Source organism: Passer montanus, unplaced genomic scaffold (assembly GCF_014805655.1).
Source record: "Passer montanus isolate IOZ18808 unplaced genomic scaffold, ASM1480565v1 scaffold34, whole genome shotgun sequence".
Lineage (NCBI taxonomy): Eukaryota > Metazoa > Chordata > Aves > Passeriformes > Passeridae > Passer > Passer montanus.
The window spans coordinates 4,185,099-4,318,277 of NW_024368152.1; the positions used below are offsets into that span (position 1 = coordinate 4,185,099).

The following is a 133,179-nucleotide window of genomic DNA, read 5'->3' on the forward strand; positions in this document are numbered from 1 at the left end:
CACACACAACATTTTATACTGTCACTCTGTTTTCTTTTATACTCTGGAGATTTTAGCATAAATTATTGTTTTAAAATTGATAGCTATTAGCATTCATACTGCTCATTCCACTCTAATGAACTTCGTTTGAGATTGAATTATATGAAATTATTCCCCAACTGGCAAGCTATCCATTAGCAGTGACTTCTGATGATTTCTTTATAAAGTCAGGATACAGAGAACATATTCTTCACTATCTTCACTATAACTAAAAATCATATGCTGGAGTCAAGAAACCTTAGGATTGAAGAGAAGCCATGGAATTATGGCAGTTTCACAGTGTCAAGAAATATACTCCTTCTAGTTCAGGCCTGAAGGAGTTGTTTAGCATTGATGGACTAGCACATTCAAACAAGGAGAGAAAATACTCTAAGTCTGCAAAGATTTGTTCCACCACTGAGCCTCAGCTAGAAATAAACTGAAAGAAGATAGTTCCTAAATATTATGTTTAAAAAACAAGCATTTATGTTTGTTTTTTTTTTTTTAATTACATATTAAGTGTCACTTTGGCAACTAAAAAGCAATAATGATAATTTCAAAACTATGTAACTTCAGTGGAAGGGAGTAAGGATGTACGTCACAGCTCCTATGAAGCTGCTCCACTTTGGCACTTCTATCACATCTCTGCTCTTTGGATTCCTTTACAGATTCACTTCTATTCAGACAGAGGCTGCTACTCATAAATCTGTTCATTTTATAAGGGTATGACACAATAGTTAAAAATACTCTACAGGCTGAAGGGAAGGACATTCACAAGAGTCAGTTCTACAAATGCAGTGAGGCTGACTGAGGTGAAAAGCCATTATGCCTTGAACTGTGTGTGAAACAGTTCCTGGGGACTGAGACCGAGACTCCTTCCTGTGCTCTCTCACTGGAACAGCACAAGATGGGGACAACCATCAGAAAGCAGAGAAGGTTCTGGGAGTCCTGGTGATATGAAGTTGACCATGAGCTAGCAAAGGGACACAACAGCAAAGGCAAATAGTCTCCTGTACTAGGAGTGTTGCCAGCAGGATCAGGAAGGTGATCCTTCCCGTGTTTTCAGCAAAAATGGGACCCAACTGGACTGTTGGGTACAGCTCTGAGCCACTCAGATCCAGAGAGACATTGGCATATTGGAGCAAATTCAGCCAAAGGCCATGAAGAGGAGAAGCAAAAAAGCCTTCTTATTCCTATATAGTTGGGGGTTTTTTTGGTCTTTTTTATGCTTCTTGGAATGTAGATTATATCCCTGCTATAGTTGTCACTTCAATAAATCACTTCTATAAGACCCTAATAGCATTACTTAGTGGCAGCAGTTTTGAAGAAAGTAAGGGTTCACATCACTTTCATGGTTTTTGTCAAAAGATGTTCCTATTTTAATGTGTTCACAACTGCCACTACCTTTATGATGAAGAAAAGTAATGCAGTTCTAAGTGCACATTCAAAAACAGAAAGGCCATGGAGGTGGAGCCAGATCTCTTTTCAGAGATTTGTGTTATGTGCCCATACACATAATTTGCTAATTCCATTCTGTGCATCTAATTTCAATACTTAAAGAGTTTTTACTTTTCAGAAATTACCTTGCTATCAAGAAATAAATTAAGCATAAGGTATGAAATTAACCAGTACTACCAACTGAAATAAAAAAAAAATCCTTGAACCATAAAACACTTCATAAATAGAGAACACATTTCAGGAAATATTTTGACTTTTGGTTAGGGAACAGTTTATCTCGAGTGCAATCACATGGCACATGCAGGACAACCAAGGGATCAGGCCCATCCAGGATGGATTTAGGAAAGGCAGAACCTGCATGATCCATCTGATCTCCTTTTAAGATAGGGTGACCCACCTAGTGGATGAGGGAAAGGCTGTGAATGTTGTCTGCCTGGACTTCAGTAAATCCTTTGTGACTGTCCCTTACAGTATTCTCTGGGAGAAGCTGGCAGCCCGTGGCTTGGACAGGTGTACTGTCAGGAGAGGTTCAGGTTGGACATCAGGAAGAGTTTCTTGACTGAAATGGCAGGTAAGCATTGGGAAGGGCTGCCCAGAGAAGCTGTGGAGTCACTGTCCCTGGAAGAGCTCAATAAATTACTGGATGTGGTACTCCTATAGTTTACATTGCAGGGTAGCGCTTAAAGCGACGTTGAATTTGATTATCTTGGAGGTCTTTTCCAACCTTAATGATTCTATTCTATTCAAATAATGTTACAATTGCTCAGAAGAATCACACATCAGGCTCCTTTCACAATTGTCCATCATACCAATTTTACTGTCTCCACCCCAGACAGCACAGGCTATGTATAGGTATCACAAACATATACAAAACCAGACGACAGCGAGTATTCTGGCAAAGCTTCCAGCTCAGCTGTCATCCCAGCTGATTCTCAGTGAGCTCAAATATAATGCATTGAAGATGTCATTCCCACAGGAAGCTGAGGATCAGTTCACACAGGACTTTGTGTTTGTTTGCATATGTGTACTCACTGTAGTTAATGTCATTTTACTGACTGCACTTAAAAATTGCCCTCCTCCCGAACCGTGTGAAATGAGATTATCCCTCAAACCATGAGACTGCTTCTGAAAAAAATACACGTGAATCAAGCCCCAGCAAGTCTCCCACGTTCATGAGAACTACTGGTTTCAGAAAAGCAGTATCTAAATAATAAATCTTCACATCCTATTTTGTCGTCATTATTCCTAATAGAAATAATGGATTGGCTACCTTTTTAGGTTTACGGTCCAGAATGATTGCAAAGTGATTATAAGCAAATTGTTAATGTCTCAGACAGAAATCAACTTTTTCCTTCAGGATGCAATGTTGTATCATGTTTCTAGGATAAATGCTGAAAAAAAATTAAACTGTTCTCACTTAAACAAAATCACTGTATGGATAAATGCACAAATTAAAACAGCAAAAATAAAAAGACTCAATAATACTATTAACTATAGTGTAATTCTAAACTAGCAAAATCCAAATGAGGATTTATGGTATATCTGTTACCAATTTCTGACTGGCTATGTAAAGGCTAGATCTAGTTTGAAGAAAGATGATGCTGCAACACATTTTAGCCAGAGGAATTTGTTGAAGTAAATGGAGTAGTTTCAATTATTGTGAGAAGGATTGCACGAGAATTATAATAAATCTTTTAATAAAGAGCTCTCTAACAGGGAGTAGTTCCACAGCACAAGATGCAAGGATTACCTGTATTTGATACCCAGAGCAAAAGTAGAAAAAAAATACTTGACAAAGTGGCAAAATTCTACTCTAGAAACAAGCATCTGTCCAAAAATAATAGGGAATATTCATTGTGTAATAAATATGTGAGGTCCCAACAGTGACTAGAAATGCAAGGCTGTAAGAACATGTCAACAATAACCATGCATTCCTCTAAGCTGAATAACTCCTACAACTAAGAAAGAGAAAAACAGAAAACCAAATGTTGTTGCTAGGATACTAAACAAGAAAAAGTCCCCATCTTGGGTATATTCTTAACCATAAGATATCTGGTATCTTTTTGTTTCATGTGTCAGTCATAATTTAGTGTTTCATGTACCTTAGAATAAAAGTAGAGCATCTTATGTGGCACAGCTTCCAACCTTAGTAAAGGCAGCCAACACTCACTTACCAGTTACCATTAAATTTTTACGCTAGTGGGACTGACCACCAGTTTACACTGTCTGGATGCCTGAGTACCCAGTACTGATATTACAGGACAAATCTTTCCAAATCCTTTAGCAACACTGCTAATACAAATATTATCTTGTGCCAGCACATTGTCACAAACTGTGATGCTGTCCACAGCAGTCTCAGAGAAGAAATAAAAGATGAGGAAAGTGAGGTGTAAATATGAGATCATGAAAGACAAGTTGGAAAAGGGAAGTAAGGATCTTCTGCTTAAATAGGAAGTGTGGAAACATCTTTTCCCTTAAACTTTCCCTCTCTCAGTCTTCAGTCTTTGAAAAGGTGTCTGGGGCAATCTTCTATAAATTCCCTTAGTTTCTTGACCCAGTTTCTACCCAACAGCTTTCTTCTGAAAATGAAAAGATACTTTTGAAAAGGTGTCTGGGGCAATCTTCTATAAATTCCCTTAGTTTCTTGACTCAGTTTCTACCCAACAGCTAACTTCTTCTGATACTTTAAGACATATGGATTTTGTGGCACCTCTTTTTGGCATCTAAATTCTAGGTCTTACCCAAATTTCCTTTCAACTGACGAGTCCAGTGATGACATATATTTCAGTATACTTAATTCTTCTGAGGAACACAACAGCTAACTTCTTCTGATACTTTAAGACATATGGATTTTGTGGCACTGCTTTTGTGGCATCTAAATTCTGGGGCTTACCCAAATTTCCTTTCAACTGATGAGTCCAGTGATGACATATGTTTCCGTATACTTAATTCTTCTGAGGAATAATTTCAAAGCTGTGGGGAAAAGCTTTGAAACATCATATCCAAATCTCATAATGCTTTCTGTTTCATTTCTGTTACTTGGAATTTTTTTTCACATTTTAGTAAATACAAACAAAATTTTAACATGTATTGGAGAAACAGACAAATATTCATGCACAGTCTGGAGTAACAAATGTTTCCAGAAAAATCCAAAAGGTAGTGGAAATGGGAAAAAATCCTACCTGGCAAAAAGCCAGCTATTTTTCTGCAATAGAAAAGCATGCTAATTCCAGAACATAACAGTACAAAAGCTCTAATAAACATCCTGAATGCTTCATCCCCAGAAAAAAAATTTCCCTTCCATATAATGACTACTGTTGCTGTGTGATCATCTCCTTCTGCATATCCCTGTGAAGAATTGGTACTCTAGGGATTTTTTTGGCTTTGATGACTAATCTGTCTCAGCAGCCAGTGGGAGTTTGCCCTTGACTTCTGTAGAAGCTGGGTCAAGATCCAGAACAAACAATGACAGATTGCTATCTGAATCTGTACAAACTTGCTGAAAAAACCCTCACCAAGTATAAGAGAAGCGGCTATGAAATAAATTTAAATTAATTTAATTTTACCTGTGACATCAAACAAAACATTTTTGATTGATATTATAATCAAACTTTTCTCATATCAAAGCAGAATTCAAATTAAGCTACTATGTCCAACTTGGCAAACTTATCTGTTGTTTTAGAGAACAGGCCAAGGATTGACTAGACACTAGATCAGAGCTGGCAAAAATCCTCATGGTTGTACTAGATTGATTTATGCTGACTGAGGATTTAATCATATATCATCCTCTAATAAAGTCAGGTATACAAGAGGCAATGTGTTAATACTTTTGATGGTTTTCTCTGCACTGAATCTATATTATTGACAGAAGACTTCAGAATTAATTATGGCAACACTTAAAAACATACATTCACAAAATTTTTGGAACTCAGCCATTCTGGCAGTGAATACTCAGACTAGATTTGAAAAGTAGTCTCCATGGAAATCTTTTATTGGAAAAAAAAATGTCCATGAAATTATTACTCTGTAGACCAGAAGAAATGCAAGCCCATTTCATTAGGTGTAAACTCTAGCAATTAGCAATTACACATAGAAAGACTTTTCAGACTAGCATAACCATAAATTCAAGGGATTGCTACTAATTATATCGGTGTTCTCATACCGATTCTTTCTGATTTGAATTTTATTCATCTAAAGCTTATTCCAAAATGTTTTAGATTTTCATCCATTATAAAAATATTGTATAATGCCAGAGGAAATACATGCTTCACACAGTTTTTTCTCTGATATTTCAAAGACATTTGGCACCTTCCCATTTAAGAAGGAACATCTTGTTATTGCAAATAACAAGACTGTAATTTTTTTAATGTAAATAGTGTGTCCCCTTCTTCTCTAGAATTTTTAAGTCCCAATTGCAGTGATTCAACTAAACATTTTTGAAATCAAGCAGTTAAGAAGAAAAATAGCACATGGTCAAGAGTCTGAAAATATGCAGATATCTTTGTTTCACAGTTTTTATGCTTTTGTAACAACTGTTCTTAAATTTTCTTTCTTCAGTATGAGGGGAAAGAAAACTACTGTTTTTACAGATTACAATGTTTTTTTCTGATTAACTATTTACTGTATTCACATGTTGATTTACAGCTAATGTAACAGAAATGAAACTGAAAAATCTCAAGGGTAGGAATAGTCAAAATTGTCCTGTTAGAATTGTCAGGCTGATTTCTGCTTTTCTTCTGAACCAAGCCTCTGATTCTCTACTAAGATAAAGAGTCTGCCTTGGGAAGCAATTCTTACAGGTAATATAGCCCTTTGTCCTTCATAGTTCCTTAATGTTATCTTTCCTAGACCTGCATATAGAGAATACATTTTAAATTGTAAAGTCACAAAAAGTAGCAGAAATCCAATATTTAAAATACATGCTTTGGATCTCCAGATGGTATTAACTTCACCTCACTGAAAATATTGATATAACAACCTGGTTACAATGTTCTTTAGTTCTCCAGTCCTCATGCCCAAGAACACAGAGTGGATTTTTCAGCTTATTCTCCAGTCAATGGATCTGATACATCACAGGGATGGGAAAGTGTAACATTCACACAAGTGTAACATTCTTGAATGCAGCTGTTTGCAAAAGTAAAACCACATGACATCCAATGAGGGTTATGCTAAGGTTCACATTAGACAAAGTCAAATTAAGAACTAGGGAAACTTTAAAACTATTATGGAGCTTTATCTGGGGATTCTCCAAGTGTTATTCCTATTTAGGTTGCTCCTGTGCGCAGAGCTGACACAGCTGCTGCCCTTCACAGAATAGTGTTTTACCAACACAAGGTGCAGACACCTCTACTGGACTTGGGATGGACTGTTCCTGGACAATTGTTTCCATGGTCAAAAATGTTTATGAATATAGGAGCATTCATGGCTGGAACCAAAACATGATGATAGCAACACCATGATAGTAAGCTTGCCTGTATTAAGTTCCTGAGCAAATGATGGAAAAAGAAGTGGCTTATTAAATGAAGAGGAAAAAAGTTAGGACATTAAAATTCCTGATAAGAAAGAATTTTAAAAGTCATTTCACATTGATTTCTGTGGGATTATCATTGGGTGGTATTTTTTTTTTTTTTGCATATTTATGATATTACAAAGCTCATTGCCACACATTAGAATTCTCCGAGCTTTGACATTGGTTTGTATGTTCTTAAAAATTTTCAAAACTGTTTCTTGAAAATGTTATACTTACCAAAATATGTCTGATTTACAGCCTATTATGGAATGGAAATACTCCCAATAACATCAGCGTGCATCAGTTTGTAAAGTTTTTGTAAATCATTCGAAATTATACCAGGAATCAACAGGAAATCATACTGTTCCATTATGTGATTTAGAATTTGGAGAAAGTTAATGAATAGGGGAAACTGCTGATATGCATTAATAGCCTGTATGGCTATTATTCAATTATTTAATGTATTTATTATGTAATTATTCAATGAATGTAAATAAGTACAATAGATTTTTGATAACTAAAATACTATGAAATAGACATAGGAACAGATAAACTCTCCAATATATATCCTCTCAGGCAGATATACTGTGAAATGCCTCTCAGCATTCAGGCTCCCTTTGGTTTAAGGTATTCACATGGACAATTAAAGCTTCCATACTCTCAGACTGAGGCCAAGCAAAGCTGTGCTGGAATCCTTTAGCTGCCAGATGATCAGAGCCCCAGAACTTTCAGAAAATTTTTTTGCCTCCTCTTACAATAAAATTACTGCCAAGGATAACTGTCAGATACTTGTAAGGCGAAGTAAATCTCACTGTGAGAAAGGTATTTCCCATTGTTTAGTAAAAAAAAAAAAAAAGCTGTTTGGAATATGTGAAAGAAGGAAAGACAAACTGTGCTTTGAAGCCTGAGCCTTTTTCAAGACTGAACATCTTGAGTCTTTGCACCAAAAAACATTTGCAAAGAATTAATATGTGAATGGGAGCTAGCAATTCAGCAGCCATTAGGGAGAGAATTATAAACCACAGTCTGAGGCTTTCCAGGGCAGAGCCAGCTCTATATACTGAAACAAATCTATTAACTTAATTTTTCCTGGTTTGGCTATGAATATGGATCACAATTAGTTTATAGTTTCATTTGGGTGGTTTCCCTGATTTTTCTAAATATCTAAACAAAAGTCCTCCGAGTGTTTTCTAGCACACACTACTCCTGTTCCTCTATATGGAGCAATTCCAAATTGGATTGCTTATGATATTCTCTTCCTGCAAGTTATATTTCATCAGAAACACCTGTGATTTTTAAGTTCTTTCAGCATCTTGGTATTTAGAGAGTAGGATCTGATATTTACACAGTGCAAACAGCAATGCTGCTGGTCCCCTAGGAAAAGAATAACAAAATGGAACCATAACTGTGGATAGTAGCATTTTTAATCACGACAAAAAATGAAATTTAAATAGAAAGATTATAGAGGGTTGTTCCACTGAGCTTACAGAAACAATAGTACCTACTTCTTTTTTTCTACACAACCCTTGTTTCCTTACCCAAGGAATGACATGCAATTTTTTCTCTTTCAGCTTGAGTGATAAAGCTTGATGAAAATTTATTCTACTTGCCCTCTTTTGGCAGAGAAATTCTCCAGATAAGGTTTTAATTTCTTTCTTAGAAGTAGTTTCAAATGTCATATAGCCTCTGATCGCTACCCTGGATTAAAGAATGTCCATTTTCTCTGAACTTAGACAATAATTACTATGGTGATGGACAATGCATAAGGTAAAACTCATCTTCTTATTGCTTACTGCAACGTGCTGCCAAAAAAATTGTAAATATCAGATTGTGCGTGACCTTTCATTTAGATTACTCTGTGTTGTCAGCTATAACGTATAGGTTAAAAAATAACTCCCTTCATCTCTGTTTTCACACATCTTTTAGAATATAAATAACAGAACAGAAAAATATATGCGTATGTTTTCTCATCAATAGCAATTAAAAAGAGAGCTTATAAATAAAAGATGGGGAAATAGGAAAATTAAAAGGGCAAATGCAAAGTTATAGGAGCATAGCTGAACTCTATGCCATATAATAAGGAAGCCAAAATAATTCAACAGATTTATGAAACTTCTCTAAATAGATAACCTCAAAACAAAAAGTTATCTTCCTAAATTCATTCTTATGGCTAGTAGAACATGAACTGTGATCTAGATCCTGTTTTCTTCCCTACCTGGAGTTGGAATAAATATCTTTGATATGAAATTAAATAATTAATTCTATTAAATCAATTAATTAATTATTGCAATCTTAAATTCAATATTATATAATTGATATGGAAATAATTGTCTGGGAAATTATTTTTTAGACCAAAAATAATCTTAAAATTTCAAGAATCAAAGCTGTAGAAAATAGATTACAAGATGGAAATATTGCTTGCAGTGTTTTTGAAAATCTTTGATTTGTTCTATGGAACAGAATGAGCAGCAGTGTAAACATCAGCCCAACAATTAAGGAACATAAATCTCTTATACAGTGAAAGCAATATGAACAAAATACAAGAATGTGATTCTGACAATACTTAAACATCCTTGAAATTTCAGCATGCATTACACAGTTCTCTTATTCTATATCCATGTATATGCAAGAAATTGAAATCCCATTGTGAGAGATAAAGTCAAATTTGTTGTGTAAGCAAAAATTAATGACAGTATAAGTACAAAAACTCAGTTTGATCAGTCTTGCTACATTAAGCACAATAAAGTCCAAAGCAATAATATACATAATTAGTGCTTTGAAAGGAGACATTTCCCAGAACTGAAAAGAATTATGAGCCAAGTCAGCTAACAGAAAGAATTTAGGCAGATAAATCATATGTCAGTTAGAAATCAATTATGAGAATTTTGCTTCATGTCCAAAAGGTAATAAGCCTATAAACAAACAAACAAACAAACCCAGTAAACAAGAAGACAGTTATAAAACTAGAGTGATATCTTGAAAATTCAGAAAACTAATACTAAAAATATATAAATTAGAAGTTGAAAAATTGGAAGGAAAAGAATATAAAACATTAAAACACAATGAGAATAATGAAAATGAGAAAGAATAACACATAAGGATTAAAGTTCCATAAGTCTATTGTTCTATTGAAATGGTACATCCATAGAATGATAGAGAAGATGATAGAAAAGATGGTCAATATTGATTGAATGTGGAAGGAGTCACAGTAATGCTTCAGAATGAAAAGGCATAATGCCATCAGAATGATAGTTTTAAAAAGGTAGTGCCATTGTTTTTCTCGGAATTTGAAAATCAAGTAAGATTAATAGGTATTGATTCTTTCAGTGATTTATCCAATAAAAAATTGTATTTTAATTGCATCTTTCATATCTCTTCATCCATCATCTTCACATTTCCTTTGCATTTTTTTCTGCAGTGAGTACTTTCATTTTCTGTAGAGATCATCTTTTGCTAGTGGCGTCTCAAGTGTCATTTTAAGTGTCTAAAACAAAAGTATTTTGGCTTCTTCTGTGTTAACAAATCAAGCACTGCCAGGGAACATTCCTGGGCACTGGAATTTGAATATGTTAAACTCTTAGAACATTCCCTGGCATCATTTTTCCTGGGCCAGCAAGTACTCTATCAAACAATTTCCAGGTATGGCCTGAATGTTAAAGCAGTCTAGGAACTGATCTCAAAGGATGTACGACCTGCTTTGGTGTCCAGGATGGTAATGGATTCTGTTCCCTGCCCCTTGGTCTCAGTGCCACAGAGCAGCCCCAGGTGCATAGCTGCCTTGTAAATATGTAGCCTTTTGTGACAGACCAAATAAAGACAGATTCAAAATTAATGTCTCAGATTCTGAGCCAATGAATGTCCTTTCACATTTTTGGACATAAGTTTTAAGTATTCCCAGAGCAAAGTCACTTTATATGACTATTTTCAAGCTTCATTTTGGACTTAATTACCCTTGTAGTATAAACCCCAGTTTTCTGTCCAATTTTGTTATTGTGATCCTGATAATATAAGATTCCTGTAGACAGCTTTATTAGGTATAACATGCCCCTTGTAAAAATAAATAGGTTTAGTTCAGAGTAGGTCTTGAATCTTTCTCATTCTTTTTAAGGTCTGCTGCTTTTTTTTTTCACCTGGCTTTGTAAGTTCCCAGCACTGCAAAACAAATCTAGCAGTTTTCTAAAGGACAGCATGAAAAAACTTGAAACCTGTAATTTTCTGTATTGTCTTTAAGCTTAAAATGGTCTAGGCAGCACTTCTGCCATATAAAGTCTCACATATCATAGGTATGAAATAAGCATTTAATGAACTCAAGGCAGATAATTTGAATAACATTTAAAGCATAGTCTTTGTGAACATGAACTATGAGCCATATAAAGTCTCACATATCATAGGTATGAAATAAGCATTTAATGAACTCAAGGCAGATCATTTGAATAACATTTAAAGCATAGTCTAGTGAACATGAACTATGCCTGTCTAAAAGCAGTGCCTGATTTGCCTGTTTAGAGGATGGAAACACTACCATAAACCAGGAAAGGGACAGCCATTCTGCCCAGCAGAAGCACGTTCTGCAGCTCCAGTATCATAAGTAAAATCCACCTCCCACTTTAGTCTCTGGGCAATTTAGAAATCTACATTTGTCTTTAAAGGTACACAGAACAAGGATGCAGCATATTCCTGGCTTTTCCTTGGTAAAACCATGTGTACAGTGGTACACATGGATAAAACCAGGAGTGTAGTGGTATTTTTCTTTGGCCTAACAGAATAATGATTAGAGAATTGCAGCAGCAAAGAAGAAAATTTAATTCTTCTTTCAATTTTGTTCAAAAGAGGCACACAAATACGGAGTAGCTGCACGGAAGCTCCTTGCCTTCATTCTCTTTCAAAGGCAAAATGCTGAGCATAGAAGTAAGCCAGAAGTAAGAACAGCCCCTCTGGAGATGAATTGAATGAAAAATGTCTATTAATGGGTCTTGGAAACTCTCAAGCTATGTTAGAATGTGCCTAGTAAGTATTGACGCCTGTAATTTCAGGACATCTTTTGAAGTCAAAACTGTTAAGATTCCTGTCTGAAACACAGAAGAATTTTAGGCATTCAAATTTTTACTTGGGAAGGAAGGGACATTAGGTCTACAGCTATACTACAAAGTTAAAAATGCCCAGGAACCACTTCTGGTACTGAGGCAACAGGCGTGAAACTGTTTGTGTTATTAATAATAAATGGTTTTATCCCACTAAAGCAGGATGGCTTAATCCAAATTGTAAACTGGATCTTTTATAACACTATTTAATTTATTGCTATAGAGGTTTTAGGTGAAATGGATCTCCCCCAAATTAGCACAGTTCCATATCTGAAACAGTCTTCAGCAAAATACTGTATTTTATCAGCTGTTTTTCTTTTCTGTTTTCCTCCACATTTTTCTATTTGTGATTAGTGGTATCTGCACTCATTAACTGGTTCTGTGATCAGTGTTGTTAGAATAACTAAGATTTGCATTATCCACAGTGCATATTTTTTCCAGTTTTCCAAGAAGCAGTCATCTTAACACACCTACAGACTTCTATTACCGTGGATTGTCATTTTCAGCTATTATTGATGTAAGAGAGAGTTGGATATGGGGATTAAAACAAGGTATTTCCTTTGGAGACCAATGTTATTGCTTCTGTTTAACAACATTATATTTTTTCCAATATGTCTGCTAAACTGAAAAATCCGCATCTTCGTACCTTTCCATAAGCTCATAATTTTACCAGAACGTCTATCTGTTCTGAACATTGTATTTTGTTGTATTTAATTTCTGCAGGAATTTTGTTAAGGGATATTCCTGTACATTTTAGGGGTTGTGAAGAGTGAACACATTTTACTTCAGTAATGTCATGTTTAAGATTCAAACATGGCATTACTGAAGCCAAATAGCTTAGATGTTTTCCAATGTGTTGGACCTTTGTATGAATAGTAAAATTATCCAGAGGATAGAAAACACTCCCAGAACTTTTCTTTGATATGTAAGTACTCAGGTTTTAGGTATGAACCAGATTCCCACTGCTCAAGGAGACAGAACTTCCAATAAGTAGGATCTGCCACAGCAGCCTCTAACACCAAGCTGAAACATCTGCTTCCAACCACTGCTGAATAGAATGCACACATAGTTCTCTGACAATAACTAACATCTTTTATTGCTTTCACCAGTAGTAGCATTCTTTGCAAACATTTCCTACAATTACTTACAGTCCTAATATAGGGAATTTGCCAGCATCATGCCCATTGTTTATTATCACCTTTTGTCAGGTATGAGTGTACAAATAAATGCAGATAGAAAAAAGGTGGGAAACAAATTGATTTATGCATCCAAGACAGAAGCTTAACTGCAAGAAATCCATTCAGCCAACAGGGGAAAAATAAATCCAGATAAATTGTACAAACCTTGTAAGTAAAGCAATAGTGCCTGACTTTTGGGTTTGTTTGTCTGACTGCCAAAGGAAAAAGCAGAGTCAAATAGAAAGATATCCCGTCCTGTCAAAACTTATGGAGAACACAACAAAGCTCAAACAGTAAAACTTTCCAGGAAAGCTGGAATCCCGCTGTATGTTTTCCTCAGAGAGGCAAAGCAGATTGGATTCATGCACATGATTAATTACAATGACCTGCCAGGAGTCCACACCACCATGACCCAAAAATGAATGCAGAAAGGATAGCAATGTTATAAAACAGGCAGTGAAAAAAAAGTCTGAAGGAAGGCAGAATTGAATAGGGAGCCAGTAAATTAGCTGTCAGGCTGGAGAAAACAAGACAGGAAAAGGAGTAGCTCAACGGGAGACGAAACGTTCAGGGGCTCAAGCTGTCATAATAGAACAGCTGGAACAGAAGAGCTTTTTCCTATGGTGACTATTTCTTCCCATTTCTATTTTGTGCTGGGATCTTGGGAGAAAAAACAGAGTCCATGTATGACTTCCCTTTACTCTGTTCAGGAATTCACTGGAACGTGGGGACTCAGATTACATTAATATCTTTTAAGACAAATAAATTAAAAGTTACATCAGCAAAGATCCTTTCTGGTGAAGTGCTCTCTAACATGACCTAGCAAGCTGACCATATTTTGTTCAAGTGTGAACAAGCACGGCATTCATTTAGTTTTGTCTATCCATTAAAACAGCAGTATAAAAAAGAGCTCTCCCAACAGGAAACAGGCAAAACTGTCTAAAGCTTTGAACACTGGAAGAGCACATTCTGTTTCCAGTTCTGCCAGTGAACTGCTGTTCTTTCTCCATCTGTCAAGTTTCTCAGGTCATGGCTGACAGTAATGAAGTGTCATGTAAGGAATAAATAAACCATAAACTTGATAAAGAGGCTTGATAAAGAAATGCTATTTATTTTAATTAAGGGTGCTGAGCTAACTAAATGGCAGTTGCTGCCATGGACTTTTGGTTTTTCTCAATTAAAGAAACCAAATAGCTTCAATTACTTCCTACACTTCTCTTTTTTTTTTTTCTTCTGTCTTTTCATTGCCTAATTAAATGTGATATGAAAGCAATACTAAAGAAATTACAGTAACATTGCATGCTGTTTAGAATGAAAAAAGTTTGGTTGGTAGGTATCTCTGGAGGCTCTAGTCCAACTCCTGTCTCAGAGCCATCTACCAAGCCAGGTCAGGCTGTTCAGGGCCTTGTCAAGCTGAGTTTCTACTGTTTCAAGGATGAAGATCCCATAGCCTTTCCTCTCCAGTGCTTAACCAATGTCACAATGAAATATTTATCCCCATATCCAGCTGGAATTGCTACAACTTGTGGCTGTTGCCTCCTTTCACTGACTATCAAAAAATCACAGAATACTTAGACTTGAAAGTGACCTCTGGAGATTCAACGTGTATTAATTGTGTAAGGGTTGGTTCCATCTATCAGAGACATCCAGTATCATTTAAAAGGCCCTTTTGAAAGGATCTTCTTTTTGACACCCTGCTGCTATCCAGTATGGCCCCCAAGTTCCATGAGTTCTGTTATTGTGCTGCCAGATTTGGGCATCTCAAATGACACTCAGGAATCACTGTACTGATGGCTGATGAAGTAAATAATCCTCAAATATTCATAAGTTACATTGAACCATATTTTCATTGCCTGCAGTAGAAGTTTAAATGCTTAAAATGCCTGTAGATGCTTGACCCCAAGTATCTAAGCAGAGCTGTCTTTCGTGCTGTCAGTGTCTGAGCTACTCAAAAGTGGAGGGACAGAACTGGCACTGCAAACATTACCTGTGATAATCTGGCATCAGTGACAGTGGCTTTAGTCACCTTCTGCTAAGAAAATTGATTCTAAAAATAGGCTTTCAACAGAATCACTGAGCACTATTAGAGATATTGTCTGGGGAAGAATACAATGCAATTCATCAGGGATGAATATCAAGTTCTGTTCATAAGAGTGATCAGCTGTGTAACGACAGGCTGAATAATTATGATCTCTGCTGCTATTGAAAAGGGTCTCTAAAGTATGGGGAGCCATGCGTTGAAAGTTATTCAGTGTTAGGCTGCTACAAAAAAACAGAGCGTACCACATTGGGATAGATAAACAATAGTTTTGTTTGCAAAACACATGAAGTAACTTGTCAGTAGCATGACCTCAGGGGGAGCACCATGTCCATTTTTGGGCAGTGCAGATCAAGAAGAATGTGGGTCAGTCCAGACAAGCAACAGAAATTACTGAAGGTCTTAAAAACATGGCCCATAAATGTTGAAGGAATTAGGACTGGGTAATCCAGATAGGGCTGAGGGAAGAAAACATGGCATGACTTAATCTTTTCTGACTTTAAAAGTGACAAAAAGAACAAGGAGGACATAAAGACTCGAGGCCATTTCTGGTGCTGATTGGTACTAAAGATGTTTGGCCACTATGATTTATTTCTCCCATGCGAGTGTATCAGGAGCAGGGTCCATGCAGCCAGTTCATCCATCACTACTGCTTAGGTCACCCTCATGAGCTAGGCTTTTGGCAACAGAAGGCTCTCAGAAAATATGAAGCTACTGCCAAACATTGAGGACTGTCCAATCTTGTAGTCTTTTTTTCCCCATACTATGCATCAGCTTGTATTTGTACAAAGAGTGTTTACACCACATAAAGAGCTGAGTCAGAAACAGAGGCAAGCTACACAAATAATTTCATTACAAAATTTGACCATATTTCTCTTTCTTTAAAGACAGAATCCAAGTGTAACTATCAGCTCAGAGTTAAATAGTGCTGAGGAGTTGTGCACAAAAAATGTACTTCTGTTTAAAAGAAGAAAATAAGAAAAAATAAATCCATTGATAAAATTTGATGCCTGGGCATAGCAAGGGCCAGCTGCTGCCTAAGGGAAATGACAGGGGAGGTGATCCAGGGCAAGTCAAGGGCTCACCAGGTGGGTGCAGTCCTACAGGGCTGAGCAAATTGGGCAGGACCATGGGCTGATAGCAGGGTCTGTCAACACCCCCAGATCCAGGTGCACAAGGATACAGTCGGGGCAAAAGAAGATGGAAATAGCTGCAAACTGATACAAAACAGTTTGGACAGGGACAGAGAGGCTGTGGGCAAGCTTAAATGGTGTCCTGGCTTACAGGGTGGGGTGTGGAAGACCAGCAGGATTAGCAAGGTATATCAGTTCTCTCATGGCTCTAGAAAGTTTCAAAGGAACAAAAAATTACTTTTTCTTGATTTAACATGCATCATACTGATTTTAAGGGTAGCTGTTTTTAGAATCAATTGATGCTACACAGCATTTTAAAGTCCAAAGGAAGGTGGATAAAATTCAATAAATACAATTTGTTCACTACTATTGAATTCAAATGTAGACATTTCTATAGTAAATAAAATATAGACATTTCATAGTAAATATGGGCTGAAAGAGAGATTTTTTGGTCTTTGCTTATGCTTGGAGTTTACCAAAATTACATCTTGGGTTGATGGCAGAACCAACCATGCCAAAATCTTCTCAAATAGTTATGTGGTTTTGGAAAAAATTTCATGAAATCTCCTGAGAATTGTTGTTTTTTGAAAATCTTGGCTGCATCTGAAATGGGAAACAGGCTTTTCCAGCTTTGGGATTTTACTGGAAACCATAAGCAAATAAATTATGTTGAAGCTGGGAATTCAAATTTTCCCCGCCCTTCTTGGCCAGAGATTAGATGAGCTGGATGTGACATACTAGCTTCAATCCATCTGTTCTTTCAGGCACTATCAGATACATAGCTCATTTCACTGACAGCAAATGTTCTGAATAATTTGTGTTACTTGCATTCTGCAATATCCTTGGTGATCTGTTCCCCTTCCCCACTTCCCCCACAGACACAGACTTAGTTATTCATCATGTGCTCCTCACCTCATTGTACTATGAGACAGCTGTGCTCTCATGGATTGCTGTAGACCATTTGGCTGCAAAAGTTGGCTGGCAATCCTGTACAGCTGTAACCTTGGCCCACTAACTTTCTAATGAAAGCCATGCCACAGTGGGTACCAAGGGGAAAACAAATACCCTTTTGTCCATGGAAAGTCTGGCAGGGAAGCAGATCCACTTTTGTTTCAATAACAAATTTCCTTTGACTGCAGCCCTCTCTTTGATTTTTTTCAGTTAGTCAAATTGACAGAATAGCCAAGGGCAGGAGAAGGACCTACAGTACTTTGGGCTACAGCTGCCAATCTGTACAACAAAGAATCTATGGACAATTAGCAAAGAAATTGCTAAATCAATTCTTAGAGTTCTGCCTTAATGGGAGGTGGTTTCATTCCTCAGACTGGTTTCTTTTTCATATGCACACACATTCAGTAGAAAAGCCTGGAGCAGTGAGGAATGTCTGGCATTTCTGCTGTCAGTGTGCATGTACATGGAGTCTTATTTTTAGAATCCCATCATATCCAAGTATGCACGAATTCTCACGTAACCTCATAGCATGAACAGCTCAGGGAGTCAGGGATATGAGGCTTTATCAGATCAAACACACAACTTGGTTCCTGCTGAGTGTTTTTCAACACACTTGCTGCATATTCCAATCCAGAGGCAAATGGTACTATAAGATTAAAATGGAGAAGAGAAGCAGGAAAGGATGTAGTAGCTGTGGTATGGCATAATTCTGCAGGACAGAGCTGAAATGCATTAACCTGGAGATGGCATGGGGACAGCTGGATGTTCAGTGCATTTTAGACAACCATATGTTTTTTGTAATTGGCTCTAAGAAAACGTTTCTTTCTTAGGGGAAATTTTCTGTAAATAGGAGATTTCTGACGGGTCTACTGTAGTTTTCTGACCCATGCCCAGAAATGAAGCCTTATTTCTTCTCTCTTGGCCAACCATCTGATAAGCAGCCTTTAAGGGCCTTGACAATAGAAGTAAAAAAGGGTCAGGTTTCAAAGAAAGCCCAGGGAAGGTCAGCTTTTGAGAATGTGTGAGACATAGAAATTCATGTAAGAGAAAGGGGCAAATTTGAAGTGGTATTTTCCAGAGATTTTTCAATTTCCCTTTATTTCCAAAAAGAGTAAGGATACTATTTCTTACAATGCCAAAGCCCAGCAAATGTAAGGGAGACACTTAAGAAAATATCCCAGTGTTAGGGACAGAGGATTTACTGGTTCAGCCATAGAACTATTTTACAATGAGCTTCCACTTAAAGAGGGCATTGTTTTAAAGATAGGGCAAGGATCTCTAAGCTGTTGAGTGGTTTTAGATACCTGAAATTTTGCAGGCCAAGAAGAAGACAGTTTCAAGTGCCTTGCATCTCTGCTCTAGCACCAAAACATCCAAAATCACTTGGCGTGTGATTAGATGCACTGAAAAAATAAACAGGACAATATTCCACCAGGGTACTTAAAAAAAAATTACTTTTTTCAGTAAAATAAGGCAGAAATAAATGTGAACCATGGGTCAAGGATTTTTTAATTTCTTTTTTTCATTGAAGTTTTTAATCAGACTTTCACTATTTAACTTAATCACTAAAGCTTGGGCCTAAAGCCCTTTGCTGAGGGAAATCCAAGTTTAGAACATAAATATAACATTCTTGTCTAATGCAGCTTTGATCTAATGAATAATAACATGGAATGATTCTTGTTCTATTACTCCCAGAACACAAATGAAATGGCCTTTTGTGTTAACTTTCTCTAGTATTGATTACATCTGTATGTCATTTATGTCCAAGAGAGTAAGACAAAAGTAATTATACTTCTGTTGGCTTAAGGGCAATCTCTGCTTTTGGACACAGAGGTTTTAAAAGGCGCCCCCCTCCATTTTTCTTTTACGTTTCTTTTAAAAATCAGAATGAAGAAATGGGAAAAAATGAGCTAATTATATGGCTAGTGCTACTTGTTCCTTCTTGTGAGCTTGTCCAGAGCTCATAATGCACATTTCCTTCAGAGAGGAGATAAAGTTTTACATAAATATAGATAGCATGGTGTTGAGCTACTGGAACTGTGCAGGCTTAAGGCAGCCTCTAAAAATACTGTGTATGAATATGCTAAATGTCTTTCTAGTCCCCATGGTAACCAAAGGAACAATCAGTTGCTCTGAGGACAAGTGGAAAAGAAATGAGAAAAACAGACCCTTTCTGACTGGAGCAAGGAAAAGGCATGATCTCTGCAGCCTCCTAGAAATAATGCACACTGCCATTATAACTTGCAGTATGCAAACAAAGATCCAAGTATCACAAAGGGGATGGAAAATACAGAGCTGGCACAAGGCTCTGTGGTTTTACGATCAGCCTTGAGGTGCAGAGGTAATTTTCAGCCTGTAATTATTATTTCCCTGCTACTGCCAAGGCTTACATAGACTAATCTCTCCTCTTTCAGGGTTTCTAATTGGGTATCCTCTGAACAAAGTCCCACAGCTCATTTTGCTCAGCACCCAACATCAGTCATCTTTAGACATGCATCCAAGCCACTGCCAGGTATAAGTAGGATTGCCTTACTCCAGGGCAGAAGTACCCATTAACACCACCATATCTGCAGCATTCTCACCAGAGCTCACTAAGCTGATTATGCTGTCACAGCATAATCTTATGTGAATTTTCATAGAGAAAAATATTAAATTTTCATAATGATGAGTGTATGAGAGATCAGCTTGGTATACTGAAGACACATAATCTTGTTTTTGCTGTAGAGATCTCAGACAGCAGGAAGGAAATGTTCCTGAGGAGCACAGGGGAAAGGAAGAGGATCTGGAACATGAATTTGTGGCAGAGAATTGGAGGAAGTAGCTGGGGAAGATGAACACCTGGCACAGTAATTGAAGTTCATAACATGATTTTACATGTGAACATCAAATCTGCACTAAATATTCTGCACCAATATTCAATATTCAAATATTCAGGTATGTTTAATACACTTTCTAAAAACATTTATCTATGCACCAAAACATATAAAAATGTGACTAGAATACCACTATATTAATAACTGTAACAGTGAACAGTTCATAGCCATAACTGATTTTAGTAATTGTCTAAATTACTAATTGAGCATCCCACAATGCTCAAACTAGCGAATTAGTGTTTTCTATCAAATGATTGCTTAAAAGCATTTTCTTGCATCTCATGCTAAAGCTTGAAGAGTTCTTTTGGGCTTCACACCAGAAAAATGACTGCTACTGAAAGGAACTCTTTATGTTGTGTCTCTGATCTCAGAAACATTGGCTCTAAATGCTAATTTAGAAATCCTTCACCTCATCATTCTCAGCAGGCATTGTTTTTTGAAATCTCTCCCATTATTTGAAAAGGCAGAAGAAAAATTTCAACACATTAAGTGTACTCTGTAGAGAAAAATGTATTTTTCATTACTGCATATCACTTCCAGAATTTCAGCAACAGATGTAACTGAACTACCAAAGCTTCTGAGACCAGATTCAAGATGTCTTCCTTCTGCTCTGGGTAAGGTACACTGTTTTCTTGGCAGTTTTTGAGTGGCACCTCCTAGGCAGAAATACGTATACATGTGCTAGGTTTTGGAATTCCATAAGGTTATTCAGAAATCTACTGTATGTGGAATGATCTGGACAGGGTTCCAGGACACATGGGGCCCACTGGACGTGATGCACAGACTGACATCTCAGAGGTGAAGTGTACACTTGCACTAGGTCTGGTCCATCCAAAACATGATCCATCAGTGAACCATAAGCAGCATGCAGTTAATACAGCAGTCTCAATATACACCATGCGTTACTGCCTGGCACTGTAGTAATCACTGTGTAGTAATCAAATCATCCTCACATGTCCCTGTAATCCTCAAATTCATACATGTCCATCTGGTAAAGAAATTTACTTTACCAGATGTAATAGCATGTACCAATTTGCTTTCCAAATTTAGAAATTATATTTCTCATCTCTTATATCTCATAAGGCAGAAATTTTTACCATTATTGTTCTTGATGCAAGAGAAGGGAAACCTAAACCCCTCATGCTTTTTTTTCTGCATTTATTTACTTTCCAACATCCCTTCTCTCTCACTGGAGGGCACAAGTCTAAGAAAGGTGATGGCCACAGAAGAAAGATGTTAGCAGCAGCAGGAAGAAGATGGATGCAAGATGCAGGTTGGACAAAACTTCAAAGCAAAAACATATGCACTCACCCTCTTATCTCCTTTCTCCTTTATCTCTTGCTTCAAACACCACCAACTGTATAAGGTCTGTCAGTGTACATTAAAAAATCAGTGAAAATGCCTAGGTCTACAGAGTCCCGGGGAAAAGAATAGTGTCACTTCAACCACATGAATGCATCATTAATCAAGTAGTATAAAAGTACTGGATTTACAAAGTTGTCCTTTTTCTCCAGCCATGCTGGATTTTATCACTTCCAACAAACTACGGGTGGAGCATGACAAAAGAAAAGAACAAGGTCTTTGGATTGTCAGAGCTCACTGTCAGTAATTGTGAGGACTGCAAGTATTGATAATATCATGGGCTGGGCATCCAATTCAGATATCTGAGTGCAGAGCTGGTTTTTACTCCTGCACGTGCTGAGGAAGAGCCTTAAGGGAGTTGTACAAAGGCAGGCTCAAATCATTGCCCTTCCCTGCCACACACTTCATGGCCCAAAACTGGAGGGGAACTAATGAATGCTATAAATAAAGAAAAATAAATACAAAAAGACTAAAAGAGGTTACAGTAAAGCAGAAATTGGAAACAGGCATAAGTCAAAAAACAAGCAACAGTCTAAGTACAGACAGGCTGGCATCACTTCAAGCTATGGGACATAAAATAATTTAAGGCATTCACCTTTAAAAAGAAGTCGTAAAAATGCCCTGGTTGTATCAACAACTTAAGCCCTTCTACAGAATAAAATCTCTGTTTGCTTTTCTTTCCCCTATTCTCTTTTTTCATGCATCTTGCATTTCCCTCAAGTCCTATTCCTCACAGATAAATTTTCTTCCTGCTCAGAAATGCATTATTTAGAGTACTTAAGCCCAGGGGTTTTTTTAAATTATACTGATAAGCAATGGTATTTTTCTGGGTCTTTGACAAGGGGTGACATTTTTAAAATAATACTAAGTTAATGCAACACAAAATTTTGCACAATTGTTTCTACTGTATTATGTCTCAAAATAACAGCAAGGCAGTTAAAAGTATAAAAACCTCTGAAGACATAAAAATGCTTTTACTTTGCCATCTATAAAGATGAACAATTAAGAAAAACTAATCTATGGAAATGAGGTTACCATAAAACAGCCCAGAATAGTTAAAGTGAACATTTTTTGTTAAATGAGGATAAAATATTGTTGAAAATTATTTAAAAAAATAAAAACAAACACAACTTTTTAAAATCACAGAAAACATAAATGGTATTGGCTTTGTCCCAAGTAGAAACAAGCTAAAATATCCATGTGGTCATAAAGATTTCCCAGAATCTCCATGAAACTGTGAACTGAGTCACAAGGAGGATTTTCCTGATGCAACTATGTATAAATAGCTTAAATAAAGTAAGCAAAGGAGTTAATTCTGGCACAAGAGGTCTGCCTTGAGTTGTTGAGAAGTTGCTCTCTCTTCATGTATCACTCTCAATTTAAATCAATGAATACTACAGCTCAAACCACCAGAGAGGAGTAAAACTTGGGACTGGTAACTTCTTACCTCATTCCCAGTCACAGACTTTGGGCTTCTGGGAATGTCCTCTGTCCCTTCTTGGCTCTGCACCATTCAACCCATCTGCCTGCCCCACTGCCTTCCTACCCCTTCTGCCCACTGAGGAAAATGGAGGTGTAGCTAGCTAGTTGAGAAAGATAATTTGTTCCAAGCTGTTACGTTTCTCAAGTGAATGTCAGATTAATTTATAATTGTGAGAGCTCTTGAAACATTTCCAGCCTTACACAACATGTTTGTTTTAGGGCTCCAGTAATGTCTGTAATGTGTGGGTCTGCTGAGATTTGGAACAGATGAATTATTTTCATCAGCCACCTGGAAGAAAGTAAAATATTGAAAAAAGTTGGTTTATAAGGACTCCCTGGTGTCCACAAGCTGGTCTGGTTAATAAAAGAGAAAATATTTCTGATTTTTTTCAGCTGCAAAACAAATAGTAAATGTATCATTGCTGCTTTCTGTCAAGGACATTAAAATGTCAGGAGGCTTGCAAAGCGTAAAATGGTAAAATGAACACACAGTAGCTTGCCCAGTGTCCTGATTATGGGGTACATTAAGGATTTGTGAATGTAATTTTCAGACCTGTCCTGTAAACCTGAAACTGAAGAGAGAAGGCCTCAAACCTGTGTGCAATTTAGTGTAAACCAGGCGGTTTTAGCAGGAGTTAAAAGAAATTCATAAGGTTGTTATAAGTTTATAAATTATTTTACTGGGAAAAAGACACACTTGAAGTTTGCAATTTTGAGAGCAAAAGATCTTTGAAAAAAGAAAAAGTGACCAAGGTCAAATGGCAGCCCAAAGAATGGATTTCTCCAGACTGAGCAATGTTCAGCTTGTTGCAAATGCCCTTGAAATTGCCAGCAAACTCTTTAACATATACAAGTATCACCAGCCACAACATTTGATAAAGTCCTCCCTTGCTTCCTCTCAATATAACAAAATGTGGCAAAATCCTTCGTAAAACCCATTCCCTTCTTTGAGAAATAGGGGCCTGGTCTATCTATCTTTAGGCTGAAAAGAGGAACTCAGCTCTGGGCCTGGAGCAGGCCAAGGACATTTTCTGCCAGCAGTGACTTTGTAGGTGGAGCAAAGCCTCAGGCAGGGATCAGGGATATGTGAGGAGACCCCGTTAAACTGCAAGGCTCCATCTGCTGCTCGGCTCATATATGGTCTCATGGTGACATCCATAACAAGAAATTCCCAAGCTGGCTCAAGATGGAGCTTCTCTTATGCAGCCATTGGTTCTTAAAGACAGTGAATAAAAAATCTTCCTGTATGCAGAGGACATGGAGAACTGCAAGGCTCCATCTGCTGCTCGGCTCATATATGGTCTCATGGTGACATCCATAACAAGAAATTCCCAAGCTGGCTCAAGATGGAGCTTCTCTTATGCAGCCATTGGTTTTAAAGACAGTGAATAACAAATCTTCCTGTATGCAGAGGCCAGGGACTGTTACAGACCAGCCCACAGAATCTGGATATTGACAGGACAGATAAGCCTTTAAAGCAACTCTGGACATTAAAGCACAGGGGTGTTTAATATCCAGGATTTCTCAGGTAGATTTACCTTTAAAAAAGTGTTTTAAATGTCTTCACAGGCTGACCAGAGTTTTCCCCCATACAGATATACAAGGTTTTGCCTGAATTATTTTCACAAATTTTCCTGAAATGTCATCAACGTGAGGTAAATGAGGTGTATTCCTAACTACTGCTGTGAATAGGGAGGACACAGTATATACAGGAAAAGGCACTTGTCAGAGACAAGAGGTTTTGTCCCAGATATACACAATACAACAGCACATGTAAAGACCAGTTGTTTCACTAGACATCCTAAGCTGCTGGCCTAAAAATAATGTTTGGGTAGATAGTATTCAAAATGAAAGAACTGTCTGGCTGACTGTGTTTGCAGGCTTTACAACTCTGAATGTACTTCTTTACATGTTAAAACTCAGCTGCAAGAGATATACACTGGAATGTCCAAACTAGGTTTCAGATCTATATATTTCATTGAAATTATTTTTTTTATTTCATTGGAACTCTAAAATTTCAAAGGAAACAATCCTCATCTATTGCCAAGACAACATCAAGTTTAACTGAAGTTATCTTTTGTCTCTGCATTTCAGAGATCGAATGGCAATGATTAAAATATGATTTTATGGCAAATATTTATGCATCACTAACAAAATTCCTGCATTGTTCTTGTGTGCTGGCCATTGTGTAAGACCAACTCTTCATACCACAGTCAGTTCATCTCATCTTTGAGATAAAAATTATGACATTTATATGGCAAAGTGCTGTGTAAAGAGATCATTGTGAGAGAAGCTGGCACTTCTTCTTGAAAAAAAAAAAATAAACCAAATAAAATGTTTATTTTTCAAGCCTCTCTTCTGCTAAGTGAGCTAGAATATAAGGACAGTTATAATACTAAGAAAATGAAATATGGAATACATCCCTCTCCTTTCACCCCCCAAATCTAAATCTTCATTATCTAACCATTTACAATGAGCTACATCTGCAAACCTGCATAGCTGCATTTGAAAATCCCAAAGGCCTAGTGCAATTCCTAACAGATGTATCATTGCTTTTATAGAAAGGGGAATAATGTGGCCCACTAACCACAAGAAATACATCAAATTATATCTCTGGTGATGACTCTAGTGTCTGGTGATGATATCATGTGCCAACCAGTTTTTTAAGCATCTTACACAAACCTAGAATTAGGCCTGCCTGTGAAGCTCAGCAGAGAATCGCACTACAGTTCACTTCTTATTTCTTTTTCAGAAATGCTATGGAACACTTAATTGAAATGATAATGCATTTATGAAGTCTATTATTTAGTAAACCATTTGTCATCCTTACATCATGGATATAATCCAGATATCAGGTTTGCAGGCAATGTCTTCTTGTGTTAGACTAATTGCTCTGCTGGAGTTTGATGACATGCTTGATTTTTCCAACTAAGCCCAATGTGGAGTCAAAGTGGGAGCGAGACGAGCAAACCTGGGTGAAAATCTAATGGAAGTAGAAGGACTAAGATGAGTAGTTAAGGATACAAGGGGAGGAAAAAGAGCAAGCAACCAATGCAGAAGAGAAGGCAAACTGAAGGGTGGATCAGAGAAGTGACAGCAGGGCTGCACTCAAACAGAGCTTGTCAGCTAATGTAGAAATTACATGGACCTGTAGTCTTCAAGCAGCTCACATAATTGCCAGTTATCCCAGGCATTGTCTACTCCATTGGTTTTTAGATATCTAAAAGTTGCCATTCTTTGAAACTCATTGGCCTGTTTGTGCTAACTTTTTGGAAAATGTTAGTTGGAATGAGATGGAAATGTGCAGGTTCTTTCTAACTTTAATTCTATGCTCAACATTTTACAGGGAAATCTCTAATTGAACTTCCTATAATAGAATTAAAGTTGCTAATTCCTTTTGGAGGAAGGGAATGAAAATATAATTCAAGCTATAAAGATATACCTATCTTCAGTCAGAAGAATTTGAATTCAGCTGTGAAATTAGCCCATTTCTCATCTTTCATCAGGTACATTTATGAAAGGGACATCTTTACATCTTTATCAGGAATTCTTGATGAACAACTTGAAAGAAACAAACTTGTTATTAGGATGATTAAACATTGTATGGCTGCAGAAACTAGTGTTTTGAGAAAGTAGAAGCATGTCTTCTCTGAGTCCATGCTTTCCTGGGAAAATTTAATTTTGGTAAATATGCTAACAGAATGTGAAGACAATATTTTCCAGATTAATTTAGGATGAAGATTGTCTGAAAACATCAGACATTCTGATGAAGGATGGAATTTAGAACTCATTAAACATCTCAGAAAATTAAACTGATAAAAATTTAATTCTATCTGCTAGCAGAGACAATATTTTTGTCTACACATCATCTGATGATGAATTCAAGTTCACTGGGGTTCAATGAAATTCTGAAATGTTCTATGTTTGTTTTCAAATTATATTAGCTGGCATTTTTCCTTCAGTTTAGTTTCAGATGGATAATCTGATGTTCAAGTGATTAGAGGATTTATTTTTAAGGGCACAGGCTATCTGACAGGAATTAGATATGCACAAGTATGGTCTCACTAATTCTTCACATGCCTAACTCCATCTACAGGATAGGAAGGAAGAAAGGACAGGGAATTCTAAATCTCCACTACAGAGCAGCTGGTAGGAAGTGACAGGCACTACAAGGCCATTATCAGCCACTCCCAGACCTGGAAAACTTCTGTCATAATCAGATCATATAAGACTCAGCTTCCCCCTCTGGTTAAAAGTTCATGGAGGTGTTGTACATGGTAGATTTGTCTTCCTTTGATCAACCAAAATTCTATTCAAAATAAAGGCAAAGATCACCAAAATAAAAAATAAACAAGGAAAGGAAATAACACATGAGAAGTAACAGTAAGCTTTCTCTGAGACATGACAGGCCACCAGTGAGCTTCAGAGATTTTGAAAGACTTTAAGAGGCCTGCATTATTATGTCTTTCTTACAGATGGGAGACTTAAATATTGAGAGCTTAATTTAATTGCCTGAGCATGCCAAAAGCTAACCCAAGAACAAAACCATCCTGTTTCTTATCTTCAAGGCCTTCCTGCCTTCAATTAATTGCTCCAAATCTAGTCAAACAAAGTTAAGAGATGTTTTTTCCCTCTGTCTGCCTTGATCCAAAATATATTTTATGATCAAGATGTCAAATAGTATCAATGTAGAATCCAATAAGTCTGGAGACAGGAAGGTGAGCAGCTCCATTAGCCAAGTGTCCTCTCCAAAGTGTTTAAGATCAAAACTTCCTCCTAAATTCTATTAAATACTTAGGCTAACTCACAGCTTGACTCCTAGAGTTGAAAACTGTTTTCTTGCTTTTTTATTCTAGTTTACGCAACTAATTCTACCTCTGACTTTTAGTGTTAAAAAAGCATTTTATTTCGGTTCAATTGTGTATATAAAACACATTAAAAAAAAGAGAAGGATATATTGTGTAGAGTACTCCCTAACAGTTCATTTCCACTTCTCAGTACACAGATCTCTGCATTGCCTTCAGGTCAGAGAAACAGAATTGTAACAGAATAGAAGCCCCAGTTAATGAAAAATAACTAATACATGGATAACTAATATACAGATAAATAAGTAAAAAATGCCTATTAATATCAGATACAAGGAACAAGACTCCTAACCCCTGGTTTTGGCTGGCGTAGAGTTAATTTTCTTCCCAGTGGCTGGTACCGGGCTGTGTTCTGGATTTGTGCTGGTTGATAATACAGAGATGTTTTTGTTATTGCTGAGCAGGGCTTGCACAGAGCCAAGGTCTTCTGTGCTTCCCATGCTGTCAGGGTGGTGAGGAGGCTGGGGATACATGGGAGGCTGGGAGCAGACACAGCCAGGAGAGGTGATCCAGATTGACCAGAGGGATATTCCAGAGCATACAGCATCATGCTTAGTATATGATACAGCATCGTGCTTAGTATATGACGTGGGGGGAGGAAGGAAGAAAAGGGAATGTTTGTTTTCCCAAGTGATCATTGTGTGTGATGGGCCTTGGGTCTCCTGGAGATGGCTGAGCTTGGGAAGCACTGAATTAATTCCTTGTTTTGCTTTCCTTTCTCTGTTGAACTGTGTTTATCTTAACATGTTAGTTTTCTAGCTTTTTTCCCTAGCTTTTACCCTTCTGACCCTCTCCACAAACCCATTGGTGGGGGGGGTAAGAGGCTGCATGGGGCTCGTTTGCTGGATGGGGTGAAACCATGACATCCTGTCAAGTTCAAATGATTATCAAAGGAGTATACAATGTATTAACACAGTAATTGCAACTTACCACTTGGAAAACCACATTTTAAAAACTGCAGACAGTTCTTACATGGTGGTATTCCTTTCTCAAGGAACAGAACTTTCTAGATGATGATCAGTAAATCAGCATAAAAGTAAAAGCAGGTATGATGTATTTAGATATGCTGCAAATCTTGAAAATTAACGATTTAATTTTTTTTTTTTTTTTTGTACATCCTGCACTCACTTTTGTGCAAATTTTACCCTGGACTGAACAAATTAATTCCCTCAATTTACTTCAGGGATTATTCCACACTTTGAGGATTTGAATAGGGTAGCTCAATGGCCATTTTTCTCCTCTCAAAATTGCATAATTAAACCACCTCAAAAAACCCCTTCCTTCCATTTTCCCAAATATTTCCTTCAAAATAATTGTGAATTGTTTCCATATTTAGACATTTCATGATGGTTGCTTGGTAAAAAGTCTGTTAACTCCCTTAGGAAACCAGTCCCTATGGGACCATAAATACTGGTTCTCTCTTACATCCATTCCCTTTGACAAAACACTTCAGTGAGGACTTTGGATCACTTGTTTAGGTACAGGATCACCAGTGTCATGCAATAGAGAGTCATGTGGACTACAGAGGGCATAATAAATATATACATCTTAGAAATAAATATATGTAATCACTATAGTCACAAAGACTTATATATATATATTACATCAAACATTTCATAATTAAAAGAAAATACACACAATAAAGGGATACCATTTTCAGTGGAGGTTTCCTTCCTACCTCCAGCTGGAAATTCATGTATTCTATAGAGATATTTAACTAATTGGCTCTCAAGTTTACAAGACAAAAGGGAAGTATGGATTTTCTGCCTGATTGCCAGAGGTTTTATTCAGGGCCCAAGAGAGAAATGTGTTCATGTAAGTCATGATCCTGTGCATGCTTCCTTAGTGTGCTGTGCCAAGACTGATGTAACAAGCCTTGGGAATATTCACTGAAGACCCAAATGTGCTAACTGAGATCTGAGATAAGAGCCATCATCCTGTCAGTTTGGCGAGCTGTCTAGAATTCTCTGAATCTGCTGGAAGAGTCAAAGTTATTCGCTAAAGAGTGAAGGATTTCCTTATAGCTTGCCCAAACCACAAAAGATGGTTTTTACATGGATTCGAATTTCATTTGTAGCTAGCACTCACAAGGATGGACCCTGCATAATAAAATATATGTAGAAAAAAAAATTAAACATATTCTAGGATAACATCACTGTTTTTAAGACAGAGGCCTGGGACATGACAGAGAAGAGGATTTCTTCCTAATGTAAATATACTCTTCAGTGCTGTCATACTGTAGTAAGATGACATTACTGAAACTGATCTCGTATACTGATCTTGTATCTTAGACACCAAATTCCTTCTTCTTCTTAATACACAGAATCCAGAACTACCCAGAACTATAGGAATATTATTTGATTATCTGTGTGGAGATCCTGGCCCAACAAGAGTCTTTCTCAGGACTGACCATGAAGTGTCAATGACATCACCACATTGACTTAGCAGAGAGAAGATTCCAATCCTGTCTTATCTCTTGCTAATTTTTATGGGATTTTAATGTTAATATTTTAATGTTAATTTAAATATTTTTTATGAGCTTTCAGATGGGGCTTTTTATGGGCACCTGTTTGGTCGAAGATAAAAAGACAAAACAGAAAAATAATGGTCCACTTAGGGAAGCAGTTTCTACAACACTTTTCCAAGATTACACCTTATTTAGAGTTTATATTGCAAGTACTTAAATTTTCTATAATTCCATAGGAAAATTAAGATTATGATTTTAAAACAGGTGAAATGAGCTGCACAGTCACTGACATCAGCTTTCTTCAGACCAAACTTAGTACTAGTATCTTGGTTGCTTTGCAAGAACCTGTGAAAGTAAAGCTACAACATTTTCTGTGAAAGTCTGGGATTAACATTCTAGTTTACACTTAGTAATAACCAGTCAACTACTCAAGATTTGGTTTACAAAATAAAGGTGTAATTGTTGTGGTATTTCCATTTTCTTCTATTTGATCCCTTTTATGTTTACTATTTAAAGTAGTAATTTTAAAAAATACCATGTAAATAAGTTTTCTATGCATAAAAATTCTAATAATACAAATAATAAATATTATGGATTTTAAGGTGGCCATAGTTAAATATTGCTAATGCAAATGCTTCTCCAAGACAGGCAAGATGGTTTGCAGAGTTTCTAGTGGAGAAGCAAAATCATAACCAGCAATTCAGTGCAGAACAGAACATACTTCTCCTTTCCAGCCACCTGTGAGCGAGTGATGCCACAAAGCCCACCAAGCTGGTACTTGCAGTGTTAGTCTCAACAGAGACACCAAGGCTTGAATGAACTCAGGTCTTCTTCTGTGTCTGAGTAATTTTCCAGAGCTGTGGTGGTGTTCAGAGGTGCTAGGAAGTTCTCACATCTGCCAACCTTGCAAGCCAAAGCATTTTATTTTCCAGTGGTGCAAATCCAACACTAAAATATGCAAAATTCCTGACCACAGCTATAGCTTCACGTAGCCCAAACTCTTTAAACTTCTAATATAAACAGTTTCCCCAGCCATATTTTTCTGCTCTTTCATAAGTGTGGGCCATTCTTGTTTTAATCTAATTTAAATTAGAGACAGAACTAAGGGCTACAAGACAGGAAAGCTGAAAGGGAGAGACAAGATTATCACTAGGAAAACACAATCTACACTGTGTGTTAGTACACAGTGTAAATCCTGACTTTCTATCAAAGCCTCCCTCTAAGCTCTTGAACCTTTAAACAGTGCATCAAGAATGAAGAAAACAGCAGCAGATATGTGGGGCAGGGGGGGAAGCCAGAGATCATCACCAGCTTTTTTTCATTTGTGAACATCTCACCACAGAAGGGAAGCAGCAGCTCAGCCTCTGTTTGTTTTTCCTTTGCTTTCTTGTTCTCCCAAGTGTGGTCAGTCATACTTGGGCTAATTATTGCTACAAAGAATCTACAAGAATCAGAACATCTATACCAGATTACATAACTTGAAACCTTAAGTAAATAACAAATGTAGAGAAAATTAAAATAATTACTGATAAATCTGGCTTACTTTCTAGACTGTTTATCTGATTAGAGTAACATAGTTAAATGCAAAATCATTCATGGGGGAATAAAGAATCTGAATCCTACTAAAAAAATGCAGGCCTATAAAATAACTAAAAGCAGTTCTAAGATCTGGCTGAACATTAATTCTTGGTGTCATTTAGTGAAGAAGAGTCATCTTACACTGCAAATGGCACCCATCTAAACTTGTAGGCTTGAAATTAAAACAAAAAGGCTGATCTAATTTAAAAGTTAAACTATGGGTTAGGATGAACAGTTCAGCAGTAGAATACAAAACTATTGCATACTGAATTTTTTTGTGAGAGTAATCCCTACTGCACTTTAAGTTATGGTCATGCGGAGGTAGCATTTTAAAATTTTGAAACACTGGAAGCCTTTTAAAGACACTATTCAAACACAAGATAGTGTTTTAATGCAAGACACTCTAGACAGATTGAGTTTACTAGAGAAGGCTACAGTGACTTCTCAGGGCTTTATAAAGTCTGTTAATCCAAAGCAATAGGTAGGAGCTATGCCCCTTTTTTATCACTCCCAGTGTGCAAAATCCTTGAACTCAAAAAAGTAAGATGACATTTTCTGATATATATCTGCAGATCAAATAAAAAATACTAGCTGCTTGTGAAGTAGGATTTGGGGTAACAACAGCATTCCACCAAAAAAAAAAAAAACAAAAAAACCCCAAAACAAACAAAAAAAACCCAAAAAAACCCCCCATAGTATGAAGGTTTTAAAATCTACATTAATGTTGGCCTGTAGCAGAAACAAGCTGTCCTTTTCTGACTGCAAGGCACCTATTGTTTGTTATTGCCTGAATTGACCGTTGATATAAAAGAAATCCCAAATAATCCCACTGCAATATTTAAATACTCTCAGTATAAGAGAACAGCCCAGCAACATCCAAGGCTGAATACAATCATGCAAAGGCATTTCAGATGGAAGAAAACATTTATTCCACTTCTACAATGTCTCCAGTCTGCCGCACTCTATTCAAGAAAGCTATTTCCACAAAGCCTAACTTTAAAAAAAAATCATTTTCTGTGACAGCATTTGAGTTTTTAAATAAAAATGTAGGTTGCTAAATAACTGATTTTTACCCAGAGATAGAGAAAATCATTGGTTAAAACAGCTTGAGTATTCCTTCGGCAACTGGAATAGCTCTCTATATATGAAAGTTGTTATACTTACCTCTCAGGTGTAGCAAAGAGATGGCTTTCTATACAAAGAGTGACCTAGGAAAGTGCAAGCCCTCACCTTGGTGTCTCCTAGCAGACTTACATGGAAGTGTGAAATCTGTGTTACTGGAATCCATAACTAACAGTGCCAAATCTGTCACCCAAGCACAGGAAAAGAACAGGAACTGCTGTATGTCCCTCAGGGAAATGTTTTTAACTGAATGTCTCTGAAACTTTCTCTGAAGTATCTCATTCAGACCTCTCTTGTCCTTGTTCACAAGCCAGGACCTGCCATTCTGGGTCAGGCTGATGATTTGCCCTAACAAACACCTTGACCTTCAGTTCTGAATTCACATTTAAATGTGAAATGAGTTCACATTTAAGTCGTCTAGCTGTGAAAGCAGGTAGGACAGAAAAAAAACCCAAAAACTTCACTGGAAGAGAGGCAATGCACAGAGTGGAGATAGGGGACTAAAATCCTGCCTTACTACCACTAGTAGCTTGTTCAACAAATTGTGAAATTGCTTCCCAGTGCCTCCAGACTCTCTATCACAACCTAATATATGTGTTGCTTTGGTAAAATTAACCTGCTTCTATATTCCTAATGAATTTTTGCCTTTGCCTGAAAAGTTTCAGAGGCCTTGATGAAATCTTTCTTTTTTTCTCCCTGCTAAAACAAAATAAGTATCTTATTTCCTTTTCTCTGGACAATTCCTGACTACTTTTACCCCTTCATCTGGACACCTTTTTCATGCTTATCTCTACGAAAAGAGACATGAAGCACTTTGCCATTTCAGTCCTTGGAATGGCTGCACATGAGATTAACCACTTGGGGCATCTCATAAAGATATAAGTAATAATGAGATTTGTTTTGGCAACTCAGCAACAGCACATGACTTGTGGGAATGTAACGTTGTATCACTGAGGGAGGCATCAAAAAACCACGAACATCTTTACCAAATGCAACAATTAAGTTTACTCCCTTATTGCAGGAATTGCTGTTCTGTTTGTTCTATTTCTGAATCTAAACAGATATTCAATTCATAGCATTTCAGCCAAACACAGCTATCCAGATATTTTTGTAACGTAGACATATCTGATCTGTACTCTGCTCCATCTCTTAGCAGGCTGTAATGAATAAGCCCTGTGAAAGGACCATTCATAACACTGCCAGCTGGACAGCAAATTCATTGGGCCCAAAAGAAAAGGAGAAGTTATGCTGGAGGTGCAGAGGTTTCCTTGCCATGTCATAGCAGGCTAAGTGAGGAAAAAAAAGGAAAGTAACAGAACTATGTCATGAAAGACAGGACTCGAGGAAATGGTCTGAAGCTTTCTCAGGGAAGGTTTAGGTTGGGTATCAGGAAAAGGTTCTGCACTGAGAGGGTGTTTGGGCACTGGAATAGGCTCCCCAGTAAAGTGGTCACAGACCCAGAGCTCAAGAAGCATTTGGACAGTACTCTTGGGCACATGGTGTGAATCTTGGAAATGCAGGGCCAGGAGATGGACTCAGTGATCCTTGTGAGTGCCTCAATGCTCAGCTGATTCTATGAAGTTCTATGAAGTAAGCAGCCAGAACAATTGCAAAACAAGAGTCTGGTATTCTCAGTATGTCTGCTTTAAAATATGCTGTTGAACGACAATGCTGCTTTTTCATTACTCAGAACAATCTCCTGACATCATAATCCAAAGCTGGTCAGGACTGTATTAAATTGAACAATTTATTAAGCATTTAGCAATTTATTGGTTCACATTAGTTTTAAGGATAATACTTCATTCTGCTGGGAGTCTGAGAAACTTCCAGCGTGAATGACATAAGTGCATGTGCTCATATTAGTATTTTTTGTTGACACGGTTTAATCATGTATTGGATCACATTTTTTCTTATACAAAACAAAAATTAGTCTAGTGAGTTCTGAAATATATTTCACTGAACCCCATGCTGTAGATGGGAGACCATTAGAGGACATTACGCAGTCTTTTCTTCTACGGTAATTTTATAATTTTATTACACTGCGTGTGCATAACTTAAACTATTTTAACAATACAACAACAGAATAATGCAGATGTTTTGAGAAAATTAGTCAAATATACCAGCTTTTGATACCTTAATCTAGTTTTCAAAGTAAAACCATGGAACAGTCCAACATGCCTAATGATCTCTCTGCAAAGATTACTGATTTGGTACATATTAGAGGCAAAAAGCATGAAGCTAGTTGAGGATTTGAAAGAAAATATGAGGAGAAATACTTTAGATCATATAATGATATAGTCTATGGCAGCAAAATATTATTTTACAAAACAAAGGTAATGACTATGGGAGGTCATTCCCTATAAAGACAACTTTAATCATACTGCAGCCAAATGATTCTTAGTTGTAATCAACTAAAAGAAAAAACAAAGTAAATAAAAATTACTTGATTTATTTCAAATGCAACCGAGCCGTCCTCAAAATATATCAGTATCAGTGCAAAGGTTTTAGTCTAAATGTCTACACTTCATGGTTTGTTAGCAAACTTCTAGGCAATTAATACTGAGTGTGGGTGAGCAGCAGGATATTTCAGCAGCCTGCTGGAAAACACACAAATGAACCATTGCAGATTTGCTTTTTCTAGATTTGCCTTATGACAAACTATAAATTATATAAACTATTGTGAAGTGCAATTAACTGCAACCTGAACACAATTCTTAACTTTTTCTCTTTGAGTCCTTTAACTTCTCCCAGATCAACGTCAGGTAATTTACAATTATATTAATTTCAGTGATATTGTATCACAAAATTCTTCTAACGAATTTCAAGTAAATCTGACACAGGAACTGACCTAGTATCCTGGAGATGCTAACACCTCACCAAAGAATGAGAGTAACTCATCATGTGTCCAGCAGTACTTCATATCCCAGGATAAAAACAACAAATGAGGTGAAGATCTCTTGCACAGAAGATTCATTTGGAGCAGAGATTGCATGAACCTGAATATCCATTGGTGAAATGATGTGAAAAAAGAATGAATGTAGAATCAAGTGATTGAGAAGGCAAGTCTTGACTGGATCTATTTGGAGACATGAGGAACTGTAAGAAGAGGCTTAAATTTGTATGTGTTTCTATTTACTGTTATGACATTCCCACAAAAAAAAAGTTCAGCACTAAGGTCTAAAAAATGCATTTTGCTAAGAAATGAGTGTATTTTTAAATATTCTTCCTAAGCCTGTGGTATCTTTTTCCAATCATCTAGAAGCAAACAGTGAAGAGACATTTTAATTTTATGTGTTGTAATATTACATAAACTACTGAATGTACATGACTCATTAGCCCATTGCTTACTTCTCAGAAACATGACAATCCTGCTTAAGATAAGTAATATGAATCTGATCAGAGCCTACACATGGGAACTTCAGCAAATCTTCTAACGAATACATGTACAAGAAGAAATCTTGAAATTTACTTGGAAATGTGGCCCATTTTATTTTAACTGTAAAGCATTCATTATACAGTGCAAACAGTTCTTTGGTAAATTTACTGATTAAAATAACAACAACAACAACTTTGTTTTAGGTAACACTAAAAAAAGAAAATAAATATGTAAAATTTGCATCATATTACAGCAATATTCTCACAGTGGATACTGAGTAAATGGTCAGCTAGCCATTGGCCACTGTTTCAGAAATGTTAAAGTCAAGGGTGATTCTAAAGACACTGCAATAAAAGTGAACTAGTACAATCCATGACTGATTACATTTTACACTGTGGATAAAGACCTGTTTTTCCTGGTTTATAAACAGATGGATGGTGGAAAATAACTCAATATTAAACTTGTTACATTTGTTTAAGCATATCCAGACTCCTAAACCCATTTTATATACCGTATGAATAAACAGTGAACAACGAAAAAAACCTCCCACTTTGGAGGCTGGAGAAAAGGAACAATCAGACGCAAGGTACTATTTTATAATGTATAAAATGGAAACTCTCTTCTCCTATAAGCAGAAATCTTGAGAAAGTTTATTTAATATAAAATTGAAAAGAAAGAATGCAAGTAGTAACCAGCTGGATGTATTACTGCCTTATTTAACTGTTTGGACAGTTAAATTATATGTGGTTTAGCTGTGCAACCCTTTCTCTTTGAAGAATTTCTGCTATAGGTCAATGGGAGCTCCATCTGAGTTGGAATTAAAGGACGAGACATGTGGTTTGGACTCTCAAGGAAAGTCAACAAAACACAGAGTATCAAAGAAATATAGGAATGACAATCTTTAGGAACCATGTGATACTCAAACATGCTCGCCACACAATTTCTAGAAGCATTAACAAAGGATATTACATAAATCAAAACATTGTATATAAAATCAATTAAAATATTCTTAAAAATATAAATTGCAATTCCATGTGTACCACACACCTTTAACACAGCACTCACATGTACATATTGCTTCTACCATAGCATGAAACAAAGTTTCTGTAGTAAGCTTTAAAGTTACACCAAAGTTTGAATGTGTGTCATGGTAATAGTTTATCAAATTAGAAATTATTAATGTTAGTAATCAGAGAAATTATGTGCCAAAATATGATAGTGGATTTCATATCACTGTTTTAGTTAGTTATTAGATAGGTATTTGTTCTACCATGCAATAATTAAGTACTCAGTCTGTTTGCATAATCTGAAATGCTTAATATATGAAGGTTTAATTTTGTGCAGATTTCTTTGATACACCAATAACTGTCCCTTGAATTTCAACACTTAAACTCAGAAGTCAGTGAACCATGTAATCAGTTCTGGTTCTAGAGAGTCCTGGTTTAAGACTAAAAGACAGGGAATAACATCTAACAAATTAAGTATTCAGGGAAAGAATAAATTCTGAATAAACAGAATAAAAACTGTAAAATGAGGTATGATAGTTGTCCTTCACTCAATCTCAATCTAATTCCTGGTCAAAAACATACAGTTTGTATCCTATAAGGTACACAACTTTGAAATGCTAGTGTAGACATATACTCTATAATGTTAAACACTTAATTGGGAGACAAAGTCCATTGATGGACTATTTTTAACACAAATGATAAAAATATTGAGGTAAATATATATATTCATTAGATGAAACTGGGGAAAAAAATCAAACACCTTGTCAGAAAAAGTAGTCAATCCACAATTAATCATGTTGCTTGATTTTGATTTTTCCTGTTTTCAACAGTGCCGCAATATAATCAGGAACATATGTCTATTGACAACATGCACAACTAATCAGTAGGAATCTTTGTATACAAATGGCATGTGACATCTTTTCACATTTTCAAAACATGGCCATACAACTACATGAGCTGATCTGAGATAAAGAGAAGCATGCTTTCAAACTGACCTGGATGGTTATGTTACAAAATTGAAAATAAATGAAACAAACAATCAAAAAATGTCACCTAGCAATTATAAATGTTTTGATTAAAAGGATTCTGCTAATTTTTAAGACCGAATGCTACTCTGTCATGCATGTTTCCCTAGAATGAGGAACACTGTCAATTACATCTATAATACACATTAAGTTGCTTTTGCTTTCTTCCAATTACAGCTATTTATATTTCCTTACTAATTCTTTTATTGCTTTGAAAATGTGGTTAATTTTGCCCCTTAAATTAAGGAAAGGATGTTGAAACTTGTCAAGTAGCTTTCTTTATTTCCTTGCTGGCCCAGGTCCAGCAGTGATAATGCAATTTAACAGAATTTCCATGCATTGATGATTGCAGAAGCTGGCCTGGATATGACATTGCTCAGGCACAGTAAACTCATGTTTTCCTTTCCCTGGCATTTTATTAAATAACAGCAAAAAGTTAAGTATAAGACAGACTGGTACTAGAAAGGGACAGTAAACCTTTAATGCTGCTAAGTAAAGATAGGAAACAAAGTGTTCATTTTAGAGTAAATCCTAAACCCAGTCATTTTGGGTACCTAAAACTACACGACAGTGTTCTTTTAAAGTAGCACCAGTTCGAGTTTGTCTAACCTGAGAAGTATAACACACAATTAACTTTGACCTGTTTGCTATTTTCCCTTTTATTAACTTTTGCATTGTGATTTACCTTCATGGGCAGAAAAGAAAATGATACATTATGTTATACTGTTACAGCACCATTAGAATATTGTAAATCTTGATTTCTTGCTGTTGTTAGAACTGCAGTTACCTCTTTTTGCCATCAGCAGGCACTGATATGATTTGAGGATTATGTGCCCTAAATTCTTAAAAAGCAGACTTATGGCTTCTTTTTATTAGTATTTTGTTGTAAGCAGACTGGGCAGCAATCTCCTTTACCCTTCACAGGGGCTTTGCAGTCAGCAGGCGGGCAGGATTCTACAAAACAGGTAATCTGACCCCCCTGTGCCAGGAGAAAAATGACAGAATAAAAACATGCTTAGCTACATGTTCCAAACAAGAAATACATTTTTTATGTCACTGGAACTGCTGTTTTAGAAGCAAAATTATAATTTCTATCACAAAATTAATTTCCACATACTTACTTTGCATTCACACAGAGTACAAGGGTCCCTTTTCCAGGTTTCATTGCTGGAATATGATTTGCCCTCTTCATCAGTGCAATCAGAATTACTGAGGCGTGATTCAAGTTTTTTTATCTGAAAACATTAAAAAAGTTAGCAACTGAATCAAAAAAGGTTTTTATTTGTTTAAAATATTCTGGCTTTTCTCTTATAATACATGCTATATAATCCTTGTTATACTTGCTGGGCTTTTCTTCTCACTACTTAGTTTTTATAATACTAAAAGACTAGAAACAGAAACAGGTAATATATATATGTGTACAAGTATATGTATATATACACCTTTCCTACATTGAAATATTCAGTAAGAGGATACAAAGAGAAATGTTTCATACACAAAAAGACATATTTAAACTCTCAAAAATGTTTTGGAAAGGACGTGAATTTTATTTTTTTAAAAACAGCTTAATTAAAAATGTTTACTTGAATTTTAAACTAACTTCTGTATGATGTACATTTTAAAAATGAGACTCCACTATGGCTGAATAGAGTTTACCTGCAAACATTGTAAAGTCTCATCTAAGTGATCTAGATCTTAACTCTGTTTACAGCTGTAGTCTGACCCCTTACTTCTTATGAAGTCTGCACTTTAATCATTGCTTTACAAAAATTGTATGGATTTCAAATGGTAAAAAAATATTTTATTAACACTACAAACAAACTTTTAGAGGAAGATTAATTCTGTGTTTAATATTCAATGGTTACACAAGGCTCCAGGTTCAAAAGTCAAGAGGGTCCAGCTGTAGAATATTTCAGTATGATTTCAAAAGAACACAGAAATAAAGAACAACACACCATTTTCTGTGTTGGTTTTTGTTTGAGATACTATGTGGTGGGTATTGTCTGCAGGGGATGTCTAAATATTAAAAAATGTAAGATGTTAAGAAAACATTATTAATTAAATCTACAATCAGACATGATAAACTACAATAAATTCATTATAGCATCTTACCTGATTTCTGAGGCTTGAAATAGTTTTTTGCATTTCCAAAACAAATTCTTTGAAGTCATTCACTGCGGGCACATTTCTATTTTCATTAGATGTGGATGTTGCATTACGAAAATGTTTATTCCGTTTCACAGAACTGCAACAAATAAATGCAAAGTCAGGATATTCATCTAAACAATTTTTATTTGGCTAGATATTTTAGGATACTTAACAAAAATGTAAAACAAGAGCAACCAACAAATGTAGGAATATGAACCACAAGAGCTGGTGCTGAAGACAGACTCAGGACAGGTGAGCTCCAGATTACTGTCAACATCACCGCCAACATGGAATTTCTTATACTTAGAAAAATTATTTATTTCATGCAGGGGTACACACCAAGTTGTCACCAGTGACACTATACAGTATCTCCTTAAATTCAACCCTGAGCCTCCAATATGAAAGCAGGCTAAAGTGAGAGTCTTAAAAAGTGTTCCTTCCAATATGAAATTCACATTTCACATTCTGAACCGTAAATTCTTCCTCTAGAGACTTGTTAGCAAAACATGTATTTTAAGAAATATGACTTTAAAAAGGAGAAAGTTGGGTTTCATAAATAAATGAGAAATACTTCTAGGTATGAACATATTTTTAGCTTACATTTGACATCAATACTGCTTATAGTACATAAAATCTAAAGTCTTTTGTCTGTAGTATTTTCCAGCTGATATCTCATAACAAATATATAACACTAAATTGTGTTAATCAATTCAATCTGTTGATGAGATAGAGTAACAAAAGGAAACTGTCTGCAACTAACAATATATTATCTGGTACAACTTGAATAAACAGGCATTCAAAACCATGGATAACACTAATTTTTAAGTCACTTATTACATTAAGATCATTAAATCCATTTACTTTTTTAAAGATTCTTGAATCCATTAATAATTATAGGCATTACTGTTTGGTTAATGTGTCATCTCCAGCGCCAAGGGATGCCCAAAGAATGAACTGGCAAAGATTTCTCATCTATCAGGGGTCAGGATTTATAATCTTTCTGTATAAATTAAAACAGCACTTCCTGGCAGGGGTTCAAGCTACTTAGTTTCCCATAGTTTTTAATCCAAATTAAAGAAAAAGAACTCTAAACAACATAACATGCCAAAGTTCAAGTAAACCAGCTGCTATTGTATAACAAAATATTTAATCTTCCCCACCTGTTCAAGTTAATGAAAATGAGAAGCTAAAAAAAGGAGGAAAAAACCCTTCTCACCACAAATGCAATTTAAATACAACACTGAGCATGAGAACTCATGGGAATGTTCAATGACTGAGGTTGCTTTAGCTTTATTTATGCTACAAATGAAGTATTGTAAATCTAGTATTTTGTAGTCTTAATTAGTAATTGGACTGAAACACAGTCAAACAAGCTGGTACTTAGATGTGAGGTTTCTTTTTTTTCTTGCTTTCATTTTGATTTAATTTAACCACTATTACAACTTTCGAATTAAGGGTCTAGGCATCCTTAAAAAGTGAATTGCTGTTTTGTAAATTTTTCTAGCCGTTCATTTGCAAAGATGGACAAAACATTCTTCTTCAAGGATTACTTCAGATGAACCTACTTTTTCATATTATCTATAGACCAGCTCATCCATAGCTGCTGTCTTCTCTTGTCTAAAATCCTAAACACCTAAAGGATCTTTTATTTCAGGACAGATTCCTCTCAGTCAAGTGGAACATAATCATGGTATTCCTTCAAGTACTTTAACACCTCCAGAGTATTTGAAATTGCTGAAAGCAATACCTCTAGACAGATACATTAAGAATACCTCTTAATGTATCTGTCTAGATGCTTTCCTTGCCAGAGTGGGTAGACTCTGCTTGATCATCATCATCACTCAAATAGAAAGTTTTATTTGTTCAAAGAATGCATGCTGTATAGAAAGAGCTGCAATTCAGGCGTCTCAAATTTGTTCATCATGAAGGATCTTCACAAGAAATGGTCTGAGCAGAACTCATTTCATGTCACTAATTCATAGGTAAATTTTCATTCCCATAAAAGGGCAGGGACCCTGTGCAGCTGATAATTTGTGACTGAAACTGTGATTTACTTCCTTGCTATATTTTGAGGATTAGGGAGTTATAAACAATATTATTAGCACTGCTGTTCTCCATTCCTGCTTGATGTATTTTGGTACCAGAAGCGATCCTTATCGTTGTGACAAATTTTTATGCAACTTAAATCAACACTTGGTATCCTCCTATTTCTCTAGAAGCTCCAAATAGGAAATAAAATAATTTAGATTAATTTAATTACTGCAGGCACTGTAGGAATGTGGCATTTCAGATCCCCAGATTACAGTTCATTAATGATTTTTTTTCATGAAAACTGCAGGAAGAACAGAAGTGCTATACTTATACTACTCACAAAGAGTTTTAGACAAATTTGAACTTGAAAAAAAAAGTGGTTTATTGTTAGTAGATATGCAGAAGTGTCAGAATAAAATACATCAATCGTAAACTTGAGAAAGGAGGAACTGGAAAATAAGCGGCATGTGCTCCCAAAGAAATCATTCTGTTTCATTCCATTTTGAAAACAAATTTTTTATATAATTCTTTAAAAAAAAGGCTCACCTTACTGATTTGGACATTTTCATTTTCTTCAGGGGCTTGTCCTCCTGAAAGCTGTAGTCAAGAGAACGTTTTCCCCGAAAGTGATACGAAAATGCATTAAACTGTCCTCTGGTTCTACAGTCTGAAAACAGACAAGAAATTACACATAAACTACAGCATATTTTAGCAATTACAGTATTAATATGGTTTGGCAGTGTTTTCTGAATTGGTAAAGACAAGTCATACATTCAGTCTGATCCCTCTGGAACTGGTTGATGGCAGATGAATCTATCTCTGTGATAGAATATTTAAGCTAGTTAGATGCAGAGAATGTGATTACCCACAGACCATATTTTTAGTTTGAAACAAAGGAATAAATACAATTTTAACAAACCCATATAGTGCTACTTTAACTATTCTTTTCACTTCTTAAATTTTCACTCTCTTGGCTTTTAAGTATTTTCTGGGCAAATAGGGCAGCTACATTATGAAGAAAAACAATGACAGAAAAAAACACTCTGTGGGTACCTCATCTATCCCAGACACCATTATTTGTTATTTTTGCCATCTGAAAGAGAATTTTCAATTTAATTCCAAGTTTTCAGACATGCTCTATAGGTTGATGAATCTTATTTCCAAATCTGAGGAATCTGAATGTATCACCAGACCCTAAAACTCCTTCCACCACAGAGCAAAAATCTCAAGCCTGAAAATGAGCTATGACAGAAATAATGTCCTAAGATCCGAAGAGGAGGTCTTGGCAAGATGAAGTATGTCTTTCTTCCAGTTCACTTTATTTAGCCTTTCAAACACGGTGAGTATTTGGAAAGAGTCCCATTTAAGAAAGAAAAGGAAAACAAAGTAAAACTGCAACAGCACTTGATAGAGGAGACAATGAGAAAATAGAAATTTTCTCATTTCTGTTCACAGAAGCTTTAAAGCTAAAAGTTATAATGGGCCAAGCTGAAGCAGGAACAAACTACATGATCAACTGCTCGAAGCAGAATCTGCTAAAACCAAAGGGAAAGCCTAAATACAGGATGCCATAGACATTTCTCAGCTAAGTCTGGTATTAGCAGAATGAGTCATGAAAGCAACTGAACATGGGAAGGAGTAATTTTCCATAATGTTTCTCTTAATTTACACCAAAACAAATTAAATCAGAAATTCAGTAACATTTATAAAGTATTTTTCTGGAATTTAGATTGAACACCCAAAGTATTAATGCAAATTACTGCAAAAGTTTCAAGTCTATAAACACTGCTGAAATGAGCAAGTAGAGAAACAAATGGAAGGTTGCTCTGATTACACAAAATTAGGTATCTTGGACTACTTTTAATTGTGTTGAATTTTTATGTATATTAAAATATTATAATTACTCTGTTAGGAAAAACTTAAGTTTGTCTTAGTGGCATAATAACTAAGACACAAAAAAAGATGACTGAACAAAAAAAAAAAATTCAGATCAAAACCAGTATCTACAGATCGTTCTGGAACACAAGTTATCCACAATTCATTCCCCTTCCCTGTTACTTCCTTGCCGTTTGTCCCATTCTTTAATAAATGCATTACTTTCCTCCTATAACAACAGCACCCACCAAAGAACTACATGCTATTTGCTGCCAACATATTGTTCATTCTTCTTGTGTGTTCTGCTGTTTCCCACATAACCTCTTTGCTGTCCACTCAGAAAGTAAACTCGTTCAGATGGGAACAGACCCATATGTCTGTAAGAAGCTCGGCATGAAGGCATTTTTGAACACCCTTAGACACTTCTATATTTAGTATGGTGAGAAAAAGGATCATACTGAAGGGTTCCTGAAGAAAGAACTAATTTTGGTCAGAGGAATTTTTTTTTTCTCAAAGCAATGTGCTGCTTAACATCTTCCCGAGTATCACAAAATCTCTGGTTTCTCTTAGAAGCAATATGTGAAAGGTTTCTGCTATGCTTTGGTAAGTAACTGCTATAGTCATCTTACATAATACAGATTTTTGGGGTTTTTTTTGTACAATAACACAATGGCCCATTGTTTTTTTCATTCTTAGGTTGTTTCTTAGAAACAAAGGCCTGAAATCTTGGGAAGGTTTTATCACCCTAGACTGGTAAATATGAGAACCATATGTTCAGTGACAGCTTTAAGTACACAGATCTGATTTTCTGAGTTTTTTAGAACTCAAATATGCCAACTTGCCAAATTACCAGCTCATGTTCGTTTGTCTTTCAGGTACAACAGGGAGAAATGTCACTGCTGAGAAGTGCAGGACAAAATGCATCAGCTTTCAGACAGCATGAGTCAAGAAATTTCTTCTCTCTCCTTTTTTTTTTTCACTTTTATTCTTAATGAAGAATATCTTAGCAGTAAATAAGAAAAAATAAGCCTGAAATTCTGCTTTCCCCCCCCCCCATCTTATCTAATATGCCCCCAGATTAGCTATGCCCATTCCATTTAACTTTCTGCAGAAAAAGTGAATGTTTAAAAGTGGCCTAAGAATTATTTTTCTCTGCAGACAATTCTTTCTTCCAGAAGTTAGCTACTGTTACACTGCAAGTATCAAGCTGATCCATTTACAGAATCACACATAATCACAGAATAATTTATGTTGGAAAAGACCCCCTGATATCTTCAGATGCGACCTTTGACCAAATATCACCTTGTCAACTAGACCATGGCACTCAATACCATATCCAGTCATTTCTTGAACATTTCAAGGGATGATGACCCTCCCACTACCTCTCTGGGCAGCCTGTTCCAACGTATATTCCTTTCCATAAAAAAACTGGCATTTCTGTTTGTATATGCAAGCCATGTCCACATCTTTAGAAAATCCTGCTTCCCACAAGGTTTTAAAAATGCAACTATTACATAAACTGGATAACAAAAAACCTGACAGAGAATTATAGTGCAGTCTTGATTCTCTATGAATCACTCCTCAAAATCTAGGCCATGGAGAATTAATCTAACAGTAGATTAAAACAAAACAACTTGAAAGACTGAGGAAATGTGAAGCAAAGCACATATATCTATTTGATACTAGTTTGATTCTCCAAGATTTATTGTAGTGAATTAGGTTGTTTTTACTGTAAGCATTCATATTAAGAACTTGTAGACATGCCAGTGGGACCAGTAAAAGGGTGGAGAAACACTAAAAATATCTGATGTAAAATGATTTTTTTAGTAGATGTTTTCACAAAGCAGCTACCTAAAAATTGCACAACATAGAAAAGCAACTTTTCATACAAAATGAAGCCCTAACTCAAAATAGCTGGGTTTGTTATTGCTAAAATGGGCCACAACCCTTCACATTGCACAGCATATCTTCATTTCTTCTGTTGAATAAGACTTTCTAACAAAAGAGAAATTAAACATCACCAAAAATGTAAGGTGGTGGTCTGAAATCCAACACTAATCTGCTCAGATCAGAGCAGATGTATTTTGTAAAAAGATTAGTCAACCATCTGAAAAGGAAAATGCACAGAAGGTAGAAGATGAAGTAACAACTCAGATTGTCATCTGCCAGCTGATATACTGGGGAATTTTAAGAATAAAGATATTTCCTGTAGTTTATCTCAAAGCTCACAGACTGAGCTTCGAGATCAGTCTGCTACCAGAATTAGAAGGTTCAGATGTTGTTGGGAAAGCAAATGTCCAGTTTGGTAATATAAAGCTAATTATAGACTAAAGATATTTAAAATCATATCACGCTTTCATGATCTAAATAGGTCTTGGATGGTCTTCAGGTAGATAAAGGAGAAACATTAAGTTCTTGACACCAAACCAAAGCAAATCCAACCTCTCCAGTTGAGGAGAGTTTGGATTAGTTAGAGGAGTTTAAAGGCAGCTTTTGGAATACAAATCAGTAAGAAAAAGTCATTTCAGACAGACTGAAAATCCATGGAATTTTTTAAAATAAAGACCCTAAGAACTGTCCCACTAGACTGTGAAGTCAACAGTGTCTTAGAAAGGCAGCAAAAGACTACAGGAAAGAAGGAAACCTTCCAGCTGCCTAGATTTGTAGAAATCCCTGAGACACTTCAATTAGGATGCTTTCCTACCCATCTCGATCTTAGAGTCAATGAACACTGACATAAGGTGAGGTTGCAGCCTGACTGTCCTCCAGAGACATCTCTTTATTGCCAGCAGTGGAACTTTGACAGATCTGGCAACTCAGTCAGGAGTTTGAATTTAAACACAATGATTGAAGCCTACTGCTTCCCTGTTGCTCTTTGGAAGGGATAGCAACTACTGGCGTGAAACTCCTGGTAGCAAAGACAAAACAACATCATAACTCAAGTCTCCTTATTTTATGTTTATGAATGTAGAATTGTATTTAATGGATCCTAGATACCTGTGAAAGATAAAATATTTTTGGTTTGGATGAAATACAAATAAAAATACTGATTCTCTTAGTAAAATTTGTAATCATACACTGGGCTATATTAAATACTTCCACTCAAAGATAAAAAGGATGATGTCCTTATAATTATGGACCCTGGAACTTAATTTTGGTAGCCTGGCATAGACTGAATTGTTACTAAGCTAACAGACACTGTCTTTAAATGTAAATTTAAATGTTAAAAGGTAATTTGAACATAGCAAGCAAAAATATGTGACTCGACCAAAGCGTACAAGTTCTGGGTAGAGACAAAACCTTTTCAGACATAAATCACATAATTTTGGTATTTTGAGAGTTCTTGGTAACAATATCCTTTGTCAAAAAAGAACTTCCAGTCTCACACAGTGATTTCTATTAACATTTTAAAGTGTTATTTCCACTATATTCCACAGAATTTAGTGCTTTGCCCAGTGCTGTTTAGTATTCTCATTGAAGATTAAAGGATATAATGACAAGTGCATAGTAAGAGATTAATGTTGTCAGTAGAGAAGCAATAGATAGCATAATTGTTCCTCTGGTCCTAAAACACAAGGGTTCATAAATATAGGTCTAATCTACTGAAAGCATGCAGATTAAGAATGTGAATTGACTCTTCTAATGAAATTCAGTGGAATTTAAATGTTTGATCATAATTTGTATAAGGCTGTATTCCTGAATTAAACAAAGAAAAAGAGCAATATCTGACAGAGGAGATAGGCTGTTCACTAACTGAGAAATAGTTAAGAAAAACCTTTTCAAATCAGTTTACACTTGTAAGGATGACTTGCATCTTATCTGAATCACTTCCTCCAGGGTCACTGTCCATTGTCCTCCTGGGTCCATGTGAAACCTCATGGGTTTTGACATAAAACAAAAGGTTAATGAAATTTTTTACGTCAACTTACAAAAATCCCCCACAAAACAAAAGAAAGCCAAAAAGTGTGTAACTTTTAAAGATTTGCATTTGACTAATCATGAAAGCATACACTGATTACTTTAAAAAAAATCAAAATAAACTTCTTTCACTAGAGAGACTGAAATAAAGCACCAGAAGAAGTTTCTTGTTTGGAAAATCTGAAGCTCAAGTGCTCTTTTCACAAAAAAGAGCAGCAGCAAATCCAGCAATTACTCATCATCTCTAACAAGACAAAGAAAGGTAGAAAGACAAAGGAAAACAGACAAAAACTTGTGCACTTCAGTGGAACCCCTACTTTTTGCCATCATAAACTAGTAATTCTGTTGTATGATTTGCCAACTGAAATAGAAAGGTAATCTGTTTTTTTTATCTTATTATAAAGAGGAATAATTCTTTGCTTTGTAAGAAGTAAATACTAGCTTTACTCAAAAAATCTACAAGGCAGATTTTTATGACTAAGAAATTTTTCTATTCTTCATATGGAAAAGTATTTTAACTTTTTACAAAACAGGAAGGACAACAAAACCAGATGTGTTTTTAACTAGGCTGAAACAGCTGAACACATGGGTCACTTATGAAACATACATACAAGTGCAATCAGAAATATTATGTACTTGAAATTTTAACTTAGGATAAGTTTAATTTTAAGATCATTAGAAGCATTTTAAACATGGAGAAGGGTTTAATTTTTTTCCTTTTAAATAAAAAAATAATAAATTTAAATAAACAAACCCCTTTAATGTATTCAACTCAGAGTAAATGCTGTTCCTGAGTGTATGCCCCACCTCAGAGGAGTGGTAGCTATGGAAGGAAAGAAACTTTTTACATCAGTTACTTAAACTGAATCCCACAGAAAATGTCACAGTCATTCATCCATGCAAGAAAATAGTTCAAGCCATGGATACTTCACTTTCTCTTCATTAACCCCTGCAAGGCTTCAGAAGTTCAGAAAAAGGGGATACAAATAGGAAATTTTTCTATAAAACAGTACTTATTTAGCCTTTATTTTTCTTGACAGTTGTCTAACTGTGCTGCATCCAGTGGTATTCTCTGGTAGCAACTTTCTTGAATGAAAATGCAAACTGGGTTGTTGAACACAGGAATACTCTAAAGACTTTCCAAGGATAACATCTGTTCTAAAGGGCTCAGTGATAACATAACATTTAAAGAATCAACACACAATTTCTCAGAACAGCTTTATCTTTTTTATAAATCAATATAAAAAATGCATTTGTGAAACTGTCAAGCTTCATGAACCACGGCAAAGTGAATTTATCCTTAATTGGAAGAATGCACATTATTTATGGTGAAGCATTTAAAGTGTGATAATTGGTTTTCTCCCAACGTTTCTGGCACATGTCAGGGAATTTTTGAAGAGATTCTGGAAGACTTTGTATTAAAATTACAATGTGTCAATAATGTCTAGCTTTTTAGAAACTATTATCATTAATTTGGGAATGGCAAACCTGGTAAACATTGTTTAAAAAGCACCCAAGTAACCTACCAATAAAAATTAGAGTAAGTCCTGAAAGATATTGTACATGGAGAATACTGTACGAGATCTTATGGAAATTTAAAGTTTTTATTTCTGTTAGTTTCACACTGATAACTGACATTTTGAACAGTCTTCTTTTCTTAGAGTGATTTTTTTCTTTAAAGACTTGTTTACTGACTAAGGCAATACAGTAATCAGTTTAAAAGCTAAGCAATGCAGTAACTTTGAAGAGTAAATGTCTATCTACCTTTTTCATTGTTAATGATATCTGAGTTTGTTCTCATGGTACAGTCACATTACAGTCACACAAATGCTTCCTCAGTATCTGTAGCAGACTGAAGAGACATCCTCCATCAGTTTAACTTTTACTTTCTGCATTAAATTCTGAGCTGTACCGCAAAAGAACTTTGTCATTGTGGACAATTATATCTTAGTTATATCTTAATTATATCTTAGTTAAATAGACAAGACACTAGTGGAAGATTGTGACTTCTTTCAAAAATGAAATCCACCAGTTCTTTATATGTGCATTTCTCTCAACAGAATATTGAATATCCTACTCAGCAGTAGTAAACTCAAGAGAACCAGCAGTAGAAAAGATAAAGGACAGAGATCTGGATACCTTTCATCAGCAAATCTACAAGGTATTAGTACTGAAACATATTAGGGAAATGACCAGATTCTAATAATATCAACCAATACTACCCTTATCCTCTGAAATAAGAGCAAGGCTTTTCATACTAGGAATTTGTTTGACAGCAATTTCTCAACAGTCAGAGTTCAAGAGCAAAGTTCCCAAAATTCCTGAATATACTTTTACAGCCTGGGCATGTAATTTGAATTTTGTCCAAAGAAAATGATAATGACATTGTCAAGGAGATCTCAAGAAAGAGGGGTCATTGTCCTCTGAAGCATTTTGTTGTTGATGCTACTGAAAATCATTCTGCATGATCCAGAAGATTCTCTTGGGAATGGATTCTAACTTTGTAACAGTTGCAGAGAATTCTGATGTGATGATGGCTGAAGAGAGGCCATGCAGAAAATCTGTGAGACAGAAGCCAACATACAGGCCACCAAGCAGTGTCCTGTGCTCCATGCAGCTAAACAAATCCTATTTCGGGAGAAAAAAAGCTTATTTTTCAGGAAAAAAGAAATTAACCCACACTTCTAACTGTTGAAGGAGATGGCAATGAACAAGAATATTTATCAGCAAAATAAAGAAAACAAGAAAACTATTATCTACACCTTGCAAAGCTCAAATTGATGCTATTTTTATGAGGTGTTTATTTTATATAGAATATGGAATGATTTCCCACTTAACAGGGGCTATGCTTCAGATTAGAATTTGTAATATCTAATAACAAAACCCCTCAAATAGTAAAATATCTTTTTAAAATAAAGTAGACACTTAACAAACTGCACACACCTCACTGTCCCCAAACCACCTCTATACAGACCTTCACAGCAATCTTGCCACATCCTGAGGTCCAGTTTAGGAATATCTTCACAGCTGCTATATCCATGTGGGAATTCAGCCACCCTAAAGACATCATGTTGTACCCTGGTTATGTTGTCACCATTGTCACACAAAACTCTGGCAAGAGATGTCTGCTTGATCTGAGTGAGCTGAGCAGGAGTGAACACACCCGGGTTTTCATACCATAACCTGTAATCTCACAGAAAAGACAAGTCTGCTAGTGAAAAGAAACAAGTGGCAGTTTTTCAAAGATATTTCAATGATATTCCAATATTTTCAAAGATATGCCAACGATATTTCAATTCATTTCATTTCAGAATGAAATTAAATATCTCATAGATCCTGTTCTTAACATTCCATCAAGGGACTGATACAACTGCAAAAATTTTAGTTCCTGGTGCCACTTCAGCACCAGCTGGAGTCATGCTGACACTCTGAAAGGGATGAAATCTTTAAAAAATTGTTTGATTTCTCTTCTAGTCTCATTTCGATGTCTTGAGTGTCTCTGGACATCTAAAATGGCACCAGATTACCATGTTAAGGGTCCTTTTAAGTAAGATACTTAAATTACCATAATTTATTTCTTTAGGCAACTTTCTTACGGTCATGAAAACATTTTGATGCAATTGCTGAAACTAGAAGAATGGTTAATCTATTTCTAGGTTAATATCAAGATAAGTGAGATGATTTAATTTACTAACAATTTTTTTTCTGTTCAACTATTTTCATGACTATGTTGATTCAGGGACTTTCTCATACGTGCTTAGTTAATTCATTATATTTAAGGAAACACTATGGTTTCAAATAGTTCATTTTTTCATACATAAAGGGCTAAAAACCTGTTATCAATAGCAAATATAAATAATACATTACTATAAAAAGCAAGTTTTACATGGAAAAGAAAATTTCTTAAGTTACTGTCCAGAATTTGAAAACATTCTGCACCATTCTAACACATAGGAACTACTCACTGGGACATTTTTATCTGTCTCACAGAGCTGTATCAATATTGATACTTTCCCCCCCACCTATTTTAAACCAAAACTAACCAAAGGAAAAAAAAAAGGTGGCTTTTTAAACTTTATGAAAAATCAAAAACAGTAGTAAACCTAGAAGAATGGTCAAAAATTTCATTTTACCTATTTAATGTAAAATTTTCATAAAGTATTGGACAGTAGCCAATTAATTTCCAAGTACTACAATCAGATTCTCAAATTTCCATCTTCACATGAAGTTAGGCTCCCTTCAAATATCACTCCTTTTTCATGCACAGACACATCTGCTTTGCATGGTGTTACCAGCTTTCATCCTCTGCCCACTGAAAAGACTTTTCAAAGAAGTAAAAGCTGCTTTCATTATGTGTAATAATATTTTACTATTTGCTGACATGGTCCTTCCAAATATTTGTATTCCTTGGACAGCAGAATCCCCTTTCCTAAATATTCAGTGTTTTTCTATAGTTTCCTAATGTTGTATCAGAAAACAAAACAAAACAAAACAGGAAAAGGTGCTTTTACTGAAAAAATGCAAACATATATAAACATAAAGCAGTATAGATATTCTGTTGTGTCACAAATAGGTAGTTGTCATTAGTAACCTGGAGCTCATACTGTATATATTTCTTCCCCCTTTACTCTCTCTGCTTCCAGGCATGAGAGTTCTATGATTCACAGCTTTATTTTTTAACATATTTTATATAACAAAGTTTGGGGGTTCTTTTAAAACAGCATAGAAAAAGGTTTGGGTTATTGACTACAAAAATAAAAAGCCTTTATAATATTCTAAGTAGTAGTTTAATAACTTGATTCAATAAAATAACATTAAATAAAAATAATCAAATCTAATTTCCTAATTCTTCCTGTTTTCCTTTCATTAGGATTCAATGAATCAGTCTAAGTCTATTTACTCTTATGCCATGAAAAGAATAGGATTCTAGGTCATAAATTATGTTAAAATGAGGGAAACATTGATTTTCAGATGCTGAACAAATGTGCTGAAAGTGTCCAAAGGAGATCAGGCTGCTGTGACAAGAGAAATTATTTTTCTCTCATTTCAGGTATTCTAAAAACTGAAAAGGAGAAATTGCTGGCAATGTGCATATATTTAAAGTATTTTTACTTTAAATAATTATAATTTAAAGTAATTGCAAAACAATTATCTAATTGGGCTCTTTGTATTAACCTGTCTGTTTTTAATAGTTATTTGGTACATAGATTGCTTGTATTATAGCATGAATAGAGGTTATATATACAGAGTGATTCTGTTCCAACCTATGTTTAAGTAACAGCCACAATTTCTTTGCCAATAAAATAACACAATAACAATAAGAGAAGCATCATGCACTTTTTCTAACAGGTAAGTGGCTTGAATATCTGGCAGAAGGAAGCTCAACATGTGTTGACTGTTATGGTTTTGGGGTCAGTATGACATTCACTACAAAGAGTAATAGAATTAATAAAGAATCATGGCTTCTAGCAATGTTTTAAACATATATTCTTCATGTTTTCAGTTGTATTTTAAAATCATAAATGAAGATAAAATGGAGTTTGTTTTGGAAAAGTGACATTGAAACTCTTATTAAGCATCCTTAAGTTAAAATTCATTTTGGTTTCCATGGTATTTTAACGTACCTGTCTCCATCCCGAATACGCCTGAACTGTGTGCTTAACAGACACATCAAGGTCGGCCCCAGTCGACTCCCTGGAACCAAGTCTTCCACCATTAGAGCAGGAAAGAGATCTATGTTCAGTGGGGAGCCATACAACCTATAAATTGAAAAATACAAATCCTGAATAACAAATATTTCATATTTACAAAATAATCAGTACATAATGAAGCCAAGAGATACAAACAACTCACAGGAAGAAATGTAGCGATAGCACTACATCTTTTGTGAACAAGCTGTGAGTGTATACACAGGAAATCCTGCAATGCAGGTTGTAAACACCATGTGGGTCTTACTGTCGAGTCTGCAATTTTTTTTTCTCCTAGCAGTTTTCTTCCGATTTCTTAGAATTGTTTCTCTTTTTGTAGCTTCTCTTTCTTGTGCCTCTGTACACCCTTTTTATATTGCTATAGCTGAGACTAACTCGCTATTGTTTTTAATTTTAAGCAAATAAGCTAGGCATAGCAGGTAGATGTAGACTTAATTTCAAACACTGACTCTCTAAAGAAGAACTGATTACTGGTAGTGAAGGATGTCCACATGACAGTACAGTGGACAACACTGACATTTGTTTCACTGTACAGAATTAATAGATTTGAACATCTAAATACTTGCGTGAAGCTGGCATTTAATATGACCTTACACTGAAATAGCATTCATATTTAACAGCATTTACAAAACTAGGCATTTCAAATTGATAATTTCATGAACACATGCAGTATATATTACTGCATATATACTGTATATACTCTTTCTGTTCATAGAGATGCAGAAGTAGAGAAATTATCTGAATGTGGAAATTGTTAACATCTATTTTCTGGTGCTGATGGAAGTTTCTTAAAAATCCCATTAAGTCTTAGCAAGTATCTTTTTCTAGATAAGACATTCAGATACCATTTTTGCATGCACATTTAGATAATTGACTTTTTCTTCACCTCAGGCTCACCTGCTAAGTTTCTCCCTGATTTCAGGATTCTTAATTTCATTTTTCAGATCTTCAAAAGTCTGAGCTGAAGAAAGATTACAGTAAACTCTAAAATCATGGTAGGGAGGAATTCCATGATCTCTGCCTCTCTGAATATTCATAGCTGCCAGATCTAAAGCCACAGTACGTGCCATGGAGAAGAGTCTTTCTGTTAATTCTGTATTGAGTAATTGTGAGGGGACACGCATCTTACCAGCAACACCAAAAAATCCCCTTAGAAGTGGATCAATGCCTCCTTCATTTACAATCCGAAATGGAGAGAAGAATGCCTTGTGAAGAGGTAGATGGCCTTGTGGAATAGGTTCAAAGTTTTCATCCAGTCGATACAGAAAAGGATTAATGAGTGTGTGACCAAACCTAAAAGCGGCAGTTGCAAACTCATTAGTTATGCCAGAATTAACACTGGGATCATAACCCTTATATTCGCCAAGCATCTTCATGCCTACCTCTCCAAAGATCTTAGGGAGCCAGTGGCTAAATGTTATGTGTTGCATTTCTGCACCAACAATTTTGCGTGTTTCATGATATATTGTGTCACCATCCCAGTGAGGATTGAGCTTCAGTAGCTCTGTGGCAATTCTGTTGTGCTCTCTAAACCAAAGTGTGTGGATGCTGGTAAGACCCAGCTGTTCATTAGAGCGCTGATCACCAGCTAAAAAGCAGGGTATTGGGCTCTCATTTTCATCTCTCATGCATTCTGTTGGTGGGCCAGTGGCAAATGGAAGAAGGGGCTTGCCAGATCTCTGTACAATGCCCTGCCTCAGAAGACCCCTTTGACTTGCCAAGTCTCTGATTTCTAGTGCTTCATGGTCCGAACTGCCGTACACATTGGAGGCATCAATGTATGAGGTAAGCTGGTTGATCTGCTCTCGTGGGTACACAGAATTCATCAGCAGAGATGTCATGCCACTTCCACAAACTGGGCTGGAGCGTACAAAAAACATGCAGCGTGCACCATTTCTAACTCTGGGATCGTTTGGTGGTATCATGATTGAAAAGCATGGAGGATCATTTGTACAAACAGAACTGCAATGCTGACCATCTGAAAACCTGGCCTCGCTTAGTGCAGCCACGGTGAGGTCAAGGTCATGGTCAAGAAACTGGCCCCACTGCATGAGCATGTGAGTGTACTGGTCGTCAGGAGTTACGGTTTCCGTGCCGATCAGAGTAGTTGAAACCAAGCGAGGCATTGGGAGCGCGTAGCCATTAGAGAGTCTCCTGGGTTCAATTCCCCGAGGCAAATTAAATCCATTTTCATAGACTGACTTCAACAGACGTTCAAAAGCTGTCAGAGAAGCACCCCACATGGGATGCTGAAGGTTGTTGCATGTTCCATCGTGTGTCCTGTACTTCTGGTGGAAGCACATATCGGAGCAGTTGTTCACTCGTCGATGGGCTGTACAGCCTGAGAGATTGGCTATCAGATTCAAGTACTGTGGGGATACAAGGTCATTATAGTGATAACCTGAAAGAGAAAACAAAGAAAGAAAACTATCAGAGAATTCATAGACTCATGGTCCCCCCACAGATCACGAATGTATTTGAAATGCTATTTTATTTTTTTATTTTATTTTACATTTCCCATCAGATTAAACATTCCTATTTTTAGATAAGGACAGCAATAATCATATATGAATATTTGAGCATCAGGTCATTTTAACAACTTCACCATCACCAGGTCAGGAGGAAACTTTCTAAAATGCCAATTCAAGTGCAACTTTTACAAAATAAGCTTCCACAAAAGGAGCTCATTTGGTCACTTAGAAAAGCAGAGATATTTTCAGAAAGAAAAGTCTCATATTGAGACAAATAGAGCATTTTTTTCATTTACTAAAAATATTTTAAAATGTCAGTAACACTTAAATGGATTTCAAGACTTTAGCTTTTGAGGCTTGCTCATTCACTGAACAATACTATTTTGTTTTGCTTTATTATAGCGAAAGTTGCAAATTTTAAGAAAAAAAATCAATGACAAAATAAAATACCACCAGTAATAGAGCCAAACGTGGAATGATCTCTAGGACAAACACTGTGGAGTAACTCACATCCACATTACCCTAGATGAGTTTCTGTATGAAAGTAGTGTTTGTGTAGCATTTGGCACAGATTCCCTCTGCAATCCACACCATTCACCTCTGGGACTAAAACATACTTACAATTTTCCTGTATTTTTTTTTTCTCAGTTCATAGAAAAATAATACATAAAAAATATATACTGTTATTCATTAGAGTTATGTTTTTGGAACCTCAAACTAAGGTTATGTACTGCATGATCTCTGTTGTGGCATGATGGCGTGTGGAAGGACTGAAGACCATAAGGCCGCCTTGGTTGACTGCAAATAGAAGAGTCAGCTTGTGCCTTGTCCTTGCTGCCTATTGGGAATCATTGTAAAAGCGATTTTTACTTAATAACATTTGGATTTAATTTCAGGAGGGAAAATTCTGGCTACATCTACATTATCAACTTGTGCAGATCAACAGAAATGTCTCAGTAAAGTGAAATTTTTGCTGCTGAGTAAGACCTAAGTAAGACCTAAGACCTCCTGTATCCAGGAGTAGGTTTCCTTCAGAAAATCTATACTTTATACTCCTGGACTGAATGTGTGCCTGAACCCGATTTTTCATTTAAGTTGAAAAGAATTCACCTTGTTCAAGACCCTTTCACAAATCATACTAAAGCACAGTTAGTGGGGACATCATCAAAAAGGAGCCACTGGTCCAAAGCAAAAGGCACATCATAAGTGACTAATGGATATAGAGCATGGATGAACAAGGTTCCAGGATCCAGGAAAACGTCCAGGAGGTGGAGTATTTGGCAGTGTAGATGTATGTTTAGCTAACTAGAAACCATCATATACCACCAAGGATCTTGATCTGGAAAGATTCAAGTCAGGAATAAAACCAAACAAGCAGTATAAAGGCAAAAGGAAAAATGGAAATGAGTGAGTGTAGAGGGGTACTGTGCTCCCACAGGCTTCAGGGGTTCCCAGCACGATGGCAAACACTCAAAAATATGAACTGAATGCAGTTTTGCAAGGGGTCGGTATTGGGTAATTGCACGCAGTTGGGAAATGTAACTTTTGGTCCTGAGCTCAGTTCCAGTGTGCCTGCAAAGACAATGGTCTTCATCTAAATTCAACACATAAACATGTGCTAGGCACAACAGGCTCTCTGCCAACTTCCACAATGCAGGGCAATTGCAAACAAACTACCTAAAGCCCAGCCTTGTCTTTGCCTTGAAAGAGACTGGGTTGCTCAAAGTTGTCCAGCCGGGACAGGACCTGTGCTCAGCCAGGGAAGCTGTTTTCTCAGCCTCAGGCTATGAGTACTCCACATGGCTTGCAAGTCAAAGCAAAAATATCAGAGATTTAGTGCTTGCTAACATGCTCATGTAGACATACAGAAACTATTTTACAGAATATTCCATACTAGGGAAAAAAAAAACAAACCACAGAGCAAAACTTGTAAGTGCCACTGGGTAACGCAGCAAAATACACACAAAATACACACTGAGGATATAATTGATAGCATATTAAAATATCCTGGCTACCAAGCCAGTTTAATTCTAGAACTATGCCCAGAAAACTTATCTTCTTTATAATAACACTCCTGTTTAAATAATCATTGTTGATCATGGCATCCTTTGCTTATGATAATTATTCATTCAAATAAACATTTGTGGTTATCCCGATTGCCACCCCCACTTCTGAAATCAAGTTGAGAGCAAAACTCGACTGTGAACATTTTGGGTAGAATGACTTTCAGTACTAGTTTAAAATAAAAGGCTCAGGTTCTCTCTTTAGAAGTTCAAGAAGGATCTAATGTCTTATGATGGATTAGATTTTGGCTTTCTGATGCTAGTTGCTAATCCTTAATTACCTCTCACATTGTAGGCACTAACTTTGCCTCTGCTCTCTAAATGGCTGGGTGCTGGGCATTTCCGGTGCTTAGAAGCTGGCTAGCTTAATTCACATATTACCTTTTTTTTTTCGAACCAAGAAAGATGTTTCATAGAGTCTAGAAATATTGATTATAAGGGACCTCTTGTCCAGACCAAGCTTCTGGTAGAAGTAGAGCTGTTTCCAGCACTAGAGACCTGTATACCTGGTCCAGCAAGCTTGAAAATCTCAAAGTCTGAGACTCCTCCACCCTTCTGGATTGGTTGTTTCAGTGCTGCATTGGTCTTCTGGTGAGAAACTGTTTCTTAACATCTAACCTGAACTGCCATTAATGGCCATCCCCTTGTTATACAGTCTGGCACTGTGAAGGAGAATTTGGCTCCATAGTCTTTCCATGGGACTTTCAAAGGTTTTGCAAAAACAAGAAAAAAAAAATCTCTGACTGGGAAACTGTCACATTTCCCAACTGTTCTCAATGCTAAAGTGCTAAATAACACCTTTCATTTGGGTCTGCATTTCAAACTAAAAAATGAAATAAGGACAAAAATTACTATTAAAAATTGGATTATTGGGCAATTTAAATGAAAACAGATTTATTTTATTATTCAAGTTTCCCTAAAAGCCAGGTTTCTTTGGATTCTGTAGGTCTGAAAAGCAAGATCTGGTTACAAAGAGACTTTCCAGTATCACAGAAAGTTGCCTAATTTTGCTTTTATTAACTAGTACCCATAGGCTTTAATACTAGTTTTTGGTAAACCTTAGGTGTTTCACTATTATGAATCCTAGTCAACCAGTTCTCACACATCACATTTTATATATTGCTACTACTACATATTTATAGCATATATATGTTCAATATTCTTGCATATGCATCTAATCAGAGAACCAAACCAAACAGCGTGGCTCTTATAATACATCAGCCTTCAAAAATTTTTGAGTAAGTTTTTGTGGTAAACAATTCATCAAGAATTATCTACTCAGCTCTAATAATGAGCTTTCAACAAGCTGCTTTCACTAGCAAATGTGACAGTACACCACAAAGCTTGTTGTCTTTGGTCTTATAAATACTTGATAGTTCATGGTCAGTGTTAAAAGTTTTCAGAAGTTACAATAAATCCTCAATTATAAACATCAAAAAGAATATAATGAGTAAAAGTATTTCTTCTAGATTGTCAGTGTAGTTTTTGGCTATGTCTCAAGTCTCAAAAGCTCTCCTAAAACTCTATCATTATTTCCAAATGCTTCAATCCTATGTTTTAAGCCTATCCACACATATATCTACACACATTAGCTGTATGTACTCCAGCTGGACTTCATGAGTTTGACTGGAATCCAATACCTAAAAGGCTGAAATTAAACCTCACACTTTTTTTTGCTAGTTATAAAAAGCAACAAGAACTGTATTTCTCATTACATCATGTCAGTGTTAAACAAAGCAATTAGCTTAATTTGACACTCATTTATAAAGTAGCAAATAATTCTTTGAATACTGTTGTGGTAGATGCAGAAATCTTGGTTTGTAAGTTATACAAATCCTTCTTATTATGTCATATTTTCTCCTTGCCAAGGCACACTGATATTAAATGGTTTTCCTTAAAGAAACAGGAACAAAACACGGCACATTTTTACCACAGAACAGAAAAGTCTGTTCTGCTATGAGACAATGATCCTAATAAATAAACACAGAGAATTAACAAACAGGATACATTATGCACTTCCATTATACGAAGTTTGACCAACAGAAGGATCAGAATCTGAACTTTTTCCTAATATGTCAGTGTGAGAAAAAACACTCCACTTGGAGAGCTCAGACTTATATATTGAACAATGTGCAAACCAAGGATAGAATTTGGTAGAGCTTTACAAAGTCAAATACTTCACTGATTTCAATGTAACAGCTGGGACCAAACCTCAGAAAATTAATATCTCCTGAAGTATAATGACTTAAAAAGGCAAATACACATCAAAACAGAAAAAAAAGGAAAGAATACTGACTTGTTCCATTCAGGTCAACCATTAGACCATCTTGTACATGATCTTGAATAAGCTGTAAGGTCCTTTCAAATATTTCCCCAGCTCTTGCTTGCTCAACAGTGTATGGGTCCCTTGGGTATCGAAATAAGGCTAGCAAATCATTTGGAGAACGAGGACGACTAATAGATAATTTGGAAAAAAAGAGTAAGTGTACACAAGATTTACAAAACAACAACACTACATAAATCATATAAATGTTCAGCAACATGATTAGTACATACCTTGGTTACTCATCTCAAAATGGAAGGCAAACCAAGAAGAAAAAAATTCAATAAAATAATAAAATTTTAAATATTTCATAGTAATTAAATATTTAGTAGCATTTTAACATACATTGTCTCAGCAGAAGAACTGCTGCAGTGAACAGAGATCTCAGCAGTAGTGTATGAACAATACGAATCCTTACATGTTAAACTGTTAGTACTCTCAGAAACAATCAGACATTAACAATGTCTTTTAAGTAACAAAATGGTTTCTTGTTTAATAAATGTCCCATTATTTCTAGTATATACAAAATTAATTCTGACTTCTCAATTTAAAAAATAAAAAAAAAAGAAGGAGATACCTGTCAAACAGATGTGTACGTGTTGAATTTATTGCTCTGTCAACAGTTGCAATTGCTTCCACAATTGACGTTTGTACAAAAGGATCTCCATTTCGGCTGACATTAGGAACTAGAGAAAAAGGAATTCACATGTTATTGCAAAAATGGCCACACACAAAAAAGATACTTCCATAAAACAGAGTCTAGACACGACATCATTTCAGTTCTACAAAGTAAACTCTTGTTCTTTAAATGTTAGTTCACCCAAATATAAAATTCTTAACCATTTTGGAATTCTATCAAGACATATTAAAGTAGAAAAAAATTAATTTAAAACAGAAGTTAACTTAAGCTTAAAAGTCATCTTGCTTATAACTCAAAACCAAGATAAAGATAAACGCATACAGTGTTAAGCTGTCCTTTAATTAGACCTACAACTTCAAATGAAGATGACCAAATCAAAAATTAATTATCAAGGGTTTTTTTCTGGTGTATTATCAGGTTTCAGGTGTTGGTATCAAGAGCCTGATCTATAACCACTGAAATCAATGCAGATTTCCCCTTTAATTTCAGCTAGTTCTGAATTAGTATTGAATTCAATGTAAGAACTTAAAGTGCTTACAGGAATGTGCTGCAAGTGGTACATGATGAACATAATTTACAGAATTGAATGAACATAAATTAACATTGTTCTTCTCCTGGTCTCAGTATAATAAGCAATACAGATTAATTTGAAAGGGCAGTAAATATTTTTTAATTTAGATCACTATTTTGTTTCCTACTTTACTATTTTCTTTTTAATACTAGATTAAAACTCACATGCTTAAACGCTATTTAACAACTGTACACAATGCTGGAAACTCAACAATGCATAGGCCTTTTTATACAGTGCTTTGTTGCAGCTGGATGTCTGTACAAACTATGTAGGACTAATAACCTTCCTTTCAGTCTAAACTAAGCACTACCAGATCCAGGGGCAACAGCTAACAATTTCCAGAGTGTGTTTAGATTGGAGAAGTCACACAGGAAGAAGGGTAAAGTAGGGGAAAAGTCCAAAGCAAATATACTGGTATAAAATCAGCAGATGTACAAAATCATCTGACATAAAAACTGTTGTTTATAAGCTTTTCATTACTTTTTTTTTTCCTCTAGGCCACTTTTCATCATTCCTTCCTAAGTGGCAGCTTAAATTGTCTCTACATGAGTTTCATAGTCTAGACCCACTTAATCAAACTTAACCATCTATACCATCAAATAAAACAGTCCCTGGAACACTATAGCTGCAGATGAAGCCCCTTTCTGTGCCCTGAAGCCAGTCTCAGGCTTCTGGCAAAATATTCCCAGCCTCCAAAATCAGCTGACCCTTTAGACACTGCCTGAGGGCAGTAGTCCCTGATCCATCCTAATTACCAACTGTACTTGCTTGACAGCTTCATTTTCAATAGCAACCATTCAGAAACACTATCAGATAAGCTACTTATTTTAGGAAGAAATGTCATTTACAGGTTTAAATTTTAAATTTTAGTTGTTTCAGCATGTTTGTGTGCCTTGAATGACATGAACAGTGCAAAAACGCAGTCTGTAGAAATCCAGGGGCTGGTTACTCTCCTTAGTGCTGTCTACATTAGATGTAAACTTGGTGTTTACTTGCAGGGCTATCTTTCTGATTAATGGTATATGTGGGCTGAATTATAAACCTTGGTCAGATGTTAACTATTCTGTACTTGATTTTTGTTTAGATTATTTATTGCTAGCAGTTCTTTTTTCAGACTGATAAATGTTAGAAGGTAAAGCTGCTTGTAAGAGTCTCCCACAATACTTTTTTTTAAATTTGGGCAGGGAGGGAGAATGACTCTTACAAAACAATGGAAAAACACAGAAGAAAATGGCAAAAGGAAATCGTCTTTAAAATATTATCCAACACAATCAGCAAAACGTGTTCCTAGCTTCTATACAATTGCCTTCATTTGGTCTCAATCTTCGGAAAGTGTTTTGGTTTAGAAACATTAATACAACATTGCACCATTAAAATAAATGATGCCATGCAAGTTTTTAGGCGTTTCTGGCTATGCCATTATAAATGTTATCTACACAGCAATTAACCAATACTTATAATCTGTCCACTTGTCCTTCTTGAGCCTCTGACAGTATCAGGTTTTAAAGCAGCCACAGCAAAACAACATCTCATATCCCACTAGTATGAAGGAGAAATTTCATTTATGGTTTCAGATGGAATGCAGATTAATTAAGTGTAGTTTCACTAATTTTAGATACAATTGCCTTCATTTGGTCTCAATCTTAGGAAAGTGTTTATTTATGCTACAGTTTAAAAGAAATTACCCACATTACAATTATTTACTGCAAATCAGCTAATAAGTAGTTCTGTAGTTTGCTCATTTCAGCAGATGAGAATGATCAATTTACACCTGCACTAAGTGAATGAAACTCATTTCCATTGGGTTTTATTTCAACTCATGGTTTCATTTTTCAGCACTCTTAGTGACTTGAGAACTAGCTAATCTTTCCTAAACAAAAACTTTTTTTTTGCTATGCATCTCCAGAGTAGCCAGATTAACTGATTTTCATACTTTCTTTCATTTTCTACTTCATACATGTAGACAGAAACTTATTACTGAATGATTCCTAGCCCTACAATTTATCTCTCCTGAATAATCTTTACAGATTTAAAAAATATTTTTCATAGAAGAAAGTACAGATTAAAAGTCTACTAAAAGCAACCTAAGACGGGTAACATCATAGTTTTATTGATACCATGGCAAACAACACATTAGAAAAATCACTGATACACATTTATCCGTTTAGTAAACAAGATACAGAACATCCCAAATGACACTGGGAAACAATATTGAAGATATCTTCACAATAATCTTCAAAATACCAAAACAAGCACTGTTCTGTACTAATTTTTTGAAGGTACAAAAATATTGTCCTATATTCCCTACTGAGAGACAGAAATCATACCGTTTTCTTTGACTTTCTACCAAAACTAAACTGAAAAATCAGCAGTTTTAGTCAATAAGTCAGAAAAGTACTATGGTGAATCTTTGTAGTAAATTTATTTCCTTAGCTTCTTTTGCTGCTTTATTGCCATTTATTACATAGTAATAATTGATTAGCTATTATTTGCCATTATTACTTTCAAATAGTTAGAACAAGATCAAATAGTCTCTTTTTCTTTCTGTTTTCTCTTTTAGCTTCTTGAGGTGTGTATGACTTTCCTGAACTGTTTTGCAATAGGTGCATCCTAATTTTCAATGAAGTGCTGTAAGTGTCCCTTTGAAGATGCCAGAAGACATTTGCCAAGTTATTTTAAAATTTAGACTGGGTATTTGAGTAGCAAATTCTAAAAGCTCTAAATAATATCTCAGGATGAAAGTTGAAAGACTAACTTGAGCCCAAACCACAGTTGATTTTGGAGCTTAACACCTAGAGATATTCCTATTATGACACTACCATCTTACTAAAATATGGGGGGGAAAAAGAATCATGGGAGGAAAATAGATGCAGGAAAAAAATAACTAATTTAGTATTTTGACAACTTTGTTTCATCTTACATGTTAGACAATTAGGATAAAACTAATAATCTAAGTACTGAGTCATGTATCTTACCATTCACACTAAGCACCATACTAACAGAGGAGTATCCTATGGTGTTGCGGGCAACGCACTCATAGCGACCTTCATCGGCTGTGCCAACATCGCGGATGGTGAGAAAGCCCTCTGGGCTAACATGGAATTTTCCACTCTCAGTTACCTGCACTCCATCCTGCAGGAAAGCCCAAAGTTGACTTATTCAAAACACACTTGTCTTCATACACGATTTTTTTGTCATCTTTTTCTCTTCTGATATTATTTTTATTTTGTATTTCTATTTTGTATGCCAAGTTTACAGTCAGAAAATAAGCTTATATAGAAAAATCACACGTACTTCTAAAATGTACAGTGTATTTCTTTACTTCTACAATTACTCATTATTACAAATCAAAGTATTTTAATAGGCTTTCACCACATAAGATCTATGACCCAAAAATAAGATAACACCACTTGAGAGCATACATATTTTATTTTTCTCAAAATTAATCAACTGAAATAGATCTCAAGAACTTCATGTATATCAGTTCTTCATGTGCTACATATTTAGAAGCTATTTAATGTTCATTAGAGTAAATTTCTAGTATTCACTAATTGAAGAGAAGAAAATAATCAGAAAAATTGAATATCAATATTAGGAACTCATTAATTCTCTGGTAACTCTGCTAATAATCTATACTTTGATATAGCAATTGTTATATCAATGGAAATCAAAGCCACAAAGAGGTTACCAGAAAGTTACCAAAGCCTGTCCTGGTTAGTCTCAACGTAGCAGTAGCAAATGGCTCCAATACACCATTTCTTATTGTTTTATATCAATAATATCATTGAAATTGTGAATGTTAGTAGGCTATTCTACTGTCACTAAATACAGACCTTTTAAGGTATACATTATGAATTTTAGCTGGTCTGCATAATATTTTGCATAACTACATACGTAAATGTATCTATATACCTGCTCTGTATTAAATACTTACTGACTGGACTTCAGGTAATGTTTTCATACACCATAGGAAGCAAAAATTTGACAATGTGCACTTTCAATAATGAATTATGAAGAGGTGGAAAGGCCACTGTCTTTCTGCAATAACTGAATATGCAGTACCTTATTCCATGTAATGACTGGCTCCGGCTCTCCTTGAGCACTACATGGGATCTGTACGTTTGTGCCAACCTCCACTGTCATGTCACTGGGAACACTGGCAAATACAGGAGTCACTAAAAAAGCCAAATGATACACTGATAAATTAGGAAATACAACTTGTGCAAAAGACAATCAAAAAATAGGTTAGCACTCTGATCAGTTTGTGAACATTTCTTAATCTATTACATGATTCTATCTGCAGGATTTTAGTTGCTTATAACTTTGTTTTAGGGATAAAATTCTCCTTGAAGAAACTAGCATCCCATGGTGTGGATGTATATTCTTTGCTGGATAAAAACTGGCTGGATGGTCAGACCCAGAGATAGTAGTGAATGGAGTTACATCCAGTTGGTGGCCAGTAACAAGTGGAGTTCCCCAGGGCTCAGTATTGGTGCCTGCCTTGTTTAATATTTTCATCAATAATCTGGCTGAGGAAATCAAGTGCACCCTAAGCAAGGCCATAGACAACAGCAAGTGGGGCAGGAGTGTTGATCTGCTGGAGAGCAGAAAGACTCTACAGAGGGAGCCGGATTTATACAGGCTGAATAAATGGGCTGAGGCCAATTGTATGAGGCACAACAAGGCCAAGAGCCAGGAGATGCCCTTGGATCACACCACCCCCTGCAGTGCTGCAGGCTGAGGGCAGAGTGGCTGGAAAGCTGCCCTGTGGAAAAGAACCTGGGGGTGGTGGTTGACTACAGCTGAACATGAGCCAGTATGTGCCCAGGTGGCCAAGAAAACCAAAAAATGGCATCCTGGCCTGTATCAGCAATAGTGTGGCCAGCAGGAGCAGGGCAGGGATTGTCCCCTGTACTCATCACTGGTAATGTCCCACCTCAAGTCCTATGTCCAGTTGTGGGCCCCGTACCACATAAACGACATTGTGGTACTGGAGCATGGCCAAGTGGCCAGCAGGAGCAGGGCAGGGATTGTCCCCCTGTACTCAGCACTGGTAATGTCCCACCTCGAGTCCTATGTCCAGCTGTGGGCCCCGTACCACATAAAAGACATTGTGGTACTGGAGCATGGCCAGAGGAGGTTTAGATTAGATATAGGGAAAAATTTTTGCATAGGAAGGGTTGTCAAGCACTGGAACAGACTGTCCAGGGAAATTGTAGAGCCACCACCCCTGGAAATGTTCAAAAAATGTGTGGATATGACACATAAGGACATGGCTTAATGATGAACATGGTGGAAGTGCTACATTGACAGCTGGACTTGATGAAAGGTCTTTTCCAACCTTAACCATTCTATGATCTTATTCCTGATGTCTGCTTCAGGATCATTTTAAAGTACTCGACTTCTAACATACTAGTCTAGTAGTTGTCAAAAACACTTAAGTTCCATTAATTTAGAGCTCTGAAAAATATTTCTGTTAATAGCTAAACCTGTAGAAAGTCATCAGAATTAATATTGCATTAACTTGTCATCTTTTTTTTTTTGTTGTTTTGATTTTTTAAGTCCTGACAACTGCAATTTCTCAGATGACAAAAGCAAAACCTTCCACAACTCATTCAAGTGAGTCTCTCAGCTTGACTTGCTGAGGTACTGAGTCTTGACAGAGCTCCTTTCTCCATGACACCTATGAGCTTCAGCCCTTAAAACATCAAAAATCACCTTCAATTCTAAGGACAGAGTACACTGTTACCTAAATCCACTATGAATAAAATTAATGTGCTTTTAAACTGTAATTTTCTTCAAATCCAAACTGATGCCTGGCATTCAGATATCATCATAAGAAGCACATACAAGATTATACAGACATTAAGGATTCTATTTCTGCTGTAACACACTGCTATATTACTGATGTCATGATACAGATATTTAGGGGGGAGTTGGAGAGGGTGGAGGATTGTGCATTTACAGAGAAGCTTCAATTCTAAGGACAGAGTACACTGTTACCTAAATCCACTATGAATAAAATTAATGTGCTTTTAAACTGTAGTTTTCTTCAACTCCAAACTGATGCCTGGCACTCAGATATCATCATAAGAAGCACACACAAGATTATGAAGACATTAAGAATTCTATTTCTGCTGTAACATACACTGCTATAGTGCTGATGTCATGATACTGATATTTAGGGGGGAGTGGGAGAGGGTGGAGGATTGTGCTTTTACAGAGAAGTATGTGGCTCCACTGCAGTCATTTATACTACCAACCAATCTGGCCCTACTGTTAAACTGTACACAAATGCCTGTAAAAGACCAGAAATCAGTTCAAATAAGGCATCCAGAGGCAGGTGTCCAGCACTGGGAGGTAAGAGAGTCTGGCTCTGTGGATGTGAGCTGAGTCATGCCAGCAAACATACCTGGACCATTAATCTGTGTTTATTTACACTGATTCAACCACAGTGACCAATGACTAAATATTCCTCAGGTAAACAGTCCTTTTGTTAGAAGCCCAAAAGAAATTTTCTTTTCTTGCACAACTGAAAACAGCATTGCAAATAATCTGTGGAGAGCTCCAATTTCATGCTACATATTCAGCCTTCAATCTTGTATTTACTATCTTTTGGTGACTGAATTTTGCAACCTGAGTTGCACAAAATTTGTATTATTAAACTTTACTCATGTCCAGTGAAATTTAACACTGCTGGAAAGCTTTTTTTTAAAATTATACTTGTTTTATATAATCTTAATCAACATTTTATATAAGTTTTAAAAAATCATGTCAATTTTGACAAATCCATCTTCTAATACTACTCTTAACTAAGAAAAATCAATAGAATTTTTTTCTGACAAACTTCTAGGCTCATTTGAGCCCCTTTTACTAATATACAGTTTTAAGTTAGGTCAGTAAAAAGAAATGCTTTGAATTACACCTTTTATCTCCTTGAATTCAGTTCAACATCAAAATACTTAAATAAATTATGAATGGCAATATGATTATAATTTATCCTAGAAGTAACTTACTTAGAATTTAATTGAAAAAAAGTATAAAATTGGAATTTGGGGTTAGTGTTTTAGGACTTTCTTTTGTGTCAGTTTATTTTCAGTACAAGGAATGACTTCTCTTTGTGAAGTTTGTTCTGCTTTTGTAAAAGAAAGTGTTCTGTTTCTGGATATGAAACATTATGTTAATAACACCACTTAACTAACATCATAGAGCCTTATTGGAAACTCGATTTTTCACAAAATAAAATATTTTCCAATGCATAGGAATACTGTCATACTCAAAGCAAACCTCCACTTCTTTCAAAAAAAAAAAAAAAAAAAGTAAATCAGATAAACCCCTTTCCCAGAAGACAGACTGTTCTAAAGGTTCTAAAGGAATGATACCCTGCACAAATACTGATAAATGTCCAGACAAGGTATTTGTTGGAAACCAGCTGGGATCTACAAGGAGATATACTCAGAAACAATCACACATGGTACTGTGTATTTTAGTGTAAGCTTAAATATTTCTCTTTTTCCTTTTTTTTCTTCCCAGCAGCTGGGCATGGGCTGTACCTCTAGGCTGCACAGTCAGGTACACAACGATGCGCTGGGATCCAATAATGTTGACAGCCTGGCATTCATACTGTCCCTGGTCATGCAGAGCAACCCTGGAAATCCTCAGCGTTCCGGAGGATAGAACTAAGTGTCTTCTGTCAACAGACAACTGGCCTCCTGAAACACACAACAACACCATTTGCTCTTTATAGCAACAAAATCCCTTTGTGTCAGAAAAAGGGAAATTCAGGTTTTAAATTTGAGAAAACACTGGAAAATATTAAAGCTTCTTAAAAAAAAAACCCAAAAAACCAAACAACAAAACAAACAAGAAAAAAGTTTGAAATCTTTACTTATAAGATAAACATGAAAAGCAAACAAATTATACATATGCTCACAATCATAATTCTGATCTCTTCTCTGTTTGTGGTAGAAATAAACATTTTCATTTAAGGAGCATGCTAAAGCATCCAAATGAGAAGGCATGAAAACACCAACATGTGTTACTGCTCACGTCATATTATTACCATGTGTATAAGACACAATTTATCTTATTTGCCTAGGCCTAGATAATCCACAGAAAAATACACATCGCCCCACAAAAAAAATGGAATATAAGTAAAATGGATGTATATCAGTGTCTGTACCCTATCCTCCCTTCTGGACATTTAATTGATTGGAGCAGTCTAAGTAGAGGGAGAAACAGGGACATTAACAGCATCAAAATGATGAACAATGTTAAGAATCTGCTTTATGAACCATAATTTAGAATTTCCTAAGAGTTATTTACCCCGCTAGGGTTTTTACACTCGAATCAAACGGAATTTTTGCTTACCAACAAAACATCCACTACAATATTTCTTCCCACTGGATTTGGCTTTAATGCCTTTAGAGCCATAACTTGATAAAATAGTCAGCAGAGTACACCCCGTTGTTTCTGTCAATGTGCATTAAGTGACAGAGATGCTGGTACAGTTATAGGCTGGACTGTTCTGGTTTCTGAAGAGAGCACACCCCACCTAATTTCAGATCTCCAGTTAATGACAGCTATCTCTGTTTCTTCTGCAGTACAACAGCAGTGATACATACTGCTACATACACTTTGCCTCATATTTCTTAAACATTTATTATTAGGAATCTATTATGGACACATATTTTAGTGACTCTTTTTTACTTAACAATGAAAAATACTTGGGCAGCTATCTCCTGTGGGACACCTTGCCTTTCCCAGCTAAAGGAGAAAGAGATGAACTCTGTTTCCTTCAGAGACTGAAGCATCTAAGCAAATACATGCATTTCCTTTCACTAAAGAAGTGATTCCAATATGACTGCTAAACTATACTGGTAGTTTAAAAGTAAGAATGGAACACACTTACCTCCTTTAGTCCAGGCAATAACAGGCTGGGGATAACCTTGTGCCTCACAAGGGAAGTCAACGGTTTGTCCCTCAATCACTGTTTTGTCTTGTGGAGTGACAGTAAACTGAGGTAGAGCTACAGAAGAGGAAATAAAGCCATTTCAAAAAAAAACAATTGAAAAATGCATTACTCAATTGCATACTATTTCCTGTGTAAGTTGAAATAGCGCATACTGGTGGGAAAAGAGATGCTAATGGAATTTTTTCATATTGTGACCCCTAGAGAGAAGAGAGTTAGGGCAGCCAGTTGTGCAAAAGGAACATCTCTCTCACAACCTGGCCCTGATGCCACTGAAGACATGAGATCTACTGCGACACATCCAAAATAAGAGGTACATTAAAACTTGTAGAATCAAACATAAGTCTTCCCTGGATTAAAAATATTATCTTCTCTTTCTCTCAAAACTACCCAATTAAATTGTGAAGAAAAAAAGATGTAATCAAAACCTTGAGCTGCGCATTTTCTTCCATTAAAACAATGAGTGGAGTGTGGACCAGATTCAGCAGTAACACTGTGCACTAACTAACTATTCACTGTGAGAAGTATTCAGCTCTCAAAACACAATTATCCACTGGTAATAAATGAACAAACCACACAGAGAAGCTGTTTTGTATAGCTTTAGAACTCATTAAAAAGGTATTTGCAATCTTAACTGTTTGCCAACTAAAGATTTTAACATGAGAACAGAGGCAAACAAATTTAAAGGTTACTTAAAGCATTTTGGAAATAAAAGTTCCAGCATGAAAGTGTTTGCAAAAAATATTAACTATATACACAGGAGACTTCTGATAATTGATCTCAAATACTTTATAATCACACTATTGACATACAATATCAAAATTATTGCAAACTGAGTTAGTGTACTTTGACTTTTGTTTTGCAGAAAAGCTATGCTAATGCCTCAGCTGGCAGAATGATAGCTTCTATCAAACTCAGCAGAAACTGTTTAAACATTCACTGAAGTGTCTACAAAAGAAAAGTGGCACAGAGCTGTATTCAAAACTCCATTTGTAGTTCTCCAGGCATAAACTCTAATCTGTAGCATTAGTGCCTGTTACAGAAAATATGTAATCATTAAAAAAATTTGACACTTCTTGTTTGTTTCTCCATGCAAACACAACATAAGAAGTTAACATTTGAAAACATTAAACTTCTGATAATAATAATTTTCAGGGAAATAGTATAAAATATCTCTGTGTGAAATGTATAGCAACTTCCCTATGGACTACAATAGTGCAATTAGAAGTAAAAACATGGATGTTTTTAGTTTGGCTTTGTCACCTCAGAAGAAAAGAGAAATCCACACAATTTCAAGTAATATGCCTCTCCCAGTTTAACATGATTTACCTTGGACTATGATGTATGCAGTTGCATGGATGTTATCTATGGTGTTAGTTGCAAAGCACGTGTACTCTCCACTGTCCTCCTGCTTTACATTTTGGATGTAAAGTCCTCCTGACGGAGTTATGGTGACACGAGGGTCATTTGGTAGAGGGGTTCTGTCGCCTTTGGTCCACGTAATTCGCGGCTGAGGGTGCCCGGTTGCGCTGCACTCCAAGGTAACGCTCTCTCCAACCAGCACTTCGGTATTTTGTGGGTGAATCACAAAACTTGGCCTGGCTGTGAGAAACAGCAATGCCTAAATGCAGCTTTTAGCTTGCACAGCTCTAATTTAGACAAATATAGTCTATAACTGGGGACACCTGGGGGATTTAATAGCTCAAAGATGCCTCTAATCTCGGTGCAAACTCTGCCTTGCTTTAAGTCTAATCTAACTGCAGACATCAATACATAAAAACAAAAGCTCATAATTGCTCCGAGGTTTTTTTCTCAACTCCCATTAAAACAGTTTTCAAACATTTTGCTGTCCTATGCTGATCTTTATAAAGGTCTCTTCAGACGCATGGACACTGAGACCCAAAACACAAACAGGCTAAACATTGCTCTAAGTGCACAAAAGCCAAAACTGATTAAGCTACATTTTAAGTAACCTTTCTCAAGTACATGAGTAATTTGCAGTGACATTTTAAGTTTACCTGATGCTGTGTGTCAAAACAAAATGTTCTCACAGCAAAGACTGTGTTTTAACAAAAAAACATTACAGTCCTGGACACGAATTTAGTCCTTGCAAACATGAGGCCTTGGCTAGACAGAGCTAAAAGGTTCTTGAGCAAGGATGGCTGCACAGGGTGTGTCAAAGCTTCCATGAGTGGCTTGTTCAGCAGCTTGTGGTTTCTGGTATCCAGAGAGAACGTTACTGCACTGAGAAATGTTGCAATGCAAAGCCTCTTCTCCTAACCCTTCTACAGCCTACGAGACTATTATAAAAATTGCATACTACAATAAACATATTAATTAACCAGCTGAGTTGGATTTTTGTTCTAGAGATATTATAGCTTCATGATCTGGGTCTTAAGATGCCCAAGCCCAACTAATCTACATATCAAGCGCCAAAGCACTTTATTTTTTAGCAATCTTATTATCAAAACAACTCTCTATATGAATGCAAAATTCAGACTTAATGTTCTTTACCTGGTGACTCAAAGTATCTAAGAGTAACTTCCTGAGTTTTCACTTCTCCAGCCACATTTTTTGCCATGCACTGGTAAATGCCTTGGTCTGTTTCTTGAGTATTTTGAATCATCAACGTGCCATCATCTAGCAAGTTTAGACGGGAATCTTCTTTCATACTGAGCTCATTACTGAGAAGAAAAGGATCTGCTAGAGTTAAACCTTTAAATCACAAGTGCAGAAAACTGCCAAATAATAAAATCCAGGAGATAAATTACCCAAAACAATTTATACAATATATATTTCCCCAAAATAATTTGTGGGGAAAAAAACCATATTACTTTGTTAAAAATAATGGAACTTTACATTTTCTCCTAAAGAGAAGAGGAAAAACAAATCATGAAACTATTTTGCTTGTGAAATGCAAGTAATGCATCTTCAAAACAAAAAGTTAAAATAATTTTATGAGGAAAAGCTTACAGGGAAAAAAACCCCAATGAACAAATACACATATCTGGTCTTTAAAAGGCTGTTCTAGTTGGCAAAACAATTAAAACTGTTTCCACTGGAAGTATGTCATGGAAGTTCAATATTCAAGATACTTTCTGTTAGGAGAGAGGTTAGTTGCTATAAAACCATCTTTGTGCCAACCTCTGCCTGGATTGTTCAAGAAGCACTAATAAATTTGATTATATTTTGTACTGTTTAAAATGTAAGTTAAGGTCAGGTTTTCAGGTTAGGTCATGCATGAAAAGTTTCTGTGATGTAACCTAAGAAGTCTTAGGGGGTTTTATTAAAGGAACTGTTTCTCAGTCTCCCTCTCACTACATGATGAAGAAAGCACAGAGGAGGGATGAGATCACACCTCCTATGTACAAAACCCAGCCTACTGATCTATTCAACATACTGCTCAACAGGCTTTTGACTGAAATCTGGCCATATTCAACTAGCTTGCAAACAGCTTTGCTCTCATTCATACAGCCAGGAAACAAGCCAGAGTCAATAATCGCTCACCCCAAGCTCAAGTTTCTTCTTATAACTCATATGTGTATTCTGAATACGTTTTCTTTGTGTATTATAAGTACATGAGCCAGAGAAAATTCTAAAGAAATAATTATACCATTTGAGTTCAAGGCTCTATTCTTGACATACTCCATAAATGCTGCACTTTTGCTGCACAAGGGGTTCTCACTGACATCAGCAGAAAGATATAGAACCAGGACTCTAAACCATGCCATTTCATCAGCAAGTGACTAACTAAAATGCTTTATAGAAACTGTAAGGGATTTATGTTCCAGGTCAGGTTTGTATAAGAGCATTATTAAACCAAAGTCTGATTTACTGATGGTAAACTCACAGTTCATGTGTCCATTGTCAGTTCACACCAGTTTAAGGGGGTGATATGCTGGCACAAGGCTGGTTCAGCTGTGCTGTGCCCAGTGCAGCTGGAGGGAGCCAGGCTCTGGGCACAGCCTGAGCAGTCACTCCACAGCAGGCTGGCCCTTGGGCTGTTTAAAGGTAGTCACCCTTTACAGAACTTTCTCCAAACTTGTAAGCAGTGAAGGAAAGAGATGAAGTAGGTTGCCCAGACAACCTGTGCTATCTCCACCCTCAGAGGCTTTTAAGACCCATCTGGATAAAGCAATCTGGTATAATCCTGCTTTGAGCAGAAGGCTGCACTGGAGACCTCCTCCAACCTGAATTACACTACAGTCTTATGATATAAAGACTTGCCTGCCCTCCATGTATTGTTTTGAGGAGGCTGGAAACAGATGTCTCTCTCCTCTCCTGGGACAGAGCTCAACCTTGAAGGAAGATATCTCTGAGGAGCTAGGGCTCCAGAAAGAGTTCTCTGAAACTTTAATTGTATCCAGCTGGAGTCCTTAAAAAAAGTACCTTTTTCTCCACCCCAAAACATATGCAAATGCTAAGTAATCCACAGTCTGGACATACAACATGTCCACATGTCCTGGTACTTATATATAAATGCTTTAGTATTACAGGTGTGAGCAGCTTTGCAGGTGTACTACAGCTGAACATCTTACAAATAGTACTAGAGTAATAATACTTTCTAGTTTCCAGCTCTTAAATGTTTAGAAATATTAATAAAAAGCAATGGGCCATCATTACTTCATATGCTTGTTTTAATTATAGCATGTTTTTGCTGTAACTATTTCATATATTACCATATATAGCACATGGACATGCACCCAGAAATGTACATACAGACAGGCAAATGTAATTACAAGAAGTTTCTCTCTTCCTCTTTCAAACTTACTTGTTTCGAAGCCAGATAATTTCTGGTTTAGGATTGCCTTCAGCCCTGCAAGTGAAGTACACTGTATTCCCTGAGGTAACGTCCACATCCTGAGGCTCTGATGTAATTCTTGGCCTCTCTATATCAACAATAAAACACACAAGGAACTCTTACTTATTTTAAAACTACTAAAAACTGGTAAATAAAAATGTTTCCACATATCTTGTAAAAAATATTCGTCACAAATGTTTTGACTTAAAATATGTATATGCTTAGTCAGGATTAACTGCACTTTTCCCTGTGCAAAAGTGACTGTGGGATTTCTGACCTCCTTCATTGTTCCTTAGGACCTTTCAGCAGACTGGAAATAGATTGTGCAAATTTGTATCAGGTTCTAAAGCAGCTGTTTTATTTATTTGAACAGAGATTCAAATTGCCTATGAAGGAAAAACTTTAAAGCAGCAAGCACAAGTGCCATTTAAAATAACTTCCTCTAGATAAGTATCAGTGCCTAGCCTGCCTCACAGCATAATTTGTACAGCTTGCTTCCTGCCGTTTCCATATTCAGGCTCCTTGGATGTGCAAAGGGCTGGTAGGATGCCATGTGCATTATTCTTGCATCAAATTCCCTTTGTGCTATCTTTTTCAAGAACCTTGTAGATGCTTATGGTCAGTTCTCAGGATCAGAATTATATCCAACACATGACCAAAAGGAAAATTTACTTATTTTATACCTTGGCTTCATTATGTGAGTAGGCAGGCAAATGCCCATAGCTTGATGAGAAATCTGCATTTTGATTTCAGAACACAAGAGGTACTTGGACAAGTCACAGGGTGCCCATGGGGCCAAGTTTTTATACCACTAGAGTGAAGAACTATACACAAACAAAAGGATTACAAAGGTGCTTTTCCATTAATCCTCAGTGGCAGAGGATTCCAGTGCCTGTGTGAAGTACTCCTAATAATTATAGGTGAGTAAAAAAAAATTCAGTGACCCAACCCCAACTCCTACATCAGAAAATGATTTTAAAAGCCAGAACTGTGTCACCAGGGGAAATTCAATGAAGATTATTTCTTTCCTTTCCCTCATATAGAAGGGAATAAATGACACCAAATAATATTAATGCAACACCATAGACCCTAGATGACAATCTTGTCATGATCAGAACTGAAATATAAAAGGGAAAAATAAACTCCTTCAGGATAATCACCTTTCGTTCTTCAAGGGGAAATTTCAAACATGGTTATATTTGTTTCATTAGATAGGCTCAAGGGTAAAAGCAATCAATGCTGTCAGAAGCACACAAAACCAGAAAAGGAACATGGAAATATTTCTAGAAATAACCAAAATTATCTAGAGGTGGTCAGTGTTTAACACAACAATAAATTCTAACTCCCCCCAATACAGTTTAGGTACATGCAGCCCATTACAAATAAGCCATCAGGAAGTGGCAAACCCACCGCAGTTCAATTCTTCTGGTGTTATTGTGGCCACGGATCTTCCCTGGATCCTCCGAGGGTACTCACAGGTGGCTGCTGCCTGCGCGTTACCCGACTCCGCGTACGCCTTCAGCAGCTCCGCCAGCCACAGGATCTCACAGTCGCAGTGGAGAGCGTTCGAGTCCAAACGCCTGCACAAAACAAGGAGCAGCCACAGCCCCGTTAGCAAGCCTCAGCCATTTCTCTAGGATCAACATGCTCTGTAAATGGAGCAATGCCTTTATCTGTGAATACAGACAACAGGCAACATGCAATACAGGTGATGGTTACTTGCTTACAGGCATTCTGGGAGTTTTTATTAGAAGAATGCATGTTATTTTTACTGCCCAAAGAACAATCTGTGTATATTATTTAGTCTATAAGACAATGATTACAAATAATTCCAATACAGGAAATAAACTTCAGTCAGTAACTAAAGAAAATAGATATAAAACAATCTATGCACATAAACAACAGGAGCACAGTTAAGAAAAAAATATTTAATATTTAAAACAATTACACCACAAAAGGCATTTACAAGGAAGATAAATATTGCAAGAGAAGATACAATCTAATTCTGTTATTTAATGTTTCATTGGTTCAATAATAATTCACTTACAGTCTCTTCATAGATTCTAAGTGGCTAAATGTTCCAGGAATCAAATGAGCTATTCTGTTGTTATGCAAAAACCTGTTAAAAACACAGAAATATGCATGTAATAATTCAGATTTTGTGATGCATTAATTTCATTTACATAATTCTGGAAGTTTTCAAGAAAAATGAATCTAAGAAAATTTAAGAAAAAAAAATTGAACCTGTTCAGCAATTCATTGTCTGGTATTTTTTAAGTGGCCTCCAAGGTATACTTGGGTATGTGGGGAAAAAGAAGTCATAAGTAACTACAAGGAAGGGAGTTCATAAGCATTCAAATTAGAAATCAAAAAGGTCCTAAATAAATAGTCTAGTTCTTTATTCATAACATTTATTTTAGGTCAAACATTGATAACAGATCTTTGGGAAGTAGTTTTGCAAAAGAAAAATAAACCACAGGCAATGCTCACTTCTGCATGCCTCTAAGGTCAGCCTCGCCAAAGTGCTCTTGGAAAGACTACGTAGTAGTTACAGCAAAAAAAAATTAATTCAAAACCATTTATGGGAATGATAAAAATATTATTTTTTAGTTTAAAATGATTGATTTAATTCAAACAAGGAAGCAAGCTGTCTTCTGAATCTTACCCCAAGAAAAACAAACTTACAGCCTTTCAAGTTTTGGAAGATGAGTAAAGGATTCAGGTTCCAATGTTTCTATTTGATTAAAGTGCAGATACCTGAAAATATGTTAAACAAAAAGAAAAATACTGAAACAATTTTCTTGGTGAAATATTTTAAAGAACTTATTGTTTCCATAACATTTACAGATCTAAATGACCATAGTGATGTAGCAGCTTTTTTCTGTTACCATCTGAATCTCATACTTGAATCTGAGAAAGAGAAGACATGACAAAGACGTGTTTGCAGATCACTGTATTGAGTGTGTGTGTGTATATATATAAGCAAAAAAGCCTCTTATTGCTTTGGAGATAATACTTTGAATGCTATTTTGCCAACTCTGATGTTCATTGTATGCATGCTTGAAACAATTTATCAGAAAAATAAAATTATTATTTTTTAATAGGAAAAATGTTAGCGGTCATTTAGAAAACTTTTACAGTTTCCAGCACAATAACATTTTTCATGGCCAAATGTTTTCATTTCCATTAATGAAAATGTCAAAAGATGCTGAGAAATCTTCTCTAGCCCACAAACACTAACATTTAAAGCTGTGAATGTTCTCAAAACCAAATTTGTAATATAAACCCAAGTTTGACTAATTTGACTTTAGACAAAGGGCTTCCTAGCAACTGGTGCTGTTTGATGCTCTCTTGATGCTTATGCAACCTATTAACATTACACAACAATAAATCCACACAGCTGTTAATGCTGTAAAATTGACAAAGTTAACATAACAAGACAATTAACCAGACTATTAACCTGTAACTTGTGAAAATGGACTGCAAAGGCAGGATCATTCCAGCATCTACTATTTTGTAGAGCTACCCCTGAACCTTGCAGATGAGAAAACAAGATGTACTGGCTAAGAATGGCACAAGAGACTGTGAAAATTATTTATAGACTTTGGATCTTGATTATATCCAAATGTATTCAAAATCCTTTAAGTTTCGTATTTGACCTCTGACAAAGTCAGGAACCTCTGGAGAATGTGTATATACAGAAATCACTGTGGTCTGAAGAACAAAAAGTCCTGTCATTTAAAAACGGTAAGAACAACTCCGTATTTGACCTCTGACAAAGTCAGGAACCTCTGGAGAATGTGTATATACAGAAATCACTGTGGTCTGAAGAACAAAAAAAACAGTAAGAACAACTCTGAGCTCAATATCTCCTGAAACACCAATCCCTCAGCACGACAAGGACAAGGACATGGGGACTAGCCCATGCTGAGCCAGATGGTGGCTGGGCAGAGAGAAAAGTGATGATTGCAGCCAGGCCCTTGCAGGGATCCCTGGAAGGCGCGTGCAGGGGAAGCCAGGCACGTGCCTGGCAGCCTCCCAGGGCAAGCGCGAGCCAGCGAGCGATGCCAGGGAGCAGTGAATGGGGAGCACAGAAAAAGGCAATAAATCAGCACGGGCGTGACCAAGCACATCAGAGTGTCAAGCCTGCCTGCTGCCAGTGCAGTGCCACAGAGTGTCTTGAGCACACAGTATGGTCTTGTTAGCCTGAAGAACCAAGAACCGCATCACCTTGGTGGGAACTGCCTGTTTTCATCTCCCCTTTAAAAATACAGGGTGATTTCTTCTAAATTAAAAAGACAGATCTCAAAGGCAGATATTTCCTGCAAGATTCATTCAATTTGCCAGCAGAGAGAAGAGAGACCTCAGAGAGGAAGGACTGGCAGGACAAGGACTGGGCATGGCCCAGCCAGGAGGTGAGCAGGCACCCCTTGCCAGGAGCCAGGGCTCTGCTCGTCCACCTTCCAGGATCAGCAGCATTTGGGAGGGAGCAAGGCAAAGTGGCAATCACTGCAATGAAAGAGTACAAAGGGAAAAACCAGGCACAACTATGGGGTTTGTTATCTCCAAAGCAGCTTTTGTTTTAGAAAAAAAATTACAAACACTACTTCTTTTGCAGGCAGCAGTAATTTTTTTCCTTTTTAACTTCTTTAATTCTTGCATTTTTATGCCTCATGAGCACCCTGCAAACACATCTCTTTATATTCCAAATAAATAAGCTCTTGCACTTCTTTGGCGTTGACAAGGCAAGATTTGTAGGCACCCTTATTTGAACAAAAATAACATTGGTAAAAGCAGACCCATTAAGTCACACAACCCCTTCTTCAGGGCCACAAATCAGGGTGAAACTAGAAAGAGAGAAAAAGAAAGAATATCTCTCTCAGATAGTTTAAGTAGTATATACATTGCAAAACTCAGAGCTGCAGCCCATAATGACTGTTCGTTCAGACTATTAGAATTACAGATGTAATCAATGTGTGCCTGACAAGTCATCTTGTTTTTCCAAACAAATAAAAAAAAATTTTCTGTTATAAACCTTGCCTTGTTTACAAGCTCACACCCTTGCAGATACAATAATTCAGGTACTGAAGAACCTTTTAACAGCTAACTACACCTCATCAGATATCATGCTGTCTAAAGTAGCTCAAAAAAATCAAATCATGAAATCCATCTGGAAAATACTCTTAACTGCTTCACGATAGTTGGGTACACAAGTTAATTGGGTTTTGCAGGTCTTTAAATTATGATCTAAAAAACTCCTGAGCAACTTATCGCACAATTTATTAATAGAACAAGGTGTTAAATATCTGGCCAAAATAATTTGTAATTCAGAATAAATAGATGCAGAAACAGGATTGCATTTTAAATATACAGTAAAGAGAATAAAAAAAATCCTGGGCATTATGACCTACACTTTAATCCCATTTTATCACTTTTATTATTTTCTTCTAGGTACCACAATAAAGTTTTGTAAAGGTATATTTAAATATTTTAATTAATATGGTAATGTCTTGGACTTAAAATTCACTCTAAAGGTAACCATATTCAGGAAGTACTCTCACACTGGCATATCTTTATAGGCATATTTTGTGTTCAGAGTGCAAAGCACTAAAAATAGTAGTATCATGTAATAAGTTAGATATTTTAAAGACTTTCAGAATGGAAATTGAAAGAAAAAGCATGCAAGAGTGATTTTTAAATACCTACATGTCTTTCTTTTCTTTTTTAATTCTAAACTCACTATCTAGAATTAAATAAAAGGAAAGGAAATACTAATAGGGAAAAGAAGTCCAAATGAAACACCTCAAGTAGAAGATTAAGATTGTATTAAATAAGCATGGTATATATTGTCTTTCTTATTATTAATCTTGTAGGACAAAAGTTTACAGTGAAATTCAGTCCCAGTGGCATTTTTCACAGCACTAAATTTAGGATTATATCTTATGTAGCTTTGTAATTTTCATAGGTGAGGACTTTTATTAAATAAGCCAATTGTTCATTTTCTAATAGCATCATCACATCTTTGGGGAAATACTTACCCACTAGCTGAGTATAATCTATGCTCATAATATTTAAACAGCATGTTTGCCCTTTTGATTATTTGAATGAGAATGAACAAACATATATTATCAAAGAGCTTTCCCTGCTCAGGAACAAGTAGCAGCCTTAAACCACAAGGAAGAATATTTAAATTTATGTTGTGATAATGATATAAAATATTGCAACAGGATACTTAAAGAGATTATGGAATCCTCACTGAAAACTTTTAAAATAAGGCTAGACAAGTGTCTGTTTCCAGTTTGCGGTCCCTAGCTGATCTTATTGTAGAATAATAAGTATTAACTTCTCAAGGCCCCTGTCATACCTCTTGGGTTCCTTTGTTTGTTTATTAATTAATTATCTGACATAGAGTCATGCAAATCAGGAACTTGTCATATAAAACAAGAAAATAATTCACAACACATCAAAAATACTGAAAACTGAATTGAGGTAATTAGACTTAATATAACAAACTGTATCACTATATGTTAGTTAAGGTTTTTGTCTATTAATTCCCCCTAAATATGTATATGTGTACATAAACTACATCACAACTAATAACAGCTTATAAAGAACAAAATTAGTATGTTAATGCAAAAGTTAAAAGAAAATGCATAACTGGAATTAGGTAAACAGATTTAAATAATTCCATTAAGATTTGGGGATGCCACTAGTTAAATAGTGGAGAGTACACTTTTTGTCCCTGATACATAAGCTGAGATCTCAAAAATGTGATAGAAATTTGGAAAGCAAGCAATGTATACACATCTGGAAATGGACTCCATTTAGAGGTAGATCTTGGGATCCAAACTCACGACCTCCCCAGCAGGGAAGGTGCTTTTGTGACATTTCAGGTGGGATTCAGTTGCCAAGCCCAGGCACAGACACACCGAGCAGTCCAAGCCCAGGCACAGCCCTCCTTGCCTTTCGGGTGTTCTGTCTGCCTTCCGGCTGCTGCTCTGAAAAAATGCAAGTTTCCTGCAGCTTTCTGCTGTCTGTGCCAGACCCAAACATATGTATTGCAGATTTAACAGTGTCTAAACTGGTACTAAGCAGCTACTTTTCATCAGCTGACTGTCTCCCTTCATGCCCAGCCACAGATGAGAAGTTAGGTGATGAAATATGTACGGCTCAGCGCGTTCAAGTACCTAAAACTGCCAATTTTTCTTCAAAATTTACCCTAGCAAAACCAGGTTTCAAGATCTGATTCCAAGATCTTATTCCCTTGGCAGAAATTTCCAAAGGAAAAGCTATTTTGACTACATCAGCAGCTAAGAATTCTGCTTCAGAGATTTAAGGAGGAACCTGCCAGCTGCAGTAAATACTTGGAGGTTTTATCCCTTATACATGAAACAGTACATTTAGCTTTTAGTTAGTTAATTACATTTAACTACATTTATTTTCTGGCAACAACATCAATCACCAAAAATGTGTTTACTTTGCTGTTCAGGTATTTTTTAAAAGCAACTATCAGTTGAATTCTGCTTCAGTGGAGTAGAAGAAATTGCTGTGAAACAAGTCATTCCCTGAAATGTGGTCCACAGTGTCTACTTCTGAGAACTCTGCTGAGCACTGAGAACAGCATTTGGCTGAGTTAACACAACCAGTAGCAAAATGTGTTCAATAACTTGTGGCCACAGAGACCTCAAATGCAGAAACATTGATTTAGTACCATCAATACAGTTCAAAACTGAAACTAGGACACTTAGAAACTTGTTTGCCAAAGGTAACTCTTGTCTTGTTAGCAGTTTTTCTCCAAAGCTAATGTGATAAAACAGACCCCGTAGAGTCAGAACATATTTTTATGCTAAAGATGCATAAATGCCAAATCTCTCCTAAACTAAAAATCTCAAAGTGTACTCTCCATTAAATTTATTTCTGTGCCTGCCACTGGCTTCACGTGTTCCTATTTTCCCTCCTGGCGAGCTCTCTGTTTAGGAGAAGCAGATGAGCACTAAAATTCTGTACCTGCTCCCATTCCCCAGCAGCTGCAGGTGCTGACATGGCACACAGGCAGGCAATGAGCAGTGACTCTGCCATGCTCCATTTCCAATCTTCCCAGCTAGAGATGAGACTTAAGCCCTAAGTCTGAATCTCAATTTCATACTGAATAATGGGGATGTCTCAAAAGTTTGAGATTAAGCTGATACAGTGTGACATCACTGTGGGCAGAGAGGCTTTTAACTGCCTCAAAGAGGAAAAGTGCATTCAGAAGATGTTAATATTCCAAACTGATTTCTGTTTTTCAGTAATAACATAGAACAACAGGAAAAAAGAACACAAGAAAAAAGGACATATATTGCCAGTTGCAGCATTTGAGCTTTTGCACGGGGAAAAACACTATTTTGGAAATATCAGTAATTCAGTAAATGGGCCTCTGTATTCCAAATTCTACACAGAAATTATGTATTGCTATTAGCATAAAAGTAAGCCCTACCAGTTGCTGTCAATATGGTGCAGTAATAATTTCTAGAGTAAAGGAGAAGGAAGAGAAAGGCATTAAGGAAAAAATTTACATATTTATATACCTTTTATAATTAACACTTCTGTTTTACATAGAAGCTCCTCCTTCAAAAGGCATCTATTTCACTCTAAAAGAAGCATGTATGATTTTGTACCCATATGAAGTGTCATTTTATTTAATATATACTCTGTTTCTACCATTAGGGGTTTACAGGAACAAGGCAACTGGTATGTACAGAACACTTGTAATACAATGATACTTTTCAGGAGTTTAAAAATTTATATTCAGCTCCCATTGGTTTACTACTGTTACTTGGTAGTCAAACTGTAAAACAACTACACATTTACAGCTTTTTCCTTTGTCTCAACATTATCATAATGAATGCAGAGCAATGTTCTCTGATCATACAGTAATAGAATTGTTAAGGCTAGAAAAGACATTTAGGATTTTCAAGTCTAACCATCAGCCTAGCACCATTATCATGTTCATCACTAAACTATGACCTCAAAGTGCTATATTCAGTCATTTCTTGAACACTTCCAGGAAGTGTGACTCCACTGCTTCCCAAAGCAGTTTCAATGCTTTATCACCCTCTCCATTAAAACATTTTTCCTAATAACAATCTAAAGCTCTCCTGGTGCAACTTCAGACCATTTCCTCTTGTTACCTGGGAGAAGAGACCACTCCCCAAATCACTATAACCTCATTTCAAGTAGTGGTAGAGAGAAATTAGGTCTCCACTGAGCCTCCTTTTCCCCAGACCAAACAACCCCCGCTCACTCAGCTGCTCCTCACAGGATTTGTGCTCCAGCCCCTTCACTCACTTTACTGCCCTTCTCATGCCAGCAATTCAATGTCTCTCCTATAGTGATTATAAAACAAAACATAGTTGAACTTAATGGAATCAATACAACTGGGTTTTGTCATGCTTAGGTCTGTATTTTTCATTCTTTTTCAGTAGTAATTATTCTACATTATGCAGGAAAAGAAGTATGATTTTAATTGACCTTTCTGGAGGACATTACTGAAACATCTACATTGCAAATTATTAACTTCCTTATTTTTTAAACATGTGTATCTTTATGTGGCAATAATTAACATACATAAATTATAGCAAGGTTTTTATTAAAAAAACTATTCTTGTTTCAAAGTGTAACAAAAGAGGATTGAACTTGCAGAGGCAAATTCAGCTTTAGTTATGCTGCATAAAACAAAATAATGGCTGTAGTGAAAGGAAGTAAGATACTATAAAAACCTGCAGAAATGAAAGCAGAATCTATCTCTAAGCAATACACATTAGTTTTCAACATTTCCCACAATAATTCTCCTTTGTCAAAGCTATGTAACAATGTACAGGGACATCAGGAATGCAAATCACAAATAAAAGACAAACATAGAAATGAGGAATTTGACACAGATATCAATTGGGGTTTTTTCACATGCAAATGATTATGGGGCTCTCTGCCCAACCCAGGGATGCAGACGTGCAGAGCATGCAGGTAGGATGTACGGATCAAGGCGTGCACTTTTCCTCTGCAGGGGAACCATGGAGATGACAGCACAGAAGAGAAAAGGCACTTACAGTTGTTCTAGAGAGGCAAGTCCTTTAAATGCTTGCCTGTCAATTGACTGGATTTCATTCTTGTACAAATAGCTGAAACAAGAAACAATCAGTAATATTAGTACACAAACAAGAGCTACATGAAGGTGGAAAAGAAGAATTAAGTTGACACGTGAAGACAGTTTTTCAACTACATATTAGAAAAAATAATACAAATCAAAAACTAAAAACATAAAAATATTCTGTCCTTGAGATTTCATCCCAAATGACTACTAGAAAAGACAAAAGTCTCGGGCCTTAAAGGCCCTGAGGCTAAGACCCAGATGGACTTGGGCTTCTGAGTGTTCATGGCACTACTTACTGGATTTTTGTCCCTTGTTTTCTTGATTGGTTTGCCAAAAGTCAAAATAAATTCAACTCAGTGGGACAGAATTGCATTAGAAGTGCCTTTACCAGAACACACCAGGGATGGCACTGGCCTCTTGTTTTCTTTAAAATATCTCATTTGAATACTGGTGCACATATTCAAATTAGGATAGAGTGAGTCTTTTACTGGACTTGGAAAACAAACAGTGAGAAATTTCTGTAACTCCACATGAGTCACCTTTGGAATATTCACAAAAAAATACAAGTGAGAATATTGATATCACATCTGTAAAGCAGCACTGTATATTTGTTTTATCACTGTGTAGAAGATGGACATTAGGTCCCCATTGATAATCTATAATATAAACAGAATACACATGCACAGTATCAGTATGATCACATGTGCTGTCTACAACTTTTTTTACATAATTAAAATAAATCAGGGGGGATCAGTGTATGTGTTCATGTTCATCATGCTCTTAGCAACAAGGATGGTTTAGTGAGGGCGTATTGGAGAAAAATCACACAGTTTAGCTGATGACTATAGTTTCTGCATGGAGGCAGCAAATGAAAATACTTTGGGGGTTCAGCGTCAGTTGCTCTTTTTGTGTTAGGATAGGAACAGGTTTGTGGTTAAGAACTTTTTCACAATTATTTGACAAATGATTTGAAACTCAGTTAATCAGGCATGGGTTTCCATGGAAAGGGGATGAAGAGACTTTGTACCACAAATGACTTTATTAGCAGGCATCTTATTAGTAGTGGTTTTGGGTTTTCTATTATTACAGTTTTCAGTAACTTACTGGAAATATTGCAAACTTCTTTTGGTGCAACAGAAAAAATACTGGCTCTGCTGGAGGTGGTGGCAGTTTTTACACTGATGTGACAATGGGCAACATTTCACAATAGGCCCTAACAAGGAAAGAAGTTGTATGTATTTGATATTCAACCAATGACAGCTTTGGGGAACAATAAGGAGTAGTATCCTTCCTTTGAATCTAAATCAACTTTTCCAATGCACTGCTTGCTGACAATTCAACACATTACTATACAGAGATTCCTGTGTGCTTTTTTGACATAGATATGCACCTGAATAAAAAAGCAGAGTTCTTCCAAGAATAGGTAACATGGAAGTAAAAATTTCTGAGGTTTTTAAAATATTCAAAACTAAAAAAATTACTGTTATGTGAAATTACTGTAAAAACTTTGAAAATAATTTTAAAACAGTGATTTTATATGTGGAACTGGTTTTTATTCTATTTGAACAAAAAATATTTAATGAGTATTAAAATATTTGTTTTGGCTCGATTTACCAATTCATTTGAGGATCACAGTCATTACAGTTTTCTCTCCTTAATTTTCCTCTCTGATATTAAATTCCTATCTTATTTTCCCCCCGAGAATTTTAAACACACCTTTTCACTCCTTAGAAAAATTTGAGGACTGATCAGCTGAAGTGTTATTTATCTTTCTTAATACACTTAATTCCACTTGGCAGTGTGGAAATCTCTCTTATTTCTGAGTACTAAACTTCTGGTCAGACCAGAGAACCAAATGGGCTTAGACAGTTTTGAAAACTGCCCTCAGTTAATTATCTCCTTTTGGCATTTCAACAATTTTATTCAAAAATCTGAATTAATCCGATTTTTTTTAAGTTTTACCACAACCATTCATATAACTTTTATTTAGTCTCTGCAGACAGAAGAAGGAGGAGTGTGAAAACTGGAGCTGAGTTAGACTGGGATAATGGCTGCAGTACTGCAGATTTTGCCACCACACTGCAGGGAAGGGAGCAGCCTTTAGCAGTTCTTACCGAGCCACTGCAGTGAGCCTTTACTTTGTGTTTTCAGCTTTAAATGAGAGCTTTTTCCATTCTAACCAGAAAACCCTCAGCTGCAGGAAACTCAACCAACTTCAGTCAACCATATCCTCCCTCCACAGAGAAACCCCAGCAACCTCAGGTCTACATGTTCTATGACAAATGTGTTAACCAGACTTCCATTTAATTGTGTAGCTATTTCACTAAGGACAACAGAAAGAAAAACACATAATTATTTGCCTAATGGACAGAGACATGACAGAATATAAAGTACAAATAAGCATCATTCACAAAAAAAATTTGTCCTTCTAAAATTGTAGCATGCACATACAGTGTTATAGAAGTAAAAATTGTAAACACTGCTAAATTTTAACAAACATTCTCAAAATTTATTTGTTACATTATCGGAAAACAAATGTAGTACAATTATGGAAAAAAATATTTATCATTTAATTTACCTAAAAACTGAATATTAGAATTTTACAGGAGATGAATAAACAGTAGATTGAGATGAAAAAAGATATATTCTATTAAGATATTAAATTATTTTTGGACAATTAATAATATCTATTTTTAGAAATGTTTAAAAAAAAGAGCATTTTTTCCCAGAAATGCAAGCAAGGCTGCTAGAGATCAGAGGTACTGGTCATATACTTAGGAAATTAACAAATAGGTAATCAGTTACTAGAAAATTTGGGAGGAAAAAGTAATTAATTAACAAACCTGCTAGATTGTCTATGAGGATATTATTGGGAGGTTCTTTTTTTCTTTTTTTAATGGGCAATACTAAAAATCATGTGATTCAAGGAAAGTAAGATTCAGATATATTTGTCTGGAACTGAAGGGGAAAAAAAGGCAAAAAGTAACAGGTATTGCAGTGTTAAATCTCACAAGTAAATAAACATCCAATGACAGGTTTACATAGGAACATGAAGGACAGTGGAACCAGCAACATGAATTGCAAAGAAAAGAGATCTGGGACCACTGGAGGTGCCCAAAGGACCAAGTAACATGACCAAGACAGCAAGAGTGGCAGAAGGCACAGAAGGAATTGAGACCTAATCTCAAACACATAATCTACCACTATTGCTTCATTTACCAGACACAAAACAAAACTTGTATACTCCCTGTTGGCATTTCTGGAACTGATACACTTCAAACAGTCTCAATTAGCATCTACCATATGCTCATGGTAATACTTTCATGTCTGTTTCCTCGTCTATGCATTTCATACCAGGCGAACATACAATGTTGTTGACAAAGTTAATTTCATTCCCCAGTTTTATCTCTTTCACTTCCTTCATATTATCTTCTCCTTCATGTTATCTTCTGGCTCACTGCTCTGTAAATGTCTGATACATGTTCTCTTTATCTGGAAAGGTTTGTAATAGCTAACTTATATTATATATTTTTCCATATCTCCTCCTGACTTCTTCCTTTTTAACTCATCTTCATTTTTTCCATTTCTGATTCCAAATCTTCTAGTATTCTACATGTTGAAATAATAATGTGCCTACCTTCAATTCCCAACTATCTTCTCTCTTGGAGAATAAACTGTCAACTTTTAGTCTTAGGAAGAATTATCTTATCATGCTTCCACAAATTTACTTGCATCTATATTATAAGGTTGGGAAGCTTACTAAAGAGCTTTCTTGTCAAGACTGAGGTATATGGAGTAAGGATAGAAAAGCAGAGAAGCAGAAGAAAAAAAAGTACCCTCTTGTTTTTACAACAAAACAATAATTACATTTCTTTCTTTCCAACCTTTAGTATATTAATACGAAACCAAATTATTACCACAAACAGCACAGCAAAATCACACAGAACTGCTTTTATAATTGCCAGAATTTCAATTACATAAAGAACAAAATAATAAAAAGTCCTAAAAAAAGGTTAAATTATGTGCACAGCTTTCTTTTTATGATGTAAAGACCAACTTTTACAGTGATTAATTTTTTCAATGCAGAGAAAATTGAGAAAATATTACTCTCCATCAAAATGTGTTCTTCATACAGATAATTCTGGTAACATACACTCCTCATAAAACTCTAAGCTCAACTTCAGAAAGGAATAGTACAAAGAAGCATTTGGAAACCCTGGATTTAGATCCTGTTGAAAAAACTTTTTGTTTGAAAGCACAAAATCTGATATTCTGTAGTCACACAGGAATGGATCTTAACATCTAGCTCTCAGAGACTGGCTTTAAAAAAAATAAATATGCTGTGGTACACTTAATATATTTTATATAAAAATATATAATTGTGAATATTTTTACTTAGTTTTATATATGCATGTTACTAATTGTTATAGATTTTATATTTATATATATCCACATTTTGCTGAATCAGGGACACTGAGAAATGACAGGGTTTTTTTAAATCAGTCAGGGAATTATATATTTTCAGAACTACATGCAATCCAGTACAAATTGTCATAAGAACAGAAGTAACATTATAGATCAATGATCTAGTTTTATGAAACATGACAGTAAAAGTTAGGTTTGCAAATATCAACAGGACCAGTTGATACTAAATCTCAATTTTTCCAGGTGATTTGACTTTATAATAGTACATTCTGAGCAGTATTTCTAACTTTTGCACAATCTCTCCCCCCTGATTTCTACTTTAGTGTATCCTATTGGAAAGAAATGTTTTGATTTGTTCCCTTCATTTCACAGAATACAGTTAGCATTCAGTTCACTCAGCTGAAACCTTCACTGCTGAATATTATTGATTCATTACATTGAAATCTTCTGTATTGATAACCTGACCAGTACCAGAAATTTTGTAACTTTAAGGGTGCAAATTTTAAACATTTGTCACAGCCTTTGAAACAGGCAAAAAACCCTTTAGTTTATTTTTTCAAAACAAAGTATAGCTTTAAAGAGCTCTCTGCAGTTGAATAAATTACCCCATTGGACTTAATATTTAAATTTTCCAGGGAACAACAGGAAAATAAAAAGATCTTCCCCTTAACAATATAGATACTGACAGTCATTACTACATGTATATGAAAACAAATCAGAGTTCAAGCTATCTTTTTTTGTTCTTTCACCGAATACATTGTCTTGTTAAGCTTTACTTCAGTACTACACCTAGGAAAAGGCAAGCTTGTGAAGACAAAAAAGTAATAAGAATCAAGAAAAATCTTTGTACAGTTGCTGACTATGGAAAGAAGTTTAGTAAATCTCGTATAGTAAAACCTTATGTACAACACTACCAGAACCATCATGCAGAAACTCCTTGTAACAAATACAATCATCATGGACTTTAATCATTCATTGGCAACAGTCTGTTCAATATTCTTTTCCCTCCTATTGTGTAGAGGTTAAACAATTTCATTACTGAAAGACAATACACATTAAAATGAGAACAGAAAACATAAGCACAACTTGGAAAACCAGTCTGCACAAATTTATACGATTCTCTCCCTGCTCCCACCTCCTTAGAGGTCTTCTGGATGTATTCTTGAAAACTGCATGGAAAATTCAGCTTCTAAATTGTTTCCAAAGCAATGAAATCTCAATGTGACCTTATTCTTCTGCATGTCATTCAAGTAACCATCAATCAATACTCCAAGACAATGGAGTGAAACTTTTCTAAATGACACTGCATAAGGCTGTCTCCAGAAACTAGAGCTGAGAATCCATGACAACTAACTGTGCAGCTTTAGTCTATTATACACACAAAAAATAACATTTTTGATGCCTTTTGTTGATTCATATAATCAATAACTGTGGTAAAAAAAGAGAGAAGTTAGGTTTAAAATATATGCGCTTACTGAAGAACTAGAACTAACAGCAAATCATATACATACTCTGATAATCCGGGTTTGACTAAATTTTTCACTTACGAATTCAGTGAAAAATTTAGGGATAGTTAACAAGCTTAGGTAAGTTACAAGCTTCTGCAGACACCACCTTTGGACTAGCTACTTTCGAATCACTTTTCAAAAGGCAAAAAGTACCTGTTTGAAGATTTCAGTGACCCATTGAACAGGTGGTTTGCTTCACCTTTCAACGTATCCCTTTTTAAATTATAAGTTGCATATAATAAACAGTAACTAGTAAGTCCTTTAAAATGTATTCCTTACAGATAGCACTCTTTTATTTGCAACAACTTAAAGAAACACAGTGGCCCCCACTCCATAAATTAATTTCACAGTCTTTCAGTGCAGTTTATCTCCTGATATAGTCAGCCAGATAGAAATCACCATCTCAGATTAAAACACTTTCTCCCTGAAGAAGCTATTACACAGTGAAACGACATTTCATTTAACTTACAGATATTTCAGATTTTCAAGATCTTCAAATGCCCCACTAGGAATTCTTTTGATTTGATTGTTGTTTAGAAGCCTACAAAAAGAAATAAACAACTACTTATTTTAACATAAAGAAACACTAGGGGAAAAAAGTGTAAAAGCAGGGGCAATATAGTATTAAATAGAAAATGCTTTTTGCCCTAAGAGTAACTGTTAGATAAAAAAAAGGTTATGTGCTTGCAGCTGCTCAACCACTATCTTGCAGGTGAAAACCTGAAAAAATTAGAAAGAATTGTAAAAAAATAAATTTAAAAATACCCAAACCCATAAAAACAGCAACAAAGATAAACAAATAAAACCCCAAATCCAAATGAAAAACAAAAAGACCCACCTAGAAATTGAATAATGTAGTTTCTGGAAGTTATCTGTGATGCAGATGAAGGGGAGAAAAAAACCTTCTGCATCAAGTATACACATCAGTTTAAAACTGATAAAAACAAAGATTTGTCACTAGCAAGTGCATTAAAGTGACTTTTCCCAGATGTTTCCTAGCAATATCTTGTGTACTGGGCCTTGACATCATTTAGGAATACAGCTGTGTGTGTGCACAGATTTGCACTTATCCTTCATACACTGGTTTTACGAAGAGAAGGGACTTCAAACTTAATGTATCCTGTCTTTATTTGGGACTTGTGAATATCAGATCAGTGATTTGGACAGTTAAAACGCGAGCTGGATATCTGGCAGAAATTGTAATTCAGAACTGGGGATCAGCTGCAAACTAAGGTATGATCAAAGGAGACTGAAAAAAGGGACAGTTAGTAAGAATATCTTGGCAGCACAGATTTGAACATATACATTCCAGGAAAAGTCCTATCATTTCTTCTGGTGTGAATATAGAGATGTGTCAGGATATTTGTCAAGATTGCCTGCAGACAAACAGTGATCCACAGCTCACTGACATCATTACTGTATTTCAGCTCATACACTACTTGTCTTCTGGGAAACAGTCACATTTGCAATCGTAAGTTTTGTACATTTAAAAGTAAAAATAACTGTCTATCTTAATTCCTCCACATGCCTGGTAATATATTAAAGAAGAGAAACATGCATGCATTTGTTTTAAAAGTGATGCCTGAAGGAATGATAGAAGAGATACAAAGTTAAAATTATAATACTCAAACTAATTGTATTAGTGGCTGTAAAAGGTCTTTTAGAAAGACTTTTCTTCACAATCGTAAAAAACAAAGACCTCCGTAAAAGGCAGCTCAGTAGGAACCAAACCATCTGACTCCTGTCAGTCCTGGTAAGCACATTAGATTAGGAAACTTCAGAATATTAGAATTTGTCAAACATTTTGTAACTGTAACACCTTTGCACATCTCAGCCTTCGAACAGCTTTCTTGTAACCCCATGGTTTATTACGTGATATTCCAGCAAAACAATTTAGCACCACGTCAAAAAAAAATCTTATAATAATGGTCTGCATTTTTTCATGAAATTCAATTAAAGTGTATCAGTAAAATATTAGTATGCAAATAATTTTCTTTTTATTTTGATAAACATACAAGTGGTTTTGCCTTCAAATATTTTGGTCCTAACCCCCACTTCTCTCATCTGTGTAAATGCTACAGCTTCAATTTATGACACCACTTACCTGTGAAAAGTGAGCAAATATGACACATTATCAAACTGATCATATTAAGTCAAAAGGGAAAGGCTCTTAGAGTTGAAAAAGAACTTACAGTGTGTTCAGGTTTTTAAGCCGTCTAAACTCTCCAGGCTGGATTTCTTTAATCCTATTAAATCTTAGGTCTCTGTAGAATTAAAAAAAAAAATATATTATTAAAAAAATCTATGTATTTTTTCATATGAAATAATGAATTAAGCACAAGTCTTTTGTGATAACTGACCAGCCTCTGTCCATAAAACACAACTTTTGACCAAAGCAAAACAAATCCAAAGGCTGTTTGACAAGTTTAGGAGAGGATTCACCAAATCTAGCCTCAGTGATCAGCTGAAGGCTGTATATCTAAGTTAAATCTGTGGTCTTGAAGTATGTTCTCTTCCACAGTGAAGCAGCTTGTAATGGGTTGTTCAGTATTTCACTAAATTGAATTGTCCCTGTATTTTAAAAGCTGTTTTAAATAATACTGTATAACAAAAATGCTTGTATATAATTAAACAGATATAGAAACATTTGCAACAGGAAAAAAAAAACAGGAAAAAGAAGAGACAAGTTAAGACTTTTAAGCTACTCATTCTTTAGCTCTGAGTAAGGAGGCTTAAGTGCCCTATGTTGTCTTGCTTTTAAAACATGTAAACTCAGCTGCCTGAAGCTAGACATTTCCGTATTTAATTTTACTTTCTCTTATTTATTTCTATGTTTCTACCACCTGTTTCCTGTTAGCTCTATAGCTTAATGAGAAGTTCTCCAACAAGAAGGAAATCTATTTCTCAAGCAAAATTCTGCAGAGAAAGCAGAGACAGGGAGCAAGCTGGAAGTGGAGCAGGGATGTGGGGAAACACCTTGGCTGTGCCAGTGTCACCCCTCTCTTCTGCTGAGAGCAGGCAACAGGGCTTCCCACCTCTGCCACCTCCTGCTCTCCCCTGACTCCATGTCTGGCTACTGTATTCCAGCACCTCAAAATTGGTTTAAGCAACTGGTCAGAAGCAGCAAAAAATCCATGCAAAAGAACCCAAAACAACCAGGAAATAATTTTCTGCCTGATAAGCAAAATGGACAGGCTTCTTGGGAGAGGTGAGAGGAGGACTGCAGGACCAGGGGAAAGGAAACAGGGTGATAAGTCTGTCCTCTTCCCTAGCAACAGACCAAGGACACCAGGACCTTATAGTGTCTGGTAAGCAAACAAAAGGCAAGCAAATGGAAAGTAAGTAAAATCTAAGACTGTGATCACAAATCTTAGAACACACACTTACCAACTGCTTTCAAAAAGTAGGACATAAACACGTCAAAACTGCAATCTTTGCACCATGCCTGGTTTCAGTTAAAACAAATACACTCTGCATTTTAACAGGTAAAATGTGAACAAAAGCCTCTCTGCAATTTGGTCAAAGGAAATACAGAAGAGCAGACAAAACATCAGCTGCATCCTAATCCCATACAGCCCCACTGGCTGAGGCTGCATTAGTGACAGGTATAGTTGTCTAAAGCCTTTTATGAAGGACATACTTAAGCATCACTTCTCATGAATCCACCCACCAGGACTTATTCAGCTCTGGAATAATGGCCTCAGAAGGACTTTTTCTACATTAGTGATTTAGGATGTGGCCTACTGTTCATGGCAAGGAAAGGGTTAGACATGTGGTTCTGTTTGCATTACACTCCACCAAAATATTTGATCGGTGACTGGAATAAATGGGGGATGCAAACTTCTGCCTCTTATTTAGATGTGTAGTTAAACTGCCTGTAGATGTGCTGGACAGCCCCTTGACACAACACTCAGTGAATTGAGGATTTCCAGATTTGGAAGCACAAATTTTCAAAGCTCTAACTTGTTCTTCACAAAACCACTTCTTCAGTTCTACTTTAAGAGCATTATGTTTTGCTCATCAGATGTTTTATGTCATACATATATGCTCCTGATGAGAAGGAGACGCTGCCTCTGAACCTCAGGTGCCAAGATATTCTGAACAATCATGGAATGTCATACCCTGCACTGAGAGAAGATACAGCAGATCCCTCTGAAAGAATCATTGGACATGACATACCACTTTACTTTTCCTGATTTTTCTAGATTATCTGAAAGTTTACTGTATTCCAAAGGACCCTTTTAGTTTTGATTAAAATATTCAAAAGTGCAAAAATTCAATATTCTTGAATGGAATATTGGAAACTGAGTATTTTTCAAAAGCCTCAAACTACCATTACAACTAGCAATATTTAGCTCCTAAAACCCTTTTTTTAAGATATAAAATAATGTAAATTAATCCATATGACAGGCAGACCTATTCCCTACATCGGCACAAAGACAACAAATAAAAATTTAACTTTTATGAACACAAGCAAGGAGCCAGAGCACTGGGTCAGCAGCAAAATGAACCCCATTTTGATGTATCCAATCTACTCTGCAGTAACTCATGAGGATAACTGGGGATTAGGAGCACCAAGCAAAGTAATTACATGCAGTACCAAGCTGCATGTAATATCATATATAGTGGTATTTATCTCAACTCCTAACACTATTGCCCTTCTCATATGAAGTCGCTAAAGCTAAAGAACACATCAAGTTTGAAATTCTACCCATTCATTTTCATTCTACACAAAGATATGGGAAAAAGGAGCTGCAATAAAGCACAACACACAAATTTTCTGTAGAGCACAGTATATTTTGTATCTGTAAGAAAAATTATAAAGAATATATATGTTTTGTTCAAAGTCAGTACTAGAATTATATTAAAAGTGGAGAGAAAAAAACAATGTTAATCTTACTAAAATGTAGGATTATATCTTGGTCCTTTCCTTCTTCAAAGGAAATAACATTTCTCACTGTTCACTTAAACTATTTTCATTAATTTTCAGCACAAAATCCCCCTAATATAAAGAGTTAAACGGCTCACAAATTAAGAAGGTAAAACTTAAATCATAACCACTGAAGATTTCTAAAGAAGAAATCTGTCAAACTGTGATATGTTCAGTATACAACAAGATAATAAACAAGCAGATAAAGGAAATAGAATTTACATTGCATGCATTAGTTTAGGGGGTGTGGTATATATCATTCACATAAACAAGAGGAAATCTCTGTAAACCAAGTGTTCAACTGCTAGGGGAAAAGATATGCAAGACTAGTTATTGAAGTGAAAGATTGCATCCAACAGAATTGGCAGAAATCAGATTTAGTAGAAGAAAAAAAAAGCAAAAAACTTCATTCACTGCTGTCATACCATCATAGGAAAAAAAACCCCAAACCCATTCCATACTAAACAGAAGCTCCATTTCTCAGGCTTGAAATGTCATGCTCCCATAGCACAGACAGCATATCCAGCTTATGATAACAGAATGATTTCAGGGAACAGAAGAGCTCAGAGCAAAAGCCCAACAGCAATTCGAAACATCCCCTTGGAGAGTGAATGGCAGGAATGAGGACTGTGTTAAAACTGAAAAATGAGTATGGGTAGCACAAATAGGCCATTATGGAGCAGACCTTCAAAGGCATTTTGTGTTGCTGAAATAATGTGTGGTCAATCAGCATGATGATGTTTCTTGACCCTTTTTTTCTGACTAGTTCCGGCCCAATTGTGCCACATGACTTTCACTCACAAAAGCCTGTTCCCTGCCCATTCAACTCTCTTTCACCTTTTTTGCTGCTCCCCATTTCACTCTTACAAACTGGCATATCCTGGCTGGATGCTGTGCTTTGGACCAGAGCAAGCCTGACTCCCACTGACCAGCCAGAGTGCACCACGAGGTTAAAACAGCAGACTGAGGGAAGCCACTCAATTGTCGACTGCCATTTTTCCCTCTCCTAATCTCTAAACAGTAAATGAAATGACCAACTAAAGAAATGCAAACTCCCGTGTTGATGGCATTGAATTTTAGGGTATTTAATAACTTTTGCATAACAATTCAAAGATAAATGTCATGCATTTGGTTTTTTAAATAAAAACCTATTATACATAATACAGATTGTCTCTTTTATTGAGTGTTTCAAAGTGAAAACATTTACTTCTTAAAATTGCAGCTAAACATAATTCATAACAATTCAAAGATAAATGTCATGCATTTGGTTTTTAAAATAAAAATCTATTATACCTAATAGAGATTGTCTCTTTTATTACGTGTTTCAAAGTGAAAATATTCTTAAAATTGCAGCTAGACAACGTAATCCAAGTTGAAAAATCCACTTCAGCTGCACAGGCTTCCACAGAAGCTAAGCCCATCATTTTGAAGCACATCTTGCCTCAATAACATGAACAAAACATGTCCATGATAGCCAGTAAACTGAACACTCTCCAGGGTTATTTTCCTGGCTGCGCTCAGGAGCTCCGTTCTGCGCTAATCCATGGAGCATGACCAGGAAATGTTCGGCAGAGCGCGAGGCTGCGTGGGCCAAGAACGTGCCAGGGAGCAGGCGGTCAATTTAGCAATTGGATGCCCTTGAGATTCACATTCCAGCGCCTTGGAATGGCCGTGGTCCCACAGCCCTGCAAGCAGCCATGGCCAGCAGGACGTGTGCCAGGCAGGGTGTGCACACACACGGGCTCTGCCGGCTTCCTGTGGTCCGCTACCTGAACAGGGCTCTGGGAAGATCTGTAAGGACCAGATGTACGGCATGTAAATAAATACAATATTTATATATGTTTCCTTTTCTGTCACAAAGCAAATGAGAAATGTGCTGCAGACGCTTTGTCTGGATGAAAATGAGTCCTGTTCTTAATAAATTCTTTATTTGAACTAAAAGCATCCATTTGTTTCCCCTCTTTACACTGCCCATTTTTAACTATTTCTAATTTAGCATTGAAAATTAACTTTTAACAATATTTTTATTTAATTAAACACAGTGAAAATTTCTAAGTATATAAAAATTAAAAACCATTACTGTCTCATAAGATCCAACGCTTCTGTGGCATGTGCTGGCACTGCAGGACATTCTTCAAAGCTTGCACTGGCAGTGTGCAGTAATGAAAGATAGGGTTTCTCTCTTAAAACATCCTGATGGGGTATGGCAACATTGGGCCACATTAAATCATTGCAAGTTTACAAAATAACACTTTATAAACACTAAAGATCTTAATAAATATTTGGATATATGACAGTCATACAGGGTACACAGCAAACAATACAAAATTGACCTTAAACATCAAGGAACATACAGGAAGAACTAGTTAAAGAAGTTTCTGTTTGAAATCTCTGTGAGAGAAGGGGTTGTTTTTACTTTGATCTAACCATGCACCGAATGTAAAACTTTTTATATAAAATGCCTAAAGTACAGTTTTCCTTTATTCTTTTTTTTCCTAGTTATTGCTAAGCAACGTACAGGGTGGAAAGGTAAGGATTATAATTTCATTACTTTTATAAAGGGTTAGATTTCATGTGTTTCAATGTTATTTCAGTTCTCTTTTTGCATATGCTTGAATTTTAAAGAGTCTGTTGCTTCATCAAATTCAAAAAATCATTAACTGTTCTAAGTCAAATGGATTTAAAGTAGGGTTGTCAAGAACATATCATGTGCTCTCATCATGCACCTCAAAAGGCAGCCACCTTTGGATCAGATTGTGGATACTCAACACCCAAACTGGTCACTCCCAGTCATCACTCTACCAATGATAACCTACTGATAATAAGCACTCATTAGCCAGCAGTTACTACAGAAAGTGTCATCCTAAGCAGGACAAATGTGAAAATTCCTTGTAAAGAACTGCTGAAGCAGCAGTGGAAAAGACACCAGGGCTTCTCCTCTGCTTGATCCATCCCAGCCATGTACTTCTCATCTCTCCCTGAGGACTGGGCATCCTGTGACTTATTAGGGCTTGGAGGATGTTCCAAAGATTCCCCCCCTACATTGCTAGAGAGTATATTAAAAATGGCTTTCATTTTTTCAGTTTTAATCTGTGTCACAAAAAAAATTGTCATGACCCAATAGCACGTTCTTTAATAAAAAAATTAAACCCAAAATTTAATGTGTTATGCTACTGCTGCTTCTACAGTCATCTTTCTATATATAGACACATATAATTAGCCAAATGTAACTTGGATATAGAAACACTGTATTAAGTGATGAGGTAATTAAAACATTTATCTTGGGAGCTATTGTATGTATACAAAGCATAACATCAGGATATTCACAAAAAACCTCACTCTGTGTGTCACAGAAATAAGACAATTAAAGAAATTTCAAATCTAGTACCACAACTAAAAGTATTCTTGGTTACTCCTAGCTACAGGATAGAAATGAAAGCAAAAATATAAATAATTTTATTTAAGGCTCATTTGCTTGGGTGTAACCATAAGATTTACAAAATGCAGTATAAGGAAAGAGTTTCTACCTTTAGCTGCTAGAATTATCAACACAGCCCCAAAATCTTAGACTAGAGGGAGATAACTTAGTTTGCTTTGGACACTTTTATTCCTATTATTAAAAAATGCTTTAGAGGAGAATTCTGTATGCAAAAGGAAGATTTTAAGCACAATATGTAATTTGATCTTCTGTTTATATCTCTCCCGATACTGAAAAAGATAAATGCAAAAATAGACTTTTGATCCTATTTCCTTCTCACATTAAAGAATAAAAAGAATAAATTTGTTTTCACTGAGGAGGACACACAGCTGGTCAAACCAAGCACTCATTAGTTGACACCAACCAATTGTGCAACATGAAGCTATGTCTTACTTAGTACTTTTGGGTTAGACCTACTTCATATCACCTCAATTTCCCAACTTCAGAAGATCCCTTTAATAATTTGTTAATCTCTGAGGATCTGTTTTAAGCTTTTCTAGTCCAAAAATGAAAATATCCTCTTACTTTGCTTAATAACACTAAATGCAAACAAACACCAAATTGCACTTACACCTGTAATATTTGTTCTGGGGACTATTGACCAGCATATTGCTCCCAGGTATCACAGAGTAAGAAACACTACATGAAAAGGAGAGTAAGTAAAACAAAACTATTTTTTTAAAACACCAAATCCTAGGAGTGTCTCCAAAACCAATATCTGTAAATACAGAATAAAGCAAATTTACCACTGCCAAACTAGAACAAAGTATTGAAACTGAAGTTTTGAACAGCTGCATTTTTTTTAGTCTGTCATATTGAAAGCATCTGATTTCATACTTTAAACTGAAAATAGTTGTGTATCTGTTAGTTTTGGAAAAGACAAAGGCAATTTGGATGAAACCAACTTAGCCATATAATATACTGTTTCCAATGCCATGCTGACCCATTAATGACTTTTATTACCAGTCTTCATTTAAAAGCAAAATACTAAAGCATTTACCAATGAAACCAAATCCTGATTTTTATTAGCAATGAAGGTATCTCATTACCTTGTTTCAAGGGTTAACCAGGACTTCAGCATTCATTTAAGACATGAATGAGCTTAAAATTTATTTATTTCCTCAACTAAGCAAAATCACCACAGCAGCAAAATAGAAAAAAATAGAAAGAACACTACTGTCTTAACTATTTTTAAAATGGACAGGTTCTCAAATGTCCAACCTCTGCTGCAAAGGTAGATGGGTCAAAAAGGTCCAGTGAAAACTATTTAAAGCTAAACCTCTTCCTCTATAAGTGATTGTAAAGTGTATGGTAATATAATCATTATTTTAATCTGACAAATTAAAAGGACATAGTGGCAAAAATAATGCAAGCTACTTTAAAATTATGGATTCATCGTTGTCAGAACTTTCTGATATTGAGGGATATAAACAGTCTGAGAAAAAAGCTGATGTGAAACACAGTGCACTCATTCATCTATAAGGCTAGTTATAAAATGCTGATTGGCAACAAGAAGTGACAAAATGGAAAATAAATTCCTTCAGCTGTGTGATACATACTGAATCCGGAAAAAAGGTGCACCATAGCTAATCTCATTTTCCTTTTAAAAAAAGGGAGCAATTTAATAGGTAAACATTAGATTTGTAGATCTATTAGATTTAAAAGGTAAATCAATAATTTAAGTTTACATAAGTGCCATCATGCATTTAGCACTTTTCTGACGTGTTCGTAAGGTAGGAATTGTCATAATCAGATGATTTTACCATTGCTAAATCCAAAACAACAAATTAAGACACTTTTTTTCCTAACCATTGCAGATTAACTACTACCCAGCAGAAATAACCTATACCTTGGACACCAAACTGCTATATTTCTCAACACAGAACAAAAGATCTGCAAATGCCAGCAAGACCACATTGCTTATGTCTACTTTATTCTTATTCTTTTTTTATTCAAGGTCATCCCAGCAGGAAATGAAAAACAGCCATCAGCATAGTAAAAACATTCAAACAGAGCAGAGCATGAAAATTGCACAAAAGAGGTTATATAATCAAGTCAGTGGAGTAACTGGATGATGTCAATGGCACTTTAATGCTGCTTTAACTACTGCCCTGTAAAAAAATGTGTCACTTTGTTGAGCAAACAAAGACACAGCCACCACTTAAAAAAAATAAAACCAAACCCTACTTGCAGCTATAGCACTACTTACAGTAATCAACTCTGTTAGTAATGTTAACACTTGCCAGAATACTGGAATACAAGTTTTTGTGGGGTGTTTTGCTTCCTTTTCAGATTTAGTCCTAGAACTTCTTTTACAAACAAAATTATATCATTCTTCTTTTTGTTTTGACGATTTATTTTCTGGATTAATCTTCCCCAGTCTAATTATTGCATACAATATGTAATTTTCTCTAATTTATTCTGAGATATTTTTATTATCTGTACGTTAGCATGCAGCACGTAAAAAAAGCCACTGCATTTTGAGATGGGAAATTAAAACATTATTCTTAGAAGGTGAGGGGCTGTCATAGTACTTAGTATATTGTAATTTCAGTACCAAAAGTAAATGGTAGGACAACAAAAATATTGAAATCTGTTGAACAGGATGCAGAACATCTGGCAGTAGTCGTCTCGATGATAAACCCATGCTTCAGAAAATATAAATAATGAAGTTTAGATTATATATCAATGATCTAATTAAAATAATATCTGATTTGCACAAATATGTAATTTTTGTTAACAGGAACTTTGAGTTCACATGTCTTGAAAACTATTTTATCAGCTTCAGCTTTGCTGACTGTAGAGCTTATTATATATCCTTCTCCAAGAGCTATGGATTTGTTTTAACTAACAATTATTTTGCCATTACAGTTGAAAGGAAAACATTTAAATGTTAATTCAATGAAATGCAATACAGTATTGTCTTACTAAGTCTTTAGATCCCTTTGCTGCCCTTGTCGCCAATATTTCTAACCAGCCATTAAAAGTGCCATTAAAAGGACTCAAGTGGGATTTGCTGGTCCAATGTTTTAGGTCTGTAGGCTTGCCAAAAATTATACATGGAAATTTTACCCTGGTATGATTGTGGCTCTTTGTCTTACCCACTTTCAGAGTCTGTCAACATGCATCCACTACAGAAATTATTTTGAAATTAGTAATTTTATTTTATAATGGTTTATAATCCTCATACTATCTTTAAAAAAACCCACCAAAACAAAAGCAAACCCACACAACCACACCCCACTCCTTTTACCAGCATGGATAGAATTCAGAGATGCAATTGCTGTTTCTGCAGTCTGAGAAATTACAAGAAAAGGCAAAATCTGTCTTTATTTCTCTCAGGGGGATCTATTGCTAAAACCAAACAATGAAAAGGCTGTTGACAGCACAGCCATATGTTTCATTACTGATTATTTTTCACAGAAATAACCTTGAAAAAGGGCTGATGTTTTGTCCTGTGTTTGTGCTATGCCCAATAAAACAGAGCATGACAGTTGTATCTGCATGCTGTACTAACACAAATATCATATAATAAAGGTCTTGGATCCAACTAATGGGGCAGAGTCTGTGTAAAGAGCTATGACACTGAAATATTTTAGAGGAGTAGTGGCAGTTGGAGATGCAACCTTTTCTTGGTTTCCTTTTTAATATTTAAGAATATGCAGTTTCAACTGGACTTTTGAATAAAAAGTTATGTTTCTCCACTATAGTAGGCTAAAGACACCAAAATATGAAGCTGACTGGCTTATGGCTTAGCATGAACCACTGAAAGAAAAGCACTAGTTTTGTTTGCTTTTAAAGTTAGCAGTCCTGTGAATTACTACTGTGAAAAGCCCACAGAAATTCTGCTGTTATGCCAGTCATAAATTAGTCTTATTTTCCTCCCATGTACCACTCTGTAAAATAAATACTGTTTCTGCACTTCTCACAGGAATGCTTAATTCTAAACTCTATATCCATGAAATACTGATATTCTCAGAGGAAAAAACTGAAAGCCAGAAAGAAACATTATCATCCCTGAACATCTCACACAAGATAAGTCACACAACAATAGAGAAATTCCTGTCTTAAGACAATTATTGCTGTCAGAGCTGAGCCATCCCTTTGAGAAATATATAAAATTGTGATTCAAGACCATTAATCAAGCAAAATCTAATGACTTGCTGGTCATTCTAGTAGTAAACTATATTCACTGTTAAAAATGGGATAGTCTCATCCTGCTTCCAAACTTCAGCTTGAGCATGTTTGTTTTCAGTTTCTGCTCAGCAGAAACAAATACCTTTAAGGGTGGTATATCACTGACCATTTTTCTTAAAAAAAACCAAACACTGAAGTTCATGCATGTTTTTTTTGCAGCAGCAGCTCTTGAAAGATTTAGAAATAAATAAACCATAAAACTTCAAAGAGTTATGGGTAGGAAAAAATACAACTCTTGATTTTGTTCTGTAGCAGATTAGTCCTCTCAGGAAAATGGATGCAAATAGCGTGCATATTCATAATGGAAATCCAACACGGAATAATCACCTGTGTTTACCAGAGTGCCTTAAGTTTCCTTCCAACTGTGCCACATCAGCACCCATCCCACAGGAGCACCCAGCTGGGTACCCCCTCTGCTGGGTGAGGATCAGTGCAGGGTTGAGCTCCCAGCTACAAAGACCCTACATCTGAAAACAGGGGTACGAGAGAGGGCTCTGAATGAATGAATGAATGAGCTGGACTGGTAAATTAAAAAGCCAGTATAAAAGTGTGGTTTCCCCATCACAGCAGTTTTAGGGACTTTCCTTGGGACAGGCAGCCTCATTGATGCAGTGCATGTGAGCTTGTATTATATTTATTATGCCAATAAATAACATCCGGCATCTAAAATGCCAATGACCTTACTAAAGAATGCCCATTTTGTTTCCTTCAATTCAAAAAGAAGTTCTGCAATTCAGGACCAACATCAAGCCAAAGGATGTGGAAAATTGAAAGAATTACTACATCTAAAAATAACATCTAAATTTGATTCAAAAGCTTTTATTCATTGTATATCTATGTGCCACTCTTCCCCCTACACTAGGCAGATTTTGTTGGAATATATTTCCAATTGTTTTGTACTTCCCACTTGTTTCCAATAGTGATGGGCATATTAGATTCCAATAGACTTGGAGGTGTCAGAATGTAAATGGATAGTTGTTCTTGTAGAATGCTAAGGGACATTTTACTATTAAAATGGAAACACTGTTGGCTTACATAAAGAGTTACAACAAAAATTCAGGTACTCTATCACTTGGCTGCAGACTGGATTCCTGGTTTCAGACAAAGCAACAGCTCTTCCTTCCACTTCATGGAAAATCCCAGGTCACCTCAATGAAAAAACTGCAACTCTTGGAATGGAATTTTCTGCTTCCTGAGGTTAACAACAGGCTGCAAGAGCAGATAAGTTAGCTACTTTTTGACTCTGCTTCCAGCTCCTCCTGCTCCTGGCAAAGAAAATTCAGAGGAACAGGGGTCTTAGGACTCCTCTGATATTTATCTCCCATTCCTCAGAAGTGCAGGCAGCCTCAAGGCAGGCAAGTGGGCGTTCCTGTCCCTCAGGAGAAGTTGTTTTCTCCCTGTGAAGAGTAATGCAAGTGGCTACTGGAAGATATTAAAGTACCTTAAAGTACTCAACCTAATGACATGCAGAGACAGGAACTCTGGGAGCAGATTATTGTTTCCCTTTTCTTCTTACATCATGTCTGTCCTCACACGGATGTCAAAATTATAAACAAAAAGCAGTTTTGGAGCTACTACTCATTAGAGAACAAGTTACTTCACAGAATGTACAAGTTACCTTACCGAATGCATCAAGAGAATAATAGAAGATTAATAATAAACATTATGATTTATATTTTTTTGTTATATTCCATAGCATGACTCAATCAATACCTATTGTCTCCTACCTCACATTGCAAAAGTAGAACTAAGTAATACTAGCCTACAACTTGTTCCCCTGCACATTTCTTCTTTCCCTACATAAATTAAATTGATTTGCCACCTTAAAAAACAAGTTGGAAAACTGGATTGCTGAAAAGTATGGATGTATCTGAAATTTCCAAGTAAGTCTTACTAGTCTTGTCTATATTTTTAATTCCAGTTGCCTCAAGAGATCACATCTATTTTGCATTGTCATGCACCCTCTTCCTAGCAGTTCTAATATTGGCAGCATTAAGCCAACAGTCATTTAGAAAGCACTCTTCTATGAATCTCTCTGTAATTATTCCATTCTATTGACACAATACTGGAGATACAAGAAAAAAAGTATAAAACATCTGTAGACAGAATAACATTTTTACACACTTCCATGTTGTTCATAATACAAAAAAGAATTTCTGAATAAAATCAAAGATAAGTTTATCTTTCTTCAGTCTTCACAGTGTAATGTCATTTTTAAAGTTATAATTTAATTTGATTTTTCTATTTTGAACACGTTTCAACCTACATTCTTGCTTTTATTACCCCATACAAACTAGTTATACCCAGGCCATATAAATACCATTTGGGCCACATGGAGTGCAGCCATGCTGCCCAGAAACACATAATAGCAAATAGGGATTCTCAAGTGGTCTTTCCTCAGCTCAGATAAAAGGAACAACACTTTTAACCAAGTGTGTATGTAAAAAAACGTGCAAACATTTGATTACTCTTGCCAAAGTAGTACGAAAATACCAGAATTATCTCTAAAATATCCAATTAAGTACAAACTTGCCTTTAAGGAATATCAGATGGTTTAAAATACCCACATAATAAATACCTAGCATAACAACTCAATAGAGGGGATGAATTAAAAATTAATTTGTGGAAGTTAAAATCGCAGACATTTCTGAGGTAGAACATTTGCTCTGGCAGGTGGGTGCAGTAGCCCAGGGAAGCACAGAGCAAGGGCTGGTAGCACTCACATCCCTGGCAAGGAAGGAAAGTGCAAGGGGCTCTTTTTCCCAAGAAGGGGCACTCACAGTTCTCTGTTTGCCCAAACCTGCCCCTTCAAGCTGCATCACAGATTCAGCTTATTTTATAGTTTCTCTGAGGCAGGTTTGATGAGGCCCCAGGGGCAGGTCAGCAGGTTTGCTCAGGAGGCAGCTCCTCCCCTCTCTCTTTCATCACCACCAAACCACGGAAATGATTCAGACAAACCAAATGTTCTTCCCTTGCTTCTTTTTCAGCTACTCTCAGAACTGATTATGACCATGTTCAGGAGTAAGCAACTGCTGCTGGCAAAAGAAAGCCAAAAACCCTTCACAAGGTGTTTCTGAGTTGGTTTTGTCTTTTTTTTTACTGCAAAGGGGTACAATCTCTATTTTGTACATTAAAAAAGAAAGTTGGAAGAAAACAAGTAGGTATATGCTAGCATTAATATACTAAATAGATCAGCTACTTAAATGCATTAGACTTATTATTTTCTTTTAATATGCAATATAGATAATAAAAAAGTCTACTATCTGCAGCCAATTTTTTTAAAATCTTAGTTTCAATAAGCAGATATATCTATCTTATATATCTATATATATAATTTCCTGCTCTGAATAAAAGATTCTTGCAATATTTCTACTACTGAAAAACACATCTACATGACTTGAAAATGTATAAATTAGTAGTATTCCACTTGACTAAAACCACTGCTATGTCATGTATTTGGCTTAAAAACCTGTGAAAAAATTCTTTCCCAGAAATATTAATCACCAAATTTTAAGTTCAACTGCAAAAGAACCCTCTGGACCCACAGTTAAATGATCATTGCTCTAAGAGTGGTCAGAAGTACAAATATACCCTCTGATCCAAAGGCATACAAACACCAATTTATGGCTGGGATTTCCACAAACACTTAAGACACTTCAGGAACTGAAGAGGCTGGAGACTGCAAGCCACAAACCCAGCACTCAGCACTTAAGTGAAAACTTTCTACTGGTAAAGTTTCCTCAGGATCAGATGTTGTGCTCCTACAGCAGTCCTGTGGCTGTCATCTCTCCTGAGAGATTTTACAGTGCTCTGGTCTCTGCAGGGACGAGTCTGTCCCATGTCCAAACCACACAGCTAAAGATAAGCCTGAACTGAATGAACGTTTTATTTCCTGCCCACTGAAGCTTCATCACTATGCAGTCAAAACCAACAGATTTACATAATCAAAGAGACACCAATCAAGAAAAAACCAAACCAAAACAAACACCAAATTTTAAATCCCCAAAGGCATTCAACAAGGTTTACAAATCCTGATGCTATCGGAAAATTCTTACATGTTGGTCTGGATGTTAAAGCCAATTTATTTTATGGGTCTACCATCATGTCGAACCATCTCCAAATTTCAAAGTTAAAAAAATAAATTAATTCCACTCAAATAATAACTTTCTTTTAAAAGCAATTTTTTTTACACTGTCCAGAAGATTGATTCTGAAAAACGAAATATTCTTTCAGAGAAATACAGATATTTTTAAAGTGAAGTCAGCCTGCAAAAGCCAGTAAATATATAAAAGTAATTTAATTAATCAACCAACCAAGATACAAATTCTGTCACAATGTCCGACATGCGAGACAGACACTTGCTCTATTCTAGCACTATTAAGAAACGATTCCTTGTGAATATTCAGAGTGAAAAAAAAAAGAATGGTAATTAAATACTCTCATCTAAGGAATATGGATTGCACAGATATTGCTGTGTTCTATGTACAGAGGGAATTAAAAATTTTACCAATATTGAAAAGACAAAAGTAGTTTGAATTCAACTTGATATTGTTAAATGGTGAGTGCAAAACCACAGCTAGTTCTTATTTCTTTCTCTGATGAATAAGGGAGTATAAACACATGTCACGAAGTTATAAAAGTGGCCTACATAATATACCTGAGTGTGGGGGCTGTACAAAAGTCACTTGCCTACCTGTCATATCTGTTTTAAGTGTTGTTCACATTGCAACTTCATCAAAACTGGAAAGTCTCCCCTGTACTATCTGATGTGTTTGGCAATCCCACAAATTTCTTCATAAGACAAGTCTATCTTACACCTATTAATGGATATATATCTTTTATACAGATATGACCAGTATAAAGATTGACACTGAAGGCTGGATTGTTTTCTTGGTTTTTTTAATAAACCTTCTCTTCAGCCAATTAATTAGCATTCATTAGAAATCTCTAATGAATACCGGGTCTCAGACTCTTTACATATTTTTTTCTCTTTCTAAATTGTATATTTAATTATTCCCACGCAAGATGTATCCAAAATTTTTAAGTAAAATAGAGGGTATCAAAAAGAAAACATCTACTCCAGAAAGTATACAAAGCTGACATAGTATAAAACATCCAAAAAATACTCATATCACAATGGAAGATTAGAAGATTTTCTGGCTAAGTTTTAAAAACTGTTGTTTACTGAATCAAGAAAAATGTTTCAACATGTATCAACATTTTAGAAATTTCAAGTGATTTAGATTACTGATAGAGAACTCAAGAAAAAAATATAGTATCCTGAATTTTTAAAATTGGTTTAAATAAATTATGAATGTTACCATACTAAGAAAGGTATTTACAGACCTTTGATAATTGTCTGGTAGCCATTATTTACACACCTGAAAACCAAGTCTCCAATCTACAAGTTAACATGCTTTAGCTATACATAAAAGTCTAACTAGGAAACATTTTAATTGATTTTACCCCCTACATAGGTGCTTTTGCATTTACTTAAGCTTTTCCCAGGGCAATAAAATGAAATCAGGAAGTTAATGTCTTGAATTGGGCCAGAGCAAGCCTCCAACTCACAAAATCAAATTGCTCTCCCTGCTCTCACAGCTCTGTTGTAGCTCTGCAGTACTCTTTGCCTGATATAAATGTCTCTTTCTACTGGCAATTTAATTCAATCACCTAGGCCCTTTTTACTGGAGCCTGAGAACCTTACCAAAGTCAAACAACTGAGTTTTCTCATTCAATTTATTTCTGTAAGAAAAGAATACTATCACCTCTTCAATTTCTTGGAGAGTTTATCAAAAGGGCATCAAACCAAATTTTATTTCTTGAACCCAAATTAGCTATTATCCTGAAGAGTGACAAAATATCCTTGAAAAGCTATCCTGCTTTGATAGGTCATGCACTTTTTAATATACATATGTCACACCATCATACTGCTGCTCTAGCTTTTTACTTTGTCTTAGCAGACAATGTAATGTGACATTTATTTGTATTTGAGTGTTGAATGGCTTGCCAGGGTTACCTGTGTACCAGAATACACATTGCCCCTCATATTTTCAAAAATATTTTGGAAAAATGGGGAATAAAAGTTCTCTCACCATTAAAACATGACAATACATTAATTTAAAGATTTGAAAGTTGGTGATTGATTTAATCTGATTATGATTATAATCTATCATTAAATAGAAGTCATCACAAGACACCAAATAGTGAAACTTTATATCAAAGTGAACAACCAAGATCTTGTAAACATGAAATATTTGCTTCTATAGAGCATGATGGACCTTGGACAGAGGGTATAAGCCTCTGAATTTAACTGTTTTGAGAAGTCTGCACTCAATTTCATGCTGTCCCAGTCACAATGCTCACACTGCCTAGAGATAAGTCAAGCATGCAATGATTCATTTATTCTTTATTTTTTCTGCAACAAAGCAGCAAAATGGCTAATAAAATGCTATTAAATCCAGTCTGGCTAACACAGTGCAAAGAACTTGACATTTAGCAGTCATCATCCTGCTTACCAAAAACAGTCATTAGCTAAGGTAACACTGTGTACCAAGTAATATTTTTCCTTTTTCAGACCAGCCAGGCAATGAGCAGTCTGTTGTAATAAGTGATTTAAGGGGAAAGAATGCTGAAAGAAAATGTTTCCGAAAGATACAGGGAGTGGCAATTGGAAAGAGAATAAAAAAATCTGAAAGTTACAACAACAGATCACAACACAAAAAAGAGCAATGTCACAGGCAGCAAAACTGATTTGGAGTTAAATACCTTTGCTCATTGTTTTCCTTAGTGAAACTTAAAAACCAACTCAGCAAAAAAAACCTAGAAGAGAACACTACATTGCACAAAATTTCACACTTTTTATTCTACAAACTTTCACATAGTTTCAAGAAATCCTGCCAGCCACTGCACAAACTCCTCAATGTCCTAATCTTTTCTTATCTTTGTAAATACAGATTAAACAAAAAGACATGAAGATGAGAAACCACATTAATCTGTCCTCTGTGCATCTTTCTCAAGATTTTAAGACTCTTTGTTATTTGTAATAAACATTAAATTTTCTGTTTAAAAGAATCACTTGACCCTCATTAGCAGCAGTAATAATGCCATACCAAAAAGAAATCAAATTTGGCAGCCTGATAAGCAAAGGGAGGAAAAGGAAACATTTGAGTCATTCCGTTCCAGCTCAGTCAGCTCTTGTTGCACCATCTCTATGGATTGTCTTGAAACCCTGCCCACATTTGCAATAAGAAAGCCTTTAAAGTTATTTTTGTTTTGGTTTGTTTTTTTTTTCATTGAATCCAAATGGAAAAACGGTAGACAATTTAGCTCATTTGTTTCCCTATATCTATCTATCCATCTATCTGTATACACACACATTATGTACAGCATGTGTATATATAAATATTCAGAAACACACATACACATAAGTACACATATTTAAAATATTAACTTCTTTTTATAGACAGACTTCACCAGAAAGACAAGCAACCATAAATGTTTAGATTGTGTGATACAGATTTTAAATATCACCTTTTAAAAGGATCTTTTCTGTAAGTGAAGTCTTATCCTATAAGGATGTAAACACTTTGGCTTGCTGGAAAGAGACTCGGCAAATGTCCATGACTGGGAAAAATAAGAAGCCTGGGGATTACTCATGCATACAAAGCTGTGCCTGAGTTCTTCAAGATGAGATCTAGAGTGTACAAAATACTGTAAACAAACTACAATAAGCTTTGAAAGTCTCAGAAATTTGAATCCAAAAATAAATAATTGAAAAAATACCACATTAAAACATGAATCAAGATGGATTAGAATTTAGTTGGTTTTTCAGTTGTTCAAAATAGAATTGGAGTCTCCAAACATTAATCTAGCATTTTCATTTTATCCATTACACACAGTAAAATATTCCTGTAAAGGCCATTTTATAATTAAAAAAGAATAAAATAATATGCAATTTTAAACATAATGCACTAATTCTCCTTTTTTCATACATTTCCTCAATAGCTGTCTGCTATTTTTTCATAACATAATAGCAATATTGATTTCTTCTATTATATTATGTTGGTTTCTTTCCACAGTTTCCTTCTATCTTCATGCCAAGCTCTGTTCTTTACTGGCTGTATTTCCTAATTTTCTTTTCTGCTAGACTTGCAACCTTTCAATTTAAACTCAAGCTTACTTGCAAGGCAATCCATAAGCACATGTGACAGGCTTAACATTTATTTAACACCAAAATGACAAAGTTTTCTGCAGGCCAATGATATCTCCATGTCATCTCTTAATGAGCTCACCTGGGAGTTCATTAACTGATTATTTTCTTCACCTGGGAGAAAAATCAGTAGTGGCTACTCAGAAAATGGAGGAGGTTAGAATATTTATTAATCATGTTTTTCTCTTAGGCATGTGTTTACCACCATTTTAGGTGAGACACTCCTCTCCCTCTGTTTCAGATCCAGACCCTCCTGATGAGGTAAGGATAGGCATCTCCCTGTTATTTTTCCACCAGCTGCCTTTGGGAATTAAGAGAGAAAGAATATATTTACTCATGTCCAAGCACCCATTTCTTACTCTTTCCAATACGTAATCTCATGTTTGTCTCTGCAACACAAAAATTTCTTATTCACTGTTCCTCATGCCCCTAAATTCCCCAAAGTAATGCTGAAAATTCATTTAACTCATAATTTTTTAATTATGTTGTTTGGGAAAATTGAGTAACAGCAGAGACACTGAAGCTCTCTGTTAAACAGAATCAGAAAGACAGAAAAATGTTTAAAACAGATTTTGAATAGGGGATGTAGACAACAACACCACGCAAGCCACTGATCTGTATAATCCTTATAGCTTTCTACAACATTTCAGTAGAACAAACAAAAAACCTCATGCTGACAACAGTCCAAACTCCCAAAGCTTTGGGAATTAGAAGACAATCTTTTGATACAGCTATAAAGCAAATACTCCACAGTCCAGATGAGCATATCAAGAGATGTCTGCAGTAAATGGCAAATTTTTGTAGTTGGGAAAGGTCACCAGAGTTTCACAGAGAGCTGTGCTGAGTTGGGCATTGTTCAGTTCATTCCTAAATGGAAGAGTGATGAACCACAGAAAGAACAAAGTTTTGCTTATGATATTCATCTATTTTAACAGAGGCTACCTAGGAAGAACAGCAAAAAGACCTGTCAACAGTCCATGAATGGCTATTAAAATGCAGACCTGATGCATATATTAATATAAAATAATGTATATGGAGAAAATCAAATTTTACAAATAAAATGGCAAGCCTAGAAGGGATCTTCACTACTTACAGACAAGAAGCTACCCTTGATTAGTCCATGAAACCTCATACCAAATTTGTCCACACAAATACTGGACAAAGTTACAATTCCCTCACCTCCAAACACAGCAGAGTGGGAAAGCAACAGTCAGATGATGAGAGATTAATACCAACCATTCACTGAGAAGACTCTAAAAACAAAGGAATGATGAGGCATAGGATCAAAGATCACAAAATCATGGCTGGCGTTGGAATGATAGAGAGGGACCAAGTACTCACTGTCTCTTCCAATAGAAGAAATGGGGAACACTTAAGTGAAGCTAACAACTTTCAGGCTTCAAACAGAGACAGCAATTTCCACCATGTAGTTTGTGTAGTAGTCCTTGTCACTGAAAGTTATAATGTAACTTAACAGCTAAATTAGTTGAAAAAAAGAGGTTAAACAATTTGTGGAGGAGAGATCCATCAAGAGCTACATAAATTATGGAAGTATCTTTAGTCTCAAAAATCCACATCTGCAAATTATTATAGGTATTAACAACTATATGCTGCTCTATACTGTCTATTGTTCATAAGCCGTGCTTTCCATCACCCTCAAAAAACAGACATCAGGACAAACAGGTCTTTGGATTTACTTATTAAAGGTATCTTTCTATAAATAAACATATATTTATCATTTTAACATTCAAATGTTAAGTATTTACTGCTTAAAAATACATCTTAGTAAAACAAGATGAAAGCAAGGAATTGTATTTATTCACTGTAATATATGACAATGTATTCCTCTGACGACAGTGTATTAAGTGTAAAGTAAGCTACTTGCAGTAAATGATGGATATGATTTTGTTCCATATGTTTTCCCATTCTTCAGCAAAGAATTTGATGAGGGCTACTACAGTGCTGAGATGACAAAAATATCTTCCCACCAGTGAATCCGATCACTCAAAGCAAAGACTCGTTTGGGCCTTCTGTTGCAGCCCTCAGCAGCTTTTCCTCTGTCTCCCAGTAAATGTCAAACACTATCAGTGCTGTGCCCTTCTGCCCCCTGCTAATGACCAAACACATTCTGCAAGCTCTGCAAATGTCCCTTAACACACTCATGCCTTGGTCCTGGCTCATTCCATCAGCAGTCCAACCAGACCGCCTGGGAATGGCTTCAGCAGGCTTTACCTCCTACACACCCTCCACAGCTGCTTTGCTGGGGAGGATTGGTATCTTTTGCAATATCCACTTGATTTGTTGGGACTCAGGATGGGGCTTAATAGAGAGAAAACAACAACTTTTAGCAACAATTTACATACTTTGAAAGCTAATTTTTTTTAATTGTTTATGACTTCTTTGCCTACTTTATGCAAGTAGTTTCTTTCTGCTGAAAATTCTATGAAAACATTCTCATCTGAAAAATACTTTAAACTCTGGTGTAGACAAATATCAACATCTACACACAGACTTTTAATCTCCTTTTATTGTAAACAGAAAACTAGTCAACACACTTAGGCTGGAGAAGGCACAAATAAATTAATAAACTGCCCAAACAGTAGCTAATTCATTCAGATGTCTAACCAGTGGTGCCTACTGTTGATTTAGATGCCCTGGGCTGAGAGCAAGCAGCTATGACACAGGCCCAATAGGGACCTAGTCTGAGGTCAGAAATTATTATTTCCAATAAAGGTGTCATAAAGGTGTCCCTTTTTGAGTGAGCTGAGTTCTGCTCCAGACACTATGAACTGTACTGGCTGAGTTGCTTCTTGTTAGAAGGGAAATTCACAAACCAAACACAGATGTAAACTCCAGTGCATAGAGAATGCAGCTGGTTTAATCTCAAATTGAATTCTTTACTTGTTCATAAAATTTCTATTTTATGAAGGAATATGTAAGATAATTTTTATTGAAATAATCCTGTGCTTTATCCTCCCCCTGTTCTGTGTCATTCAAGCAAATCCTGGCACCTACTGCAGTTTGCTGCCCAGTCAGGAGTGCCAACAGCTGTGTCACTACTAACTACTATTTGCAAACCCTTCAAGTAAATCTTCAGTATCTGTACTTCTTTTTTTAACATTAAGTATGTACAAATCCTTGCATCTTGAATAAAATCTTCTGGTGAGTTATCTTGTGACTAAGTCCTACATGCAAACTGATCCTTACCCATAAAATGATCAAGTTTACTCACAGTCCACATTTTAAATTGCAATCCTTCACCCTTCACAGTGATGAGGTGTGTTTATTTTGCCTTAATTTTAATCTAGTGGAATTTTTCCAAAAGGGTTTCAAAGATCTAATAGAACACAAGGATCTTGTATCTTCAGATGAAAATGGGATGGTTGTTTGCAGGCTGAACATGCATAATTTCAAATAGCAGATCTGCAAACAAAACAGAGTAAGATTTCTGCTGTGACAGCCCAGAGACTCCTGCACTGACAGTCTCCATGCATACCTCCCATTTCATTTTCCTAAGCTTCTCTGCTAAGAGGTATAATGCTAGCACAAATCAACAATGAAATGTGAAATGTCATTACACTTCCATTACCTCTACCTCTTTAGTGATTCGCATATTCTCAAATAGATGTGATTTGTGTCATTTAGTGTTGTAGGTTTTTTATTTGTATTAAGACAGATACTCTTGGGAAGCCTCAATAATGGTTTTCACTGGCATTATGAATGTACATTAGATTCCACCAAAAGTTCTTATGGAGAGATGAAAAAATTGTAAGTACTTCTTACTCAGCTGTCTAGAAAGTCACCATTGAATTAAATGACTAACACATCCCCTTTTCCCTTTGACATCTACAGTACAAACCAGAAATTAAAATACATTGATAAATGAGTAAATAAAACCACACTCTAAACTCTCCAATGTTGAGTATATGTTAGAATCACATAACAAAAGACGTAACATGCAACACAAACTGTTGCCTTCAATCTCATTTCAGAGCCTACCTTCAAAAGCTATTCAGCTGTAATGGCTGCAACTTAAGAAGTCCTATTAAAGTTTGATCACTTAAAATTATATTTATATGTTAAAAAGGTGTTTTATTCGTAGCAGACATGCAGGTGACCCAAAGTAATAATCACACAGCAAATACAGAATTACTTATTTCAAACTTAAATGTCCTCAATAATTTGCATGTCATTCTCAGTGCAAATCAAGACCACTTTCTTTCATGACAACAATTTTTGTTAATTTTTACCTTTTCTGCTATTAACAGAACATTAGTTTCTTTTCTTGTTCAGTCTGTTAGACTCAAGTGCAGTGAATACAATTTTGGCTGCAACTTAAGAAGTCCTATTAAAGTTTGATCACTTAAAATTATATTTATATGTTAAAAAGGTGTTTTATTCGTAGCAGACATGCAGGTGACCCAAAGTAATAATCACACAGCAAATACAGAATTACTTATTTCAAACTTAAATGTCCTCAATAATTTGCATGTCATTCTCAGTGCAAATCAAGACCACTTTCTTTCATGACAACAATTTTTGTTAATTTTTACCTTTTCTGCTATTAACAGAACATAGCTGTTTGTACAGCTAGCAAGAAACAAGAGAGCAATGAGGTGATGCCAAGAAAAACTGTGAACAAATTTCAGTATTGGTCTGAGTATGTGTAGCTGGTCCTGTAGACGGATTTGGATTTGGATTGTGTTTAGATACAAATAGTAACATATTGCATCAATATTCAAAGATCTTCTGTCACAATTATGAACACCACATACAAGAAACTGCTCTAGAACAGCAAAATTCCCTAAGAAGTATAAGACAGGATACAATTATGGGAGGAGGAAAGAGCAAGAGGAGATACCCAGAATTTTATATTCCTAAACAGTTTAAATGGTTTAATACAAATATGTTTGAGCAATTTATATGAAAATAAGCACTCTGTACTTAGTCAGAGATTAAATTAAATTTCCATGATTGCATTTATGGCATTAAGTATTTTTCAAACCATTTTGTACATGGGTCTCCATTTCTAAGGAAAGTCAGCACAGGACGGGATGTTGGCCCAAGTCCAAAAAGGTCCAAAATTGTCCCTGGTAAAAATGAAACCACATGCTCATGCAAGGCTCCCTGAGCTCTTTCAAAGCTGGCAGAATCCACCCTGCAGAAGCAATCTAAACCATGGTTCCGAGCCTGCAGCAGGGAAGTGCCAGAAAGTGGGAGGAGCAGGGGAGAGTGAGAAAATGTACAGCCAGAAGTAGCACTGGCAAGGTCAGTGACTAGTAATGTTATGAACAGTTTTCACAAGAGAGCCTGAGATTAGGAGTAGACATTTTTGATATGTGGGAGAAAACACTTGGCTGCACCATTGGTCTGGGCCCCATGCTGTTTTAATCCATGTAACAAATTATATGTGAAGTAGAGCAAAGTCAACTCGGCTTCCAAAATGGGGCGTTTTTCAGAAGCAGTATTCAGCAAAACACTTATAAACCAGGAAAAACTTAGGGCAATATTTTTTACATGATTACTTTGCACAGTCAATCTATATTGTAAGCAAAAAATAAAACAGATGAGAATGTGGAATTCATCAATGCCAGTAAAAATGGACTTAACCCATCAGAAATACACTTTGCAGGATTTCCTAAATTTTTGTTTGAAAGGGGAAGGTGATAGACTTAAATGAATTTATTATTTTTAATTATCTATCAACACCATTACTAATGCAAATACATTTAATATACAGGCATCACTTGAAAGACAAACATTGAGAGTCAAACCAGAGATTAAATAACTGCTTACTTTCATGCTTAAAAAAGAAACTGTGGGCCCCATGCTGTTTTAATCCATGTAACAAATTATATGTGAAGTAGAGCAAAGTCAACTCGGCTTCCAAAATGGGGAGTTTTTCAGAAGTAGTACTCAGCAAAATACTTATAAACCAGGAAAAACTTAGGGCAATATTTTTTACAGGATTACTTTGCACAGTCAATGTATATTGTAAGTAAAAAATAAAACAGATGAGAATGTGGAATTCATCAATGCCAGTAAAAATGGACTTAACCCATCAGAAATACACTTTGCAGGATTTCCTAAATTTTTGGTTGAAAGGGGAAGGTGATCAACTTAAATGAATTTATTATTTTTAATTATCTATCAACACCATTACTACTGCAAATACATTTAATATACAGGCATCACTTGAAAGACAAACATTGAGAGTCAAACCAGAGATTAAATAACTGCTTACTTTCATGCTTAAAAAAAAAAACCTGCTCTTGAGTGTAGAAAGCCCTCTGTGGGTGATGGGCTACCTCTATGAAGTGCAGTGTATAACTACAGTTCATGTAAGTAAAAAACATGAGTGGTAATTCAGTGAGTACCTCAGTAATAGTTATTCTGAAAGTACCCCCTACAGCTAAAACTAAGCAATTAATATAAAACAGGTAAGCTATTTATGTATGATTGGCACCTTCAAATGTCTGATTATTAAACCAATTGTACCATTGTTCTTTGTCCCAAAGACTCATGTTGCCCAACTATCCTCTGACTCAACTCCTTTCCATTCACAGCCGTTCAGCAGAACTGTAGCAGACGGTGTAACTGAGTATCTACAGATGTAATACTGCCTATTTTAATTGTAATAGTTCCCCAGCCAGTTGTCCAGAAAGGATAATATCCATTACTAGATGATAAGTAAGGTCAAGACTAGGTTTTGAAGAATGCTGGTGTTCCGCAGGCATATTTTGAAAACAACCAGCCTTTGTCAAGCTGAAAACGTATTTTTAACTTCTTTTGCATTACTTCTGCAGCATGGTAGCTTGCATTCTACCAGAATGATAATTCACATTTGAGATACTAGACAACTTGATACATTAGTGGAGTTAGACGAGTATAATGCTTGCATTGTTCACACATTTTCCTCTGACTCACTGCAAGAACATAAATACCCACCGTAAGGGGAGTTCCACCCCGCGAGGTTTAATCTAATATTTTCTGCTGTTGCAGACCCTTCTACCTTTAAGATGAAACCAAGCCATTAAGACTTGACTCCACACTCTAAGACTTTTTTTTTTTTTACATTTAAGATGATTCACAAAACTAGTTTTACACAGTTTCCTGTAATCTCAAGGCAAAAGGTGTTCTGTAAATGTACTTTGTTTCAAATGTAAGAAACATTAACCACCCACTTCCTGTACTGTTCCCTAAAAGGTTTACAAGTACTGCAAGACTAATCCAATTCTGCCAAAAGCCTGTGCTTCTTGCCAAAGAGGGACTCAGTTAATGCTAAATGACTGTACTCTTCACATTAAATAATACTTGGAAGCTGAAACACAGCAAGGCTTTACAGACCCCTTTTGAAAATATCTGACAAAGTCACAAGTTAATTTATGACAGGAGGCCCCGCAGAAAATTCCCAGGGCCAAGCTCTGCTCAGCTTCCACGGCTGCGTGTGTGTAAGGGAAGGGCAGGGCTGGTGCCAAGAGCTTTCTGAGCCCAAGTAACATATAAGCAGGTCAGTGGAACGAATCTGTTCCTCTTAGTAAGCCACGAAACAAAATAGTGAGTGATGTTCATTTGGAACTTTGCCTTTATTGCAGGGAAATATGCCTGGAAAGGTAACTGTTTCAGTCAAATCAATGCGAATTAAATGTCAATCATTGTCAATACTGAAATTTACACCAATGCAATCCCACCCAAAACAGTGATCAGAGGGACTTCAACTGACACATTTGTGCCTGAACAAAAAAAACTGGTTATTAACTAATGTTCGCAAAGCCGTGCAGGAATCTGAGCCGGGTTAGTTTTCAGCAAGCCCAGGGTTTGGGTCCCGGTTTGCTCGCACATCCCAAACGTATCTAAGAACTGAGCAGAAAGTGCCACCTCTGTCCCTGTCGACCCCCCAGCCGCCTGAATATGCTTTTAAACAGGATACTAAGGAAGTACTGAGATCCTTCTAGGAACGACTATACTGGGACACAAGACCCGCACGCTAACCAGAACATCCACCTCGAAGAGCCCCGCAGAGCCGGGGGCACCGCTCCGACCCCTGGACCCGGCGCCGCCAGAGCCGGGCAGGAGCGCGCCGGGCGCGGCCGGACCGCGGGGCCGAGCGGGCAGCGGGGCCGGGCCGGCGAGCGCAGCCCCGGAGCGGCGCAGGGACACCCGGGCCCCTCGGGCAGAGCCGCCGCCGCGGGTCCGGCCCCCTCCCCCGACCGCAGACAAAGAGCTGAGGCTCTGCCGCCACCCAGCCCGGTGCCTCTCGCCCCAGGTATCCATCCCCTCCTCCGCCTTCGCCTCTGCCCTCCCTCCCTCCCTTCCTGCCTCCCTCCGCCCCCCTCCCTGCCCCGGGCCGCCGCGGCAGCCCCCGCCGGGCACTCACAGGATGGTGGTCTGCGGGGACACGGCGGGGACGCTCTCCAGCATCAGATGCATGCAGCGCACCGTGGTGCGGAAGCAGAGGCAGCGGCTGGGGCACCACACGCTCCCGCGCTGCGGCGGCGGCTGCGCGGCGGCGGGGGGGAAGAGCCCCCCACTGCGGAGCAGCAGCAGCAGCAGCAGCAGGCAGAGCCCGGGGGCGGCCGCCGCTTCGCACCGGGCCATGCTGCCGGGCGGAGGGCGAGGAGGAGGAGGAGGAAGAAGAGAAGAGGGGCTTCTGCAGATCCGCGTCGCGCCCGCTCCGCTCCCGGCTGCCGCTCGGGTCGGCGGCGGGGCGATCCCGTCCGCGGCGCGGGCTGGAGGAGGGGACGGCGGTGGGCCCGCCCCGGCCGGCGGAGGGATGGGCGGCCGCGCCCCGCGCGGGGCTCCGCGCCGCCCTGCGCACGCACCGCGGGCAGAGCCGCGCCGGGCACGGCTGCGGCCGGGGAACGCCCGGCAGCCCGGCTGCTGCTCCTCCGAGCTCGGGGGGAGAGCGTGAAGGCACCCTCTGAGCGGGACGGCAGCTTGCACCTCGGCAGAGGAGGGAAGGAAGGCAAAATGAGGGAACTAGAGAAGGGGAAAGAAAGGGTAAGGAGAGGAAAGGAGAACAGAAAGCAAAGAGAAAAAGATGAGGGGGGAAAAATAGATCAGGGAAAGAGAAACCCTTATGGGAAGAACCAAGTCCAACGAGCCAATTTCCTTTTCTGCCCTGGTTTGAAAACCCACATACACAGCCTATGGACTGTCCTCTGTGAGAGCTGCAGCTCTGACTGCTGAGCCAGGACAATGTGTTGGATTTGCCCTGAATTACTTTCTGGCAGTGGTTTTGGGTAAGTGGGTGCACAGGCAAGGAGGTATAAGAGGACCCACTAGACTGTCATGTAGAAGAACAATGGTTGCAGCCACAACTCACATGAACTTAACACTTTCTCAAAACAAATCTTGCCTGGAAACAAAAAAAAAACCCTAGATTGCTTTTGAGATTTCTAACATTGCCCTAAATACTTGATCATTCTTACATGATGTCAGCCAGTCCTAAGCAGATCAATACCTTATCACAACCCTTTGCCTATCCCAGGTGAACACTGGCATATCATTTCTATGTTGACAAACAGTGATCACAAGTAAGCTATTATGTCTAACAACAACACATTCTTCTATAAATTATGGATGTCAGCACACCCAGTTCCACCCCAGAAATAAGCCATGGCACTTCTGCAGCATTGCCTGAATCTCTTTTTCTTCAAGAAACAATGTAGAGGCCATTCTTGCCTAAAATTTAACTGTAGTAATTCATGGAAGAGATTGCTCAGAGAGGTTGTAGAATGTCCCTCACTGGAGATAACTGTCTGGATGCAATCCTGTTCCATGTGCTCTAGAACGACCCTGCCTCAGCTGGGAGTTTGGACCAGATTACTCATTGTGGTACCTTCCAACCTCATCCGCCCTGTGATTCTGTTATTCTGAATCTCACTGTGAAAATCTGTGTTTAGCCCATGAGTCTGGGGGATTACTTTTGGACACTTTTTTTTCTTTTTTAACATCAAGTCAAATACCTCACCAAGAAAATCAGAGCATGGAAGTCTGCTGTGATGCTGGAAATCACAAATGAGCCCATAATTAAAATACACTGAGATGATTCATTATCTTTGACAATGTTTTCCGTGAGTCACTATGTCTCTCTCCATCTCTAAAGCAGCACAACTTCTCCTTCACCAGTCCACTGGTTAACTGAGAACCTGTGGGCTCAGTCTGTGTCTGGAGGTAAGGGAGGCTTACTGACTTGCCATCAGTATGATTACTGATTTTCTAGGGTGGTCAGAGACTCCTAGAAGAATCTTACCAGTTAGGTACACTTCTAAATTGGGTGCATTTCTAAATACTCTTGCAGGGCTGAGCTTAGTCTTTTATTTCAATACACTAAGTTGCTCAGAAACTCAACCACATCAGCTGTTTTACAGCAGAAGATACCAGTCTGAAGTAGAAGAGAATTTACAGAATAAGCAGGTTAAAAAGTTCATCACCTCAATGTCAATTCAGCAAGAAGCTGCTATGTGTATCACCTCCTCTGCATTTGTGATCAGTGTTGGGATATAAGCATGTCTTAATCTGAAAATTAAATTTGTTTCCTAGTCCAGGAAAACCTCTAACGCTTTTGATCCACAAAGTGCAAATGTTGGCACAAGTTTTTGTTGCAGAAATGCTACTCACATTAGAGCATCTTGGCAGCTGTAAATCTGTCATCCTGCACTGCCTGTACTGAAAGCAGCAGAACCTCTGAGGTTAGATAATTAAACACAGCAATATAGAGATAGCACCAAATTGGGATATTCATAGCATTTAGGAAAATATGATGACAGTTTACTTTGTGTAATTTTGGTGTTTTATGATGATTTTTTTTTTCAGAAAAAAGTACATAGTTAAAATTATGTTTTCTGTACGAAATAAAAAGTGTTCTGAAAAGATTTTAGCATTTGGGATCTTGATAGACTATTGTGCTATGCCTCAGAAGTATCTGTGCTATTACACCTGTAATTCTGATAGTGAGAATAAAAGTTCATAGACACTGTCACAGTCCTTAGGCAATTTAGATGTAATATGTACTATAGCATTTCTGCCATTTGTTACATGTAACTTCCAGGCTCTTGGTTAATATGTTATTGATGCCTCATAAGTCATTTAAGTTAGACTTTTTTCATGCCCTGTTGAATCCACAACATGAGGTGTTATGTTTATAGTTGGACTCAATGATCTTAAAGGTGATCTTTTCCTAAACAGTTCTGTAATTGTATGATTATAATATTAATTTTATGCTATTCTAAATTGCTGGCAGGGAAGGTTTCTGATAAATAAAACTTCCAAATGGTTTTGATATATGTTTCTATTCTTAGCCAGTTTTTATAGAAGAATTTTTATAAAATGTGCAGGGTCATTTTTGTTGACCCTGCATATAAATATCCATGGGAAATTTGTCTTCTGTTTCCAATTTCTCTAGTTGAAGTGTTGACCTAACAGAAAAGAAAAAAAATATGCTGGAAATGAGATATGTTTCTTTCTGAATGCTAGCAGAAGTGATTACCTTATAGTTTGATATAGTGTAAATCTCCATTTGCTTTTAAAAGTTTCCTATCCATCTCACAAATTTTGTCAAATACTGCCACTTGCTGGTTTTATGCCATACCAGTTTTATTCCATACCAGTAATTTAGATTCATAGATTTTGCTTTGGTGAGGTACTAAAAAACTTTCTAAAAGATCAAAGGGTTAGTACTCTTATCTTTTGTTTTTCTAAAAATTCAGGTATAAGAAATATATATACTCAAATCCTCTTCAATTTAGTTTATATCTCCATATTAACATTCTATCTTTGGATATGAAATCAGGCATTCTAGACACTTCAATATATCTTCAGATATCTGACAGTAAAAATGCTTTGCATTGTCTCTAGTAGACACTGAATCATTACCTAGATCATTAATTAGAACCTTTTGGTCAATAATAACAGTAAGAGTTAACAGGGACAGATTGACAAAATCTTGAACAAATCACTATAGAAACTTACGTTTAAGTCTTTTCATGATAATATACCAGCCACAGGGATCTAAAGATTAAACACATATGATTGTTGATTTTTTAAAAGCAGAAACAAAACTCAAACTGGTTTTGAAATCATATAATCTTACCTTTTATTTCTATTCTATATGCAAAGTGAATGCCAGGGAGTAGCTGGATGGCATGTCAGCAATTGTGCTAAATGCAATTATTAAAATTCATAAATTTATAAGCATTTCTCAACTATCCAGAAAAGCTTAGGGTATACTCAGACACATCATTCTTGAAACATCTTGTGCATCTTCACAGCCAGATCTGTCAGAGGCAATGTAACTTCTCTGACCATAGGCATTTGAGGGTTTATGATATCTGCTGGCACAGCAAAGAACATTGAGGATATTTTCTCCACATACTCACAAATTCTTCTTCCTCTCAGTTGGGATAGTAATGTTGATATCTTTAAAGTCTACCATCCTCCTTCCCTGAATATAATATTAATTTCTGGAGGAAATTATGGCTTCACTGGCTCCATCATAAAAGATGTTCTGTCCAATTTTTGACAAGAGTGTGCCTAGCTGTGGAATGTGATGGGTAACTTTATTTGCCTGGTGGTGACTTGCAGACACCTGAATGAGTGTTGCTGATTTCTTTATAATAATTCCTGTGACTGACGAAAAAAAGTAGGAGAAGCTTGTCTTCCAAGTTATCTTTGAATCTTCACTTCAACCAGTCTATCTGGTGCTAGTTCAAGGAAAGATGCTTACTATATCTTAACTCAAACAGTACAACTTACATTTGCCACATATTTCTGTTCTTTCAGCCAATGCATTTTAATGTGTCCTCCCTTTCAAAGGGACAGTTTGTTACATGCAGGAAATGGACCTTGGCCCTTATCTGATAGTTAGTAAAATAAACCATAAGCTTGTTTTTTTTTTACCAACAGTGCAATAGGGATCTCTTAGACCTAAATCCATTGGTTTGATTCCACACAACTCTCACAGGTAACACAGTAGTGGTAAAACACTTACCAACCTGCACTGGCTAGTGAAGCCAGGCTTGAAAAGTAGATAGCACAGAGGATAACCTGTTTTTATCCTTCTGGCTTTTTAAACTATATGCTAAGAAAAAATACTAAATAAAATAAATAATATAAAGCCCTGCTTTGGCAAGCCACTTAAAATGCAGAGAAACATCACTAGCCAACATACAATGGACGAGTTTGCCTGTGATGATAAAGAAAAATAAGAAAACTCCCCTGAAGAGACATTCCCAAAGGAAAATGTACTTGAACCAATGAGCTCCTGGTTTCCCACAGAGTAATTTTCCTTAATATCAGCATAGCGGGAAATTGGGTGTTATTAGTTTAATCCCTTGACTACACGGAGGAAATACCTCACCCAGAAGAGATTCCAGGCTATGATTTGTTCTGCAGCTGTGCCTGGAGGCCTCAGAGGATCAGAGCCACCAGCCACATGTTTACAATCATAAATAAAACCAAATGCCCTCACTGAAGACAGACAAATGCTGTGGGATTGTGCCCATTTCCCAGCTGGGTACTGGGCTGATCCTGGGCACCATGAGCCCCGGAGCCTGGCTCTTGGGGTGCTGGGACAATCTGGGAAGAGCAGAGCTGATCCCTGGGGAGAGGGAGCTGCTGTGGGGAAGGCCAGAGCCCCTGTGAGGGCAAACAGACCTATTTTTAAACAAATTGCCATTTTCATCCTGGCTTCAGCCCATCCCCATCCCCACAGCCCATCCCCATGCTCACAGCCCTGCCCACACATCCCAGGGCTGTGTCGGACACTGGTTCCCCCCAAGGGACTGATCCCTATAGGACTGATCCCAACCCCAGCCCAGGGCAGGTTGGCAGGAGGGACAGGCCCTAGCCATGGGCATACAAAATCCTAGGAAGAATCCTGGAGGCAGTGGTGAACAAATGCTGTTCAACTCTCTAGAGCAGTGGTAGATGTTTTCTGTTCTTAATTTTAAATGAATGGCATAATCAGGAGAAACAGAGGCAGCAGATTGAAGGAAGACACTTTCCACCATAGCTGGTGCACATGAGGTCCTGCCTGGAAGGACATAACCTATTCTGCCTTACCAGATCAAAGGGGATGACAGAAAGCTGGAAGAAGGAACACTGAGGTGCCCAATGGCCTTGAGTACATGACCTGTGAGCACAGACTGAGGGATCTGGGCTTATTTCATCTGGTGAAGTTTGGTAAAGGTTGTGATCCAACAGCAACCTGTGACACTTGGAAGAGAAAGTACAAACATTGATAAAACAAAGCCATTTTTTGCAGTGGAGATGATATAATAGCAGTGATATAGGTGAAATGGTTGTAAATTGTGGTTTGAGAAATTTAGGTTAGATATTGTGTAAAAATATTTTTTACTAGGATGGCAGTGTGGCACAGGCATGGGTTACTTGGTAATGCTGGGAATCCTCTTTCTGAGAGATTCTCATGATTTGATTAGACAAAGCCATGACTGCTATGAGAGATTGCTGGCATTGGCCCTTACCTCAGCAGGAGGCTGGCCAAGAGGTCTTCAGACATCCCCTCCAGGTATCATCTGTTTTTTTCATCACCTGACTTGCCCTTTGGCAATGACACCTCACTGTAAACAATGGCTGAGCCTGGTGGGCCAGCTTGGGCAAGATGCCTCACAAGCTTAGAGGGTGAGTCATGAGCAACTTCACCAATGTGACACAGTCTGGGACAGGAATGGTCTGATCTTTCATGATGAATAGATCAGACCAGTGAAATGCAACAGTTTGTCTGGAGCAAAATCAATTTACCATAGTTTGATTGCAGCAATAGTTTAACAAAGGTCTTTGGAAAATTAGAAGTAATGCAATACTTAACAGGACATTCAGAAGAATATATATTTTTCCATATAGATGTTTGTGTTTAAAAATAGAAATATGTAGTTTCTCAAAATTTCAGGTCAAATACCAAGGTACACCAAGAGGCAAGAGGGTGTGTTCAGCTAGGTTGTCTGAGGTTGAGGCTATCAACAGACCTCCCTTAATTCATCCATGTTTTCCAGGCTGATCAAAGCCAATATAACTGTTCAGCTAGGGTGGGCCAGCTCAGTCCTGTTCTCTCCCTAAGGGCACTTTCAGTGTCCTCTAATTGCTCCCCGGATTGACTAATTGCTGTTTGATCTTCCTCCTCTAGTCACCTTTGATGTTCTGTTGTTTGTTACAGTCTCTGGTTAGAATTAAGTAATTTTAGAGAGTAAGACAGTCATGTGAACAGGAATGGAGACAAGTACTAAAAAGAGAACAAAACAAAACAATGTTCTTTGCCCAGGGCATTGTTACAACAGCAGTGAAACTGGGGGGTCTTGATTTGTAACTCAGGTATCATGACCAAAATATCATGTTTGCAGCCATGCTCTTTCCTCTTGGCTCTTGAATTTATAATGACCTGCAAAGGCAAAAGAGCCATTCCACATGCAAGACTTACATAAGAGTAACGAAAACAGAGTGTGCTAAATAAGCAAATGGAGAAAAAGTCCACTACTAAAACCTGTAGCAATGTGTGCACCTTTGCATGCACATCAATGTAATGTACAATTCTCTTCAGTTGCACAGATAGTAATCTGATTCTCCATGAGCCTTGCTGTACATGTTCCACTGGCCTCCACTCATCTATTTGTCCCATCTCATCCACAAAATGGAAATTTGGCTGGTTCTCTCTTTTTTCATAACTTGGGGAAAGCATAATTTATTCCCACCCAGTTCTGACTGAAAGTAGCAATACCTTCGAAATATGAGTTAAGGCTCTATTATTTATCTTTATTATTTGAAACTTAGGTGGAAGAATTTCAGAAAATTATCAAATTTTATATTTTTTTCTGCTGATTTTTCTGATTTTGTTTATTTTTCTTTCATTGTCAATTCTCATTCTATTCTCACTCTCATTTTTCTAGCAGAATAGCCAAACCAGCTCTTAGGTAGTAATAAGTTTGAAAGAGACAGGGTTGTTGTTTAATTTTTAATTGCTTTTGTTGTTGTTGTTGTTTCAAGAAAAAAGCAAAAGATTTGAAAACCCTAGTGCAATTAAGATGTCCTGCTCTGCGGAGAAACAGACCACAAGAGACCTTGTCCTCATTTACAAATATCTATTAAGAAACTGGCAGCTGGCAGGCATTTTAGTACAAAATACTAGCCTTTAAATGGAAAAAAAAAATAAAATCCCTGTATCATTTGTAAGACCAACATGAACAACGTTCTTCTAATATTTATTTGTAACTTTTTTCAGAGACACCAGAATTGAAAGGACACAGTCATTATTTTTCCATTTCCAACTTTATTTTTTCACCCTTCTTCATGCTTTCCCTGTCCCTTCTCTTCAATGCACAAGACTTTTAGAACTTAGATTAAAAAACAAAACATTAGAAGGTGCTTGAGTGATTCCTAATTCCATTTCTATTTCTGAGTAATGGTATTCGTTTTATTTGACTCTTATAAATTTGTGTTATATAAATACCAGGAAAGGTGAACCCTGTGGCACAGAAGCACAAGGGTTGCTCCTTTGTGCCAATGCAGGGGCCTGGAGCAGTCAGTGTTTGAGAGACTTGGAGCAGACAGCTGGAGTTACTTCTCAGAGAGGGTTTGAGGAGCCAGGACTTAGCCAATGACACAGAAAGTTGTTGGTTTACTTGGAAGCAAGGACATGCTTGCAAGCAGCTCATGAGAACACCTGAAAAGTCTTTTTATTTCTCTCCTAGTTGTTTAAAAAAACTAAACCCTAGTACTTTTGTTAAAAACCTGTCTTTTTCTGTGTTTAAAATAGCTTTGGTCTTTTGGAAAAGAATTACTAGGCAGATTCTTTTCAAAGCCAGCTCAGGCTTTGCCACAGTCACATTTTGCAGTCCTGCTCATTACAGTCTTACTTCCTCTTGACTGCAGTGAGATTTGGAGAAAGAACACTTGAAACATTTAAAACAGATCGTTTAATAGATAAGTACTGCTATGAATATATATGCTCCTATATGCTAGTATATAGTATTATGGGTGGCATGTATACTTTACCTTTTTATTTTATCTTTTATCTGTGTTTTATCTAAATTTACCATTTTTATTTTGCCTTTTATCTATGGGTTTGTTTGTCATGAATGTTTAACTGTGTATCAGATTCCTTAGAAAATAGTGGGGGAATTCAAATGGCAGTTCAAAAAAATCAAGGTAAAACCAAAGTTTATCCAGGGTTTTCCAAGGGGAGCATGTGAGAACAATGACTTCCCAAGGTGTTGATCATCTCTGTTCAGACAGCTGCTGATCATGTGTGGACAAGATGCACCATGGAATGGTTTTCATGATCCCTATCTTCAGATGAGATCACCTCCTGTGCAGTGCTAGCAGCCTCGCCTGAGTCAGCACATCCAATGAGAGGTGCAACCTTTGCCATGAATGTTGCTATCGCTTCGTGCTTATTTACCCACCTACCCTGAAAGATTCCCTTTTCATGCCAGTCAGTTCAAAATGGCTTATAATTATGAAGTGACAAAAGTTATGACTACAAAAACTTACCGGTTCTGCTGATACAGCAATATCTGGTTTTAGACATACCACATTTTGCTCTTGGTTTTAAGTATTTTGTATCAGCTGTCCTACAGTAAATGCAATTTCTTAAAAAATATCGTTTCTTTCTCTCTCCTGGAATGAATTACTCTTCCCGACAGTATGCTCCAGACCTTAGTCCTGGGATAGAAATTCAGTTTAAGTAATTTTCAGAAATTGTCCTCACATGTATTCTGATAACCATAGATGGTGCAAATGAGAAAGAGTGAAATAACTACAAGGGAATTTCAGAAGATAATTTTTTTGTAAAGGACCATATAACTAAGCAGGTGACAATCAGAGAAATTGGCACCTGATAGAAAGAAGTTTCTCCTGAATAGTCTTGAATTGGTTAAATTAGCTGCTATTACTGTTACCATGCTATTTTCCCGGGAGGAGCAGCAAAACTAGATTTTACTGTGAACTTTTCTTTTTTGTAGTTTTCCAAAAGTGTTAGTGATATAAAGATAAAATTCTTTTTTGGTCTGAGATGTATAGTGTAGAAAGGCTCTCAATTTTTTCTTAGGAAACAAAAAGTTTTGGTGTATCAGCATTTTTAATCAGGGATTAATTCTACATATGTATCTGGGAACACAGACATGACAGGTAAAGAGGTATCAAGTCATGTGTAGTCAGAAGAGCTGAAATATCTATTTTAGCAATAAAGGTTAGAACTTACTGATATCTGAGCAAGGCCTTACTTCTGTCTAGGCCTGAACATGGTGGTGGAAGTGTTAACAATGATCTACTTAAATATGAATGTGCCTCACACAACTTGGGCATCTATCTGGACAGTCTCAGGGCTCCAAGGCTTGATTGTGGATTTTGTGAAGTGGCACACTTCACAATTAAGGATTATATGCACATGTACACATAGTAGTCTTTCATGTTAATGTTACAAGAAAAAAGTGAAATCTTCAGCTTTATGCATGTAGAGAATAATCTCCTTAAAATGTCTTAAGCAACGACAAGGTGGTCCTTGATCTCCAGAAAACGATCCAGAAAATGATCTCTGTCTGAAAATCTGTTTTCATTTTGTTAACATCCCCTTAATGTGTAAATCCAGTAATTGCTTCCATTCTCTCATTATAAAGGCCATGGTCAGTGAAGAACTGAATAAAAGCAATTCCATATGTTATAAGGGTCTGTGAATAGCTCATTCTTTATAAGTTATATTATTTGCTAGCTGCATACTGCTCAGATACCATTGAATTTAACACATTTACTTCTATTAATTGAAGTAACAAACCAATTTAAAAATAACCACAGCCATCTCAGAATCACAAAAAAACCAAAAAAACAAAAAAACATACTGCCTCTTGAATTGTTCTTATTATAAGTAATGGCTGGGTATAAATTTATGCAGCACTTTCATAACAAATTACCACAGAAAAGGATCTAAACCAGAAGTGTTCTCTAAAGCATAGTTTGAAGCAATTAGTGCTGCTGTCACCCCAGTGAAGTCTCTGCTGCAGCTGCTGCTCTCCCCAAAGCTGCTGCAGGTATTGCTGCCTCTGGGACCACACAGTGCCAGCAGCCCCACAGCTACGGGCGAGGGAATAGCAGGACAAACATCACCAGAGGAGCCAGAAGCAAGGGAAAGCCTCAAGTGAGGCTTGATCTGACAAGATCTGACAAAGAAGATAACCTAGCCTGAGGTTCTGTCCTTTAGGGGGATATTCACTTTCTTTAAGTGTCAAATGGAAGGTGGGTGCTTGAGCAAAGTAACAGGTACCCACAAATCCAGGTCATTCAACATACAGCATGCTCAGGGCTGAATAAAAAAGCTTCATCAGTCACCTCCACAGCACAGCTGGTTGCTCCGCAGACATATGCTCAATGTCAGTGTGTGCAGCCCTAATGTTTGGTGTGCAGTAGGACACAGAATGTTTTTTCAGTGAAGCAGTTTGACTTTTCAGACTTAAGAGTTTCTCATTTTCAGATCTCAAAAGCAAGACCTCAAAAGATCATCTAAAGCTAGTTTAAGGTTAAAGCTTCTCTCATTGGCAGCCTGAATCATGTAGCAAAAGTGTCAAAACCTTTGGACAGGGCAGAGCCCAGGGCGTAATGCAAAAACAAGGAGTAAGTGCAAGCGTCAATAGGTGAATATCAGACAAACTTAATTACTTCTGAAAAGCACCCACTTGGCATGCCTGTGGCATCCTCTAGCTCCACTGTACCCTGCATTCTTTTCCTTATTGAAAGGGCTGTGCATTATCTCATCACAAGTGTTCCTATCTTTTTTTTGCTACTTGCTCCATTTTATGCCTGCATTTTTGATGGTCTGCTAGTCCTGTTTCTTTTGCTCCTTACTGACCATGTTTACTTGTTCTGCAGCTTCTTTTTTGTTTCTGTTTTGATCCTTTCCCAGACAGTTTGGCTAATCATGCTTTTTGGAGGCATTTGCAAGAGGAGTGGTTTTCAATGTTCAGTCACTGAATTTGGAGAATCCCCAAATTATTCCTTATAATTCATGAGAGGTAGTGAAGAAAATCAAGCCTACTGTCAGCTGGGTTAACTGTTCTGCTTAGAGATCAATTTCAATCCATTGAAAAAGTGTCTGTAATGAAAACTCTTCCTCTAGACTTAGATCTGGTTTTGTCCACAAAAAGTGCTGAATGAATAATTGATTGCACATGCTTCATTCCACATCTTCCCCACTGCTTTACAAGGAAGTAAAACCCTATATTTAGTAGTGACAAGACAGACCTCAAAGTTATTT

The 133,179-nt window shown here is 36.5% G+C and overlaps 1 protein-coding gene across 3 annotated transcripts; it reads right to left on the reverse strand.

Moving 5' to 3' along the window:
* Positions 1-36,482: 36,482 nt before the first annotated feature.
* On the reverse strand, positions 36,483-121,657 carry PXDN (peroxidasin). 3 transcript variants are annotated; one of them, XM_039715608.1, is made up of 23 exons: positions 121,300-121,657; positions 94,298-94,369; positions 92,575-92,646; positions 86,129-86,200; positions 78,729-78,800; positions 78,091-78,162; positions 77,454-77,623; positions 76,014-76,131; positions 73,757-73,926; positions 72,572-72,844; positions 71,183-71,299; positions 69,825-69,983; positions 66,334-66,446; positions 65,247-65,403; positions 61,638-61,746; positions 61,034-61,191; positions 55,101-56,604; positions 54,120-54,254; positions 51,470-51,678; positions 43,249-43,369; positions 40,636-40,768; positions 39,645-39,758; positions 36,483-39,502 (listed from the first exon to the last, which is right to left on the reverse strand). In XM_039715608.1, the coding sequence occupies exons 1-23, from the start codon at positions 121,518-121,520 to the stop codon at positions 39,380-39,382; spliced, it is 4,464 nt and encodes a 1,487-aa protein (XP_039571542.1). In that variant the 5' UTR covers positions 121,521-121,657; the 3' UTR covers positions 36,483-39,379. The 3 variants fall into 3 exon arrangements, 2 of the variants coding, with proteins under 2 accessions (XP_039571542.1, XP_039571543.1); XM_039715609.1 differs by lacking the exons at positions 36,483-39,502; positions 39,645-39,758; positions 40,636-40,768; positions 43,249-43,369 and adding an exon at positions 45,672-51,123; XR_005628198.1 differs by lacking the exons at positions 36,483-39,502; positions 39,645-39,758; positions 40,636-40,768; positions 43,249-43,369 and having other exon boundaries at positions 51,544-51,678; positions 55,333-56,604.
* Between the last annotated feature and the right edge of the window lie 11,522 nt (positions 121,658-133,179).

What these genes read in the sequence shown, in the direction of transcription:
- PXDN (XM_039715608.1), bottom strand. Translation starts at nt 121,520, where the DNA reads ATGGCCCGGTGCGAAGCGGCGGCCGCCCCCGGGCTCTGCCTGCTGCTG. An exon ending in CTTAAAAACCTGAACACACT is followed by an intron (nt 92,647 to 94,297) that starts GTAAGTTCTTTT and finishes TTCTTTTTGTAG; the next exon opens with GCTTCTAAACAACAATCAAA. An exon ending in CGTACACATCTGTTTGACAG is followed by an intron (nt 61,192 to 61,637) that starts GTATCTCCTTCT and finishes ATTATCTATTAG; the next exon opens with TCGTCCTCGTTCTCCAAATG.